General features: G+C 40.6%; 2 protein-coding genes across 4 annotated transcripts; one reads left to right on the top strand and one right to left on the bottom strand.

The window, feature by feature from the left end:
• Positions 1 to 24,025: 24,025 nt before the first annotated feature.
• On the bottom strand, positions 24,026 to 24,494 carry LOC115859568 (small ribosomal subunit protein uS8-like). The gene has a single exon (XM_060287520.1). The coding sequence runs from the start codon at positions 24,454 to 24,456 to the stop codon at positions 24,103 to 24,105; it is 354 nt and encodes a 117-aa protein (XP_060143503.1). The 5' UTR covers positions 24,457 to 24,494; the 3' UTR covers positions 24,026 to 24,102.
• A 4,496-nt stretch (positions 24,495 to 28,990) lies between these two features.
• On the top strand, positions 28,991 to 120,682 carry LRRC8C (leucine rich repeat containing 8 VRAC subunit C). 3 transcript variants are annotated; one of them, XM_030868609.3, is made up of 3 exons: positions 28,991 to 29,200; positions 86,764 to 86,905; positions 114,136 to 120,682. In XM_030868609.3, exons 2-3 carry the CDS (start codon positions 86,768 to 86,770, stop codon positions 116,404 to 116,406), a joined length of 2,409 nt encoding a protein of 802 aa, XP_030724469.1. In that variant the 5' UTR covers positions 28,991 to 29,200; positions 86,764 to 86,767; the 3' UTR covers positions 116,407 to 120,682. The 3 variants fall into 3 exon arrangements, with proteins under 3 accessions (XP_030724469.1, XP_060159048.1, XP_030724470.1); XM_060303065.2 differs by lacking the exon at positions 28,991 to 29,200 and adding an exon at positions 50,023 to 50,142; XM_030868610.3 differs by lacking the exon at positions 28,991 to 29,200 and adding an exon at positions 65,174 to 65,433.
• The last annotated feature ends 14,275 nt before the right edge of the window (positions 120,683 to 134,957 follow it).

The following is a 134,957-nucleotide window of genomic DNA, read 5'->3' as shown; positions in this document are numbered from 1 at the left end:
ATTAAATGCCCATCATATCAAGGGAGATGTTTTAGTTTGTACTCATCAAAATAGATGTCTTTCAAGGGGACTGCCCTGGCAGTCCAGTCGTTAAGACTTCACCTTCCAGTGCAGGGGGTGCTTCCAGTGCAGGGAGTACGGGTTCGATCCCTGGTCGGGGAGCTAAGATCCCACACGCCTCGCGGCCAAAAAACCAAAACATAAAACAGAAGCAGTACTGTAACAGATTCAATAAAGACTTTTAAAAAGTGGTCCACATCAAAAAATATCTTAAAAAAAATAAAAACTAAATGTCTTTCAAATCACAATGTCCAGGGGAATGTGATTGTCCGCTGGCGAGGCGTGCTGCAACCTTAGGAACCTGAGGCAATGGGATTCTAGTAGGGAAAGGATGGTTTCTCAGTTACCTCAGGTTGTGGTAACTTTATCAGAAGAGGAATAATCGATTTGGACCATTGCATATAACATGCTGAATAAAGTCAGAATGTATTTGAAAAAATAAATGTCTTTCAGTTATCAAGATTCTCCCTTCCTTCAAGGTGGTTTCCGGTCACAATTTTCAAATTCCAAATAACAGACTTATTCACTGTGCTGAATGGAAGTAGGACCAATTTGCATTCCTTAGGCTGGTAACCTAATGAATGGCATGTGAAAACCCACGTTAACTGGTCCTGACCTACTACCAATTATTCCAATAATATTGGGTGCTCCTTGTAAATTAGTACCCAGGCAAATGTTTAAACACTGGGGGGGACCACCTATGTGAAGAGAGTTTCCTTCTAGTCTTTCCTTGAACTGGGTTAGGATTCACATCCTTGTCTTATTGCCTCTGTAGTATTTCATAAAGGAACTACTCAGATCATTATGGGGAGAAAAGAGCCATTCTGTCACTCTTTTCGTAATAGTCTGAACCAGTCTCAGGCAACTGCTCTGTGAAAAGGGAAATCCTGAAGAAATAGCCAAGTGAAGGAGCATTGATTCAGTCTGCATTAAGAGGCCCGAGGGAAATTTGCTGGACCTGTGATACCTGGGCAGAACAGTACATCATAAGCCTCATTAATGGCTTCAAACTGAGGAAAGATAAAAATCTAATCATTTCATCCCTGCTGCTTCAGCTTGGAGTCTGTCACCTCGGGAGAAACGTCATATCGGGGGAAATCCATTACAACAGTAACATTATTTACCTCCTGCTATGGGCCAGGTGCTCCCCCAGGTTATTCAAGCGTGCTGTCTCAATCCATCCAACAAGGTTTTATTTGGTGTGTTATTGCCATTTTACAGATGAGAAAACAAATGAAAAAATAACTTTCTCGGGCTTCCCTGGTGGTGCAGTGGTTGAAAGTGCGCCTGCAGATGCGGGGGACACGGGTTCATGCCCCGGTCCGGGAGGATCCCACGTGCCGTGGAGCGGCTGGGCCCGTGAGCCATGGCTGCTGAGCCTGCGCGTCTGGTCCGGCGGAGCCTGTGCTCCGCAGCGGGAGAGGCCGCAACGGTGAGAGGCCCACGTAACGCAAAAAAAAATAAAATAAAAAAAAATAACTTTCTCAACATCTCATGACTGTTCAGAGAGGAATCCTGTTTAACCTACAGGTTTCTTCGGAGGTTTAGGTAAACAGCACCCAAGATTAGCACTTTACCCCCTCTCACCCACCTGGGTGTTTGAAGGCTCACAGATCATGCTCTGGTTTTCAGAGCTCACTGGTCTCCTATCACATTTACGCCCAGCGCTTCCTCCTATTCCATATCTATCCTAGTTTGCCTTCTCCTGAGCCAAAGAGTCACCTCCTATCCTTTTTATTTTCCCCCTTCATCTCCTAATGTAATTCGAGAATTGTGGGACTTTCCAATTGGAAGAAACCATGGAGACTTTTGCCGAAGAGGAAAGCCTAAATGACTTGTCCGAGATCACAAACCCACTGTCTGAGGGAGGTGGTACCTAAGTCTGCATGTCCCCCTGTTTAGTGCTCTTTCCACTCTCTGGTCTGGCTCTCAGGAGCACAGATAGTCTATAAGCAAAGCCTAGTGGAAGAGCCCAGGCCTTCTCCCTAACTGCAGGTCCTGTGCCTTCTCCAACAAGGTGCATTCATTTTAGTTACGTCCTGCATCCTGATAATAACCCTTCCTGTGCCCATGCAGTACTGGGTTCAAAGCACGTGAGGCTTCTTTCCCCATTTCACTTGTAAGAAAACTAGACTCTGAAAGGAACCATCAGTAGTTACCATTACTGAGAACTACAAAAGCATTTGTCATAGTAACTTCACGAATGTTTAAAATGCTCCATTTTATAGAAAAAAGAAATTGGTCCAGGATGGTTAAATGACATATTGCGTTATATGTTAGATTAGATAGCTAGGATGTGGCAGACCCAGGTTTGAACTGGAGACCCTGTACCACCAAGTTTCTGCTTTTTGTATAGTGTACGCTGCCAAGGTCATATGACAAGCAAATGATGGTGGCGTGAGAACAGCCTAGGGTTTCGACATCTAATGCAGTATTCTGCCCTTTAGACTGTGCAAGGCATTCTGGGAAAAGATTGATATGCATGCAGATACATACATATACACAAACACACAGTTTTAAACACCCTTTAGTATAAATACAGCAATTTCATCCAAAGGACTAATGTAATTTTAAACTTCATGGTTATTTTTGAAGCAGCAGAGTTTTTATTTCAATGTCCTAACCTAAACTATGAGCACATGTGCTCTCATTAGAAGAACAGAGTGCCATTCTGAACTTCAAACCCTGTGGGAGACGATGGATGAAGAAGACCTCATCCTGTTCAAAAGAGTTGTCAACATTTTGGTTTTTGCTTCAAGGTACAGATGGGGCTCCCAGTCGGTTTGGGTTTTATGCAGAATTGCAGTTCTCATTTAACTCCCTGAGAGTCTTGATCTATTATAGGGAGAGGCTGGCAGACATTTTAGACTTGCAAAATGACTACCAATCACAGTTCAGGCTAAATTGGTTCTAAATTCGTTCTGCTGATGTAGACGTTTGGAGAGTGAGGAGGAGGGACGGGTGATGCTGTCCTTATTGAATTCCTCCTGTGCTACAGATAAGAAGCTGTGCTCCTCACCCTAAGCCGATGGTGTGTCCCTCCCTGGCTCTGCCTATTAGCTGAACACACACTGCCAAGCATGGAGAAAGCCTCACCTCAAGCTCTAAGAACCCACTCCCTGAAGCACTGGTTCACTTGGCATTTCCCCTTGGTTTTTACGGAATGCCTGCCCTTCAAGACAAGGGGCATGTCAGACCCACTGTGAGCTGCCCAGATCAGCCGCCTCCAAGGCCCTTCACACAGTGGGACTGCAGCTCTCACATGACACTCCACCCCTTCACCAAGCTTGTCTCAGGAAGAAAAGATGACTTACCAAGTGACTTCGCACCATTACATTAGCTGCTTTTTATATTCTTCTAGAAGATGAAAGAAACTGGCCCGCCTCCCTTTTTCTTTCTGGTGGTGAGTCTAACTCCTCCAGCTTAGAAAAGACCGCCCACAGAAAATTATTTTGGTAAGACTGGAAATGAGCCAGATGGCTGGGGTGCTGCCTCAGATAATCAGCAGAGGCCCCAGCTGAGCTCCTGACCAGAGGGGCTGCAGGAAATCAGATTCTTGGGGTGAGCTGTGGCTCGGGAGTTTGGAGATGCTGAGGATGCAAGAGGCCAGCTCATAATGGGAGAGAATATGGGGTCCTTGTGACTTCTAGGATTCGGCATTGGCCCTTGCTGCTGCCGTTTCCAGTGTGATCTGAAGACGCCAATGTGCTCAGGGTCCCCGTCTAACAGAGGCTAATGAGAGGATGAGCTTAGGTGTTCCCTGGTGTGCCTTCCAACTCCAGTATTCGGATCTATATAAGATGCTCAGTGAGTGGGAAGTGTTGATGAGGGTTAATAATGAGTAATTTTCTTAAGAGCTTGAGCATGTCCTACATTTATTTTTTAGCTTTGTAAATGACTCAGTTTTATGACATATGAACAAGTCTTTTATTAGCTGAAGAACTTAAAGCATAATAGCCAGTGAAGGAGGATGGGATGGTTTTCAAGTGTTGCTCTGCCAAGCACCCCACGAGGAGAGCCAGGTGTGCAGTGAAGAGGAGCCACGTAGGGCAGGGCAGATAGGAGCATTCCCAGGAGGGCCTTCATCAGCTCTGGCTACATTTCCCTTACTAGGAGAAACGGCCTCAGGTTGCGCAGGTACAAAGGTGACCTGGGAGGTTCTCTTGGGCTTTAACACCAAAGTGTGAAATCTGAGGCTGATCTGGGACCAACAGATGCCTCCAAGTTTTCAGTTTTGGGTTTCTGTTTCATGAGACTCTGGGCCTAAGTGTTTGGTCAGCTAATAGGTTCCCAGTTGGAGAGACACATCTCCAGGCTTGGGTGTACTGAGAGATGTCAGCTCCTCCCTGAATTTAGGGTAAAGTCCCAATTGGGTACCAGCTCAAGGGCAGACTGTGTGCCCATCAGGCTGACCAGACCCATGGTGGGCTGTCCTGGAGCTGTGTGCTGTGTACCTGTTCTGTGCTCTGGTGCCCAGCTCAGGACTTCTCCAGGCCTCGACCTGGCTCTGCTGTGTCTAGAAGAAGAGGAGAAAGCAAGTCCAGTGTCTTAGAGCTGGGCTGTCAGCCAGCTGCCGGTAAGGCTCTCAGCTGCACCCTGGGCTGGTATCTCATCTCTACCAGTAAGATTTGGGTAACCTTATCTCTCTGAGCTTCAGTTTCCTCATCTGTAAAATGTAGACTCTATTCTACAAATATTTAGTGTCTGCTCCTAACCAGGGCCTGCCTTAGGTATTGAGGATACAGTGGGATCAATGGGAACAAGACAAACAGGGTCCCACCATCATGGAAACAAACCTCTCGGTCTCAGGAGTATCCCAGGCAATTATGTACAATGCTTAGCATTTTGTCTGATCCCCAGTGGGTGCTCACTTCATGTTAGCTCTAATGAGTTTTCCTCCAAAGGTGGTAAAAAATCTTTTAAAATACGCTCTTTTCCACCTTGCTCTTTACACATGTATTTCTTTCTGCCTGGAAGGCTCTTCCATGCTCCATTTGTTGCACTAACTCGGGTTCACCCACTTCTCCAATTAAATGCTCACTTCCTCACGGAATCACCTGCCTGACCAGATTTACGTTCCCCCATTGTGCGTTCTCATGGCAACTGGCACTCTACTTTGAGACAGTATTACCTTGGTAATACTAGATACCATTACCTTGGTAACTACTACTTGTTTAACATCTGTGTTCCTGACTAGACTGTAAACCTGGTGTAGACAGCGTCCATGGCTACCTGAGCCTCAGCACAGGGCTTTGAGATTCTCTGTGAATGTCTGACCATCCTTCTGGCTGACATGTGTGAAGGGCATGTTCTCCTCCAAATGAGAAAAGTACCCCAGACCAGGACAAGAAGAATCTGACCCATCAGGAGCACATGGGCCCTTTCTTTCCTCCCTTTCTTCTCTCTTCTAATACGAAGAGGAGGGGCAACCAAGAGATGGCTGAGAAAACCATGCCCTGGGAAGCATCCTAATCTCCCTGGGAACAAACAGGTGAACAAGTTACGGTGCAAAGGAAGGCATGTTGGGTTTCCCATTGGTAAGAAGCATTTATCCACCAGCACTGAGGGCACTGCTGAGAACAGGGCAGTCAGAATCTTCTTTGAGAAGTCAAGTCACACTCTTTTTTTTTTTTTTTTTTGACATGAAAGTGTTTTACTGTACCAGGAGTTCACAGATCTGTGGACAGCACACCCCAGTGAGGATTCCACATCATTGGGGAGGGCAGATGCGGTGGTGCTCAGCACCTGGACAGAGACACAGACAGAGCCCTTGGACCCACTGTTCACACAGCTTCACATGGGGAAGGGTAGGGGGAGAAGGAACAGGCAGGGTCGGGTGCAGCCCAGCTGTGGGTTTTGGAGAAAGATTGCATAGCTCGTTAAACCTTGTCCTTTTTTTTCACTTTGCCCTGGGCAACCAGGGTGCCTGGCCAGCACTTGGACAAGTCAGCACCCGTGCCCTGTTAGGGGTTCTGTCTTCCCCTCCCAGTAGGGCCATTTCTGATGGGGAGAGGACCAGGGTGTGGGGAAGCTTGGAGGGGGGATAGAGAGAAGGCCTGTGGACAGACCACAGGGGGACTGGGAAAGGCCCTGCTCCTCACATATCCCCCCTTCCCTGGTTAAGTCACACTCTTGTCTGTTCTCTCACAGCCAGGCAGCACGATTAAAAGAAGTCTTGGGGATTCCCTGGTGGCGCAGTGGTTGGGAGTCCGTCTGCCGATGCAGGAGACACGAGTTCGTGCCCCGGTCTGGGAAGATCCCACATGCCGCAGAGCGGATGGGCAGTGAGCCATGGCCGCTGAGCCTGCGCGTCCGGAGCCTGTGCTCCGCAGCGGGAGAGGCCACAACAGTGAGAGGCCCGCGTACCACAAAAAAAAAAAAACACGAAGTCTTGCCTCTTGTAACTGTAGAGAGAAGAAGTTTGAGAAAATGAAATCCAAGGCCACATGACGGGAATGACGTCAGCATCAGAGATGTAACTGTGTTGACTCTTTACTCTGTAGCCCAGTATGGAAGAAGCCCCCCACCCCCACTTAAGTACCTTGAGAAAGAGGCAGTCATTTACATGTGACTCACTGGAAATATTAATGTTCTTGCCCTTTGGTGCACTGTGGGATTTAACAAAGCAGCCATGTGACCTGACCCCAGTGGTTTGCTTTTGGCCAGATTCCAAATCCTCGGGGCAGTGCTGGACTTCCCATGTGCATTCCTACAGGCCCAGCGCAGGGACCGGCGTGGCAGTCCTCTGTGCCAGGCTTTTCCAAACCTCCATGCCTTTGCCCATGCTGCTCTCTAAATCAGAGGTCCCTTCCTTCAGTATAAATTTGGAAGACTGTCTATCATCTATCTATCTACCTACCTACCTACCTATCTACCTGTCAAACTTCCATTCATTCTTTAAGACTAAGACAAAATATTTTGTCTCTGACCACCTTCCTTCCCCCAAGCTGAAGTTCAGTGCTTTTATTCCTGAACTTTATAATAACGTAGTGAAGTTATTTATAGATTTCTTCCTCAGTAAATTGACAACAGAAACCAAATCTTGTTCGTCTTTGTATCCCCTTCAACTAGTACAGTGCCTAGCACATTGTAGGTACAGAATGAATGAAAAGCAGAAAGCCAGGCATTGGCAAACCTCATCCCAGGGCCAGTGGGTCAGCCAGAAAGCTTAAGGACAAGTGTATGTGCCAGAAACTGCTAGTGGGTACTTCTGTGGACAGACTGTGAAAACAGTAAGTTGTCGGAGGCTTGTGGGCAAGCCTGAGGAAGTTTCAATAGAACTTTGGGTACATGATTTGAGGTATAATGGGTATGATGAGGTTATAGCATAAAAATCTTATGTTCATTCTACAGATGAGAGAACTTAGACTTTGTTAAATGTTTTACAAAAACACACACAGTTAGTAAACAAAAAAATCTGGTTTAGAATCCAGATCTGATTTCAGAGTGTTCTTAGATACTATGCAAAAACTCAACCAAGGCTACAACCACAACCTGGACCTAGTGTCCTTGAGGTCTTCAGGGAACATTCTCCCAGCTTGTTAAGTGACTCCAGAATGTCACTAACCCTGACTAGGCCCACTTCGGTTTCCTCTTCGGTAAAATGAGGAGCATTGAGCTAGGTGACTGTTAAGGCCAATTTTAGTCTCTGAAATATTATGATTCTCCGTGGAATACAAATGGACTTCCTACCCTGGAAATCAGCATGGTCAAAATGTAAGTGCAGGGCTTCCCTGGTGGCGCAGTGGTTGAGAATCTGCCTGCCAATGCAGGGGACACTGGTTCGAGCTCTGGTCAGGGAAGATCCCACATGCCGCGGAGCAACTAGGCCCGTGAGCCACAACTACTGAGCCTGCGCGTCTGGAGCCTGTGCTCCGCAACAAGAGAGGCCGAGACAGTGAGAGGCCCGCGCACCGTGATGAAGAGTGGCCCCTGCTCGCGGCAGCTAGAGAAAGCCATCGCACAGAAACGAAGACCCAACACAGCCAAAAATAAATTAATTAATTAAATTAAATAAAAATTTTTAAAAAAACCCGTAAGTGCACTCATTTATTGGCCCTGAAAGACTTTCACAGTTTGCAATCGTGACTCTAAAACACAGCAAAGGCTATGACATATTACCCTAAGTATTATCTTAAAGGTTTAATTATTCTTCCCGAGTGGGCATTTAAAATATGCCCAGGCACTGAAGTATGGCTCTTGAATTCACAGAAAGCATCCATTTCCATGAATAGTCATACATAACTCACAGCAAAGTTTTCACTCACTCTCCACGGCTTAGGGCCTTTATTCTACCTGTAATTCTGTATCATACTGAAAGAAAGTTCAGCATCACACTACCCGGACCTGCGGCACCCCACCCCATCACATAAGTCTCCATCAGACATACGTGCACTTCTCTGCCTTCAGGCTGAATTTTAGGGTAGAGCGCCTCTGAAAATGTCTGCGTGGTTCAGAATGAACTCTGAAATGAAAAGTTCCCACCCAAACCACTGAATAACATTGTGTTGTTGTTTTCATCAAATCTATGCCGTCGCTCCTTTGATTTGGCTTTCATTTGGAATGATCTGTCCGATGCCATTTTTTCTGAAACATTCAGAAAAAGATACAATCTCATTATGGTCAGCTACATAGAGTGGACCTTTCAGAGCATAAAGAAACATCTGTCCTCCATCTGTGGTGTCTAAAAACTAGGACTTTCAATAGAGTACATTGTAGGACTCTAATGCTATTAAAGGGCAAGAAATCCATTTTTGACTAAAATCTCCATAAATATGTCTAACAGAATATTTTCATCTTACATACTGTTTTTCAAAGAGCATTTCAAAGGTCACTAGTGCAGAGCATTTAGTAAGAACATAATCTTTAGGTTCAACCAGACCTGGTTCAAATACTTGTTCTGTCATGCAGTAGCTGTGTGATCTTGGAAAGTGACTTAATCTTGATAATTTTAGGTTTTCTCATGGATGTAAAATAGAATAATTGTACCTGTCCTGTTTTCAAAGAGAATGACACTTAGTAGGGCACTAAATAAACGTCAGTTGTTGTTCCTGCTTCACTGTTGCTGTTGTTAATACTTGAGGCAGAGTGGCCTGATTCCTCATGCAGCTGAAAGAACACGGGATTTGGAATTAGAAGACCTGAATTTGCACCCCACTGCTGCCACTTACTAGTTGGGTGACCTTGGGGAAATCACTGAATCCTTCTCAACTCAGCTTCCTCATCCCTAAAACAAGGAAAATAAAAACTAACTTACCAACAACATATGTGAGGTGTAAATGAGGTGATATATGTGAAATTTCTGTGCCAACTGCCAAACTCTGTATGCATGCATTATTGTGTCATTGTTAATATTATGGACTCAGTGTAAGCGTCCCCTCCAGAATGCAGATGTTGAAACCCTAACCCCCAATGGGATGATGTCAGGAGGTGGGGCTTTGGGCAGTAATTAGGTTTAGATGAGGTCATGAGGGTGGAGCCTCCACAATGGGATTAGTGTCCTTATAAGATGAGAGAGTGTGGAGCTCCCTTTCCCTCTCCCCATCTTAATTCAGCTGTTACAAGCCAGGAAGAGGACCCTTAATGAGAACTGAATTGGCGACATGTTGACCTTGGACTTCTGGCCTCTGGTACTGTGAGAAATAAATGTCTGTTGTTTAAGCCACCCAGTCCGTGACATTTTGTTATAGCAGCACCACCACCAGAACTGAAGAACAGATATTTTTTTTCAGGAATTTTCACTTACAGAAATCTTGGTTATGTGCTCAAGTGATGATAACTGATTTCCACTTAGCCTCTGAAGTGAAGATTCTGGGGATGGAGTAAGGCAGCACCGAGGATAGACCGTCTATCTTCCCCAACAAAATGTCACCATTATTGGGTGCTTGTCTTAGAGCTGACCTCTGTGAACATTTAAAGTCCACAGGTCTGAAGAGGTGCTGAGACAGAGAAGGGTTGTTGACTATGGTCTCTTCCTATTGTGTTTTGTTTTGATGTTATAATTGTTAGTTTCTCAGATCTCACCTCCCAACCCCTCCCTGCATTTATTTTATTTTACTTTTATTTATTTATTTTTGGCTATGTTGGGTCTTCATTGCTGCACGGGGGCTTTCTCTAGTTGCGGCGAGCGGGGGCTACTCTTCGTTGCGGTGCGTGGGCTTCTCGTTGCAGTGACTTCTCTTGTTGCACAGCGCAGGCTCTAGGCACGCAGGCTTCAGTAGTTGTGGCACATGGGCTCAGTAGTTGTGGCTCGCGGGCTCTAGAGCGCAGGCTCAGTAGTTGTGGCGCACAGGCTTAGTTGCGCCACGGCATGTGGGATCTTCCCGGATCAGGGCTCGAACCCATGTCCCCTGCATTGGCAGGTGGATTCTTAACCACTGTACCATCAGGGAAGTCCCCCTCCCTGCATTTAAAACAATTGGCAATCCAGCCCCTCTCCAACCTCCTGGGTACCTGATCCCTTTGTCCTTCCCCTAGGGTGGAAGTCCTTGGGCTTGGGGCTTTGAAACCTGCCAGACTTAAGTCTGAATCTTGCCTTCCCAACTTTCTAGCTGTGTTACCTTGGTCAAGTCACTTAACCTTTCCACACCTCCATTTTCTCCTCTGCAAAATGGGAGAGAATAACTGGTTGGGAAAATTCAGTAAGACAGTACATTTAAAATTCTTAGAGCCACGTCTGTCAGCCAGGGTCACTCACCAGCTTCACCCTCTTCCCTTGAGCTCTCATCTTACCCCCTGCTTGCTTCTTTTACCTGATTACTGACACCTCTCTGGGGCCTTTGCTGAGACTGATCACCAAGAGTCAGTAGCTATTGTGCACCTGTAAGAAAGTGTCCTTGGGAAACACTAATCAATACTGTATCTCAGTAAAAACAATAGACTCAGTTGAATGCATTTGCTGATTGAATGTTTGAAAGAGAGAGTGTGTAAGCTTGGATATTCACAGTATCTCTGGTGGATACACACACACAAAAATGATAACACTGTATACCCTTTTCTCTGCATATCTTTTTGTATTTTCTCTGAATTTTGCATCATGTACATGTAATACCTATTTAAAATTACTTTTAAAATGTCAGTGATGTTGGAATACATTCTTGGCTTAGAAACTCTAGAAAGAGTTCTCCAATGCCTTGAATGTTAGCATAGACTCCAAAACTTTCTAATATATGGACAGGGGAAATTGTGGTTCTTGAAGCTGAAAACCACTGTCTAATAATAGCCTGTTAAAGGCTAGAAGAAGAGAGTCTAATCCTGCGGCCTCTTTGCCTTAGAACATCTGTAACCTCTCTCCTCAAGATTTGTAAAGTAATCATTTGTCACCAATAATAGTAGTAATGTTTATTGAGACCTTACACTGTCAAGCACTGTTCTGCGTACATTTCACACACTACCTCACAACAATCTTGTTAATCTGTGTGAATCTGCACAACAGTCTTGTGAATTGAGACACTGTTATTCATATTTTACAAAGTAGAAAGTTGAGTCTCAGAGAGTTTGCTAACTCGCAAGTGACAGAGCTGAGATTCAAACCTGTTAGAGGTTTTCTAATGTTTCTTTTTTTTATTATTATTTACTGGATAAATTTGACAGATAACATTTTGTAAATTTAAGGTGATATTTATTTATCACATTACATACTTATAGTACAGTATTACTGTCTCTATTCATTAACTGTACATTAGATCTCTATGGCAAATCCACTGCTCATTACAAGTCTGTACCCTGAAACACCATCAATCTTATCCCCCCACCCTGATCCTCTAACCACCATTTTATTTTGGTTTTTGTTTGTTTGTATAGGTCAAATCTGTTGCAGGTTTATGATAAGGGGCATTGGACTGTTATAAGGATTAAATTAATTAATACATTCAAAGTGCTTAGAACAGGATTCCTCGTAGTATTCCTCCCCATTAAGCGCCAATATTAACATTCTGGAGTCAGGGAGGAATTCTGTAAGTTAGAAACATGAACAAGTCAGCAAAAGTACATGAAGTCGTTTTTATAAACTGAAATGTAAGTTAAAGTCCCATTTATTCTGTGAGCTCTATGTTATTCAGGATAGTTTTCCCTTTGTTTTTATTTCCTATGTATGCCATTGCCTAGAAGATCTCCTGCCATAAATTTTAAGTTATTTGTGCCCCCCTCCAGCATTTTTATGTTTTTCATCACAGAGATTTTTAACATAAAATCAGAGAAAGGCAGTATTTTTAAATGTAGCCATTAGGATGACCACCCACACCAGCAGAAGCTTTGTGATTGGATCTTCCTTCGTGGTTTTGATTGGGGTGTGTTCCTACCTGTGGGAGGTAAGAACAAATGAAGCAGGAGACTTGCAGGGCAATTTGCTGTTCCAAGTGGTTAAGGCATAAAGACACTTTGAGATCCTGTTTGCAACACGTACAGGAGAGGGAACCACATAACTGCCTGCTATATAAAGCAAAGGAACAAGTAATATCTGAGTCTGACTGACAAAACACACCACATTTCTACAGTCAAACGCCAGGCTCATAAAAATATAAAGCAAGAGAGGAAAATCCCTCCATTTTGCCACCAGAACTACCCTGTCCAGTATGACAGCCACCAGCCACATGTGGCCACTAAGCTCTTGAAATGGGGCTAGTTTGAATTGAAATGTTCTCTAGGTATAAAATATATGCTGGATTTCAAAATATTAGTGAAAAACAATAAAACATACCAATAGTTTTATATTGATTACATGTTGAAAGGCTATAAGTTGAGTGTTTAGGGTTAAATAATGTAATTAAAATCAACTTCATTGCTTTCTTTTTATTTTGTAAAACGTGGATACTAGAAAACTTAAAATTACCTGTGTGGCTCACATTACGTTTCTACTCGGTAGAACTGCTCTAGACAGAAGTCTGAACTTTACGTTGACCTGACCCTTAAGTCTCCAGTACCTTAGTACCTTAGAACTATATAAAGTGACTAAATTCAAATCTAGAAACAAGTAAATTTATTGTGCACATATTAAGAATACAAAGATTAACAATACAGAGTTCTTGTCCTTAAGATAAAGGAAGTAAGTTTCACTGGGTCCTACCTGAGGTCCTGGGCACCCTTGCAAGCTAGATATAATTTCCACTGCACAACTCAACTCTAGCTTCACAGTCTTCTCTGTTTGGAGGCCCAGAAAGCTTCTCCAAACCGATACGTGCACAGATATTCTCTTCCCCATGATCTTTCTTGACACCCTTAGTCACAAATACCCTCTTTCCAACTCTAGCCTATGTGTCAGTCCACTCAGGCTGCTATAACAAAACACCATAGGCTGGGTGGCCACCCTGGACTTCTTGCTACTCCTCAACAACAGCAGGTAATCTCCTTCTCAAGGCCTCCACCCAAATGCTCCGATATCAACGTGGCTCATTCTCACTCCTCCTTCAAGCCTTTCCTCAGCTGCTTCCTCTCCAGTGAGCACTTCCTTGACCCACATACTTTAAACTGGTAATTGCTCAGCCCAGATACTCCCTTCCCCTGCTTTATTATAACCCTTATCACCCTTATATTATGCCTCCTACTCTTTTATTGTTTATCTCGCCACAATAGAATCTAAACTCCACAAAGGTGGGGACACTATTTTGTTCACTGCTGTCTTCCCAGTTCTTAGAACAGTACCTGCCACAGATGTTCAATAAGTATTCAGTATTTGCTAATGATTGAATGAAATTCTCAGAGCAGGATAACGAGGCACAGAGAAGCTCAGTTTTAAGGTCACAGGACTAGTCTGTGCCAGGGTCAGAATTAGAATTCAGCCAGTGCTCATTTCACCCTCTCAATCTGGTTCAGCAACTGAAAGGGGGCTCCCCATCGAACCGCAAGAGCTGGCCGGCTGTGCTGTGCTGCAGGGGAAGCACACACCAAGGTTCAAACGCAAATCCTGCTGGAAGGACTGAGCTGAAACAGAACCAAGTCTTTTGGCAGCACCGTTGACAGTCTCTGAGATTAAGGAAAGTCATTTGAAGGCATATGCTGAAGCTTTCCAGTTTTAAGACTGGCTTTAACTGCTTTTCTTTCAGCTGTAGCTTTCTGGGATGATGAATGTACCATATGTCTGTATCTCCAGGTTCCCATACAAATTAGGAAACTAAAAATGCCCGATGATTACAACAGATTTCTGCTTGTTTCCATGGGAAATCAACTGCTGTGAAACCTTAGGAAACGGGAGGGAGACTGTTCAGCTCTAGGTGCTGTCTGGGAGTGGCTACACTCTGCCTAGGCTCCAGTCCAGTCTGTTCACAATTTTGGACAGGTGAGATGCTGTCCTAGGCTACTTGCCCTGATTGTGGCCAAGTGCCACCGTGAAGATCAGTGTGTCTTGTCTGACTCCTTTGAGCCTCTGCCACCAGTGGACTGGGCACTCTACTCCAGGCCCTGCAGTGTTAGATCCTGAGCCAACCATACTAGGTAGGGCCCCTTCCTAACGACAAATAGACACTGAACAGTGCCGAAACCTTAGCCTCATCCTCCCACTGTGGTTTCAGCATGTGTTGAGCCCACTAGCAGGTCTTCTGGTGGACAGAGGGATGCACCCTCAAGGATTCTTGCTTGCAGACTCACTGCTGGCTACTCACAAGTAGGCAGAGTTAATCTGGGGAAGAGGGGGGTGTGTTCTAAACACAAGAAGGGGTCCCTGGGCAGCTGCACCAAGGATGTCTCTAGGAGGCTGTGATGGTTGCTTGTTGCCACCTGTCCCAGAATTAGCACCAATTTGCCTAAAAGAGAGAATGCTGAGAGAAAAGGTTGCTAAAAGATTTCAGTGTTGCTTGCCAGTGGCAATCTTTGACTTATCTGGGGAAAACTGGCTCAGGTGCTTACTCTAGCCTAAGTTGAGGATTGATTAAACCACCTCCACTCTTCTCCAACCTCCAGGCAAGTTGAGGGTGAAAAGATAACCTTTCTCTGCATTCCTAAACCATAGTGTAACTCAGGCTGCCAGGGTGAGGCTCAAAGCTGGAAACTTGGCAGTAGAGTTGAGTGTAGAGTTTAAATTTGCATCCAGTCAGCTTACTAACTCACTAGCTGGGAGACCTCAGGGAGCTCAGAGCCATAGTTTGAGAGTCTGTAGAGTGGAGATGACGATACCTCCTCCTCAGCGAGGTTACCAGGATGAAATAAGCTAACTTAAGTGAAAGCACTCATCCTGAGCCTGGTAGGCGATAGGTGCTCAGTGCCTGTGGCTTCTCTTTTTCTTTCCCTTTGTTGCTATATTTTCTGGCAAAATTGGAAACAGATACCTTGTTGAACAATAAATAGGCAATGCCTTCCCTCCTCCCATAACTATTACTACCAGCACTAGCAGCTCGATTCTTCTCAGAATTACTACTGGGGATGCAGACACTACGGAGAATTCCAGATCCTTGTACATAACACCCCTATTTACTTGTAACTCATCAGCCAGGCTTGGTTGTCTTGCCTAGGTGGAATATTTCTCAGAGGCACTAAGTGGAAAAGGACACTTATGTTGTCTTCTGCCAAAATAAACCATTGGTAGGACCTTGTGGAATTAAGACCATAGATCACAACGCATTCCAAATGCCTTGCCCTAGGCTGGTCAAAATATTTGGACTCCTCTTCTCTTTAAATGACTCACAGGCATGATTCTCTACCATGAGGCCATCCTAACAGGTGCCAGGTAAGCCAGATTAGAGGAAGCAGAGTTATCATTTTGTGGTCCTGGGGAGGCCTTTAGTAAATCAGTCTTTCCATTACACCTAGGATGTACAAAATCATGCTCTGGTAACTTGATCTGTTTCCATAGGTTTCCAGTAATAGCTTCTCAGTACTGTGGGCTCTCTTTCTACCCCAACCCAGTTCTGACACTGACCACCCAGAGTTGGTACAGACTCCACAGGTTAAGGGCAAAGTCCCCCGCAGGACCGCCCTCACTTCAGATGCCAGCCATGAGTCTTGGGAGCTCGCTAGGCCACCCACTCTTCTACCCAACTGGCTACAAATTTGGGGGTTCCATGACTCCCTTCATTTTGAAAATTCACTAGAATGACTCACTGAGCTCAATGATTACAACTTTATTGGATACAACCAAGAGCAGCCAAATGAGATGCATAGGATGAGGTCTAGGAGAGAGCACACAGCTTCAGCGTCCTCTCCCCATGGAGTCAGGGCATGTCACTTTCCAGGCACATCTGTGAGTTCATTAACTGGGAAGCTCCCCTGAGCTCCAGTGTCCAGGGTTTTTATTGGGGTTTCATTGCATAGACATAATTGATTAAATCATCAGACTCATGATTGAACTCAATCTCCAGGCACCCCCAATCCCAGAGGTCAGCCTGGCCCAAAGTTCCAACACTCGAATTACATGGTTGGTCCTTCGGACGTCCAGCCCCTATCCTGAAACTATCTAGAGGCCCAGATGAGTCACCTCATTAACTTCACAAAGGCACTTCATCACTCAGGGAATTCCAAAGGTTTCAGAAGCTCTGTACCAGGAATAGACAAACACCAAATATATTCTTTATTATACCACAGTCTTTTATTATTTACAAACCATCAGGGCTTTGAGTTTAAACTTTTTCCTTTGTGCAGTGGAGACTTACTTAAAGCAAGTTGAAGTTATCATGTATTGAGCAGCTACTATGTCCAGCCATTCATAGTATTTGGGCAATAAATCGGGCGATTGCATGGACAGTGGTCTGGCTGAAGCTAAGACGGGAAAACTGGGAAAGAGGCAGTGGCCGCTGTGTAGCCACGAAGTGGTGAGAGCTAAACTGGCAGAGCAGAACTGCAAATGGAAATGGAGGAAAGGGAGGAGTTGAGAGAGATTTTGAAGGAAGCTTTCGACTTATCATTTAAAGTTTTGTCTCCATTATAAGAGGCCACACAATGGACTGAGAAGTTAGAACTACTTGAAGAGTTAAACTATCTTCTAAAGATATCCAAGTAATATTGACCAAGTGGGTCCCCTGTGATTAACAGAACTTTGTATTCTAAACATTAAAAATTCAACTGTACACACTGCTATATTTAAAAAGGATAACCAACAAGGACCTACTGTACAGCACAGGGAACTCTTCTTAATGTTATGTGGCAGCCTGGATGGAAAGGGAGTCTGGGAGAGAATAGATACGTGTATATGCGTGGCTGAGTTGCTTTGCTGTGTACCTGAAACAATCACGACATTGTTAATCGGCTATACTCCAATATAAAATAAAAAGTTAAAAGAAATTCAACTAACATTAAAGATCTTAATCTTCACTTCTTGAACAAGTTTCAGGACCCCTGTCCTGATCTTTAACGCCATATTCCCATTCATTCTTCTGAACAAAATATGTGGACTCCTCTTGTCTTCAAATGGAAGACTGTTTCTGTTCTAAAATGAATACTGTCAGTTTTTACCTTTCAAACAACTTTCTGAAATGTGTTCACTTCTGAGTTCAAGGTCCTTCCTCTCCTTGTAGATCACAAATTCATGATGTATCCCTGTATAAATCATGTATAAAAGAGAACCTGTAATATTGTTGTGTGAAAAACCAGCGATTTCTTCCCGCATACAGATTTAAGTAAACAATAAAAGTAATATTTCAAAATTCTCAGTGTGTACTTTCTTTCCACACTAATTATTAAAACAGTGAATCGCTCATATCTGAGGAAGTACTGCAATATGACAAATATTTCAGATAAGGATTTTTCCAAAAAAAATTTAATGGATTTAAATTTGGGGGTGAAGAGATATGATGATTATTTTAATGTATCATGGGTGATATGTTACACTGAAATAGAAATGAAATAGTAAAAATTATATATAGTTTACTCAGGCAGTAAGCACTCATTATGCTTACTTTAAAATTTTTTTATTATATATCAAGTTAACAAGTTGACTTTTAAGAAAATTGGCAACTGGCAACTCTTCATCTTTGTCAATATACTTAAAAAACAAGCTTGATAGAAAGACTCCTCCTTTGACATTTTATTAAAATAATTAAGTGAACAAGTAATTTTTGAACATCAACTATGTGGGAAACAGAAAAAAATGTAAAGTGTCAAAAAAGAAGATGTAATTAGCTGTTGAATATTAATGAAAGTTAACATTTATTGAATGTTTACAATGTGTCAGGCACTGTGCTAATCTAATCATCACAGACACACTATAAATTAAATACTATAACTATCCCTGTTAAACTATGCCTGAAGCTCAGAGAGGTTAAGCAGCTTATCCAAGTTCTCACAGCTATGGAAGATAAAAAGATGATTCATTACTGTAAGAGTTTACAGAAAAAGTGTTTTTTAAAAAAAACTTTATGGAGAGGGAATTTGAATAGGACATTTTAAAAGGCTGACAAAATTTGGAGGAGAGTGGAGAGATGAGAAAAGAGAAATGAGAGAAAGCAGAAGGTAGTGTGAAGACCTGTACAAAATCAAGGTGGTAGTAAAGAGTTACAAAGGCATGTGCCAATGGGATGAGAGTGTCCCCTCAGAGCAAACAACTGCAACACTTCCGAAGGTGATTTGGCCAAAAAATGTTGGATCCATAGACATTCAGTTATCATATTAGTTACAAAAACACACAATGCAGATTAAAATCCAGATAAATCCAAATCCTTTTAGTTAAGGGATTACACTATTTCTGTGCAGCTACTTGAGGTCTCACAGAGGTCAGGAGATGGAACCACACTTGTGTTGGGGGAGGTCACTGAGAAGACGTGACCACTGGTTTGACCTGCAAGCTGGACCCGAGCAGTTGGAGGAATCCCACCGCTCCCCTGTCCTTGGAATATGTGCTCCACTTGCTTCCGCCATTCCCAGAAGCTGCCCCAAGAATGAAGCCTTCAAATAATAACGTGGTGATGAGACTATCTAGACTGTGTACGCGACTGAACCCAGTTAAGACCTCAATATAAACTCTTAGATTCCAGCGGGCAGGTGCAGAAATCTACTTGTCCTGCATCTGCACAAGACAAGCCTTGTAAGTAAATCTCCGTATGAAGCCTTCCACCTACCAATCTGGAGTGGTCTGCTTCTTTCTTCTGTCTCTCCCTGCCCTCCCAGTAAGGAAGCCAGCAGCAGATCACAACCAGGAAGCTCCCAAGGAGCTTTGTGAACCATCAACTCACTCCTCTTAAACTTCTAGATTCACTCCAGATTTGAAACTTCTTCCAGTCCTCGACAGAAAGAAAAATACCGACCGATCTCCACAAAAGTCGTTCCACAAATACCATGATGACTCCTGCATTTTCTTCTGAAAATGGTGGCAGGAGATGCAGAAGTGGATCTTGTTCTTGCGGCTGAAATTTGTGCCACACCATTTGTCTTCATTAGCCAGACACTGAACAGATCTAACCTTGCAGAGAGTTTCACGTGAAACCTTCCTATCACAAATTTTCAGAAATCATTTTGGAGTTCCAGAGGCTGGCCAGCAATCTACAAATGCTGTATATTAAATGATCTCATCAACCTAAGTAGTAGTCAGCCAAGATTTTAAAAATTCCTTTCCCCTTAAAGCACTTAGAAGTCCCCTATTATTGCCCACCTCCATTCTCCTTGGTAGATTAGCTGGGATAAGCTGCCAGTCTGATTTGAAGAAAAGCACTGTGATGTGATGTGATTGTTAGCCTAGACAGGGTCACAATGTGTCCATCTGGGGACAGTGGCAACCGTGGGTGATTTGGGGACTGGTAGTAGCACCACTCCTGATCATGAAAAATTAAAGTTTGCCCAAGTAAAGAACTGGTAACTTTAAAAGTATTGCTACTTTTTCTTCCTTCTCTGGATACAGACTGAAAGACAAACACTCAAAATTTTGTATTTGTTTTAGATTATTAAAAGATTTTTCGAATGCTTCTTGTATCAGGAGTTTAAGGTGCATCAAAATAGAACATTTCAAGGTGGCTTAATTGGAGTGTGTCCCTGCTCAAAATGAGCTACACAATATCTCTCTTCTCAGTCAACATGGGCTGATGTTGGACATAATTCATCCTTAATGGTGGTCCTGACATATATTCATTACGGAGAAATGAAGGACAAAACATTATATCTGGGAAGATAATCTACAGATAAAACTCCAAAGAAGCAAGGAAATTGATGTTTATTTCCCTTAAGCATTACAGGAAAAAAAATCACATTTTCTAGTTTAAAAAATTCTGATGTTATAAGGCAGAAAGGAAGTACAAGAGTAGAGTAAGAGTGTAGGCTTGATTCCATTGTAGGCGCCTTGATTCTATTCCTGGCTCTGCCACCTACTAGCAGCATGACCTTGGGCAAGTCACATTACCTACTTGTGCCCCCAGGTTCCCCATCTGTGAAATGGGGACAGTGATAGTACCTACTTCATAGTGTTGTTACATGGAGTAAATGAAATCATACATGTAAAATGCTTTAGACCCTGCCTGGCAGAGAGCACTTAACAAATGTTAATTTACTACCCTATTTGTGGCATTCAAATCACTGTAGCAAGTTATCAGACTACCTCTTAAAAATTCCAGACCAGGTTGCTCACAAACCTATTATTGTTATGTTCTAAAGTTCCTGAAACCCTTTTGATCAGAAAATATTTGTTTCAAAGCAACTGGTCAAAAGCATAATTACAGAACTCATAATTTTGAGTTCTGGTTTAGCCAATGAAATCAACAGTTAATATGAAATGACATCAGATAAGGTGTAAATAGACTGTTGTAGGGAGTATCTTACAAACTGAAGAATGTTGTTGACATTCAAGAAATCTGGATGTTTTCAGTTTCTTAAACTTGGTCACTGTTATTTTCATGTTATGGTAAAATCATGCTGCCTTTGGCCACGTGAAGCAATTTATCTTATCCAAACTCTAGTCTTTTTTTTAAATAAATTTATTTATTTATTTATGGCTGCATTGGGTCTTCGTTGCTGCGCACGCTTTCCCTAGTCGTGGCGAGCAGGGGCTACTCATCGCTGCGGTGCGTGCGGTCTCATTGCAGTGGCTTCTCTTGTTGTGGGGCACGGGCTCTAGGCATGCGAGCTTCAGTAGTTGTGGCACGCGGGCTCAGTAGCTGTGGCTCGAGGGCTCTAGAGCGCAGGCTCAGTAGTTGTGGTGCACGAGCTTAGTTGCTCCGCAGCATGTGGGATCCTCCCAGACCAGGGCTCGAACCCGTGTCCCCTGCATTGGCAGGCGGATTCATAACCACTGCGCCACCAGGGAAGTCCCAAACTCTAGTCTTTTCCTTTATCTACATTGCTTTTGGAAGAAGTCAGTGCAGTTAACTCAGAAGTATCCACCCCTCCCGCCCTCAGACACATACTTATCCATTCTTTACTGTAAGATGGTACTTCCTTTTCACTGAGGATTAATTTTTAAATTCCTTTAAAATAAGATAGAAAGCAAGATAGTTTCTAATCATTTTAATGAAATATTATCATGCCGGACAGAAATTCATTGTGCCTTTCTTTGATATCCCATAATCAGAGCACATCACTTCTATCAGCCCTCTACTGAATGTTCCTCAGAAAGTGGGCTGGACAGCTATTAATGTTACAACAGGCCTAGAGAAGCACTCATAGGAGAGTATGTTCACAGCACCAGGGAGGGAGAACACCTAAGGACATGAAGTTATTCCACCACTGTCCAATTCATAAGAAGGAAAAAGCCAGTTACTGTTAAGGACTGTGAAAAGCCTGAGACTTTTATTATTTGCAAGCTAAAAAATCAGCCTGCTCCAGTTTCTTGGATTCTGGTAGAAGACATGAAGCTCCTGGATCAGAGATGGAAACATGTTCATCCCTCATAGCAACAGCAGTAGCCAGAAGTATCAGCATTTTTTATGTGTCCATTCCTTGAGCTCTAACACATTAACAGTAGGTTGTGTTATAAGAGAGGGGACCATGAGCTCAGAGAATGTGAACCCTTTATAACGAGTGTGTCTGCCTGTCCTTTGCTCTGGAGAGAGACATTACCTTTATTATACTGGACAGTAAGTATGCATGCCCTTTGCTCTAGAGGCAGACATTATCACCATCTTTAAAGGCTGTTCACTATACAAATATCTTTGAAAATCTAGTCTGGAAGAAAGGGCAGTGAGTGTCTTGCTCATAAGATGTACAGAAATACTAGAGACCCATGGAGAGCTGTCTCCCAGTGGTCATTGATAAACTATTCTATGATACCTCTTCGAGTGCACAGAATGAATGTGTTTGTCTTATACCACTTTCAACTATTTCTAAAAGAATGTCAAAGAACCTGGAGGCCAGTACAAACGTATAAAGGCAAGGGAATATTCCTCAGTGTAAAGGAGCAAGGTTACACTATTACCAGTGAGAATGGGGGCTCTTTGTCCTATTGAAGACAACAGGCACTTTATTGTGGCTGTTTGTAAGGAAAATGCCTGCAGATCGCATCTATCAAGAGGGCTCATCTTTGTAGGCATTCATTAAATTAGTTAACACGGCCTATAATTCCCTTCTCTTTCCAAAGGGGGAAAACCTTACGACCGTTCTGAAGTCTTTAACTCTAGAATAACAATTCAAACATTCTATTCTGAGAGAGTTTATTCTTCTTGGAATGTTGATAGATATGACCAAGGAAATAGTTCCACGGTAAATGAAGTTAGAGACATGCTAGGTTCAGCAAAGTCAACAAGTATTTTTAATGCAGGATTTCTCAGAGCCCTAAGCATGTTAATATGCATTGTGAATCTCCAAGAGGAATATAGTGTTGCCCAAACGACTTTGACCACAGACGCCTATTTCTCAGGGTACTCAAAGGTTCTACAGAATGCTACTTGGAAATGCCTCAGTAGAGGAATGGCTCTGTCTCACTGGTAATGGATAGTGGAAGACAGAGGTGCTTTGAGAAGATGTTGCCTGATTGGTCTGCCCTGCTCTAGACATATTTCCTATAGATAACAGCACTGGATGCCTTCTTGGATTTTTGGTTACATATTGGTGATTATATGCATTACTGACTGAAATCTAGGGAGGATAAATATGTACCATTTTAAGATCAATGTGAAAAGTTCTAGCACTGAATAAATCCTAAAAAATCACCTATTCCAACCCCTTCACTTCAGATCAAGAGAGCAAAGATCCAAAGATATTAATAGGCTTGTCCTAAGTCACAAAGTTAGTCAATGACAGAACCACACCTGGACTCCGGTCTCTTAATCTCGGTTTACGCTCTTTTCACTACTAGCAATAAACGTGATCATAAATGATCATTATCATTGATACTGAGAAAGCTAACCAGGCTTTCTTGTTGATTTTTTCCCAGAGAGGTAAACAACATGAGTAAATTCAGGAAATTAATAAATAAACTGAAAAAAGGCTCAAGAAAATGTGTCTTGTGTCAGTATGGGTGGAAGCTTTAAGAAGAGAGCATCCAGGCACGCTTGTAGCATCTTCTAAGTAAACAAAGCACAGTCCATGATACTTTTCCAAAGAGAGAGTCATGTTTATGTGAGTAACAAGGGCATCTTCAATTTCACTACCCTGATAAGGTGTCTTGAGCCATGGATCTTCATGCCTCAGAGAGAGAGAGAAAGAGAGGCTTTTTAGTCAAAGGAAAGAAGCAATTCCTTAGGCCTGAAATTAGGTGCTTTGTCAGGGCTGATGTCACTGAAATTTGAAGAAAGTTGATGTTAAAATGTGATCTGAGATGTTCTAAGGTACATTCTACATGCATAATGTGATACGGTATTGAGAAAAGGCTGAAAATGTTGAGTCCTGGGGAAAAAATGAGTTTCCTTCCATAAGAGGTAAATCCTAATGTATTTCGTTTAATAACTACGGAAGTTCTAAACCCCTTAAGAATGTTTCATTATCTTTAAATAATTTACTTCATGGACAGAGCCAGTCATTTGTAGATTTAATTAATGAGTTAATACATATAAGGTTCTTAGATCAGTGGCTGTACATGATTAATAAACAGGAGCAAGCAAATATTATTTAGTAATGCAGTGATAGCAGTGATATTTGGGTACAAAAAAGTCACTCCTGAGAATGTCAAACTCATTTTTTTTTCCCCCCTCTGAGGCATTTTATTTGCACGTATGTATTACATCCCTAGAAAAAGAATCCAAGGATTTTCCCTCCTGTGTGTTTTCATCTTGCTTCTTCATGGTCCATGATGCCAGCTGAGGTTGTCAGTACAATGAAACCAAACTGACGGGACGGGAGCAGGTTATTCTGCCATTTTTCTAGATCTTTCAGTTGCACATCAAACCTGGGGCTGATCACTCCACACTTATTTAGCCTGTCTGTGAGGTTCACAACAATTTTCCCAGCCCTGTGATCATCGATGATTTCAAATTCGCCAATGTAACCATGCTTCATCATCACAGTGAGAAATCTGACGATGACTTTGGAGCACGGCCTAATAAGAACCTGGCGTTTGCCTCTCTTTTTGGCATTGTTGGTACTCTTGAGAGCATCAGCCAGGACATTCATGCGCACCATTATGGCGGCACGGAAAGATGGCGGAAAGAAAGCAAACTCATTTTTTACTTTAAACTTATACTACATATCTATCACGTGAAAGTTATTCATCATTGGCCCATATAAACAATAATTCTAAGAATGAGGCTCTCTGCCTGGTATCTTTCATATTGCCTAAACTCAGAACCACAGACACTTCATGATCTTTCATTAAGTTTGCTTTCAGTCATAAAATGCTTTTCAATTAAAGAGTAAGCTGTGAAATCACCCCAGGAAGGCACATTTAGGATATGAATACATGATTGAGAAAAGTACAAATGAATGCAATTTCATAAACTACTGAAAAACTACATTGTTAACCTTACTGAATATACTTCATGCATTCACTTTAAAAATAAATATTCCTTTTCCATGGATTGAGTAGTGGTTAAGCCTGAGAACTCTGCAATTAGACTCACCTGGGTCCAAATCCTAACTCTTCCACTCATTGGTCATGTGACCTTTGGCTAGTTACTTGATTACAAAGTGCCTCAGTTTTCCCCTCTCTCAATAGCAGAAAATAACACTGCCTACTAGTGGATGACGACAGCGACTAAATGAGACAATATATATAAAGTTAGTACTTAGCACATACCATGTACCTAGTAAGTGCTTATTCATTATTATTATTTCCAAAGAATATCCCACAAGTTAGTGGTACCAACCACTTCCAACGCGTGTGCATGTGTGTGGAGGGAGGTGTATAAATTATACAGGGCTGATTTTAGAAGAATTTGACCCAAAGTTTTCTAGAATTCTATTTTTAAGTCCTCAATGACACCACCCTCTCCTCTGGCACAAGTTCTTCTGCCTTTTTAGGGTCAAGACCACATTTGACCACATTACCTCTTGGGCAACTTCCTGCTCACACGACTTTTTCTAGGGAAGGTTTCCCTAGCATTTTTATTGGCATAGAGTCAAGGATTTCAAAACTGTTGTTAAAGGTGGGTTTTATCTTGCAGCTATTAATTCAGAAAGTGGTAATGGTTGCAACAATGTTAACAGCTGAAACTTAAAACAACCATGTTTCCTGTTAGCTCAGGATCTTTCCCACAAAGCTCAGAAAAGGTCTGGGGAGCAGATGTGCACAGAGTGGGTAGAGAATGCTGAGTAAAATCCTGCTGGTGGTTTTGGTTTAGAATTTAGATTTTACTTTCACTATTACTGGGAAGGATCAACTGACATCACAAAACAAAACAAGCATAGCAGGTTGGTCTTAAAGAATAAGCCCAGCATTGAAAAATCAAGGTTTAAGCAGATACATGTTCAAAATACATAATTTTAGTATAAACTATGAGCAAAAGGGTTCAGGTTTTAGAGCCTGCAGTTTAATACAAATTATAGTGAAAGTCAGAACCCGTACAAGAAATTGAAACATTTTTAAACTTGTTCTTTCAAAATTTAATGCCAGGCTCTCTGCTAGGTGTTGATGTAGAGATGAATATACAGTAGAGAAGCAAAACATAAAGAAATAAATGGCAGGACACCAGTTAAGTTCTGAAACAGAGGTTCAAAAATAAGTGCTGTGGGAGCATAAGGAAGTGAGAATTACACTTGGCTGGAGCCTGCAGAGCTCCACAGAGAAGGCGGCTTTTGAAATGTGATTTAAGGAATGATATAGTCCAGCCTGCTTTTTCTTGTAGCTAACAAGACAATGTAATATAATCACCATTTCCATACAATCCACCGGAGCGATTGCAGATATTCTAAGCCTCACTAGAACCTTCAAAAGAAGGTATTGCTATTCTAAGAGACAGATGGGGAAACTGGGCTTCAAAGATTATGAAGCTCAGGGTCACATAGCTGGTTAGTGGTGGACACAGGATTTGAGCCCAGATCTACATCATTCCAAATTTCTTATCATGGTCATGCATTGCTCAGAAAGGTCTACTTCTGCTCCCTATTTGTCAACCAGTACATAGTTAACTTCTGTGTGGAGTCTAAGTATGGAAACTCACTCTGGAAGCCCATTTGGAATGTCAAATTTTGGCCTAAAGAATTGGGTATTCAGTGAAAGATCAAGATGGTGGCTCTGGCCCACAGTTCCCTCTCCTTTCTCTGAACTCCAACCACATTTAGTTAAAAATGGTTTATTTTGACTTATATGCATGCCAGATTCCCTCTCATGCTCTGTGAACACCTTGAAGTCAGGGAATAAGACTTACACTTCTTTGAGACCCTCAGGGTTCAGCCTTCACAAAAGTTGGCTGATTGCTGATTCATCTAGTGTTTTACAGAAGGCTTGATAAGTGTGTGTGTTGACTTACAGTAGGTTGACTGAAGTGAGGTGACTAGACTTACAGCTTACATTCTGTAAAATAAGGACACCTAAGCAGTACAACATAGCGGCTTTCAGACTAGCGCCTCTCAGACTTTAGTGTGCACAGGAATCACCTGACTACACGCAGAACTGTCCAGTTCACCCTACTAGAAAGCAGGCACAGAGTAGACAAAAGTATCACAATTAAGCAACTGTCGGGGATGGGGTGGGAGAACTCAACTTGCAGGGATTCAAATCCATCTCCAAACCTCCTTTCTGTTTCTGGTCCTTTTGTTCTCAGGGCAATGAACTATAGTAAATACAACAGCTACCATTTACTGAGTACTTATAAAGTGCTTGGCCCTGTTCTTGGTGATTTAAGCATGTTATTTAATTCTCACAGCACTCTATAGTACTAATATTGTTGATGGAAAAAAAAATGTAGCAGTAACTTCCTTACATTTACACAAGAAGAGTAGGGACTTCCTCCTGGTTCACCTGTGTCCAAAGTCTAGAATTGTGGTTCCTTGACACTGGGTAGTGTGGGAGCATTTCAGGGATGACTAAGCTTGAGTTTAGGGTGCCAGTGGCACAAGGAAGATAGAGGTGCACTCAGAAAGCCCTTGGAGAATAAAGCCCTCCACAGGACATTAGTGCCCTTAGTACTCACCTCACTGAGCATTTAAATCCTGGCAAGGCATTGAAGAGCTGGAACTACCTCAGCTAGTACCTGGTGGCCTGCAAGGTACTCAGTACTTTTTAGCAAATTGCTAATCAGTCTCTGTCTTTTCCCCAGGAAACTTCCAGGAATTTTTCTGCCTGCTACCTAGGAGGATGGCTCCACTCTAGAATTTTGTGTTGATCTAGGTTAATTAAGGCTAGTATTCGGGTCATCTCCTAAGGCCTGAGAGGGTTTCAGGTTGTCTTCTGGGAAAGACACCCAACCACAGTACTGGAATTGGAAAAAATGTAGGAGTTTGCCAGAGGAACATGGAGAAATCAGTAAAAAGCCTAAAAGAACAACTTTTGGACACATTTTAATTTTGGCGTGGGGTAAAAGGAGGTGCCTGCTTTCTTAAGAACCAACCAACCAACTGTGTAAAAACCAACCAACTAGTGAAAGAGGACTAGTTGTCTACGAATTCCTCTTTCGGCATACACCTGTCTTTCCCTGAATGCCAGGACAAAGCAATAGTTTAATTGTTGGTGCTCTTAGAAAAGCTCGTATTGGTAATGCATCCCAGAAGACCCTATATTACTTAGTAATCTTTTCTGGACACTTTTCCACTGGGCAGATTTTCCATACAGATAACTGTCAACTTTCAAGAAGGCAGAGTTCGCTTTTCATCCTGAAATTGGGTAGGGAAAGGTGGAGAAAAAAATTGTTCAGATCAATTTAAAAGAAAAAAAAAAAGGGAAAACCTCTCCCCCATACTCTTTAGACAACAGGTGGTTTTGACGTGCCTGGTCAACTCCTTCATGCACAGCACGAAACTGTAGGCAGAGCGTTCAATTTCAGCGTCCCTGGAACCTGCGGCTGAGAGATCCAGGCGCCCTGTTGTTAAGGTCCGGGAACTTGGGGGTTCCTGCTAGACAGGAAGCTCAGGTGTCAAGCGACCGGCTCATGGGCTTTATGGTCCAGAAAAACTGGTTTTTGCCTTTGTCCTCTGTCTCCTTCGGTGCGTCCCACCACCCCTTCCCACCGTTCTGTTCTTCTGTGCGGGGAGGATGATAATGAAGAGGGATTATCTCTATCCTGACCCCGGTCCTTCCGAGGAGTTCCCAGAAGGGCTATTTTTAGGGGTAGCTGCTCCCCTCTAACTTACCCAGGGGAGGAGCTGCGGTTGTGGAGCGAGCGCCGAGCGCAGGGAAGCCTCGGGTTTTCCGCGGATTGTTAGGGATGGCGGAAGGTATTAGCCCCAGCCGATTCCCCCGGCACTGGCCGCCAGGTGGGCGTCATAAAGGCCGCAGTGGCCCCGCCGGGAAGCGGCGGGAGATTTTCTTCCGTGTTCTGAAGGAAGTCCCCTTGGCGGCCGGCCCGGGCTTGGGGTGGTCTCCGCGGGGGAGGAAGTTCCCGGGCCCGGTGGCCTGCGTCACAGCGGGCTGGGACGGCGGAGCCGACCGGTGGGCGGCGCGGCGACCCCGGGGCCGGGCGCTGGGGGGCGCTGGCTGCCGCTGGCCCGGCTGCTTGCAGGGCGGCGCTGGAGGCGGCTCCATCCGCGGCCGGGGAGGCGGAGGGGCGGAGGGCTGCGAGGCTGGGGCGTTAGCTGCGTCCCGGCTCGGAGCCCGCGAAGAGGACTAGGAGGAAGGCGCCTCCGTGGCCGCAGCCGCAGTGCTCCGAGCGCGACGAGCCATGAGCAGCAGCCCCGCGAGCGACCCCGCTGTCGCTGGCCGCCGCTGAGCCCGACCGGGGGACGGCTCGCCGCTCCCCAGCACCCTTTGCAGACGGCACCCTCTCGCCTAGAGGTAAGGGCGGGGACCGCCGAGGGATGGGATGGAGAGGGACGGCCCGCCGAGGACCGGCGGCTCAGTCCGCTAGGTGCGCTGGGGCCACGACTCGCCCCGCCTCGCTCGCGTCCCTGCCTTTCCCCGGCTCTCGGGAGGGCAGACTGTAGTCTCCTGCCCAGCGTGTGGTCCCTGGAGCCATACGCTGCTGGGGCTCGGGGACCCGCCAACCCCTTCCCCACCCTTCCCCACGCCAGCCCCAGCGTCGGGCGAGAGACCCCAGCCTGGCGCCAAGCGCAGCGCGGCAGGTTCTGCGGACTTGGGGGGATGGGGCCAGGGGACCAGGAGAAAACGGGGCCACGCTGGGAGCGATCGTCGTTCTACCTTAAAAACTCCCGAGACCCCAGGGCCTGCCCCTTCTGGTCTGCTCTTCCCTTGCCGCCCCCGAACCCTGAAGTTAGCACTTTCGGAGAGAGAGAGGAATTAGAAGGTCTCCGAAGGGAACGAGAGCGTGATGTCTGCTCCCCAGCAGGACCCTAGGGGAGAGAGGGTTTCGCCGGATCGCGCGGGCCCCAGAAGCCAGGTGTCTAGGCCGGCGGTCGAGGCCAGGACCGCTGCCTTCGACCCAAACCCAGGCTCGCCGGTCTTGCCCTTTCCAGCTGGTTCTCAACGACGAGATGGTGAGGGATGGAGTTAGCAACTCAGCAACCTTAGGATGTGCTCCGTAGACCCTAATTCCTTCTTCTCTCCCTCCGCCAGTTCTTCCCTCCCCCACCCACGCCTGCCGGGGTACATCAGATTCCAGTCCCTTCAAAACCTCGCTCTGTACCTACCTTTGAATGCCACGGACACCTAGCCCACATCCCAGGACGGATATTTCAGAGGGTTAGGGCCAAACTTCACTTTCGAATTCTTTTTAAGCATTTTAAACTCCCAGCAAACCAGTTAGGAAACACTTTCAAGTCCCCATCCACCTTAAAGTAAAAAGTAAGACCCGATCAACCTGTGTGGGAGTGCCGGTGTTGGGCAGAGGGAGACTTGAATGACTATTTCATGCAGACTTATGGGGGAGGAATAGGTAAAGGAAATGGCAGCCCTATTTTAGTCACACGCTTCTTACAAGCCATCGATAGTGTAAGAAATGTAGCCTTAACCAACGGTCACATTTCCGGACAGGTATGTAGTGGTTTCCTAAGGCATACCTGAGGTTTCTTCATGGACAAGTCATTAAAATGCCATCCAGATGAGAGATGAGGACAAGTGGTCTTAACCCTCTCGGCACAATACTGCAGAATCGTCAGAGCCAATCAGCTTTATGTGTTTTTCTCTCTATTTTTTAATGATTTATGTAAGCCCCAAAGGTAAGTCGAACTTCCCAAAATTTGCTCAGATTCATAAACCATGTGTTGGGTGTGTGGACATAGATAACAGATTAGATGTATACAACTCTTATCTGTGATATTTGCATTTCTTGTGACTTGCTTAAATAGGGAAGACCCTGGATGTGACCCTGATTTGCTTTACTTTCGAGTGATTATATACTCTTTAGGTCAGTGTGTTTGCTTTTGAGGGAGAGGTGGGAAGCAGCTTTGCAAGGATGGATGTTTTTCATGGTTCACATAATAGACTGACCACAGATAAGGCCCACTAACCCAACAACCATATCAGAGATAGCACCCATGTTTAACAACTTTATTATTAATAAAATTATCAAAGCCTTTGTTAATGGTACTAATCTCTTATTTCTCAGATTGACTAGGCACTTACCTAATGAAGTGTGTGTTTAGAAGGGAATGCTTTTAGTAAAAGTAAAAAGTATGAGGAACTGTAAGAGAAAAGAATGAATAGTTTTCCACTTATAGGAAGTTTATCTTTTAAAAAACTACAAAGTTAGCAATATTTTTAACTTCTAAGGTATCTAATTTTTACCAAATTTTTAATGATTCTTAATAGTCTGTAGTATTTTTAAGTTGTAGTCACCAATGACTTTATAATAAAGCCCAAGTTTAAAAAGAAATAGAGTGGAAACACACACTTATTTTGCCAAGTGTTGTGTTAATAATTTAATATGGAGCACCACTATAATACGGTCTAGTTGCTGTAGGTGTCTGACACATTATCTCAGAATCTGACAACAAACCCTTAAGGTAGATGGCCATTCACATTTCACAGAAGAAAAAGGCTCAGAGTTTGTGACTTACCCAAGACTCTACAGCTAAGTTAATGCTTGAACGAAGCCAAGCCTCTAGTATATTTTTTAAAAGTTTTATTGGGGTATAATTGATTTACAATGTTGTGTTAGTTTCAGGTGTACAGCAAAGTAAATCTGTTATACGAATACGTATATCCAAAGCCTCTAGTCTTAATGATTTACTTTTTTATCCAAAGCTGCCTCTTTTTCTTTTTCCTACATAAATTTTTGTTAACTTACCATAATGACTGTATGAGGAAATGGAGATCAAGGAAGTTTAAGTCACCTGTCCAGGGTTTTCCATGTAACTTGTATACAGCAGAATTCGAATTTGGAATCAGGGCCATCTGTTTCCCAAATCCCTGTTCTTGCCACTGATTTCTATTAAATGACTGATTTAGAGCTTAACCTAATGAACATTTCACTCCTGCTCATCAGCTCTTCTCATCCACAGATAATGATGGCCTCATGGGCTGCAACACACTCCCAAAGACTTTATACTCAGTCCCTGGAGTGCTGGCTATATCTCTAGCCCCAGAACACTCATGAAAGCATATTGCAACCAATATGTGAGGTGACATCACTATGCACCTCGAATTCACTTAATTTCTCTTAAAATGTAAATCATTCTAGACTGGCATAGGGTAAAGGGCATGGCTCAAGACAGGAAAAGCTGATACAAATTCTGGCGCTATTGCACAATACAAGTGCCAACTAACTCACATTATTGAGCTTCTCTGAGCCCCATATTCTTTGTGTGTAATGGGGTTATTAATAAAGCCTACCTAGCTGGGTCACTGTGTAGATTAAATGTAACAATACATGTGAAGGACAGCTCCTGTCCACCTAGTAGATGCTTAATAAATAGTAGGGGTTACTGTATTCTAGCATGGATCGAAATTTCTGCTTTATTTTACATTTGTGTATTTTATGTGCATATAGCGATTAGTCGATGTTGTCAGTGTTTCACTCTTTTGTATAAAGACCTTATCTGGTTTTTAGCATCTTTAACTTTTGTGTCATATCCTTTTTTTGTAATCTTGACTTATAAACATTTACTCACCTTATGTAGTTTTTCCTTTGCTCACTCTGCACATTTTTTAGAACATTACTAGCCATATTTCAATGGGATGGAATTTGTATTTTTTGGCAAATGCACTATCCTGTTTTCTGCCTCTCCTGTGTGGCCTTGAACATCTAGAACATTAATATACTCCCATTTGCTCCCAGCGCTGGCACAGAAGGGCAAGAGGGTAATCTCAGAGCTTTTCTTAAAGTAGATAGTTTGGCAGGTATATTGAAAATTTCCTAAACATATTAAAAGATAGAGAATAACTGAACTCATTTCCAATATCAGGCATGAAACAAAAAATAACTTGGGCTCTTTACTTAGAACTGTAACACACTGTCATAAGTTCTGGGAGTGAATTTAGGATCCCTTTCTAGTGTTGGATGGGTGTCCTTTTAAAATATTCTATAGTCTGTGAGTGGCAGTTGGTAGAGACATGGTAATATTTAGAAAATGAACAGAGTTAAGAAAAGAAAAGAGGAAATCGGTGAAATTCAAAAAACAATTTTAAGAAAAATGCTGTAAAGCTTAGAGAAACAACTGAAAGTGTTCCAGATGACTGAAGTATTTGGGGTCAAAGGCATCCAGGAGAACTATATGTTCTTTAAAGAACCCTTCTAAGAACTCAGAAGAACCCAAGCTCTGCCCATACTGGAGAGGGGTCGGTCGGAAGAGCAAGGAAGAAAATTAGTTTGGCTAAACCCAAACACTGCCCGAGGGCTGGAAGCACAAGAGAGAATAAGGAAGCTCTTAGGGAAGCATTTCTCAATCTTTAGTTCATTACTACCCTCCCTCCAGAGTTTTTTTTTAGATACATTGTAATGCCACAGATACACTGGTATACCCATTTATGTACTGTGGCCTGTTGGCAGGCTACAAACCTGAAGATTCGTTTACCCTGCCCCACAGACTCAATTTTTGACAGGGACAGGATTGCCCCCCTGTTGAGAACACATGGTAGAGCATGATTCTGGATTATGTTTGAAAACCATAAAAGAGCCATATGGAACTAAAAGACATGAAGAATAGTATATACATATACATTTTTTTTCCTTTATAAAGAGGTATACTTTATTGGCTCTCAAGCTGAAATATGTTTGTAAAAATATGTCTTCCAATTGTCCCAGTTTCATCTTGGCAAAATTATTAAATTCATTAAGTTATCTTCCAAAACCACCTCTACCTGTGTTGTTTTGTTTCTGGGTGGGAAGCCCTCCCCAAACTTTAAATACTCAGCATCTTTTATTTACTTACTTCTATTATGCCGGGAAGGCTCTGATACTAAACATTCATTCTTGTGACTGGTCAATTACACATGAGTATAAATTAGTTTGTATTTATTAGAGCATTTGCATTCTACAGTAGTTATTTATTATTATGAAATACCATGTTCTCTATCTAAGAGATTTTAACTCATAACAAGTAGATATTTGGGGGTAGGGGTGGGGCTTCTGAAGTCCCTCAGCTTTTTCATGTTCGGTTCCTTGCTTTGGGTCCCTGGGGAGCATGAGCCTGGGCTTTTGATGTGGAACCTCAGAACTGTTAGGGTTAGAGGAGCTTGGCTTCTTTCAACATTTGGAGGCTCTCAGCCTTTGCATGCTCCTTCCCCGACAACAGCTGATCCTCTTCTTCAGCTTCTATTTTAACCATATTGTTCTTTTCCCTCTCCTTTCCCCTCAAACCTCCAGAAACATCCTTGTTTTTCAACCTCTTTTCTCTGTTTGATTTTTGGAGCTGCACTGAAAGTCCCACGGGGGCAGAGGCCATATAGGCCATTTCTGTCTTGCTCACTTCTGTATCCACAGCACCTGTACAGTGCCTGGGACAGAGCTGCTCAAGAAACAGTTGTGGAATAAATATTTAATGGTACATTTTACAGTAAAGTTTCTAACATCTTAGAGTGTATCCATTTCCCTTTCTATTATTTTAAATTCTAGAAATGAAATTTGAGAGTGTAATTAGAAGTTATTCTTCTCAATAGGGTCATGAAATATGTATACAGAAATATTTCTATATGTAATTGGAAATTTGGAGTACTATATAAAATATGAAGTCAGAACATCAAAACCAATCCTAGATAAAAGTCACTAAATAAGCTAAATAGATGAAAGCTTTTGGGTCCTGTGTTCTCCCTGTATGTATGAGGAACTTGTCAAATCAATAAAAATTACTAACTACTCTTCCTCATATACCTTAGAGATTTATAAAAATTAGACACAGGTTCAAATATCTTTTTTTTTTTAAATGGGAAAGATATAACCTATAAATCCAACTCCTGGAAAAATACAATAGGGGATTTTTTAGCTAATAACACCTTGATTTTTAAAAATAACTATGAGGATAGCTTCTCTAGGAAAAACCAGCAAGCTAATTTGTATTATCGCCCTTGAAATTAGCAAGGTCCAGGATAATGTTCTTAAAGTCAGCAAAGTTAGGAAATACTGTACAGCATACAAAAAACCTTTCTAGTTAATGCACAGCTATGTGGATCCCTGTAACCAGAAAATGGTTAAAGTTGAGGAGGTAGCAGCTGGAGGTGTGTCTAGGGTTTGGATGTGTGTTGAGTGTTTAAGCATTTTATCTAAGGATCTGGATAACATAACGTGTTATATTTCTGTGAGTGGCTCCACAGTGGATAGAGAAGTACAGTGTTGAAGGAAAGACTGGAAATGAGCTTGGCAAAATAAAATAAAAATGAAAGGAAACAGTCAAAACTGAGCAGTGAAATTCATTTAAGGGAAGTATAGAATTGTAACTTGAAGAAAACTAAATAAACCAACCATACAAATATACTAGATTTTTGTTTGTTTTGTTATGTTCATTTTTGTATCACCAGTATTTAGAACAGTATATGTTAGCAAAGGACCAGTAAATATTTGTTGAATGACTACATGAATGAAATGCAAGATGGAGAAAGACTAGCTACATGCCATTAGGGCAAAAGTAAAATTAATCCTAAGGAGATGGTGATAGATAACTGTGCGACTGAATAGACTGTTAGAAAACACTTTTTGGACAAATCATTTATGACTATGTGTTAAAGTTTTACTTTAGTCTTACATATAAGAGAAAAGATTTCTGGTAGGTCAGTTTTAAAATTCATCCTGACTAGGGACATTTTATAAGCATATGACTGGTTAGGTATCATTGTTAGGTTAGATAAAAAAAATGTGGGTTCAAGGTCATTAGACTCTTGCCTAACAGTTGACAGTTAACTGATTACCTCTTTAGCTGGTTTCCAAGGACAAGTCTTATCCCCATTCAAGATCATGCAGGAGGCTAGCCAGTGCAATAAGGATGAAAAAAACTAAAGACATAAAGATTGGAAAGGAAGAAGTAAAAGTATCTCTCCTTACAGACTTTGTGTTTGAAATCAGGATTCCATATCCCAAGGAATCTACAAAGCAGCAAATAAAGATAAATGCCACACTAATCTCTAACGGACATGTGGGTATTTAAAATTTACAAACAAAATCTTTGAAGTAAATCTGTTGACAGTGACTGTTTCAGTCAGCCCTTGTACCTGAACTTGAAGAAGATTTTACTTATCCTGAAAGGGTATCTGATAACATAATCACATCACTAACATTTTATCTAACTTTTTTTTTACTTGACAGCTTTCCCCTAATGTACTTCAATAAGCAGAACAGCCTACTGTTGACCTAATTAAGGAATTTAAGGAGCAAATCAATTACAACGAATTATTTCCAGCATCTTTTTTACTTATGAGTGCCACATCCTGGATTATAGGAGAGGGAGCACACCTTTGGTGCTCCCTAGAGGCTGTCTAGTGTGTCTCAAACATGTTTTGAATATTAAAAAACTGCTCCTTTTTCTATTGCTCCAAATTTGAAACAATCTCAAAGCAACATTTTAAAATGTTGCCAGATAAGAATGTAGATGCCCAATGATAAAAGAAGGCCATATTGATGGCTGGCTTATTAACTACAACTAAGAAAGTGTTTAAGAAATCTCAGAATTTTAATTTCTCTAGAGGCCAGGAATCTCTTTATTATTCCGCTTGTTTGTTTTCAGTTATTTATAATTTTGAATTATCAAAAATCAGCACAAAAGCAGGAAAGCTAATTGCCCCTTCTGAAAGAACACATTTGGTTTGGGTGAGTGAAAAAATATCTTTTAGCAACTAGGTAGACTATATGGTAAGTAAATAATTTTACAGCTTCATATTGAGAAATTTTTTTTTCCTCAGTTACCAGTTACCTATTCTATTAAGCTAATTAAAAATAATTTTATCTCAATATGTGTTATTTATCATATAAATCACATAAACTAAAAACATGGTGGATGACAGCATTTAATGTGTTATGCTTTGGTTTTTAAGATAAAATTAATTTTATAAAGCATGTTATATAAGACAATTATTATCGTATTATTATTTAAATGTTATGAAGAACAAATTATATTTATGTATAGATATGATACATAGGTTAAAACCATCATATGATAGTATTTGCCAAAGGTTATTCATTATCTAATTATAATATTAGTCCCAGGTCTTAATATTAATTATGTTTAATTACAATTTACATTGCCACTTAAAAATGATATAATCACAGTTCATATTAAAAATGTATCAGGGAAATATGACATTCCATGGTTTCATATTACTGCAGGAGTATAACAAACATTAAATAAATTGGCACTAGTTATAATTCAGTGTTGTTGAACATATATACAAAGACTTAAATCTTTAGTGTAAATAATGATCTAGGGAGCAGTCTCTTAGAACTATCTGAGATGCTGTGTCCTCAGTTTTATCTGCCAGATAAAACATAATTCAACAACAACAACAAAATGATCTGACCTATGAGACAAATATCAAGAAGTTAGTAACTTCCAATTAAATAGGCATCCTATCAGAGGACAGATCAGTCATGCATGAACTAAAATACATTTTAACAGCTTTATTGAGGTATAACCTACCTTCTATAAAATTTATTTGTTTAAAGTATACAATTCAGTGGTTTTTAGAATAATTACAGAATTGTACAACCATTACCGTAATCTATCTTAGAACATTCTCATCACCCCCCAAAAAAGCCTGTAAGCATTAGCTATTACTCCCCACCATACCCCTACTTCTTCTCCCAAGCTCTAGGCAGCCCCTAATCTATCCTCTGTCTCTATGGATTTACCTATTCTGGACATTTCATGTAGATGGTATCACACAATATGTAGTCTTTTGTGACTGGCTTCTTTTACTTAGAATATATTTAAGATTCATCCGAGTTGTAGCATGTATCATTACACCATTACTTTGAGTTGCCAAATAATATTCCATTATATGGGTATACTGTATTTTCTTTTTCCATTCATCAATTGATAGACATTCAGGTTGTTTCTACTTTGGAGTTATGAGGAGTAATGCTTCTGTGAACATTCACAGGTTTTGTGTGGGCATTTGTTTTCATTTCTCTTGGATAGATATGTGCAGAAGTGGAATTGCTGGGTCATATGGTGTCTCTGTGTTTAACATTTTGATATAAATGAAGTATAATTTTTTCATCATCTCCCAAACTAGAATAAAATCAGGGCTAAGACATTTAACTGTCTTCTAAATGAAATTTAACAAAATAGTTTAACTTGTCCAAGTACTCGTTATCAGGAATATCAATTGAACTTTGAATTTTATATAATTCGGTCATAGTTTGTGAAGTACTGTTAAAGTACTACTGAATCTCTTTGAATTAAAAGTTCTGATTGAGAAATATAGAAAGAGCTACTGAAGGCTGACCAGAAAACTATTTGCATATTTTTTTAGTTCCTTATTATTAGTGACCTGGATACCACCACTACCTCCAAACTTCCCTTTTGTGCATTTTTCTTCTTTTTGTTGTGGGACAGTGGTGAATATTTTTCATATTCTCTTATTCTAGATATACATATTTATTATCTCCTGCTTGGAATATGTGAATTCATTCCTTTGAGTCTTTACAGTCTTGTTAATTTCCCTCTGGAAAGAGGTAAAGGCACTTTTAAAAGTAAAACACCTTTCATTGGCTAACATTCTTTCAGGCACTACTCGTTTGCCCAGGATGGTGATAGAGGGACTATCTTTTTAAACTGTAGATTCTATCTGTTTTGGTCTATTAGAACTACTCTTTTAATTCACTATCAGACCTAGGAGAAATTTCCCTTAACTCTTTCCTACACACTCTTATGAAATCACCCAGGCAGGTTTCCCCTTCTCCCTTCATTTCAAAGTGAATCTATTTGTTAAGGAGGTGTTTTCCTAGCACACACAGGACAAACTTCTGTGACCACTTAACTTTCATTCTTAGAGGTATTCGAAGCAAGGGAGAAGCTATACGTCTAGTAGGTGCCCGAAGAAATCACTGACCACAAAAAAACAGAGCACTATAAATAACCACTTACAGAAACAGGCAAATATACAGAAAACCTCTGAACCAATTCCTACGTACATTTTTAAGTTAGACAAATGCAAATACAAGTGCAAGTATATACACAAACCTACTATAAGCAAAACACAATAAGACTTCTGTGAATGTTGTCAAGGGGTAATTTTCGAAAAGTTAAACATGACTGAAATGAATATAGAACGAACATGTCAAAGATTTATTCAACTCCTTAATGAAGGAGCTGGCAATATGGCAAAGCGTTTGGTTTAAAGAGCATTCCAGGAACTATTTTAAAAAGGAATGTTAGGGTTTCCCTGGTGGCGCAGTGGTTGAGAGTCCGCCTGCCGATGCAGGGGACACGGGTTCATGCCCCGGTCTGGGAAGGTCCCACATGCCGTGGAGCGTCTGGGCCCGTGAGCCATGGCCGCTGAGCCTGCGCGTCTGGAGCCTGTGCTCCGCAGCGGGAGAGGCCACGGCAGTGAGAGGCCCGCGTACTGCAAAAAACAAACAAACAAACAAACAAAAAGGAATGTTAGAATAACATTGCTAGGTTAGATACAAAACTAGGTAACATCCTTCAGGGCAATAAAAAACATATGTTTTGGGTTTTCTTTTCTACCGAACAAAAATCTGCAAGTCTGGAATGTAATGAGTAGTAATTAGCAAGTCAAAAAAAAAAAAAAGTATTTCCCTAAATTATCCTTGCGTAGGCCAGTTAAACAGTTCTTCAAGATAATAATAAAAGGATATTCTGCCCTCCCTTTGCCTCACTTCCAAGTTTTAGATACCTTTTTCCCTAAAAATGCATAGTTGCTCATCCTAAACTTACTTTATAAGGGCTTTGGTTTTTCTTAGTATAATAACAGACATTTGGCCATTGAATGAGTCAAATTCAAAACACTGGCCATGGAAGTTCTCAAATTTAAAATATGGGTTGGAAACTTCGGGTTCTACACTTGACTTCCCTTCTTGGGAGTTCTTTATTTCATTCAGATATCAAAATACCTCTCTGATCTCATCCTGGGGAGGAGTTCTGCTTTAACTCCAACCCCAAGTTTAACCAATTCTTATGGCCCAGCCTACTCTCCAAGCTCTCAACTTAGATAGTAAATCACCATAAGCCCAGTAGAACAGGAGTGCTTTCAGATAGCCACTAGACTTTGACATTCAAGGGCTCAAATTGCCGTAGATCAGCAAAACATCCCAGGCTCAGGAAGAGAAGCAAGGGATCTCAATAGCGTACATGCCATGAAGTTCCTTGATCCAGCGGCTGCTCTTTTGAGATGAGCAAATCTCCATGGGACCTCCAAGAACCATTACAACAGAAATCGGCAAACTGTGGCCTGCATAGTTTGGGTCTGCAACCTGTTTTTGTATGGCCCACTTGCTGAGATTGGTTTTTACATTTTTGAAGGGTTGTTTAAAAAATTTAAAGAATATGCAACATAGACCAGATGTGACCTATAAGGCCTAAATATTTACTGTCTCTCCTTCTATAGAATAAGTTTATTGATCCCTGCATTTGAAAAACAAAAAACTTTGTACTTAGCATGTATCAAAGAATTACAATAGATTTCCTGTTTAAAAAAAAAATGCTCTCTAGTAGGCTAATTAAAAGATTTGCACTTGGTAGGGACATTTTATAGGAAAAGAAAATGGTTAGAAAAGTGTTAGATTCAACATCAAAAGAAAATAATATTTGGTTAAAGGCTACTAAACTCTTGGTTGACAGTTTATCAACTGCTTGGGTGGTAACTAAATTCCCAGAATTTCTTAATGTCATTAAAGTTCATGAGAATCAATTAATTAAGCATTGTATCAGGAACATTAATTTCTGGAAGGAGGTTGCAAGTTCTATTACACAAACAGATTTGGAAATTTGTTTTTTATAAGGCAACGTATTAGTATGTATTAAAAGCATACAGTACGTTATAATAAAAGAAAAGTAGATTTGGGTTCTTTTGATGTCACACTATTACACCTTAATTTACGACTACACAAATAAATAGGAAGATGAAAACCTTGGAAAAGAGTCAAAAGACCATGACAAAGAGGGTTACAGCATTGAAAAACTGAATCTATGTGGAATAAATGAAAGGAACTGGGATATTTCAGCTAAGACAAGGAAGACAAGCAAAAATTTAATTACTTCCAGTGATGTGAAGGGATCTCCAATGGAATCTAAAGAGTGATTGTATATATCTTCTGAAACGAGATAGAAGTTTAACTTACAGCATATGAATTTTTTTTTTTTTAGATTCTATATATATGTATTAGCATATGGTATTTGTTTTCCTCTTTCTGACTTACATCACTCTGTATGACAGACTCTAGGTCCATCCACCTCACTACAAATAGCTCAATTTCATTTCTTTTTATGGCTGAGTAATATTCCATTGTATATGTGTGCCACATCTTCATTATCCATTCATCTGTCAATGGACACTTAAGTTGCTTCCATATCCTGGCTATTGTAAATAGAGCTGCAATGAACATTTTGGTACATGACTCTTTTTGAATTATGGTTTTCTCAGGGTATATGCCCAGTAGTGGGATTGCTGGGTCGTATGGTAGTTCTATTTTTAGTTTTTTAAGGAGCCTCCATACTGTTCTCCATAGTGGCTGTTATCAATTTACATTCCCACCAACAGTGCAAGAGGGTTCCCTTTTCTCTACACCCTCTCCAGCATTTATTGTTTGTAGATTTTTTGATGATGGCAGTTCTGACTGGTGTTAGGTGATACCTCGTAGTTTTGATTTGCGTTTCTCTAATGATTAGTGATGTTGAGCATCCTTTCATGTGTTTCTTGGCAATCTGTATATCTTTGGAGAAATGTCTATTAAGGTCTTCTGCCCATTTTTGGATTGGATTGTTTGTTTTTTTGATATTGAGTAGCATGAGCTGCTTGTAAATTTTGGAGGTTAATCCTTTGTCAGTTGCTTCATTTGCAAATATTTTCTCCCATTCTGAGGGTTGTCTTTTCATCTTGGTTATGGTTTCCTTTGCTCTGCAAACTTTTAAGTTTCATTAGGTCCCATTTGTTTATTTTTGTTTTTATTTCCATTTCTCTGGGGGGGGGGGGGTCAAAAAGGATCTTACTGTGATTTATGTCATAGGGTGTTCTGACTGTGTTTTCCTCTAAGAGTTTGATAGTGTCTGGCCTTACATTTAGGTCTTTAATCCATTTTGAGTTTATTTTTGTGTATGGTGTTAGGGAGCGTTCTAATTTCATTCTTTTACATGTAGCTGTCCAGTTTTCCCAGCACCACTTACTGAAGAGGCTGTCTTTTCTCCATTGTATATTCTTGTCTCCTTTATCAAAAATAAGGTGACCATATATGCGTGGGTTAATCTCTGGGCTTTCTATCCTGTTCCATTGATCTATATTTCTGTTTTTGTGCCAGTACCATACTGTCTTGATTACTGTAGCTTTGTAATATAGTCTGAAGTCTGGGAGCCTGATTCCTCCAGCTCCGTTTTTCTTTCTCAAGATTGCTTTGGCTATTCGGGGTCTTTTGTGTTTCCATACAAATTGTGCAATTTTTTGTTCTAGTTCTGTGAAGAATGCCATTGGTAGTTTGATAGAGATTGCATTGAATATGTAGATTGTTTTGTGTAGTATAGTCATTTTCACAATGTTGATTCTTCCAATCCAAGAACATGGTATATCTCTCCATCTGTTTGTGTCGTCTTTAATTTCTTTCATCACTGTCTTATAGTTTTCTGTATACAGGTAGTTTGTCTCCTTAGGTAGGTTTATTCCTAGGTATTTTATTCTTTTTGTTGCAGGGGTAAATGGGAGTGTTTCCTTAATTTCTCTTTCAGATTCTTCATCATTAATGTATAGGAATGCAAGAGATTTCTGTGCATTAATTTTGTATCCTGCTACTTTACCAAATTCCTTGATTAGCTCTAGTAGTTTACTGGTAGCATCTTTAGGATTCTCTATGTATAGTATCATGTCATCTGCAAACAGTGACAGCTTTACTTCTTCTTTACCGATTTGGATTCCTTTTATTTCCTTTTCTTCTCTGATTGCTGTGGCTAAAACTTCCAAAACCATGTTGAATAATAGTGGTGACAGTGGACAACCTTGTCTTATTCCTGATCTTAGAGGAAATGGTTTCAGTTTTTCACCATTGAGGACGATGTTGGCTGTGGGTTTGTCATATATGGCCTTTATTATGTTGAGCTAAGTTCCCTCTATGCCTACTTTCTGGAGGGTTTTTATCATAAATGTGTGTTGAACTTTGTCGAAAGCTTTTTCTGCATCTATTCAGATAATCATATGGTTTTTCTTCTTCAGTTTGTTAAGATGGTTTATCACGTAGATTGATTTGCGTATATTGAGGAATCCTTGCATCCCTGGGATAAACCCCACTTGATCATGGTGTATGATCCTTTTAATGTTCTGTTGGTTTCTGTTTGCTAGTAATTTGTTGGGGATTTTTACATCTATGTTCATCAGTGATATTGGCCTGTAGTTTTCTTTCTTTGTGACATCTTTGTCTGGTTTTGATATCAGGGTGATCGTGGCCTTGTAGAATGAGTTTGGGAGTGTTCCTCCCTCTGCTATATTTTGGAAGAGTTTGAGAAGGATAGGTGTTAGCTCTTCTCTAATTGTTTGATAGAATTCGCCTGTGAAGCCATCTGGTCCTGTGCTTTTGTTTGTTGGAAGATTTTTAATCACAGTTTCAACATCAGTGCTTGTGATTGGTCTGTTTATATTTTCTATTTCTTCCTGGTTCAGTCTCACAAGGATGTGCTTTCCTAAGAATTTGTGATTTTCTGCCAGATTGTCCATTTTATTGGCATATAGTTGCTTGTAGTAATATCTCATGATCCTTTGTATTTCTGCATTGTCAGTTTTTACTTCTCCTTTTTCATTTCTACTTCAATTGATTTGAGTCTTCTCCCTTTTTTTCTTGATGAGTCTGGCTAATGGTTTATCAATTTTGTTTATCTTCACAAAAAACCAGATTTTAGTTTTATTGATCTTTGCTATTGTTTCCTTTATTTCTTTTTCATTTATTGCTGATCTCATTTGATGATTTCTTTCCTTCTGCTAACTTTGGGTTTTATTTATTTATTTATTTATTTATTTTTTGCGTTATGCGGGCCTCTCACTGTTGTGGCCTCTCCCATTGTGGAGCACAGGCTCTGGACGCACAGGCTCAGCGGCCATGGCTCACGGGCCCAGCTGCTCCGCGGCATGTGGGATCTTCCCAGACCGGGGCATGAACCCATGTCCCCTGCATCGGCAGGCGGACTCTCAACCACTGCGCCACCAGGGAAGCCCAACTTTGGGTTTTTTTTGGTTCTTCTTTCTCTAATTGCTTTCGGTGTAAGGTTAGGTTGTTTATTTGAATTGTTTCTTGTTTCTTGAGGTTGGAGTGTATTGCTATAAACTTCCCTCTTAGAACTGCTTTTGCTGCAACCCATAGGTTTCGGGTCATCATGTTTTCATTGTCATTTGTTTCTCGGTATTTTTTGATTTCCTGTTTAATTTCTTCAGTGATCCCTTGGTTATTTAGTAGTGTATTGCTTAGCCTCCACGTGCTTGTATTTTTTAACAGATTTTTTCCTGTAATTGATATCTAGTCTCACAGCATTGTGGTCAGAAAAGATACTTGATACGATTTCAATTTTCTTAAATTTACCAAGGCTTGATTTGTGACTCAGGATTTGATCTGTCCTGGAGAATGTTCCATGAGCACTTGAGAAGAAAGTGTATTCTGTTGTTTTTGGATGGAATGTCCTATAAATATCAATTTAGTCCATCTTGTTTAATGTATCATTTAAAGCTTGTGTTTCCTTATTTATTTTCATTTTGGATGATCTGTCCATTGGTGAAAGTGGGGTGTTAAAGTCCCCTACTATGATTGTGTTACTGTCGATTTCCCCTTTTATGTCTTTTAGCATTTGCCTTATGTGTTGAGGTGCTCCTATGTTGGTTGCATAAATATTTACAATTGTTATATCTACTTCTTGGATTGATCCCTTAATCATTACGTAGTGTCCTTCTTTGTCTCTTGTAATAGCCTTTGTTTCAAAGTCTGTTTTGTCTGATATGAGAATTGCTACTCCAGCTTTCTTCTGATTTCCATTTGCATGGAATATCTTTTTCCATCCCCTCACTTTCAGTCTGTATGTGTCCCTAGGTCTGAAATGGGTCTCTTGTAGACAGCATATATATGGGTCCTGTTTTTGTATCCATTCAGCCAGTCTATGTCTTTTGGTGGGAGCATTTAATCCATTTACATTTAAGGTAATTATCGATATGTATGTTCCTGTTTTCATTTTCTTAATTGTTTTGGGTTTGTTATTGTAGGTCTTTTCCTTCTCTTGTGTTTCCTGCCTAGAGAAGTTCCTTTAGCATTTGTTGTAAAGCTGGTTTGGTGGTGCTGAATTCTCTTAGCTTTTGCTTGTCTGTAAAGGTTTTAATTTTTCCGTCAGATCTGAATGAGATCCTTGCTGGGTACTCTTGGTTGTAGGTTTTTCCCCTTCATCATTTTAAATATGTCCTGCCACTCCCTTCTGGCTTGCAGAGTTTCTGCTGAAAGGTCAGCTGTTAACCTTATGGCGATTCCCTTGTATGTTATTTGTTGTTTTTCCCTTGATGCTTTTAATATGTTTTCTTTGTATTTAATTTTTGATAGTTTTATTAATATGTGTCTTGGCTTGTTTCTCATTGGATTTATCCTGTATGGGACTCTCTGCGCTTCCTGGATTTGACTGACTATTTCCTTTCCTATATTAGGGAAGTTTTCAACTATAATCTCTTCAAATATTTTCTCAGTCCCTTTCTTTTTCCCTTCTTCTGGGACCCCTATAATTTGAAGGTTGATGCGTTTAATGTTGTTCCAGAGGTCTCTAAGACTGTCCTGAATTCTTTTCATTCTTTTTTCTTTATTCTGCTCTGGAGTAGTTATTTCCACTATTTTATCTTCCAGGTCAGTTATGCGGTCTTCTGCCTCAGTTATTCTGCTATTGATTCCTTCTAGAGAACTTTTAATTTCATTTATTGTGCTGTTCATGATTGTTTGTTTGCTCTTTAGTTCTTCTAGGTCCTTGTTAAACGTTTCTTGTATTTTCTCCATTCTACTTGCAAGGTTTAGGAACATCTTTACTATCATTACTCTGAATGCTTTTTCAGGTAGACTGCCTATTTCCTCTTCATTTGTTTGGCCTGGTGGGTTTTTACCTTGCTCCTTCATCTGCTGTGTGTTTCTCTGTCCTCTCATTTTGCTTAACTTACTGCGTTTGGAGTCTCCTTTTTGCAGGCTGCAGGTTCATAGTTCCCGTTGTTTTTGGTATCTACCCCTGGTGGTTAAGGTTGGTTTAGTGGGTTGTGTAGGCTTCCTGTTGGAGGGGACTAGTGTCTGTGGTCTAGTGGATGAGTCTGGATCTTGTCTTTCTTGTGGGTAGGGCCGCCTCCGGTGGTGTGTTTTGGGGTGTCTGTGACCTTATTATAATTTTAGGCAGCCTCTCTGCTAATGGGTGGGGTAGTGTTCCTGTCTTGCTAGTTGATTGGCATAGGATGTCCGACACTGTAGCTTGCTGGTCGTTGAGTGGAGCTGTGTCCTAGCGTTGAGATGGAGATCTCTGGGAGAGCTTTCACCGTTTGATATTACATGCAGCCGTGAGGTCTCCCGTGGACCAGTGTGCTGAACTCAGCTTTCCCACCTCAGCGGCACAGCCCTGACACCCGGCCAGAGCACCAAGACCCTGTCAGCCACACGGCTCAGAAGAAAAGGGAGAGAAAAATAAATAAAGAAAAAAATAAAATAGTTATTAAAAAATAATTATTAAAAATAAAAATATTAAAAAGTAATTTTAAAAGAAAAAAGAAAGAGAGAAAGAAGATAGTAACCACACCAAAAAACAAATCCACCAATGTTAACAAGCGCTAAAAACTATAGTAAAAAAAAAAAACAACGGACAGACAGAACCCTAGGACAAATGGTAAAAGGAAAGGTCTACAGACAAAATCATAGAAAGAGGCATACACATATACACTCATAAAAAGAGAAAAAGGAAAAAAATGTATATATATATATTTAAAAAAAGGAGGATGAGAACAACCAAATCAATAAACAAATCTACCAATGATAATAAACTCTAAATACTAAACTAAGATAAACATAAAGCCAGGAACAACTTAGATGCAGCAAGCAAACCCCAAGTCTACAGTTGCTCCCAAAGTTCACCGCCTCAATTTTGGGATGATTTTTCGTCTATTCAGGTATTCCACAGAGGCAGGGTACATGAAGTTGATTGTGGAGATTTAATCCGCTGCTCCTGAGGCTGCTGGGAGAGATTTCCCTTTCTCTTCTTTGTTCACACAGCTCCTGGGGTTCAGCTTTGGATTTGGCCCCGCCCCTGCGTGTAGGTCACCTGAGGGTGTCTGTTCTTCGCTCAGACAGGACGGGGTTAAAGGAGCCGCTGATTCGGGGGCTCTGGCTCACTCAGGCCGCGGGGAGGGAGGGGCACGGATGCGGGGCGGGCCTTCGGCGGCAGAGGCCCACGTGACGTTGCACCAGCCTGAGGTGCGCCATGCGTTCTCCCGGGGAAGTTGTCCCTGGATCACAGGACTCTGACAGTGGCGGGCTGCACAGGCTCCCCGGAAGAGGGGTGTGGATGGTGACCTGTGCTCGCATACAGGCTTCTTGGTGGCGGCAGCAGCAGCCTTAACGTCCCATGCGCGTCTGTGGGGTCCGCGCTGATAGCCGCGGCTCGCTCCCATCTCTGGAACTTGTTTAAGCGGTGCTCTGAATCCCCTCTCCTCGCGCACCCCAAAGCAGTGGTCTCTTGCCTCTTCGGCAGCTCCAGAGTTTTTCCCGGACTCCCTCCCAGCTAGCCGCGGTGCACTAGCCTCCTTCAGGCTGTGTTCACGCCGCCAACCCCAGTCCTCTCCCTGCGCTCCGACCGAAGCCCGAGCCTCAGCTCCCAGCCCCCGCCTGCCCCGGCGGGAGAGCAGACAAGCCTCTCGGGCTGGTGAGTGCCGGTCGGCACCAATCCTCTGTGCAGGAATCTCTCCGCTTTGCCCTCTGCCCTGCTGTTGCTGCGCTCTCTTCCGTGGCTCCGAAGCTTCCCCCTCCGCCATCCACAGTCTCCGCCCGCGAAGGGGCTTCCTAGTGTGTGGAAACCTTTCCTTCTTCACGGCTCCCTCCCACTGGTGCAGGTCCCATCGCTATTCTTTTGTCTCTGATTTTTTTTTTTCTTTTGCCCCACCCAGGTACGTGGGGAGTTTCTTGCCTTTTGGGAAGTCTGAGGTCTTTTGCCAGCGTTCAGCAGGTGTTCTGTAGGAGTTGTTACACGTGTAGATGTATTTCTGATGTATTTGTGGGGAGGAAGGTGATCTCCACATCTAACTCCTCTGCCATCTTGAAGGTCTCTCCTGCAGCATATGAATTTAAAAAGAATTTTCTGACACCAAGTCATCAGGCTTTCCACAAATTTTCATAGAGACTGGGTCTTTGTTTTCAAAATTTGAATAGAGTTGGGGCTCTCTGCCCTGCGTTGAGTATATTCTTTCCTGAAGTTTTAGCTGGATAATCCCTTGAGTTCAGCCATGTGTTTTCAGTTCAGGACCATAACTGTGTGCAAACCACCACCAGATCTGCTCTCCTTTGAGGAGATTAAAACCCAGCCACTGTCCTCGGGACATACTCTGTGACAGGTGGGGTAGGGTAAACAAATATATGTGTGGCAAAGATAAGAGGTAGCACTACCATAGAAGAATAGGGAAATATTTGCAAGTATTTAAATATCTGGAAAGAGAAACAACAAAAAATATGGCTCATAAGGCAAAGACCTGGAGGAAGGGAGGGAGCCATCCATATCTGAGGAGAGAACAGCAAATACAAAGGCATATCCCTGGCATGATGGGGCAACAGCAAGAAGGCCAACGAGGGTGGAAGGCACTGAGCGAGGGGAGAATAGTAGTTATTAGGAGAAGGTACTGTAGGCTCATGAAGTGTCCTGTCCTCCTCTACTCTGAGTGAAGTGAGGAGCCATTAGAAGGTTTTAAGCAAATGAGGGTCACAGTATGACTTGAGTTTTAAAAGGATCACTCTGGTTGCAGTATAGAGAAGCCATTAGCCAAACTTTTTGGCCTCAGGGCCTTTGTAATCTTAAAAAATTATTGAAGACTCCCAAAGAGCTTTATGTGGGTTATATTTGTAGATATTTACCATTTTAGAAATTTTAAACTGTTAAGTATTAACTTATTTTAAAATAATAAGAAAACATGTTAACACAAATAATATATTTTTATGAAAATAACTATATTTTCCCCCAAAGAAAGACAATGACATTGTTTTAAATTTTTACATATTTCTTTAATGCCTGGCATTCAGTCTGTTCACTAACATCATGTAACCTCCAGAAAATTCCTCTGTACATTCACCAGAGAATGTGAGTTAAAAAGGCAACTCATGTGTAGTATTCTTATGAAAATAGTTTTGACCTCACTGACTTTCTAAAAAAGGCACACTTTGAGGAAAAAAATGGTAGAGACTAGACTGTAAGTGAGAAGGATGGAAGCATGGAGACTAGTTATGAACCTGTTGCAGTAAAGCACATGCGACATGCTGGTGGTTGGGATGTAGCAGTATAATTAATCAGAAATGGTCAGATTCTAGATATATTTTAAAAGTTGAGCCACTAGGCTTTGCTGACAGAATAGACCTGGGTGCAAGATAAAGAGGTCAAAATGAACTCCAAAGTTTTAAACCAGAGGAACTGTAATGTAGAATATTAGGGGAATAGCAGATTTGGGGTTGAAATAAAGAATTGTGTTTTGGACTTACTAATTTTGAAATGCCTATTCAACATCTAACTGTAAATGTCAAGTCAGCAGCTGGACGCATGTCTGCATTTCAAGGGAGGAACTTTTTATTGCCTTTACATCCCTCAGTAGTTTTAAAAGAAAGAATGCATAAAGGTGAGTTTTCTGAGTCTTTCAGTGTCTGAAATATATTATTCATTCTACCCTCAGATTTGAAAGTTATTTTTGGCTGGGTGTTGAACTCTAAATTGACAACTACTTTCACTAAGAATTTTAAAGGCTTTTTTTTTTTTTTTTTTTTGCGGTACGCGAGCCTCTCACTGTTGTGGCCTCTCCCGTTGCGGAGCGCAGGCTCCGGACGCGCAGGCTCAGCGGCCATGGCTCACGGGCCCAGACGCTCCGCGGCATGTGTGATCTTCCCGGACCGGGGCACGGACCCGCGTCGCCTGCATCGGCAGGAGGACTCTCAACCACTGCGCCACCAAGGAAGCCCAAAAGGCTTTTTTTTAAAACCATTTTTTTAGCATCCAGTAAGTACTGTTATTGAGAAGTCTAACAATATCAGTGGTTCTGAATTTTGTTTCTTCATATATGCCCTCTAACCCCCTTTATCTCCCAGAAGCTTTCAGGATCTTCTCTTTATCCTTGACGGTCCAACACCTCATGATGGTATGCGGCTTTAGTTATTCCTCATGCTGGACACTTTGGTCATCCTTTTTAAAAATATTGAGTCTCATATTCTGCAATTTGAGAAGATTCTCTTGCAGTATTTTCTGTGTAATTTCTCTACTCACTTCCTCTTTATAATCTTTATGAAATTTTTGTTTTTCAGATATTGGATCTGTAATCTATATATCTATTGTTTCTTCCCCATTTGCCTTTTTGTTCTACTTCAAGATGAATTTTCTCAACATTATAATCTAACCCTGATGTTGACATTTTAATTATCTTATTTTTAATTTCCAAGCTTTTTCTGATACGTTTATGGACACAATATCTTCTGCTAGCTCCCTGAAAAGGTTAATTATAGTTTAGAGGTTTTTTTAAGTGATTTGCTCTTTGCTTTGCATGTTTCTCCTGCTTTAGGCTTTTGTCTGTGTTCATTTGCTCCTTTCATTGTGTATTCGTCTTCTTTATATCTCTCTTATAAAGGCATTTATATGTGGAGGCATTCCCTAAGTAGCAGTTAATTTATAATTGTCTTCTCATTTAATAGTGAACCATAGAAAGTTGTTTGGGAGTTCTGTGCAAATTGTAGAATTTTCCCACTAAACAACTTCACAATAGGTTGCCCAGGTAGTGAGTGGCCTTTTTTGGGAAGGCTTCCACTTGGATGTCATTATTCCTGGATTACAACTCCTAGCATCTCATTGCCTTCCAAGATCATGTCTAAGTCATCTTTATCCCCCATGCAACCCAAGAGTGTGTGTGTGTGTGTGTGTGTGTGTGTGTGTGTGTATATATATATATATATATATATATATATATATATAGCAGTGTGTTGACTGGACACATAGACGTGTGGCTCTGTTTCATAAACCTAAAAGCACAGAGCAGCAGCAGGACTTGTCTCATATAGTATAGTCAGAAGTGGAGTTGAGTCTAGAACCTTGGACTTGTAGTTAAATATCCTTTCTACAACTAATACACCTCCTACATCCCATCAGAGCCTCCCTCAGGATAGAAGAGATTTTCTGCTTATTTCAGGAACCTGGAATAGAGCTAGAAATATTCTGTCTGCAGCACCAAATTTCATTTATTATCTTGTATTTTAACTTTCAAAAACATATGAAACCATGTCTCCGTTGGTTTCAGTATAACACTTTTCATCCAGAATCTTTGAGTAAAGTCTATGTACCTAGAGAATACACATGTATATCTTATGGCTTTTCACACTCCCCACGTGGATGCATTCACCTACCCCAGTGTGAGCACTGCCACATGTGGCTAAGAGTTATGAGTTCAAATGATGTCAGAGATACCCACCCCCTCCTCCTAATAGTGGCTTAAACAAGAAAAGTCATTCTTTCTTTCCCATACTAGTAGGAACATGATCATGGGGGTCTATAATGGCAAGGGTTCAGCCTCCTTATGTCTTGATGCTCCACCATTGCCATCATGTATCCCTTGTTGGTCTGACTGAAGTGACATACCCTCCTCAGAAGTGAGGATGAGGGTAGTTGAGGGCAAGCTCCTTTCCTTTAAGGACACAAGTCAGAATCAAAGATATCTTTTCTATTTCACTGGCTAAGACTAAGTCACATGGTCACACCTGCCTGCAAGGGGGCTGGAACAGGCATATAAAAATTATCTTTTAAAAAGGAGACACTGGATACCAGGAGACAATAAGTGATCTTTCCTACCGTGGTGTTGCCATCTTATAGCTCAGGCCACAAAGAGCACAGAGCCATGGTAGCACCTTGCAAGGAAGATTCAACATGAAGGCTCTTTCAGTGACTACTCCTGGAAATAGTGACTCAGCTTCCAGGAAGTCTCCTGTAAGGGGACGGATCAGTCCTGCAGCTGCAGCTGCTGGCCATCCTGTACACCCCAGAAAGGCAGCGGTGTTCTTGGATGGCAGCAGTCAGAGGAACTGCCTTTCCACGGTGGTGTGATTTTCATGCTGGCAGGTCTAACCACCTGAAGGTGGGGGGTAGGGATGGGTACTTGTTCTTAGGAACTGCTCCATTGGCCTTATCTTTACTAGTCTTAGCTATTGAGGTTTCCTTAAAGCTTTGGGTCATGCTCCAGGGATGCTAGGTGCCGAGGAAGCTTCAGGAACCACATAGTCAGGAATGGGGTGGGGAGGATCTAACAGATTTGCATATCTGGGACCTCTAAACTTCCAGATACCTAGTTCAAGAGTTGGGGTAGGTTGGCATTTTCATGGGTTTTTGTTTCAGTATATCCATGCAGCAAAGACAGGTAAAACAGGTAAATTAGAGGTGGTTGATTTGAAGAAACTGGCCTATCTTGAGGTAAGTGGAAAAAATTACCAGATGTTTTAGAGGACACCACAGTTTGGGGGTACTTTTAGGCATATTCCATGAACAGTAGATATAGAGAAACATACAGTAAGTGGGATTTTCAGAATTCAGAAGCTTCCCAGGAGAGAAGCCTAGCTAATATTTTCTTAATTAAATAATGAGGTTGATAATTGTCATATTTACTGCCAAGCATTTTTCTAAGTGTGCATAATTTAAAGAGATTGCCACAGACCTAGATTTCAAACCTAGGTCTTTCTGGCTGTAAAATTTGCATTTTAACCACTGCATTATGTTATGTTGAACAAAATGGTAAGTAGAGATAACTTACTTCCATTTTTAGTTTAATGTGGCTGCTTATGACTAAACTTAGGGTTCTCAGAATACAGATGTTCAATGACGTAACATATACCCATAAGGCAATAACAGGAATACTTTTATTAGTTTTACTGTTGGCATATATTTCTTTGGACTAAGGATTTCATATCAGCCTAAGTGTACAAAACTAGAATCACTTCATAGAGAAAAGAATTTGCACAAATTACCCTGAGGTTTTGTATTAAAATGCTATTAATATCTCACTGATGCCATAAGAAGGAACATAGCCCACCTTTATGAATGATTTTGCCTAGTAAGCTCAGTCAGCAGTGGCCATTGTGGTTTGGAAGAAAGATGCTTAGTATGACGACAGTCTGTTTCTACAAAATTTTCAGGAGACCTATTCTTCAATAGAAGGGAAGAGAATATTAGACCCAAACTGGAGCCGTGCACAAAGGACCGGATCACATTAGAATATTTGATGTGCAAAAACAAGAATGTTTTAGGTGAGGCAACAAGGTGTGTTATTGATGTTAAGCAGCAGACATATTTATAGAGACTGAGGAATGTGAGTGTCTGACTGCGAGCAACTTTACGTTCACTCAGCTGTATTGAGATTTTTTTTATTAGATTGAAATATACCATGCTTTCAAAAAGTCCCCTTGTGCCACATCCAAATAAGAGCAGAATAGGTCCCTTATATGAGGAAACCACAAGTCTTGAAAACAGTGGTGTTCCTTGATGTTCTTTGGCCGCACTACTGTTTGGTTTAACTAGCATTTCTGGTAATGGAATTGCTTGAGTCTCATAATTAGTTTGCTTAGAATTTTGTTTCTGCCAGACCTCTTCCTGTTGACACATTCAAACTGAATCAAAATTATTTGTATGACATCATAAGCAGTGTAGGTATAGCATTTGAAAACAGTCTAAGGCTCTGATATATTAGTTAATCTATTTGGGTGTGTTTGCTTGGAAACCTGGAATGAAGCCTGTTTTAAAATATATTTGTTTTTAGACTATAATCTGAGAAAGAGAAAATTTTTCATCTCTATGACATTTTAAGAGAGTCATTCCCAATCTCTCAGCATCGCATACTCCAACTAATTTATTTAGTGAAAGTGGGGAGAGTAGCAGAAACGCTACCTAAGCATCGTCAGTATTTTTATATTAGAATCACCTATGAAGAAGGTTAAAGAAATCTTCATTATCTTTCCTAAACTAAGTATTTGACATAAAAATTGAAACTGTGTATTATCTTTCATTATCAAGTAATAAACTATAAATTTTTATTAAAAATATGGATGTACAACAGGAAAATAGACTAGCTGTACTCTCATTTAGCTATGGGGTGCGGTAGATTCTACTCTTAAAATTCTTTAAAATTATTAAGTGCTTGACCAAGAGACTGAAGAGCTAAGAGATTTAAAGCCAAAAAGCTAGGAGTCAGCACCAATGGAAAAGCAAACAGAAAGTTTAAAGATAACATCTCTTAATATGTTATACTCTGAATATAATATGAATTTAAAAGAAAGCATCTCTGATATTATAATGTAAGTTAATAGGACATGTTAAGTCGTAGCACTCCCAGTTTTTAAGAAACCCTTCTTTAGAGTAAGGGAAAACACCCTTTCCTGCCAACTAATTCCTAAATTAAATCAGGAAGAAATTCAATTTTCAATTCTGTTATCCATGAAATGTTAGGTTTAGTGACTTACTTAGAATAATTGGCTCTAAAACCAGATCACCTTGGTTGCATCCAGGCTCTTCTACTTACTGCTGTGTAACCCTAGGCAAGACGTTTAACCTTCCAAGGTCTCCGTTTCTTCCGTAAGGGTACCTAGAGCCTAGGGATGTTCGGGGATTAAATAATATGATACATGTGATGTGCCTGACACTGTCTAGGCACATAGTAAACCTTAGCTCCTGTTGTGGTGGAGATGGGATTTTTCTTTATCCATAAAGAGATCTTTGCTGGTAAGACCCACACTCACTGTTATTCTAAAATAAAACACCTGTAAAGTAAAAATGGACCCCATCAAAACTACAGTTCTAGTGTTCGATGCATCATCCACATTAGAAAATGTCCTGGAGGGGTAAATCATCGCCATGCCTGTGGAGCTCCTTGTCATTATTCCTCAGACAACGAGGTCAGAGGCTGGGAGTGCCAAAATGTGCAAGGCAGCGTCTGCCCTTACAGAATTTATAGTGTGGGCGGGGAGATGGATTCATATATAAATAACCCCGGGGAGTGAAGGAGTGAACAGAGCAGGTAGGGAGAGTGTTGATCTTGGACTGCCTATGAAGACACCCAGCCACAGCCTTCCAAAATAGGACACTGCAGTTGTGGTCATGACCCCGTCAAACGTTACCCTCTTCCCACAGGAGGGTGGGCCACCTGGGGAAGCCTGTCATTCTGATGTGGTGATCGGGGGAGAGGTGAGGTACCTATTAACTACAGACATGATACGAAAATATGAGTTCATAGAGTACTGAAAGCATTTTAAGTAAGTGAACTCTGCTTTGGTAGGCACAGATAAAGCTCCAGTTTTTCCTTAAGACATCACCTATGACATCATCATAGGTTTACTTTTTAATCACAAAAAGAGGAAGTACGAGGTTTCTAGGGAAATAGATCTCCACCTCAGCTGCATGTTGGAATCACCTGGGCACCTTTAAAGAAGACACTTCATGCCTGGGGTATGTTCTGATTTAACTGGACCCGGGTATTAGTATTTTTAAAACTTTCCAGCTGATTCCACACATTGAGAGCCACCACTCTATGTCCCCTGCGTTTTGTTTCCCCCAAAATTTTCTAATAAATTTCAGGAGCCCGGCTCAGCCCAGATTCTGTCAACAGGTTTTGCAGTGGGTGATTCCTGATTGAGCACCAGTACATGTGTTTCCCCTTTGGAAGCACATGGCACTCTCTGCTGTTTCAGTAAGTGATGCTGGCTCCTGGGGAAATACTCACCTTAGGCTCTGAGCAGAGCAGCGGTGGGCTTTCTCAGCTAGCACTCCACCCCCAGAGAGCAAGTCGCGCCCATTTTGCACATCTCAGTGGCATGACCAACCCACAGGTTTTGTTCTAGAACCGTCTATTGAATAATATAACAACAGGTTCTTCCTGTCTACCCTAAACCTCTCATGCCGCCGTTTGAGGGCCTGTTTTTACATCTGAAATTGAAGCACTTTGTAGTCGGTACCTTAGTCTATCCATATACTTCTAGGTTCTTGAATCATCTGTTAGACTTACATATTCCTTTGCTTGTCTCGATTTAGGTAAGCTGTCTCCTTAAATTCTGTTTCTCTTGCTTTATTCTTTCAATCAAAAAATACCTACTGAATGACAAATATGGGTCAGACACTCTCCTGGACATTAGGGACAAAATAGTGTCCAAATCTGACAAAAATTCCTGCCTTCATGGGACTTATGGTCAAGGGGGAGGAGACAAGAGAAACACATAAGTAACTAAAATGTGTAGCGTGTTCAAAGGTGCCAAATGCTATGGAGAAAAGTAAGGCAGGGCAGGAAGAAAGGGAGTGCCGGGGCTGCGGTTGTAATACATGAAATCAGCTTTGCTGTATTATCCACACGAGAGCTGGTGAAGGCTTGGCCCAGAGTGGTAGTGACAGAAATGGTGAAAAGTGGTTGGAATGCAGATAATTTCTGGTATCAGGAAGAGGAGAATTCCAGGCAGAGGGTACTGCACATGCAAAGGCCCTGGGGCAGGAGTGAACCTGGGATGTTGAAAAAACTGCAGGAAAGACCAGTGTGGCTGGAGCTAGCCAGAGTGAAGGAGGCTATGACACTGGCGCTGAGCGTGGGAAGAGTGCAGACTACATAGGGCCTAGTAGGATTTTTGTAAACATTTTGGCTTTTTCTGAGTAAGACGGAGTTGTCAGAAGGTTTTGAGCACAGGAGAAACCCAATATTTTAATAGGATCATTCTGCCGCTCAGTTGAGACAAATCTATACGGGTCAGTGGTAGAAGCAGGGAGACCAGTTGTGAGGCTATTGCAGTAATCTAGCTGAGAGATGATGATGGCTTGGACCAGGGTAATAGCAATAGAGCTGAGTTGGAAATACTGAAATCTGGATATATTTTTGCAGGTGGAACTTGCTCTTAAATAACTGTCTATCTAATATTTTTCCACATTCCTCTTGAAAGATGGAACTCAGACTCCAGTAAGGGACTGAATAATGCTAGTTATAGCAAAAGGCTGACTTACAGGCTCTTCTTACCACCAGTTTAGTATCATGTGTTTTGCAGAATGATGGTAGATTCACCATGGCTTCCCACAGTCCTGACTCTCCCATCCTCCTGCACTTGTGCTTTGCCAGTCATTTACCATTGAGAATTCTGACCCAAACTGTCAATGATCACTCTTGCCTGCCGTTGCTTAGTAAGTACCTGTCCTTCCCTTCTTGCAGTCTTTACCTTATTCTATGGTAGGTCCCTGGACGGTGTTTTAGACAGGCAATGGAAGTAGAGGAAAGAATATGATACTGCTACAGTTATTATCTAGGAGCCCAAGTTCAAAATAAATCAGGCCGAGAACCTCTCTTTTCCCACTCCTCTCCTATCTTCCCTCTCCCAACTCCCTGAACAAGGCAGAGAAAGATTTTCCTTTTCAACCTCCGCATAAATCTCGCAGGTGGCCTTTTATACCTTCTTTGCTTCTCCTCTGCCCTGAAGCAGAGTGTGGGTATCATGAGAAGATGCAGAGTGTTGCAAAAACAAATCTGGTGGTTCTCTTCTTCAAAACTAAGTGCACTAACTCTAAATTCTGGTATTTACAGAAATATTTCTGTTATACAGGCATACCTCACAGGTGTTGTGTGTTTGATTCCAAACCACCACAATAAAGCAAATATTTCAATAAATCAAATCACACCAAATTTTGGTTTCCCAGTGCATACAGAAGTTATGTTTATAGTACACTGTAGTCTATTGTGTGCAATAATAGCATTATATCTAAAAAATAATGTACATACCTTAATTTTAAAGTACTTTATTGCTAAAAAATGTTAACCGTTATCTGACAATGTAGGGTGGCCACAAACCTTCAATTTGTGAAGAGCAATAAAACAGGTATAATAGTTATTCATTTTTAACAACTGAGAGAATTTCAGAATCCGTGTATACTCATTCTTCATCATTCATTCATTCAGCAACTATTTACCGAGTCCTTTTTATGTGCCAGGCACTGTTCTGCACACTGGGAGGTACGAGTGAACAAAACAAAGTCCCTGTTTCTTATGGAATGTACCTTATAATGCAGGAGACAGACAAAAACACTAGTAGACACGTATGTAGTACATCTGATAAAGATAATGCTGTTGATAAAAGTCACTTAGGAGAATGAAAAACTGGAATGCTTGGATAGTGTGCCACTGGTGGTGACAAGTTAGTATTAATATTTTAAAGAGGGTCACCAGAGACAGTGTCCCATTATCATGTTAATGATAATATGACATTTTCACGGTAACCTAAACAAGTGAGAGAGTAATTCAATCCCACATCTGGTGGGAAAATGCTCCTTGCTGTAGAAGTCCTTAGGTAGTTTTCTTCTCTCTGTGTACTTCCAAAGTGACTTCATACTGTCCCATGGCTTTAATCACTTCCTATACCCTGATGACCCCCAAATTTATATCTCCAGCCCAGATCTTTCCTAACTCTAGCCTAGTATATCCAACTGTTTCTGGAGTCCCTCCACTTGTTCGTCTGAATAGATGTCTCATATTTAACATGTCTCTAACCAAATTCCTCATCCCCCCCTCCCCAAATTTGCTCTTTCTGTCATTTCCTTCTCCCTTCAGAAAATGTCACCTCCATCCTTTCTGTTCCTCAAGTCAAAAATCTTGGTGTCATCTTCTTCTCTCTCAAACCATACATCTGATCCATTAGATACATCATGAGTCACTTATACTGGGGAAAACAAGAAAAGGAGGAAACTTGGGGAGTTGGGATGAAAACATTAAGGTTAAATATAAATAGAAAGCAGAGCACTAATAGAAGTATCTGCAGGTTGTATTTGATGATATGAAGAAAAATTGAAGCTAAGGGAACATGTATCCTAGAACTCAGGTTGACATGAAATCATATCGTAAGTCAGATTCCCCTAAAAGAGCTACAATTTCAGAATGGTCTACATGTTTGGGTGTGTCTTAACATCAAGAATTAGTTGTTTGTCTTTTTCGTATTGAGCTGCATGAGCTGAAGACCTAAATAGACATTTCTCCAAAGAAGATATACAGATTGCCAGCAAACACATGAAAGGATGCTCAACATCACTAATCATTAGAGAAATGCAAATCAAAACTACAATGAGGTATCACCTCACACCAGTCAGAATGGCCATCATCAAAAAATCTACAAACAGGGCTTCCCTGGTGGCGCAGTGGTTATGAGTCCACCTGCCGATGCAGGGGACACAGGTTCGTGCCCCTGTTTGGGAAGATCCCACATGCCGCGGAGCGGCTTGGCCCGTGAGCCATGGCCGCTGAGCCTACACGTCCAGAGCCTGTGCTCCGCAACGGGAGAGGCCACAACAGTGAGAGGCCCGCGTACCGAAAAAAAAAAAAAATAGTCTACAAACAATAAATGCTGGAGAGGGTGTGGAGAAAAGGGAGCCCTCTTGCACTGTTGGTGGGAATGTAAATTGATACAGCCACTATGGAGAACAGTATGGAGGTTCCTTAAAAAACTAAAAATAGAACCACCATATTGACCCAGCAATCCCACTGATGGGCATATACCCTGAGAAAACCATCATTCAAAAAGAGTCATGTACCACAATGTTCATTGCAGCTCTAATTACAATAACCAGGACATGGAAGCAACCTAAGTGTCCATCAACAGATGAATGGATAAAGATGTGGCACATATATGCAATGGAATATCACTCAGCCATATAAAGGAACAAAATTGAGTTATTTGTAGTGAGATGGGTGGGCCTAGAGTCTGTCATAGAGAGTGAAGTAAGTCAGAAAGAGAAAAACAAATACCGTATGCTAACACATATATATGGAATCTAAAAAAAAAAAAAGTGGTTCTGAAGAACCTAGGGGCAGGACAGGAATAAAGACGCAAATGTAGAGAATGTACTTGAGGGCACGGGGAGTGGGAAGGGTAAACTGGGACGAAGTGAGAGAGTGGCATGGACATATGTACACTACCGAATGTAAAATAGCTAGCTAGTGGGAAGCAGCTGCATAGCACAGGGAGATCAGCTCGGTGCTTTGTGACCACCTAGAAGGGTGGGATAGGGAGGGTGGGAGGGAGACGCAAGAGGGAGGAGATATAGGGATATATGTATATGTATAGCAGGTTCACTTTGATATAAAGCAGAAACTAACACACCATTGTAAAGCAATTGTACTCCAATAAAGATTAAAAAAAAAAAAGAATTAGTTGGCAGAACTAAGGCTGCCAACCTTAGTTCTTCCCAATCAACCCAGGGATTGGGAAGAGACTTCAGGTACCTATGGGAATTTTTTACATAAAGTGCACCTGAAGCATTTTCTGTCCCCTGCTTCTGGAAACATTGTGTGATCTGAAACTGGAAGCAAGAAATTGAGAATCATAATTTTAAAAAGACAATGGGGCTTCCTTGGTCGTGCAGTGGTTGAGAGTCTGCCTGCCGATGCAGGGGACACGGGTTCGAGCCCTGGTCTGGGAAGATCCCACATGCCGCGGAGCAACTAGGCCCGTGAGCCACAACTACTGAGCCTGCGCGTCTGGAGCCTGTGCTCTGCAGCAAGAGAGGCCGCGATAGTGAGAGGCCCGCGCACCGCGATGAAGAGTGGCCCCTGCTCGCTGCAACTAGAGAAAGCCCTCCCACAGAAACGAAGACCCAACACAGCCCCCCCCCAAAATTAATTAATTAATTAATTTGAAAAAAAAGACAATGAACATTTGAACCATTTTTTTAGAAAAATAAATCCTCTGTAGACATATCTGCAATAAAGCAAAACACTGCTGAAACATCAAGAAAGGGAGGATCTGATAATTTTCTAGGGGCAAGAGATGGTTAATAGTTAAGTGTCTTGACCAAATTAACTTGAATAAGAACAATGTAAAGGAAGTAAGTAGTCACTGTCCTTCTATTTTCATTTGGTATATGTTTCCCAGTATTCAAATTCTCAGTACAGAAGGTTCTCGCTGTTTTGCTGCACTGAGTTCCTGAAAGTCACATGCAGGTCCCCCTAAAGGAGATTGGAACAGTGCGAAATTGGGGGATTGCATTCTCCACCCAAGGGTTTACCATCAAACGAAAAATAGATGTAACCAAGAGTATAACATAAAAGATATTCTGTGGTTCTGGTAAAATTGTGTTTTTCTCTCTACTTACAACAGAAGTGTAAGTGCGATACCAGTTACCCCCTCGTGGAGAGAAGCTGAGTCCTTTGTAAACTTTTAAAAGATCTTTCCTCAGACTGGATTTCTCTCTCAGTGCCAGATTTTAGGCTAGAGATTTGATTGCCCTGAATTCAGTCCTCAGATAGCTAACTCCCCAAATAGGCTTTTTGGCCAATGGATGACAAGGCTGAATTTCCCATAAAGGAGGTTGTTAGAGACTAAAATAATTTCTCTCATGAAGTAGAATGAGTTTGAGCATTGGAATCTGACAGAGCGGAGTGGGAAGTTTTGGTGTGCCAGTCACAGGCTTTGTAACCTTGGAGAAATCATTCGTCTCTCTTGTACATTTCTTCTTCTGAAGAGCTAAGATCATACCTGCCTCATGGGTTTCATGTGGAAGCTTAACAGATAACTTGTTTAATGCCTGGTATTTAGTAGGTATAATAATATTAAATATTCATTGTTAGATCTTTCCTCTCCCTTTTAACAAAAACGATCTTTCAAAGCTTGTTTCTTTTGTTTTATAAAGAATTGTTTTTAGTTTGATACCTCAAGTTAGAGCTGAAGGCCCTAAACACCAAGAAATTCTTATTCTTAATAGTAAACTCCCTATCATACTTATCAAATTGGATTGTTAGCTCTATTGATAATATTAGTAGTTGTCATATATGAGTGCTAACTTCCTGCCTAGTACACCAATTAGTGTTTGCCAGAATTACCTCTTATACACTTCCCAGAAACCCAGTGAAGGAAGATACCATCCTTTTGCCCATTTTAAAAATGAGGAAACAGAAGGATTGAGTAACCTGTTCATGGTCACCCAGCTCACAAGTGGCAGAGCCAGGATTCACACCTGGACGCTTTGACTTCAGTGCCGTGTCCTGAATACTATAATACTAGAGTAATCCTTTAATACTGCAGTAGTACATTAATATGAATGTCTCTTCTTGCCTTAATCGCCAGGGACATAACTCCTCCAAAAAAGTAGAGATTGGGCATGGAAAATTTAACCTATTCCTTCTGTTTTTATTTCTTTTGCCTTTTCCTATAATAAAACCAGAGGTCTAGACTGAGTAGAGATTCTATACCATTTGGGGAAAAATAAGTGTGTGAAAATAATACATTAAGCTGAACTTTTAAAATCATTTAAGACCACATGTCACTGAGGAAAGTCTCATTTGATCCCTGCAGACCCTTTGCCTTCCCCCTATTTAATTCTGTGAATTAAAAGAAAAGAAAGGTACAGTTTATTTATTAGATCAGCTTTGTCTTTATTACCATGCTTCCACTCCCTTGGATATTTTTTCTTTAATCCGTTTACATGTTTTTTGCCTGTTGCCATGGTAAAGCTCATTCCATGATAGGAGAGATCTTGGTGCCAAAGGTTTTCCTAGTGTTAAATCCTGCATTTTCACTTCCACATTTTTATCTTGGTGTTACTAGGGCAACCCAAATAATTTCATTTTCTCTTTGAAGTTGATACCTTTTAAAGCTCTTATACCCTTATGCTGACTCATTCATGTTCTTACCACTTTTTTCTAGTTTAATTCCTGCAGCTACTTTCTTTCCACACACGTTTTTCTGCTCTTCTGTAGTCATAACAGCTGATGTACTGCAGTGTAGTGGTTAAGTATTTGGGGGATTACAAATCCCACTGAGGATTAGAAAAGAGCTATGGACTTTCTCACCAGAAAGAAGCACCAGTTTAAGAAAAAAGGATGAATATACAATGGGGAAAGGATTGTCTCTTTAATAAATGGTGCTGGGAAAACTGGACAACCACATGCAAAAGAATGAAACTGGAACACTATCATATACCATACACAAAAATCAATTCAAAATGAGTTAAAGACCTGAAACCATAAAACTCCTAGAAGAAAACATAGAGGGTAAGATCATTGACAGTGTTTTTAGCAGTGAGCTCTTGAGACCCAAAACAAAGGCAACAAAATCAAAAATAAACAAGTGGGATTACATCAAACTAAAAAGCTTCTGTACAGGAAGGGAAACCATCAAGGAAATGAAAAGGCAACATATGGTATGGGAGAAATTATTTGCAAGTCATATATCTGATAAATGGTTAATATCCAAAAAATATGAAGAACTCATGCAACTCAATAGGAAAATAAAAAACCCAAACAATCCAATTTTTAAAAATAGGCAGAGGATTTGAATAGATATTTTTCCAAAGAAGACATACAAATCGCCAACAAGCACATGAAAATGTGCTCAACGTCACTAATCATCAGGGAAATGCAAATCAATGGCTATCATCAAAAAGAAGAAATAACAAGTGTTGGTGAGGATATAGAAAAAGGGGAACCCTTGTGCACTGTTGGTAGGAATGTAAATTGGTGTAGCCACTATAGAAAACAGTGTGGTGTTTCCTCAAAAAATTAAAAATAGAACCACCACATGATCTAGCAATTCCACTTCTGTGCATTTATCCAAAGGAAACAAAAACACTAACTGGAAAAGATGTGTGCACCCCCATGTTCATTGCAGCATTATTTACAACAGCCAAAACATAGAAACAACTGAAGTGTCCTCTGATGGATGAATGAATAAAGTAAACGTGGTGTCTGTATACAATGGAATATTACTGAGTCATGAAAAAGGAGGAAATCCTGCCATTTTCAACAACATGGATGGACTTTGAGGGCATTATGCTAGGTAAAATAAGTGAGACAGAGAAAGACAAATACTATGTGATCTCACTTGTATGTGGAATCTTAAAACAAACAAAAAAACTCATAGATACAGAGAAGAGACTGGTGGTTACCAGAGGCTGGGTGGGGGGGTGGGCATGGGGGTCATGGCTGAAATGGGTGAAGGCGGTTGAAAGGTACAAACTTCCAGTTATAAGATAAATGAATTCTGGGGATGTAATGGACAACATGATGACTATAGTTAACAATGCTGTATTGTATATTAGAAAGTTGCTAAGAGAGTAGATCTTAAAAGTTCTCATCATAAGAAAAAAATTTGTAACTGTGTGGTGATGGATATTAACTAAACTTGTTCTGGTAATCATTTCACAATATATAGTATGTCAAATCATTATGTTGTACAGTTAAAAATAATACAATGTTATATGTCAGTTATATCTCAATTACAAAAAGAAATAATGGATGGAAATACTGAATAAATAGTCTCTCTTATCCAAATTTATTTGGTTCTTGGGTTTTGAATAGCAAGTTGCAAGAGTTTGTGTAACAAAAAATCTATCCCAGTCTATTCCAGTTCAGATTGTGAAAGTTAAGGTACCTATTTATTTCTATTTTTTATTTTATTTTATTTATTTATTTTTGGCTGCATTTGGGTCTTTGTTGCTGCGCACAAGCTTTCTCTAGTTGCGGCGAGCAGGGGCTACTCTTCGTTGCGGTGCACAGGCTCTAGGTGCACAGGCTCAGTAGTCATGGCGCATGGGCTTAGTTGCTCTGCAGCATGTGGGATCTTCCCAGACGAGGGCTCGAACCCGTGTCTGCTGCATTGGCAGGCAGATTCTTAACCACTGCGCCACCAAGGAAGCCCCTATTCCCATTTTTATTTTTACTTCATCCCAGGACAATTTCATGCTTGCTTTTATATCTCTGTCCTTCTCTGACAGGGCTCTTGGCAAACTGCCTGCAGAGGTTAAAGGGCTAGTTGGTGTGCTTCTTTCCTAGTGCTGGTCTGGCTCACATAAACCCTTTGGGTTTGAATCCATACAAATAGATGAGAAGCAAAAAGAAGGGATAACACATTTTGAGTCTCCTTGCTTATAGATCTGCTGCCCACATAGTCAACTATCACTTTTTATTTATCTTTTATCCCCAGTACTTGACACAGAGTGGTTGGATAACAAATGTTGAAAGAGGAAGAATGGGAGGGATGGAGGAAAGAGGAAGGGAAAGAGGAAGAAAGAAATGGAAGGAAGAAGGTTCTACCCAAGGGAGGAAAAGAAAAAAACATAAATAAAACAGACTAAAGGAGACTGTCCTCTGACCAAAGACTGAATTTCCTGTGTGTAACTCAGAAGTCAGTTCCGAAGGAGGAATTCTAGACAGATTCTGAGTGAGATGACTACTCTGCAGGCTGGTACACATTTGGACGGATGCAGGAGAGAAGAGCAGCCTTTGGCCCTCATAGCTGCCACCTTAGAAAAAGACTGCTGGTGAGTCCCGGTGACTTTTTGTCCTTTCAGTCTAAGAACATGTAACTTGAGGCACCCTCTGTCTCATGGAATCTGAACGAGCTCAGGCTACCCCTTCCCTCATGTCTCCAGAGACAGAAGATATCAAGTCCAACCTTATTCGAATAAACAGAACCAAAACCTTTCTAATGAGTGATGGAGGGCAAAATGATATGTTTCAAAGGGGAAACCAAAAGCCGTCACATTTCAGCCCTTTCATTCTGCCCAGAATGTTCTCCTGGTCCTGGGCTCCAACTTTATCAAAGTAACTATTCCTACCTATACTTCCTATTTTCATGTAGGCATCACTTCCTAAACCCCCTGTAGCTCAGGTACCTCAGTATAGTAAGTCCCCTACATACGAACGAGTTCTGTTCTGAGAGCACATTCATAAGTCCAGTTTGTTGGTAAGTCCAACAAAGTTAGCCAGGGTCCCCAACTAACACAATCGGCTATATGGTACTGTGCTGTAATAGGTTTATAATACTTTTCACACAAGTAATACATAAAAAAACAAACACAAAAAATAAAACATTTTTAATCTTACAGTACAGTTCCTGGAAAAGTACAGTAGTACAGTACAGCATCTGGCATCGAGTGAACAGGCAAGAAGAGTTACTGACTGGAGGAGGGAGAGGAGGTGGGAGGTGGTAGAGCTGAAGGATCGTCAGCAATAGGGGACGGAGGGCAAGCTGCAATTTCACTCATGCTTGACGTTGATGGCGCAGGTTCTGGTTCCTTGCTGGATTCAGTTCTATCTACCCTCTTGAAAAAATGACCCAGTGATATCTGGGTAGGAGCTCTTTTTATCTCATCATGGATGACACGGTAGCACTGGATTGCATTCCGAACGGCTGCCGCAACCTTCGTGTACCGTTCTACGTTCGGGTCCTGTGCCTCAAAAACTAACAGTACCTTCTCAAATAAAGAAAATCCCCTTGCCATCTCCTGCATCGTGAACCTCTTCAGTTCTTCAGTTACTACTTCTGCCTCTTGTCTCTCTTCGTCCTTTTTCTGGGCTTCCAATTCCATCAGGTCTTCATCAGTAAGCTACACAATGTAAGTACACAAAAACACAACCACTTGTAGAGGATGCACGCACGTGACAGTGTACGCCAGACACGTGAACTAACTTACGTGATTGGACATGCAAACACGTTTGTACCTTTGAAAGTTTGCAACCTGAAGGTTCGTATGTAGGGGACTTACAGTATACTACCAGAGTACCCAAAACTTCCACTTCATCACACCTGTCACAATTGTGATTAAATGGTTGTGTGTCGTTATTTACTATGTCTTTTCATCATGATATAAGGTTCATAAGGACAGGAGTTATATCTGTCTTAATCATTGGTATATCCACATTAGTGAGCTCAATACCTTGCAGATAAAAGCTACTCTAGTACTTGTAGAAAGAATGAATAAAGCTGCCAGGCACCGTGGTAGGTGCTAGGAATATAGAGCTTTTCAATGGTACCGAATCTATCCTTGAAAAACTTTGTGCCTCTAGAGTAGCTATCTCTAATGATAATATATCCCTCTCTCAGCCTCCAGAAAGGAAAGACCAAGGATGAATCAAAATCCTGGCCTTCTACACCTCATTTCCCTAGGTCACACTTCTTTCCCACAAGAATACCAACACTTTTCATATCTAAGAACATTGAGTAGAAATGAACCAACTTATCTCTTACCAATTTCTGTTCCTTTGTTGAGTAGACATTTACTTTGTTTTTCCAGAAACAATTTTAACTTATGTCTGTATAACCAATTTTTAGGGCCCTACAACATTGGTCTGTTAAGTTTTTAACATGGGTCATCTGAAATAGGATTAAACATTACAGGATAAGTAAAAACAAATAAATCCCCACAGTTGTTCCGTAAACCTTGTCTTTTCCCTTGGCCGTAAGCCACCCAAAAGATTATTCACTCGTTCCTAAATCCCATTTTACTTCAGAACTTCCAAGGATCTCTCAGCTTTGAAATGTTCGACTTTTAAAAAGAAATTTTACTTGTTTCTTCCTCACTTTTTCCTTCTAAATCTGTTTTTAAATGTCTGTTACCTTTCTGCATAGTTTTTCAGTATTTGTGATTAATAATTAAAACCTCCCAATTTAACAACTCTTGAATCAGTTTTATTCCTTTCAAGCATCCTCAATCTGCCTTTTCATCCTACTGATGAAGCTGTTGAATAAAACTGCTTTAGATAACTGGATGTCACCATGCAAGTTGATATATTACTGGGCTTTAGTATCTTGTCTTCTAGGTCTTTGAACCATTTAAAAATACATTTGGCAGAGCTCAATATCTTTGAAATAGTTTTCTCAGGAAGACCTCATCTGGCCCCAAGCCATCTTTCTTACTAATAATAGCAACTGCAAGTAAACAATTTCAAAATATTGCTATACAGTTTGTCTATAAAGATGGCACTGTTTGGGGTCTTATTCCAAGTTAGCTGATGGGCTCTAAATTTTTCCCTCTATTTTCTTTTTGCTGACAACGTATTCAAATTAATAAGTCTGAGATCTCACACTTGGAACTGTTTTTGGAACTGTTCTTGGAACTTTGTTTTGAATGAATTATTAATTTGTTTGATTAATATATATTGAGCACCTGTTATGTGCCAAGACTGTTAGGTGTTGGGAAGACAATGGAGACCAACATTCACCCAGAACCACACAAATGAATGGAAAATGGTGTCTATGACAGGGACAACCAAGAGAGCTCCACAGTGCTGTGAGAGCCTGCAGTGTTGGATTTGCCCTAGTCAGTGAGATCAAGGACAGCTTCTCTGAGTAAGTGGTACTAAAGCCAAGCTCTGCAGGGTACATAGGAGTCTGAAAAGTGAGGAGAGATTGAAAGAACATTCCTATCGTAGGGTTAGCACCACAAGGACCTGCTACTATTGCTTGTATCTCCTTTGTAGTGACTTTATGAGAGCCCCAGAGATCACTCAACCTTTGCAATCATGTGCATCACCTAGTTTCTTTCCTTTTTCTGGAGGGCGGGAAATAGGGTCTTATTATGTGTTTTTGGAAAAGAATAATTATCTTCAGAAACAGATGTATTTTAATGAATTGATTTATATTTTCCAAGGATTTTTTCATTTAGATTCTTGGCACAGTCTAGGTGTGAGAGGCAAGTAGGCTTTGACCATGTTCTCCTGGAGCCTTCATATACGGAAGCTTCTTATGCCCTTTGCCAGCCTTTAGGATGTGAGACTCTAGGAGAACTGAATATCATCATGTTAGATTTTATTTAGCTTTGCTGTGAGAAAATAAGAGTTGGAAGAGGGAGCTCATATAATGTCTAACTTGGAAGAGATGGGCCATTAAATCAATATGTTAACTTTAGAGCCAAACCCAACAAATATTTTTCTTTTAGGCACAAAGACCTGCGTTAAATATTTATTGGTTGGATGGACAAAAACCTAATATTCCAATTTTCAGGTACATTCATGTCAGTTTTAATATTCTGACAGTAAAATTCTGGTCATTGTTGATTTTCTCCTGTAGTTTTTTTTTCTTTTTCTTGGAGACTGGAGGATCTGAACTTCTTCCTTCCATCATGGATTTTACCGAGCACAGCCAACAGAAAAGACAGACCAAGAGCTAACTTCTTGAGAATAACCTTCTTGAAAAGCCCCAAAGAAATTTATTCAGCATTTAATATTTTTCTGCTATTAACAACCCTACCATGGTCCCTGATCTTAAAAGAGAAATTGTGAATGTCAGATTCTTATAAAGATGAGTTAAAGGATGATAAAAATAGTCATACTATAAATCCATTAGTCTTTCAATCTCTCACTTTAACCGCCAATCTCTTGTTTCCTGAGGAGGGTTACTTTTGTCTCCTACTGTATTTAACACGGCTGGAAATTTGAAATTTTACCCCATTGAAAAAGAAAGCTTAGTAGCAAAGTTTTGATAACAAGTTGCTTTAACTTCCCTGTCACTCTTTTGGTTGGTGCTCTGTTTTCATACATACCAGTCTACTTATGTGTGTGAAAAAGTGTTTGTAAAACACACCAAACTTTCTGTTGGAACAGAAAAGGCAACGTTCCCCCCACAGAATCATTAGGAATTCGATTCAACAAACTATTGAGCATTTTAGGCCCCATAGCATGCAATATGAAAGAAAAGGTGATCCCTGCCTTTTCAGACTGCTCTATTTTGTGAAAAATAAACAAAAAACTTTTTAGGGCTTCCCTGGTGGCGCAGTGGTTGAGAGTCCGCCTGCCGATGCAGGGGACACGGGTTCGTGCCCCGGTCCGGGAAGATCCCACATGCCGCGGAGCGGCTGGGCCCGTGAGCCATGGCCGCTGAGCCTGCGCGTCCGGAGCCTGTGCTCCGCAACGGGAGAGGCCACAACAGTGAGAGGCCTGCGTACCGCAAAAAAAAAACACAAAAACTTTTTAGTTTTAATGTTCTAGAGAGCAGGAATATTCCCGTCTTCTCCACCTACCTCTCCTCCCTGTCCCTTCCTCAGAAAGAAAGTTGCCTTCCAGGTAGATGGCTTCCTGCACTTGTTTAAATCTTCCGGCCTGCACTGTATATTCATGGTGTGTCAGCTGCTTAGAACTATTATGCTCTCTTTGTTCAAGGGGGAAAACTGGACTAAAGATAAGCCTCAGTCTTTTTTTGTCCATTAAAGGAAGAAATAAATCATCTTCAAAACAATCATTACAGATTTACTAAATTGAAATCTAGACTTAGTCTTTGGATGTGAAGACTGGTAAGAACCGAAACCTCGTCTAAATCACATAAGGGGAAACACACAGTCTTTTCAAGAGTTTAGAATCTTATGGGGTTGGGGGGAGGGGGGTTGAGTATCCACTAATTCCTGGAAGATTGTTCCTGGTTTAAAGGAGGTAGAAACAGTGTGGAATGAAGAGGTGACCAAGAAGACCAATGGGGTGCAGAGAGCTGAGGGAATGAGTAACATTTTATGATTTTATGATAATCTTTTATGGTCAGGGTTTAAAAAACGATTAGATCACAATTTAGCCTCATTCTCAAAAAGATTTCTGAGTTGAAATTTACTTAAAATGTATAGAATAAGCATTACGTAATTATTAGTGTCATATACATGTAGCTGAAGCTCTTTGACAAAAATTCTAAAGAAATCAAGATCTCACTAAGATTTATAAATGCAGTATTCCAGACCATTATATTATAAATAACACTTCTTTGTTTGGATCTGTTTTCTGCCACTTGTTTCTTAATAGGGTAATGTTTTGATAAGGGAGTCACAAAATGTGGCCATTGGGTACAGGTTGGTGCCTAAGAAGTCGTCATCGAATGACACACCCTTTTTATAACTGGTGACAGACATTGTACATTGAAATTTCAGTGACCCGGGCTTCCCTGGTTTTGCAGTGGTTGAGAGTCCACCTGCCTATGCAGGGGACACGGGTTCGTGCCCCAGTCCGGGAAGATCCCACGTGCCACGGAGCGGCTGGGCCCGTGAGCCATGGCCGCTGAGCCTGCGCGTCCGGAGCCTGTGCTCCGCAACGGGAGAGGCCACAACAGTGAGAGGCCCGCGTACGGCAAAAAAAAAAAAAAAAAAAATTCAATGACCCTTAACTTTGAAATTATAAATTATTCCTGACTCTTGTCCTCTTCTCAAACTGTCTCTTCAGTAGTGGATGTTCTTTGAATAATCACTATTTACAGTGTGAAGCTGTGTGGTAATAGTTACTCTCTTATTTATTGTAGTATCAAACTATAACAGAGGATAATAACATAATAGAAGAATTTGGTCTTTACTACAAAATGCTCAGTTGGGTGTGTATATGTTTAGGCCTCTTTGAATTTAACAAATATGTATTGAGGGTCTATTCTAAGGCATTGTGCTATTTTCTAGAAGATACAAAGTTAAACAAGATATAAACCTTGTCCTCAATGAAATGAAAACAACAACCTCTTTAAATGCACCATTGGCACCAGAAACAATAATCAATCACATGTACAAAGAAGAGCAGTTACAATTCATGCTTTTATAGGAATTTCTTTCAGGCACATTCTCCTAGTAGAGTACACAGGGGTGAGGCAGGCACTTTGTCTATTTTGTTCGCTTCCATTCCACCAGCACCTAGCACGGTGCGTGACATATCTTAAAATATATATTTTTAATGTACATTTTAATATACATTTTAATACATATTTATTATAATGCTATAATTATTTATAGCAAGTGCATGAGTAAATGAATTATGCTTGTGAGAGAGAAAAATCAGCTACTGATAATAGTACATAACAAATTTTTGGTGGTGGTGGGATGAATTGGGAGATTGGGATTGACATCTATACACTAATATGTATAAAATAGATAACTAATAAGGACCTGCCGTATAAAAAATTAAATTAATTTTTTTAAAAAAGCTTATGACTATGTTAAAGATAACTGTGGAAACTAGTATGTAAAGCAGCAGCCTTGAGATGTGTGACCTGAAGCACGGTGACTAAAGGGGTTTTCTTTAAATATGGGAAGGGTATAATGAGAAAGAGGTATTCTATCTTTACTGATTAAAAGATAACTAAAATTGCCAGGTAGGCATGATTTTTGTTCCCCACCTGTCTTAGAAAAACAGGTTAAGCTCATTTTGAATACTTTTCAAATAATGTGATTGGGCCATTAATTTAACACACGGCATAGCGGAAATATTCAAGGAGATGATAGTACAGAAGTATCCACTGGGTTGCAAGTTCAACTTGCCTCGTGATTCCTTCTGAGTCTAAAGTTCTCATTTGTGGGACTATAAGAGCACTATAGCTTAAGAATCATTTAAATGTATTAATAATAGTTTATTTTTCATTTTATTTTCAAAGAAGGACATGAAAAGAGAAATTCTATTTAAACCATTTGTTTCCTAGTATATTTTAGATTCTGTACATTCAGATCAGCATGATGTAGTTAACCAGGAGCCGTATAGTAAGAGGTAAGATTTGACCAGAAGTCAAGGCTCACCGCTAGCTGTGTTCCTTGGGTAAGTCACATAATCTCTCTTGGTTCAGGTTGTTCACTCATAAAATGACAGTTATGGAGTGGATGACTTCTGAAAGTGCCTTTGGGGTTCTGAACTGTTATAACCCATTTATGAGTTTCTTTAAATTAAGTATATGTCTATAGAACCATATAATTATGGTCTTCTATAGTGGATTTTTCTAAAAATAATTTTGTCACATATACCACAACTACAGAGTAAAACACAATCCAGAGTCACACTCTCCTAAGAAAGAAAGATATTTTTATAAAATTAGAAACTTCGGCTTTTGTCCTGTTTTTTATTTCCATCTTTGCGCTGCTAGAGGAAACGTAATTTGTTTTATAATTGATGTTTGGAGCATGTTCTGATGACTTTATTTTGATTGGTACCACTGAGAAGGACCCATAAATAAATCATGGTATTTCTGTGCCCTTCCTCTTTTACACTGCTTTTCTGCACTGGCCTTGGCTCTGCCAATGTCCCGGCCCTGCACTGTGGGATCTTCCTCCCATGACATTACTCAGACACACGCTTTGCTTTCATAATCATTCTTTCCAAAACGAAAGGCAATTGCACCCCCTATCTTTATTAAAATTACTAGTTATTCACTGATTTATTCAGCAAATATTGAGTGCCTACTCTATGCCAAGCATTATTTTCTAGGTACAGGGACACGTCAAAATACAAAATAGAATTGAAAAGAAAGTTCCTGTCCTCAAGAAACTTTCATTCTTTTAGGGGGGACAGACAATAAGGAATATAAGTATTTTTTGACAGATGGGATGTGGGATGTAAGAGACAAAGAAGACTCACAGATAACTCCAGAAACGTTGGTCTGAGCACCTGGAAAGATGGAGTTGCCATCAAGGGGGAAAAGTTGCAAGAGCAACAGGGCTTTGCCAGGGATGGGAGAGGTGGAGATAAGGGAATGGAACTGGAGTTAGTGTGGCACGTAGTGAGTTTCATGTGTCTGCTGGATGTCCAGATGGAGATACCGAGTAGGCAGTTGGGTCTGCCATTTAAAGCACTATGCTCACAGGGGAGTGAGTTAGGGGAGAGAACTGCATCGAAGACTAAGCATTGGGCACACCAAAGTCAGAGGTCAGGGGGAAGATGAGGTAGCAGACAAGTAGTTAAAGAAGGAACAGCATGGAAAACAGGAGGAAAACCTAAAGGCTGTGACATCCTGAAAGCCAAGTAGAGAATGGTCACTTTATGCCAAATGCTGAAGATAGAGCAGGTAAGGTGAGGGCTGAGAATTGACCATTAGATTTAGCCACGTAGATGAATAATATATGTGGGTTTCTTTTCTGTAGAATTCACACTTGATGCTCAGGAATTACTGAATTTTTAAAATTCATTTTTGTAAGGGGACACTCACTATGTTACTGATATGATTACTATTATCACTTGGAATTGGCCCTTGTTTCCTTGAGTGGTATATGATTGTACTGTCTAAAGGTGATGCCATTCTCCATCTGCCAGAAAAATGTGGAACAAAGCACTGTTAGCCATATATACCCACCTGATAGCCGTTGGAAAACAGTGTTAGCAATCAGATTTGAATCAAAGTAGAATATGTTTGGTATTCTTAAAGTCATGGGTTAACAAATAGAGTAGAATTTGTTCTGTAATTAATTCTGGAGAAGATATTAAACTTCTCCTGAGAGGGAGGAAGACAGATTGTTTCAGGAAGAACCAGATAAATGAAAGAAATAAAAAACTCTGAGTTTGCAACTAACTTTACCAATATTCTTTACCAAAGGATTATATTATGTGATATTTTTGAGAGGTAAAATTTTATAGACAATGAGGCCATTAAAATGACTTTTGGTAATAAGTATTTTTAATAAAAGTAATGCAAATAGATTTCTGCAAAAGGATACAGAGGCAAATATATAACATAATATAAAAGTTTATATATCTTTAATTAGGATACCAGAATTTCTTTTTTAAAAATTTTTAAAAAAATTTTTATTGGAGTATAGTTGCTTTACAATGTTGTCTTAGTTTCTACTGTACAGCAAAGTGAAACAGCTATACGTATACATATATCCCCTCTTTTTTGGATTTCCTTCCCATTTAGGTCACCACAGAGCATTGAGTTCCCTGTGGTATACAGTAGGTTCTCATTAGTTTTCAATTTTATACAGAGTATCAATAGTGTATATATGTCAATCCCAATCTACCAATTCATCCTAGCCCCCCCTCACCTTGGTATAGGATACCAGAATCTCTTGATTGAATGTGAAATGCCATGTTTCCAAAGACATTATTAGGTAAGCTAAAATCTTACATAATGGTTGGAAATTAGAGCTGGAAGAAATATAAAGATAACCATTTATATTTCTAAAATAGAAAAAAAAATTAAATATAAGTATAATTATCCTAATTGATCTTTAGGGGAAAAAACTATAAACTCAGCAGTTTATTCAGAAGTGGCTTCTTCAGCTTGAAATGGTCACAAATCGTGTGGAAACTACAATAATAGTGAAAGAGAAATTGTGTCATCACTGTAATACACAACTTTAAGAGATGCTGAAATTTGTGAAAGAATACAAAATTGTTTTTCAATTAAGCAAGCACAAGGTTCATCTACCCTCTGTTTAGTTTTGGCGTTTTTAAGTCAACTTCTCCTTTACTTCCTCCTTTTTTTTTGCATCAAAAATAATTCCAAGGATTAAATCTGTGCTAGATATTGGCTTTGAGCCTTGTGATGTGTAAAAACAATAAAGTCTATGTGTATGTGTATTATACATCTGTGTGTGTATTATACGTATGTCTGCATACATTTATATGTATTATATATGTACGTACATATAAGGGCATGTACATACACGAGCACATACACACACTTACCCAAAAGAGGTTAAGTACGTTGAGTAGAGTTATAATGCTGAAAGTCTGTTTCATCTTGACTGTTTGTTTCTCTGACAGTCCGTCTTAACTAGGCTGTACCAGTATTAGGAAGCAGTAGATAATACTTAAGTTTCTTAGATTCCTCAGTTTGTCTTTATTTTCCATATTAAGAGAATGATGCCAATGAAACAACTCAGCCAAGGACTCGGAGAATCTCATGATTAAGTGCCCAGGCCTTTGCTTTTTCAAGGTGAGCCATAGATAAAGGAAGGAACAGTGAGCCTCTACCTCAGTGGTTCTCAAAGTGTGACTCATGGAACACCAGTCACCTAAACATTTTTAGGGGGTCCACAAGATCAAAACTAATTTTTAATGCTAAGATATTTTTTTGCCTTTTTCACTGATGGTACAAAAGCAATGGTGGGTAAGTCATCTTAGCGTGAATCAAAATAGAGGCACCAAATTCTACTGTACAGTATTCTTCATTGGCACACTTTTACAACTTAAAGGAAGAAAAAAGCCAGTTTCATCTAATGTCCTCATTGAATCAGTAAAAATTATTATGTTAATAGCTCTCGACCTTTGACTACGTATTGTAATAATATACAGTGTGATGAAAGGGAAGAATACATAAAGCACTTCTGCTGAATTCAAAGTACAGTGGGTGTCTCAAGGGAAATCCTTATTGGAGTTGAAAGTTGAATTAGCCACTTTATCATAACATACCATTTTTAATTGAATAAAACAACTGATTATTCAGACTTGACTATGTGGAAGATACTTTCTCAAAATGATTGAAGCGAACTTGACATCTCAAGGCAAACAACTATAATATTTGCTGCCACAAATAAAATTCAAACTTTCAAGTGAGGAATAGAATTTTGGAAAATTTGTGTCCACCACCATGAGTTGGATAGCCTCCAATTACTTAAAAAATTTTCTGATGAAAGCAGTTGTGATATTAATGAATGTGATTTTTAGGTATGATTTGTAACATTTGGAAGATCTCCATAACTAAGTGATCCAGTATTTTCCAGATGACCAACACATGTTTTTATAAATCATGCACAGATAAAAGATCCATTCAAAGTGAAAGATGGACGAATGAGTTGTTGTTTTTTTTAACATCTTTATTGGAGTATCATTGTTTTACAATGTTCTGTAAGCTTCTGCTGTATAACAGTGAATCAGCCATATGTATACATATATCCCCATATCCCCTCCCTCTTGCATCTCCCTCCCACTCTCCCTATCCCACCCCTCTAGGTGGTCACAAAGCACCGAACTGATCTCCCTGTGCTATGCAGCTGCTTCCCACTAGCTATTTGTTTTACATTTGATAGTGTATATATGTCAATGCTACTCTCTCACTTCATCCCAGCTTACCCTTCCCTCTCCCCGTGTCCTCAAGTCCATTTTCTAGGTCTCCGTTTTTATTACTGTCCTGCCCCTAGGTTCATGAGAATCATTTTTTTTTTTTTTAGATTCCATATATAGGTGTTAGCATATGGCATTTGTTTTTCTGACTTACTTCACTCCGTATGACAGACTCTAGGTCCTTCCACCTCACTGCAAATAGTTCAATTTCGGTTTTTTTTATGGCTAAGTAATATTCCATAGTATATATGTGACACATCTTCTTTATCCATTCATATGACGATGGACACTTAGGTTGCTTCCATATCCTGGCTACTGTAAATAGAGCTGCAATGAACATTGTGGTACATGATTCCTTTTGAATTATGGCTTTCTCAGGGTATATACCCAGTAGTGGGATTGCTGGGTCGTATGGTAGTTCTATTTTTAGTTTTTTAAGGAACCTCTATACTGTTCTCCATAGTGGCTGTATCAATTAACTTTCCCACCAACAGTGCCAGAGGGTTCCCTTTTCTCCACACCCTCTCCAGCATTTATTGTTTGTGGACTTTTTTTTTTTTTTTTTGCGGTACGCGGGCCTCTCACTGTTGTGGGCTCTCCCGTTGCAGAGCACAGGCTCCGGACGCACAGGCTCAGCGGCCATGGCTCACGGGCCTAGCCGCTCCGTGCCATGTGGGATCTTCCCGGACCGGGGCACGAACCCATGTCCCCTGCATCGGGAGGCAGACTCTCAACCACTGCGCCACCAGGGAAGCCCCCTGTTTGTAGATTTTTTGATGATGGCCATACTGATTGGTGTGAGGTGATACCTCATTGTAGTTTTGATTTGCATTTCTCTAATGATTAGTGATGTTGAACATCCTTTCATATGTTTGTTGGCAATCTGTATATCTTCTTTGGAGAAATGTCTATTTAGGTCTTCTGCCCATTTTTGGATTGGGTTATTTGTTTTTTTGATATTGAGCAGCATGAGCTGCTTGTATATTTTGGAGATTAATCCTTTGGCAGTTGCTTCATTTGCAAATATTTTCTCACATTCTGAAGGTTGTCTTTCCATCTTGTTTATGGTTTCCTTTGCTGTGCAAAGGCTTTTAAGTTTCATTAGGTACCATTTGTTTATTTTTTTTTTATTTTTTATTTATTTATTTTTTTTTGTGGTACGCGGGTCTCTCACTGCTGTGGCCTCTCCCGTCGCGGAGCACAGGCTCCGGACGCGCAGGCTCAGCGGCCATGGCTCACGGGCCCAGCCGCTCCGCGGCATGTGGGACCTTCCCGGACCGGGGCACGAACCCGTGTCCCCTGCATTGGCAGGCGGACTCCCAACCACTGCGCCACCAGGGAAGCCCGACCATTTGTTTATTTTTGTTGTTATTTCCATTACTCTAGGAGGTGGGTAAAAGGGATTTTGCTGTGATTTATGTAATAAAGTGTTCTGCCTATGTTTTCCTCTAAGAGTTTTATAGTGTCTGGCCTTACATGTAGGTCTTTATTCATTTTGAGTTTATTTTTGTATACTGTGTTAGGGAGTGTTCTAATTTCATTCTTTTACAGGTAGCTGTCCAGTTTTCCCAGCACCACTTATTGAAGAGGCTGTCTTTTCTCCATTGTATATTCTTGCATTGTTTATCAAAGATACGGTGACCATATGTGTGTGGGTTTATCTGGGCTTTCTATCCTGTTCCATTGATCTATATTTCTGTTTTTGTGCCAGTACCATACTGTCTTGATTACTGTAGCTTTGTAATATAGTCTGAAGTCTGGGAGCCTGATTCCTCCAGCTCCGTTTTTCTTTCTCAAGATTGCTTTGGCTATTCGGGGTCTTTTGTGTTTCCATACAAATTGTGCAATTTTTTGTTCTAGTTCTGTGAAGAATGCCATTGGTAGTTTGATAGAGATTGCATTGAATATGTAGATTGTTTTATGTAGTATAATCATTTTCACAATATTGATTCTTCCAATCCAAGAACATGGTATATCTCTCCATCTGTTTGTGTCGTTTCTAATTTCTTTCATCACTGTCTTATAGTTTTCTGTATACAGGTAGTTTGTCTCCTTAGGTAGGTTTATTCCTAGGTATTTTATTCTTTTTGTTGCAGTGGTAAATGGGAGTGTTTCCTTAATTTCTTTTTCAAATTTTTCATCATTAGTGTATAGGAATGCAAGACATTTCTGTGCATTAATTTAGTATGCTGCTACTTTACCAAATCCATTGATTAGCTCTAGTAGTTTTCTGGTAGCATCTTTAGCATTCTCTATGTATAGTATCATGTCATCTGCAAACAATGACAATTTTACTTCTTCTTTTCTGATTTGGATTCCTTTTATTTCTCTTTCTCCTTTGATTGCTTTGGCTAAAACTTCCAGAAATATGTTGAATAACAGCGGTGAGAGTGGGCAACCTTGTCTTTTCCTTGATCTTAGAGGAAATGGTTTCAGTTTTTCCCCATTGAGAACGATGTTGGCTGTGGGTTTCTCATATATAGTCTTTATTATGTTGAGGTAAGTTCCCTCTATGCCTACTTTCTGGAGGGTTTTTATCATAAATTGGTGTTGAACTTTGTCGAAAGCTTTTTCTGCATCTATTCAGATTATCATATGGTTTCTATCCTTCAATTTGTTAAGATGGTTTATCACATTGATTGACTTGCATATCTTGAAGAAACCTTGCATTCCTGGGATAAACCCCACTTGATCATGGTGTAGGATCCTTTTAATGTGCTGTTGGATTCTGTTTTCTAGTATTTTGTTGAGGATTTTTACATCTATGTTCATCAGTGATATTGGCCTGTAATTTTCTTTTTTTGTGATGTCTTAGTCTGGTTTTGATATTAGGGTGATGGTGACCTCGTAGAATGAGTTTGGGAATGTTCCTCCCTCTGCTATATTTTGCACGAGTTTGAGAAGGATAGGTGTTAGTTCCTCTCTAAATGTTTGATAGAATTCGCCTGTGAATCTGTCTGCTCCTGGGCTTTTGTTTGTTGGAAGATTTTTAATCACAGTTTCAACTTCAGTGCTTGTGATTTGTCTGTTTATATTTTCTGTATCTTCTTGGTTCAGTCTTGGAAGGTTTTGATTTTCTAAGAATTTGTCCATTTCTTCCACGTTGTCCATTTTATTGGCATATAGTTGCTTATAGTAATATCTCATGATCCTTTGTACTTCTGCAGTGTCAGTTTTTACTTCTCCATTTTCCTTTCTAATTCTGTTGATTTGAGTTTTCTCGCTTTTATTTCTTGGTAAGTCTGGCTAATGGTTTATCAATTTTGTTTAACTTCTCAAAGAACCAGCTTTTAGTTTTACTGATCTTTGCTATTGCTTCCTTCATTTCTGTTTCATTTATTTCTGATCTGATCTTTATGATTTCTTTCCTTCTGCTAACTTAGGGTTTTTTCTGTTCTTCTTTCTCTGATTGCTTTAGGTGTAAGGTTAGGTTGTTGATTTGAGATGTTTCTTGTTTCTTGAGGTAGGATTGTTTTGCTCTAAACTTCCCTCTTAGAACTGCTTTTGCTGCATCGCATAGGTTTTGGGTCATCGTGTTTTCATTGTCATTGTTTCGAGGTATTTTTTTATTTCCTCTTTAATTTCTTCAGTGATCTCTTGGTTATTTAGTAGCATATTGTTTAGCCTCCATGTGTTTGTATTTTTTACAGTTTTTTCCTGTAATTGATATCTAGTCTCACAGCGCTGTGGTCAGAAAAGATACTTGATACAATTTCAATTTTCTTCAATTTACCAAGGCTTGATTTGTGACTCAAGATATGATCTATCCTGGAGAATGTTCCATGAGCACTTGAGAAGAAAGTTTATTCTGTTGTTTTTGGATGGAATGTCCTATAAATATCAATTAAGTCCATCTTGTTTAATGTATCATTTAAAGCTTGTGTTTCCTTATTTATTTCCATTTTGGATGATCTGTCCATTGGTGAAAGTGGGGTGTTAAAGTCCCCTATTATGATTGTGTTACTGTCGATTTCCCCTTTTATGGCTGTTAGCATTTGCCTTATGTATTGTGGTGCTCCTATGTTGGGTACATAAATATTTACCATTGTTATATCTTCTTCTGGATTGATCCCTTGATCATTATGTAGTGTCCTTCCTTGTCTCTTGTAATAGTCTTTATCTTAAAGTCTATTTTGTCTGATATGAGAATTGCTACTCCAGCTTTCTTCTGATTTCCATTTGCATGGAATATCTTTTTCCATCCCATCACATTCAGTCTGTATGTGTCCCTAGGTCTGAAGTGGGTTTCTTTAGACAGCATGTATACAGGTCTTGTTTTTTATCCATTCAGCCAGTCTGTGTCTTTTGGTTGGAGCATTTAATCCATTTACATTTAAGTAATTATCAATTTGTATGTTCCTATTACCATTTTCTTAATTGTTTTGAGTTTGTTTTTGTATGTCTCTTCCTTCTCTTGTGTTTCTCGCTCAGAGAAGTTCCTTTAGCATTTGTTGTAAAGCTGGTTTGGTGGTGCTGAATTCTCTTAGCTTTTGCTTGTCTGTAAAGGTTTTAATTTCTCCATCGAATCTGAATGAGATCCTTGCTGGGTAGAGTAATCTTGGTTGTATGTTTTTCCCTTTCATCACTTTAAATATGTCCTGCCACTCCCTTCTAGCTTGCAGAGTTTCTGCTGAAAGATCAGCTGTTAACCTTATGGGGTTTCCCCTGTATGTTATTTGTTGCTTTTCCCTTGCTGCTTTTAATATTTTTTCTTTTATTTAATTTTTGATAGTTTTATTAATATGTGTCTTGGCTTGTTTCTCATTGGATTTATCCTGTATGGGACTCTCTGCCCTTCTTGGGCTTGATTGACTATTTCCTTTCCCATGTTAGGGAAGTTTTCAACCATAATCTCTTCAAATATTTTCTCAGACCCTTTCTTTTTCTCTTCTTCTTCTGGGACCCCTATAATTTGAATGTTGGTGCATTTAATGTTGTCCCAGAGTTCTGAGACTGTTCTCAATTCTTTTCATTCTTTTTTCTTTATTCTGCTCTGCAGTAGTTATTTCGATTATTTTATCTTCCAGGTCACTTATCCGTTCTTCTGCCTCAGTTATTCTGGTATTGATCCCATCTAGAGTATTTTTAATTTCATTTATTGTGTTGTTCATTGTTGCTTGTTTCCTCTTTAGCTCTTCTAGGTCCTTGTTAAATGTTTCTTGCATTTTGTCTATTCTATTTCCAAGATTTTGGATCATCTTTACTACCATTATTCTGAATTCTTTTTCAGGTAGACTGCCTATTTCCTCTTCATTTGTTTGATCTGGTGGGTTTTTACCTTGCTCCTTCGTCTGCTGCATATTTCTCTGTTTTCTCATTTTGTTTAATTTCCTGTGTTTGGGGTCTCCTTTTCGCAGGCTGCAGGTTCCTAGTTTCCGTTGTTTTTGGTGTCTGCCCCCCAGTGGCTGAGGTTGGTTCAGTGGCTTGTGTAGGCTTCTTGGTAGAGGGGACTGGTGCCTCTGTTCTGGTGGGTGGGGCTGGATCTTGTCTTTCTTGTGGGCAGGGCCGCATCCGGTGGTGTGTTTCGGGGTGTCTGTGAACTGAGTATGGCTTTAGGCAGCCTCTCTGCTAATGGGCAGGGTTGTGCTCCTGTCTTGCTAGTTGATTGGCGTGGGGCGTCCAGCACTGGAGCTTGCTGGCAGTTGGGTGGAGCTGGGTCTTAGCATTGAGATGGAGATCTGTGGGAGAGCTCTCGCTGATTTATATTACGTGGCGCTGGGAGGTCACTGGTGGTCCAATGTCATTAACTCAGCTCTCCCACCTCAGAGGCTCAGGCCTGACACCGGGTCAGAGCACCAAGACCCTGTCAGCCACATGGCTCAGAAAAAAGGGAGAAAAAAAAAATGAAAAAGAGAATAATAATAGATGAAAAAAATTATTTAAATAAATAAAAAAAAGAAGAGAGCAACCAAACCAATAAACAAATCCACCAATGATAATAAGTGCTATAATCTATACTGAGATAAACATAAAAATTAGAAACAAATAAGTCGCAGACAGCAAACCCCAAGTCTACAGTTGCTCCCAAAGTCCACCTCCTCAATTTGGGATGATTCGTTGTCTATTCAGGTATTCCACAGATGCAGGGTACATGAAGCTGATTGTGGAGATTTAATCCGCTGCTCCTGAGGCTGCTGGGAGAGATTTCTCTTTCTCTTCTTTTTCCGCACAGCTCCTGGGGCTCAGCTTTGGATTTGGCCACGCCTCTGCGTGTAGGTCGCCTGAGGGCGTCTGTTCTTCGCTCAGACAGGACGGAGTTAAAGGAGCCGCTGATTCGGGGGCTCTGGCTCACTCAAGCCGGGGGGAGGGAGGGGTACGGATTGCGGGGCGGGCCTGCGGCGGCAGAGGCCACTGTGACGTTGCACCAGCCTGAGGCACGCCGTGCGTTCTCCCGGGGAAGTTGTCCCTGGATCACGGGACCCTGCAGTGGCGGGCTGCACAGGCTCCCAGGAGGGGAGGTGTGGATAGTGACCTGTGCTCGCACACAGGCTTCTTGGTGGCGGCAGCAGCGGCCTTAGCATCTCATGCCCGTCTGTGGGGTCCCGGCTGCTAGCCGCGGCTCGCACCCGTTTCTGTTGCGCCTTCAAGTGGCGCTTTTAATCCCCTCTCCTCGCGAACCCGGAAACAATGGTCTCTTGCCTCTTCTGTAAGTCCAGACTTTCTCCCGGACTCCCTCCCTGGTAGCTGTAGCGCACTAGCCCCCTGCAGGCTGTGTTTACGCTGCCAACCCCAGCCCTCTCCCTGCGCTCCAACCGAAGCCCGAGCCTCAGCTCCCAGCCCCGCCCGCCCTGGCGGGTGAGCAGACAAGCCTCTCAGGCTGGTGAGTGCCGGTCGGCACCGATCCTCTGTGAGGGAATCTCTTCGCTTTGCCCTCCGCACCCCTGTTGCTGTGCTCTCCTCCGTGGCTCCGAAGCTGTCCCCCTCCGCCACCCGCAGTCTCCGCCCGCGAAGGAGCTTCCTAGTGTGTGGAAACCTTTCCTCCTTCACAGCTCCTTCCCACTGGTGCAGGTCCTGTCCCTATTCTTTTGTCTCTGTTTTTCCTTTTTTCTTTTTCCGTACCCAGGTACTTGTGGAGTTTCTTGCCTTTTGGGAAGTCTGAGGTCTTCTGCCAGCGTTCAGTAGGTGTTCTATAGGAGTGGTTCCACATGTAGATGTATTTTTGATGTAGTTGTGGGGGGGAAGGTGATCTCCATGTCTTACTTCTCCACCATCTTGAAGGTCCTCCCTGACGAATGAGTTTTAACATCAAGGAGTTTGAAAAGTTCATTGAAGCCACAACAGTGAGAGGCCCGCGTACAGCAAAAAAAAAAAAAAAAATCTCAGCAGATTGAATAAGCAGATATGAGAATCCAGCTATATTCTATTAAGCCAGCTTTTAAAGAGATTTACAAAAATATAAAACAATGCTATTATTCTCATTAATTGTTTTTGTGTTGGAGAATATAGTTATTTTTTGTAATAACAATTTATGTTAACTTGTAATGGTTTTGTTATTTTTAAGTGAGTTAATATATATTTTTGAAATTTCTTGGTTTTAATTTCTCATGTGGCCAGTATTGATAGGTATCACCCACCTAAAAAGTGCTCTTTGAGGTCCTCCTCACTACATTTTAGAACATGAAAGGATCCTGAGGTCAAAAAGTTTGAGAACACAGCTCTCAATAAAATACACATTGGTATATTTTATTCCTGAAATTGTTCCTTGCTTCAAAGAACAAGCCCAATTCCCTCCAAGATGTACAGGAAGTTATCATGAAGGAGACAATAACTAAATCTATCAAAGGATGTAGACTACAGCACAGGCACCATACTTGTTAGTGCTGTCACTGTAGCTGGCTAGGGTCCCCCCCAATCTGATTGAGTGAGCATTGCTCCACGAACAAGCATCCGAATTCACCCATCAATTTAACAGACAGTTGTTCAGGGCCTCTTGTTTTCCAGGCACTGTGGTAAGTGGTAGAGGTGCAAAATAGAACAAGACAGTAGCTTTTAGGCAGAATGTGGAAGTTAAGATGAGTTCGTGCCTGTCTGTGACCGCCACTGGATAGCTGTGACGAGAAAACATTTGGGGCCATGAGATTATAATGATCCATTGAGAAGAAAAAGGTCGTGAAAGGTCAGGAAAATCAAACTTTGGACTAATCTGAAATGCTAATAACACTAGGAATAAGTGAAGTTTTTCATTTAGCTTGGGTGGCTTGCCTGCAACATATGTTTTGAGAACACACATATGCATAACATATAGGTTTTCCCCCTTCAAGAAACTTCCAGCCCAGTGGTGGTAACAAAGTAGAGTTAAGAAAGTTGTGTTTTGGGACTTTTCATGGTGGTCCAGTGGGTAGGACTCCGCACTCCCAATGCAGGGGACCCTGGTTCCATCCCTGGTTGGAGAACTAGATCCCACGTGCATGCTGCAACTAAGAGTTTGCGTGCCACAACTAAGAAGTCCTCATGCCACAACAACGAAAAGCCCGAGTGCCACAACTAAGACCTGGCGCAGCCAAAAATAAATAAACATTAAAAAAAAAAAGAAGAAAAGGGGGGCTTCCCTGGTGGCGCAGTGGTTGAGAGTCCACCTGTCGATGCAGGGGACGCGGGTTCGTGCCCCGGTCCGGGAAGATCCCACATGCCGCGGAGCGGCTGAGCCCGTGAGCCATGGCCGCTGAGCCTGCGCGTCCGGAGCCTGTGCTCTGCAACGGGAGGTGCCACAACAGTGAGAGGCCCACGTGCTGCAAAAAAAAAAAAAGAAGAAGAAGAAAAGGAAAGTTGTGTTTCAATAAAATGAGGCAATCATATCAAATGCTGCAAAGATGTCGAGTAGGTAGGTCATAGGTGAAAGCAGCATGAAGCGGTTGAATTTTCAACGTCATGTTAAGGAAGACTGCTTAAGAAAAAGTCAGATAAAGCAGTGAGATGGAATGGAACACATTATAATAGTTTCCAAAGATAAACAGCAGTGAACTCAAAGAAGAGGCTCTGGTTTTCTTTAGGCTGTTTATTGTACAGCCTTTAATTCACTATTAGGGAAGAGAAGATCCAGGAAACAAAAAGGCTTGGAAGAATGAGCACCAAATGTAGCTTTTCCCTGCCTTTAATCAGACTAAATAACAAGGGCAGGTGGAAAAAGCAAGATTATTGGATCCAAAGATGGCAAAAGGGAGAGAAACTGTCTTTTTGGCCCTCACTGGCCACCCTTATTCCTTGCCATGAGATAAGGAAAGAATATTCCTTCTCCCTGTAGCTGGATGGTTACCTTCAAGTCTTAGATCATAATACAGGCAGTGGGACTGAGCGATAAGAAAGGACAACACAGGCTAAGAAAAGGATGTGTCTCTTTTCCCCTTTTCCCAGAGCCTCAGTGCACCTTATTCATTTATCCTCTGTCATTTAGATAGAGTTGGTGTTTCCAGAGAAAACTGTCAGAGGATAAGTTTGAGGTTCACAGTGAAATTTAGGAAATAGAGAAAAAAATCAAGTCAAAAGCACAGGAACCAAAAAAAGAGGGAGGGCAAAAAAAAAAAATTGAAGTTCTCCCCAACACCTCCTCCCCACAATGAGATTGTCCCTTTTACAAGAAGAGGACCAGTGGCAAAGTCGTTTGCCTTCCCCAGGGAGCAAGCAAAAGGCTTTACAAATAGGGCTTAGTAAATAATTAATACAAACCAATGCTGAGGATACACTTAAAAAAATAGTTTGAAGCAAAAACCCAAGATGATAAGATAAATAGCAAAAACATTTTAAAGGATGGGCTCTGCTCTTTCTGCCATCTTTGTGCTCTGTTTAGGGGAAGGGAGACCAGGCAATAACGGGTGGCTCTGGTCATGCTCTCTCTGGTCCATGTGGAGCTAAAGGGCACCCACTGGTTAGACAAGAGTTAGCAAAGGTACTTGATTTTTCGACATGGGGCTCCTTATTTCCTCAATTGGTGGATTTCTCAATAGCTCGTTCAAACTCTGAGGTGCTGTGACAGCTCCTGGACTGATTCCGACCACTGAATCCGACGAGTTGAAGCAGAATTTCAAATGCTGTTAACAATGCAGTATGTTGTGCATAAGGATAAATTAATTCACCAGTAATCTCTCTTTTCTCAGAAACATGATTCCGGTGACAGAGTTCCGGCAGTTCTCTGAGCAGCAGCCTGCCTTCCGGGTTCTGAAGCCATGGTGGGATGTATTTACCGATTACTTGTCCGTGGCCATGCTGATGATCGGTGTGTTCGGATGCACTTTGCAGGTAGGTCCCTAGACTCATGTCAAAACAGAGCCAGGGGCTTCCCTGGTGGCGCAGTGGTTGAGAGTCCGCCTGCCGATGCAGGGGACGCGAGTTCGTGCCCCAGTCCGGGAAGATCCCACATGCCGCGGATTGGCTGGGCCCGTGAACCATGGCCGCTGAGCCTGCGCGTCCGGAGCCTGTGCTCCGCAACGGGAGAGGCCACAACAGTGAGAGGCCCGCGTACCGAAAAAAAAAAAAAAAAAAAAAAAAACAGAGCCAGAGCAAGTCACTAAGCCGTTGAAACCTCTTTAAAAAGAGTGTGTGATTTTTAACCATGTATGTATTAGTTGCTCTTCTGTACTTATGCATGGTGTTTGTAATCATGGCAGGGAGCCTGAAGCCTGATTTCCCAAACTTTCCTAATTAGGTAAATACGGTACTTGTAAGATTTAACAGAGCTCAAAGAGCAGTTGACTATAGTCAAGTAATATTTGATGTCACAAACATCAAAGGGAGCCCTTTATCTTTCAAAGTTGATTTTATACCCACAGCAAAATATAGAATATAGCAAAATATATTATGTATAGCCAGAGTGCCATTTATATTGTTAAAATGGAATGTTTTTCTTTATCTCTTATATTTACCCCTGATAAGATTTTCTGGGAGGACTGACATTTTGATGAGATATTATCTTACCCAATGCTTAGTTCTGAGTTAAATTGTACCTGAATCATAAATTGTTCTATATAGATACTGTATATTCATATATTGAATCCAGATTTTTTGCAAACCTATGTATCAGGCACCATACTTTGAGGACATATATACCTGTAAGCAGTTCATTTCTAGGGGGAAACTAAATAAACAAACAACAGAAAAGGTTATACTGTGCTAGAGTTGTTTTTTTTTTTTCTGAAAAGCTCTATGCAAGTCCAAAGGAGAGGAACAAGAGAAATGGTATATTAAAACTTGAGAACCAGTCAGGAAAAGGGAGCTGGGGATGAAGAAAGTGCCAGGAAGAGGAAGGAAAGCTCCAAGTCATGGTTATGAGAAAGGACATGACGTCTCTAGGAAACAGTCATTAGGATTGACACCCTTTGGGTGTCATCAGCATGAGAGTTGAAGCCATGCCCGGGAATGGAGTCACCCCAGGAGAATGTGGTTGGTGAGATGATGTCAGGAATAACAGTAAAGAGTGAATGAATGAAAAGGAGACTCCTCTGGAGAAGGCTGAGTAGGGGCAGCCATAAGGATGGGGGGAAACCAAGAGAGAGGAGGGGTTCAGGTGTGGTCAGTGATGGCAGGTGGTTCAACTAACTCACGGGCTAAGGGGAGAAAAGCAGTAAATAGGGCATTAGAAATCTTAGTGTCACTGGTTGGAAAAGTGAATTGGAGTTAAAGGCTTATGGAACTTTCAAGTAGATCATCTGAGAGGAAGGAGAGCCAGGAGAGAGGGAAATAGCTAGAAGTGGTGCAGAGGAGAAATAAAGACCTTTTTAATGTTGATTTTAATAATAGTTAACATCTAGTGCTTCCTACGTGTCAGGCACTCTTCTGAACACTTTACACATGTTTTAAATCATTTCATCCTCATGCCAACCCTAGGATATACTATTATCATCCCCGTTTATAGATGCAAAACTAAGGCACAGAGAGATTAGAGAAACTTCCAAGGTGAGTAGCAAAACCCTTACTGAAGTCCAAGCAGTTTGGCCCCAAAGTCCCTATCCTTAATCCCTAACACCATGCTGCTTTTTATTTGTGGGCTGAAAATATCTTGCCCTCCTCCCCCCACCAAAAAAAAGGATGCCAATGAAAAACTAGAGTTTGGAAGAGAGAAAGGGCATTAATTCATTCATAAATAAAACAAATAGTTGTTGAAGAATCTACTGTGTGCCAGGCACTGTTCTAGGGGCCAAGCATTATCAGTGCCGGAGGAAAGAAATAAAAGACAAATATCCCAGCCTTAAAGAACTTAAATTCTGTGGGGGAAAAAACAAGCAAAATAAGCAAAATCAGTTGGTAAATTATATATGTTAGAAGGTAATAAGGACAATGAAAAAGAAAATAAAGCATACGAGGACGGTAGGAGATCACAGCAGGTGAGATTAAGAGTTGTGGTTCTCAAATAGGGTGGCCTCACTGGGAGGTGACTTTTGAGGAGGGAACTGAAGTCGGTGCGGCAGCGGGCCTTGCAGATGTCACGGAAGCGGGCCTTGCAGATGTCCCAGGAGGAGCCATCCAGACAGAGGGAACAGAAAGAGTAAGAGACACGATGAACAAAGCAGTCACAGGACCCCTCCCCTTCTGCAGGAGAATTTGACATTTGGCTTTCTCAGCTTTCTAGCTCAGCTTCCCTGGGAGCCTGATAAAGGTAGAATATTAACTGTGTTACTAGGCAACATTGCTTATGGCATAAATGGCTGCTGATTGGTCAACTGCATCTGGGCTGGGAGAATGATAAGCGCCTGGTTAGGAAGCCATAGATGGGATTTCTGTGACTGTGGTGACACTTGTAACTGGGCATGTCCCTTGATATATGGAAGGTGTATCTACTGAGTTACAAGAGCTATTGGCTCCTTTGGAGCATAAGGCATCAAAGCCAGAGTAAATCCGGAATCTGCCTACAGTGGATCTCTTTTTCTTGCATCTGAGATGATCGTGGAGAAGCTTAGGGAGAGACTAGCTCCTGGGCAGCGGTGTGGACCACCACACAGGCAGTTGTGAAGATTCCCCCAAAGGGAGAGAGTCTGATGCTGCCTGGCTGACAAGCTGTGACTCCAATCCTGTTTCTTTCCAATGATTCTGTTACCAAATGAGGTTTATGATAATACTATAAGTTTGAATGTTGAGATGATCCTAGGAAGACCCCTGGTGATGTTGCAGGCCTGAAGCATGGGTATTCCTCGCATGTTGAGGGAAAAGCCAGGTGGCCAGTGGGCTACAGCAGAGTGAGGAGAAGAGTGGTAGAAGAACGAGGCCTGAGAGGTAACAGCTGCCGGATCATGTAGGGCCTGGAGGCCCCTGTAAAGGTTCTGTCCTTGCTCTGACAAGGGTGGGACATGTTTGGAGGGTTGGCATTATCTGACTTAGGTTTTGACAAGACCACTCTAGGTGTTGAGAATACAGTATGGGGGGGGGGCAAGAGCTGAAGCAGGGAGATTACTGAGAAGGCTAGTGCAATAATCCAGGGAAGATATGAATCAGATGGCTTGAACCAGGACTGAAGCTGTGGTTCTGGATATATTTTGAAGGAAAAAACATTAAGACTTGCTAGAAGATTGAACTGAGCGTGAGTGATATGTATGAGAGAAAAAGAGAAATCAAGAATGACTCTTAAGATTTTGGGGCCTGAGCCACTTGGAAAAAGTTTGTTTTTGAGCCTGTTGAGTTTGAAATATGTTAGATATCCAAGTGGAGAAGTGAGCGGTTGGATATAAGACCCGGTAGTTCAGGGTAAGAGAAGAATGGTCAGGAGGAAGGATGTGATGGATCCAGGATCCAGGTGGGATTATCCTTGATTTGGGTGGAGGGTGTACCTTCCACAAGAATAGTAACGATGGCTACAGATGCATTTTATTGCAGGAGAGGAGAGGCACAGTAAGACGGGAGTGTGTGCCTTGTAGCTTCTGTGAAATAGTAAGTGACACATCTGCTGAGAGATTGTGAGGTAAGGGAGGTAGCAGGATGGGGCAACAAGGTAGGTAGTAGAGAAGGGCGAAGTTTGGAGTGGCAAGTTTGGGAAATAGCAGAGGGAGGTGACATAGATCTGCAGGAGGACTCTGTGTCTGTCTTTATTACTGTGCCACGCGCAGCACCAGCACTGCCACAGGACCCGCTTATGAACAAGCACAGGAGTCGTTTCTCCTTTTTTTTTTTTAAATTTTTAATTTTATATTGGAGTATGTAGTCGTTTCTCTTGTTTACTTATTTCATAGCAGGATGAAATGCAGAAAAGAGAAACCACACAGAGAATCTATAAGAACTAGTAGCTAACTTGGAACAAAATAAATGAAAATGATAGTGTGGACCTATGAAAATGTCTATGATGAACATCATTTAGGGATGTGGCCACAGTGAGTTCAGAAGGGGATTCAAGAACAACTTAAGCATCTCTTCCTGAGCCCTGGTCAGAACCCTCTTCCTGGAGCACAGCCCCCGTCATGTCTCTCTGCTGCACAGAAGCATCCCACTTAGCACCCTGCCCAGCACGCTTAGTACCTGCTCCTCAGATGGGTGACCTAATCTGGACACCTCACACACAGGCCTGTTTTATCCTTACAGCCTTTAAGAAGAATATGGACGCCAGTTGACTGGGTACAGGAAGTGTAGTATGAGATGTCAAGATTCTAAAAAATGTGAAATACCCCAAAGGAAGATTCCATCAGAATACGAAGGTTACCAGGCTCAGAATTCATATGGGATGGACCATTTGTTCAACAAACATCCCTAAGCACCCGAGATATGTCAGGCATTACGTGGGGTGCTCGAAACACTGAAAGAAAAATACAGTACAGCCCCTGCCGTCAGACTGCTAATAGTCTACAGACTGTACAAATACAGAAGCAGTGCCATTTGGTGTGTAAGCGCCTTTATGGTGATAGATTTCAAGAGCATTAAATATGATGTCATCTCAGCTACTGGAAGTTAGGGACTTGAGGAGGTGAATTTGAGCTAATTCTCAAAGAATGAGTATACAAATCCAAAATATACATTTTTAAAAAAGAGGAATGGAAGAAAAAATCAGCAATAGATTTAGTGCGATCATTTCACAAAGCCCTCATTATGGGTCCTCATGGCATTTTCGGGGGCATCCTGCACTGGGTGGGGCATTCCCACAGAATCCAGGATGCCAATAGCACTCGCATTGAGTGATACTGGTAAGGAACCTGTGCTACCTGTGTGTAGAATCCTTATGTACTTTATTTAGCTCCCAGAAGGACCCTTGGGGAGTAGATTAGTCCCATCTTTCAGGTGAGAATTCTCATCTGAAAGGTTACGCAATGCCCCCAAAGCCAAGAGGGATGCAGCGAGCGTTCAGATCTCAGGTCAGTTCTCCAGCATGTGGCTTTCACCCCTGTGCACCCTGCTGTGGGATATTATGGAATCATTACAGTTGCACAGATCCTGTGGCCAAATTTTGGCTCGTAAAACAGGATTTTAAGTATAAAAACAAGTGCAAAATGACTAAAAGAGAAAATAGGAAGTTATAAAAAGAATTGATTTTCTGAATTACAGCTTAGATTCTCTAAAAGATTATTCACTATACACCTGCTATTAAAAAAAAAAAACTTCCAACCTATAGTGAACATTGAAGAGACAAGAAATAAGATATAAATTACTAAAGAAAGTAAAACCACTCAGTATTCATATTACAAACGAAAGTAATGTTTCCAAGGGGGAGAATTTAATCTCTTATTTTAGCTCTCTTATGATAATCCTCTGAAATTGGTTTAATGACTGATAACTTCATAAACAAAAGGTTCTCTGTGAAGCTCAAAATCCTTTCCCATTTCCAAGGTGATCTTACAATAATCAAAATATGTTTTTATGCCTTGATTTTCCTTTTGTGAAATGAAAGTGCAGTCATTCTGATCTTACTTACAAAACAAGTTAACGCTTGGGGTTTGAAAACACGACAAACCAAAATCTAAGTAGGGTTAGAAGAGCACTCTGGTGGTAAAATAGGAATCCAATCGTTTTTGACTCTTTTCTAAATGGCTTCTTCCAATGGCAAACACTATTTCATTATCTCTTTATTCCTAAAAGATTGTGTGCCTATAGGTTTAACACTATGTAGCTTTAAAGATACTGGGGGAAGGAGGAAGTCATCGACTATCAATGGGATGTTGATTCTTTCTTGCCCTGATGTAAAAGGATTAAAGTCAACACTTGTCTTACTCATCTGACAAATATTTATTCGTTTCTGAGCAAGTAGCTATTTTCAAGGCTGCCATGGGATAAGAGCATGCATAAAGAGCATTCCTTAGATTACATCAGAAAGAAACAAAGAAACAAATATAAACTCATTGTAAACCAGGAGAGTGTACGTATCCTATTTCTGTACAGTCACAGACCCTCAAGGACCCATAGCGTAAACACCCAATCTTGTGCTATAAATAGACAACATTATTCAGCTACTCAAAACACTCAATAAAATAGACGAAATCCTGAAAGGTCAACACGTTGCTTCCTGGAGAAATAAGATTGCTTTAGATCTCTGCTCCGTGACTCCAGGTTATCTTATGATGACCAAATCCACAACAGCCCATCGTCAGGCCATTACCAAATATAGAGTTAACAGTTAGAAACCAGAAGCAGGAACTGGAAGACAAGCCCCCTCAAAACCCTAGGGGACTGCTCTGTGACTGCTACACAGGAAAGACATTTCCTGCTTTCTGAATTGGGTGGGGGGGAAGCCAAGGGAATGATTTCAATGACTTGAAACCACCTACCAAAAAAAAAATTCCTTGTGGACTAAGCTAGTCACCAGGAGCAAACTGGCTGGCGCCAGCAGGATCACACTGGACAAGAGTTTGGTGCATCTGAGCTGCTTGGTTGGAGTTAATCCCCACTTTTATTTTTGGTACATACTCAACTGCTTCTCTGATTTAGAACCATCAGCATCAACGCCATGGCACATGGCCTTCAACCGATAATGCTCACAGGCAGTTCACTGAAAAGCACAGGTGGTAAAAATTATAGACCACACAGGGATTTCAGAGTAGTTCATTTTGATAATGTGCCCTGAATCCTTGCTTCTATAATACCTCTCTCCCCCAGTCCTCTGTCCCATACTAACCGGGATCTCTAGTAGATCTTTTTCTTTTGCCAGATCCGAATTTACAGATGGAGACTCAGAAATTCGTACTTAGATTAGCCTGTTGTTTAAGGTGAAATTCAGAATGCTAATGAAACAGCAGATAGCACCAATGGGTAGGCTTAAAATGAAGACCTCATCTACGATATGTTTTATAAAGTTTCTGTGTACCCACGACATGTCAATATTCTACTTCAGTCTTTGGGGAATATGAAACAAAAATCACTTGATGGTGAACATAATTTTAAAGAAAACCTTTCGCATCTCTGTAGGGATGGTGGTAGATGCTGTGAGAGAAACACTACTTCAGAATCCCTGTTACATCTAGTAACAAAAATATGCCTCGGTTAGGACTTCCTTGTTATGGTGGTTTATTCAAACTGATACTTTTTTCTTCCCTAGAACTTTATTTCTTGTCATCTATCACCTTGACAACTTAATGTGCAGTGAATTCCTGGCCACAAGAATAATATATGAGTGCCTTTCACCTCGCTTGCTTGGGTTTAACACAGGGCATGAATCTAAATGCTTTTCTTAGATCATCGGATGCCGTCCAATGCCAGTCAGTGAATGGGGAACATTTCCTTTTATTTCACTATTATGGATTGTTATGACCATGTTGCCATTGATTATTTAATAATACATCTTTTCCCTCAAATAATAAAGCACTGACAGAGTACTGGATTTTTTTCCTACGTGAAGCAAATGAGATTTACTGTATATTTAGTCTCTGTTGTGGATCCTGTACTGTAAATCACCAAAATCCATGTTTAAAAATCTCTATTAAGTGGGTTTATCATGATATGGAGGGAGATAATCTTGTATTTCTAATCAGGACCCCTGATTTGGAGACCCTCCCCGATCCTCTCATCCTATCAGGCGAACAGATCCACTTGAATTCTTCTGTCCTCGCTTGGTTCCTCTCCAAGGCCCTTCTTTCCCATTTCGCTGAGAACACTGACCACATCTGGATCCTCCCAACCATACAGTGACCCTGTGCTAAGGATTAGGCCAACACTGGCACTGCATTTTAATTACAAGGCTAGTAAGTGTCTAGGTTATATCTGGAGTCTTCTATTTAATATAAATAATGAGCGCTGCTCCTTTGTCCCCTATACTACTGTTTTCTTGTAAAATCCTGCATTTTTATTATTTTATAATCCCTATTGTTTTGGGACATCTGGCCTTCATATAGTTTTTCTTTAAATCTAGTGTTATTGTTTTGTGTCTAATTTTTAAACTATGAAATAAAACACTCCCAACTAGAAAGATACATACCAACTAAAAGATTTAACAAAAAATAAGATACCACTCAGAATGGCAACAAAAACTATCAGATATCTAGGAATTAAGCTAATCAAGAATACACAGAGACTTCCCTGGTGGCACAGTGGTTAAGAATCCGCCTGCCAATGCAGGGGACACGGGTTCGAGCCCTGGTCTGAGAAGATCCCACATGCCGTGGAGCAACTAAGCCTGTGCGCCACAGCTACTGAGCCTGCGCTCTAGAGCCCACGGGCCACAACTGCTGAGCCTGTGCACCCCAACTACTGAAGCCCGCGCACCTAGAGCCCACGCTCCGCAACAAGAGAAGCCACGGCAGTGAGAAGCCCGCGCACATAACGAAGAGTAGCCCCCGCTCACCGCAAGTAGAGAAAGCCCGCGCGCAGCAACAAAGACCCAACGCAGCCAAAAATAAATAAATAAATAAGTTTATAAAGTAAAAAAAAAAAAAGAATACACAAGAACTTAAAAACTTTTAAATGCCTAGTCAATGACATATAAGACAATTTGAATAAATGGAAAGACATTGTATGTCTTTGGATGGCACAAACTTGATATTACAAAGATGTTCAGTCCTCACAAATTAGTTTATAAATTCAAAGCAATATTAAGCAAAGTCTAGTTAGATTTTTTTTTAAGAAAAAGCAACTTGGTGAACACATACCAAAATTTATTTGAAGAGTGCTCACTTATGGTGGTGAAGAGGAATAGAATGGTGTAAGGTGATAAAAGGAAAGAAAAGAAACAGAGGAGGAAGAGGAGATGAAGGCGATGGGGAGGGAGGGGTTTTGCAGGACCTGATAACATACTGTACCTTGAGAAATATGGAGAGTTCAGCCCTCTGCCCCGAGGGTCTGCAATCCCACCGCACACACAACAAAACACTTTGACTATATGAACTAATTTCTTCAGAAGCTCCATCTAATTCTCATCCCTTTTCCAGTTGTAAATTTATAAATCTCTGTGCAAATATTCTATTTCACAAGCAGGAAATTTCCTAACTCTAGATTTCACAAGTGGGTAAATTGTTAGCTCTAAGATTTAGCATCCCTCTGTTTCAAAAACAAAACTCTAGTTGGAAGAATTACCTCTAATTGTTAGGAATAGAAACTTTATAAGGCCAGGCCTCGTCTGTAGGGTTCATTCCCACATCCCCAGAATGAAAGACAATAGCAGTCCTGTGGGTCATGTGTAAGCGCTCACCAGAGTTCATTCTGTGGAATGAAGGGACGAGTGAGTGAGGAAAAGTGGATGAGACATTTTTGGCATGTGCTAATGTACAGTGAGCATTTAACGGCTGTGGAAAGGGACTGAGACCTTTGAATTACAGAGATACTGTGCTAATTTCTGGGTATTTTACACCATAACTTAAGAGATTGTGACCAGCATAAAAGAGAGATCAAAAACCCTTATATGAGACCTGGCTGAAGGTATGTATAGCCTAAAGTGGAGAAGATTGATGGGACTATGAAAACAGACAGGAGATGCTCAGAGAGCTGCCATGTGGAAAGTGTAGATGTTTTAAACTGATTCCACGTGTCCTAGAACACCAAATAGAACCAACAACAGAAGTCTTAGGAAAGAAGATTTTCACTCAATACAATCTCAACTTTCAAAAAGTTAACAACTTTCTGAAAATGTCATGTTAGGTAGTGAGATTCCTATTATTGCAGATGCCCATTGTAGAGAGTGAATAGCCTGGTGGAGGGGAGGCTACAAGGAGAATCCCTGTGTCCTCAGAGAGAACCATGCGCATTTGTCTTTAACATATAATAAATAGTTCCAGGCAATGGGGTTAGGCAGTGATAAAAATGACAAGGCCCTGCCCAAAAAATAAAGATACATTTAAAATATAATGTCAGATGTAAGTGCTTTGTAAGGAAAAAGCAGTGTAAGGAGAGAGAGGGACAGGGGTCCTACTTTAAGTAGGGTTGTCCTCTCTGAAAAAGTCACATTGGAGCAGAACTAAAGGAACTGAGAGAGGGAGGTATGTGGGTATCTGGGAGAAGAACATTCCAGGCAAAGGAATCACAAGAGGCCAGTGTGGCAGATATAGAGACAGCACGGGGGAGTGTAGCCCCTTGCAGTGTTTTCTTGCTAGGATCCACTGTGTAAGACTTGAAGTCAGTATTGACCTAAATTGAGCATTACTGCAAATGTCAGCCTTCTGAGATTTAAGCTTCAGACTTGCCAGAGTTAAGAAAAAGAATTTAATCCTGCGGTATCTGGAACCTGGGACCTTATGAACTACCAAAACAATTAGTATTACCTCTTTGTTGACACTTAACTAACCACAGTGTGTGGAAGCAAATGTTAAGAACATATCTCATGGCCCATTCAAGACTTCAGGTTGCTAAAAGGCAGGATCTGTGTGTGAGACATCTTTGTACCCACCTTTGTGTCTTAGACCTAACGCTCAAGAAATGTGTGTTGAGTGAATGCATCAATGTGCTTCAGCAGCTCTAAGAATTCATTGACTCTTTTAATAATAAAAACAATTGTACAAACTGTCATTTAAAACTGGATCATAAACTGATGGAGGAAAGCTTTGTGTGGGATAATTAACGACAAGGTGATAAAAATCAGATCTCCCCTGCAAAAAGTAGAAAAAGCGGCCAGCAGCAAATGATCTCTCTTTAGTAGCATCAGAGATTAACCACAGCACTCTGCAGAGCTGGACAGGAATACTAGGAGCATCCTCTCTAGAATAATTAGCATAAACCTAGTGCCAGAGAAGGGAGACAGGCCCTTATGCTTGAGCAATAAACTTGAAAGAAAAAGTCCTTTGAGGATGTACCGCAAAAATGTGCTAATAATAGATCAACAATTCCTGACTTGTATATGTTATATGCCCTCACATGTTAGAAAACTACAGCCAAAATCTGTGTATAAAAAAAAATCATGCTGTTGTGACAGAGAAACTTAAGAAACGATAGACATTGAGGCACCTCAGTAGAGCAAGTTACAGAATCATTTCAGTGAGACCAATGAAGTATATTTTTACAGAACTGAGAATTTATGTTTTGGCCATACGTGGTTGTTTTATAATAAAGTTGAATGCCACGGTGAAAACCAGGTTTTTCTTACCCAGATGATTGCCCATTCATACAGATGTCGTATGGAGAAGAATATTTCGGGCATCCCCAAATAAACCACATTATGAGTGTTGATTGAGTTCTGTAACAGTATTAGTACTTGATCTTGTACCCATGGAATAGATTTTATGAACTGCCCTGAGAGTCTAAAAACCTCCGTGTTGTTTTGTGGGAAAATGGTTTCTTCTTTCTAAACAATGAGTTTTCAAATGAACTTTTGAGGGCTTGCTAATGTTCATTAACTATTTAGTATGCTTTAGTCTTTTGGAGATTTTTAAAAATTCGTTTAAAATTTAGTGGTTTCTGAGTCATGGTGATATTTTCATGATATTTGTTTATTCTAATCTAAGAAGGTTATAATCCTGCACTAGTTAAATGTCTTTTAAAAATAAAAATAATAGGATTTCAGAATTGGAAACGAATTTAGAGGTGATTTAGTATAAGTTCTCATCCAGTATAGAAATCTTTTATAGCTTCCTCGACGGATTAATATCTAGTTTCTACTAGAGTGTATTTGGTGATAGCAAGAAGTGTTCTGTTTAATGAAATTTTTGCTGTGAAACTGCAGATAAATCAGTGCATATTTATTGAATGTTGACTAGGTTCCCAGCACTGTTAGGTATTATTGGGAATAAAAAGTAATTTAAGGCTCCATCTCTGCCCCAAAGGAGCTTAAGGAATAGTTGGAGAAGCAAAATAACACATTCATTCATTGTACCAGTTTATTCAGTATGCGATGTTATAGGCACTGTGCTAAGTTCTGACAACACAAAACTTGGTCTTGGACCTGAAGTTGTTTAAACTGTTGCAAAGATGGACATTCACATACATCCTTCTAAAACAGAAGATAATTGCTGCGGGGTGTGTGTGTGTGTGTGTGTGTGTGTGTGTGTGTGTGTGTGTGTGTTCGTATTGCAATGACCATATATTGCAATAGCTGCAAAAGAGGAAGGATAGTTAAGTCTACCTGGGGAAATCACGTTTCTTGATATTCTAGGTAGGATGGTTTAAATTATATTCCTGAAAAAAAAAATGTGTTGTGGTGTGTTACAAAGAATAAGACTTGTGGGGCAAATGTCCACATGGACGTGTCTAGCAAATAAGACTTTCAGCTTTTTAGATGTAACAGCACTTTATTTCTAAGAATAAAGGAGTAAAGGCTTTTAAATGTACACATGACTGTTCATCATGTAACAGCAAGTTTAAATCTTTAGCCCTCCTAAGAAATAAACTATGCTAACTGGCAATATTAGAGTTAGCTACTTTAAATTTGAGTTGGCATCTCCCTACTCAAGGTATATTAGTCTTAAGAGCTAGTGAGATTCTTTGCACCGATACCTAAAGCTAAGGCTGTGTAATCTTAAATTCCAATACATTAGCTTATGTTTTGGGATGTTGATGTTAAGTTTTAAAATGTTGGTGCTGGATACTGGACTCAGAAAATACCTAATGCATGACGAGACAATGTTGTAGAGATCCCTTTCTGAATCACTTTTGTGTATCATTGTACTGGTCAGTTTCTTAACTTAATATTTTTAGAAATTCTGCAGTATCCGCCACAAATCTTCTGTCTAATAAGCAGGCCATCAGCTACATCATCATTTTACCTTGTAAGGAACCTCATATGCTCAGCGGAAATATAAAATCTTGGTTAATTTTTATAACTTCAGCTAGGTCAAGTAAATTAAAGAGAAGAGTTAAATCTTTCCCCAGAGCTTCAAGCAGAAAGCATGGACTCTGCCATGTGATTTTGGGTAAAATACATGGCCTTTCTGAGCCAGTTTTATTAAAGGAGCAGGCTTGGCATCATTTCCACTTCACAGATAAGAAAAAAAATGATGGTAAAATAGAAATTTATTATTTTTAGTCTTTTAAACTACAGACTTCAAATGCCTTCTCTTCATCTGGGGCATTTCCATATGTCACAGGTGTGATGAGTTGGGCCTCTGATTGAGAGAAGTCTGAGATCAAGGTCCACATGCCCAATTCTTCCCTCCCACAGCTATCTGCCTTCCTCTCCCAGAGGATCTGCAGGAGCTATATAGACAGAGGACAAGACAGGCAAAAGCACATTTAATGAAAACTAAGCTCTGGCCCCAAACCTCACTATCACTCTCCTGGTGAGCTAGGCCAGAACTCGCTTAAGTCACAAGGACTTCCTCTGCCTAAGTGCTGAAGACCTGGACCAGAAGCTGGAGGAAGCACAGGAAGCCTCCTTACCCTCTTTCCCTGTACTTTAATCTCTGTGCCCAGATGAAGAAAAGGGGAACCTGGGCAAGGAAGAGACAGGGTGAGGAAGGGGTGGAGAGGAGGGAATTGACTATTGATTCTCCCTAAAGCCAAGAGGAGAGCTTATGTGAGCTATCCTCCCCTGGCCCTCCTAGGGTATAATCCACTTCCAAGAGAGGGGCAGCTCCAGACCCACCCTATCACATCAACTTCAAGGAAGAAGAGAGACTTCAAAGTGATGGCTTCTAAGAGGAGCTCTAAAAAGAGACTCCAAACAAACTAATTCCAAGAGATCCCCTGCTTGAACTCAGAGCCTTAACCCCTTATGAGCACCAAGGTTTAATACTACTCCTTAAATGTTGCCATGTCTACTAGCCCTCCTTCTAGAAAGAAGTAAGGAGGAACAAAGAAGAGTCTTGAGTCCTGCCCAGAGATCAGCCATCTAGATGAGTCAGAAAAAAGGAAAAATCCATAACTGAAATTCACCTTATATGGTAAAAGATCTATTCGCTTGGAATGTGTGGAACCAAATTAATGGTATTTCTGCAGTCCAGAATAGCTTAACTTCCAAAAAGCATAATGGCTGGGAAAAAAATTCTCCTACCTTCCACCACACCTAAATGATAAAGTGTCATGACTCTTACCTTACCTACAAGTCTTCTTGTCATAACAAGGTACAGCTACCACAGCCTGGCAGTTGACAGCATTCACTTGCCGAGTACTAGAGCAAATTATTCTTTGATTACTATAGAAAATTTCTAAAATAAATGATCTTTTTTAAAAAAGATTCTTTTAATACTTTTTTGTTTATTTGTATGATTCCAGTGTTAGAATTCTGTATCTTTGTGCTGTTTGTACATTGGTGTGGATAGTCCAGAGGATTTATGTTTCTCCGGGACTCTCCCAATTTCTTTTATCTTACTACTGCTCACAGATTTATCAGTGAACTGCAGGGTGTCCAGAGATAAGTCAGTTGAGTATAGAACTATGGTTTCAGTCCCTGGGGGTTGCTTCAGAGCTTTTTCTTATTTCAAGAGCATAATTATAAATATTTCAAAATTTTAAGCACCAGAAACAAATTGTCTTGGTTATGAATCACTAACAATATGTTCCTAATGTTTATCCATAGTTTTTGTATATGCACTGAATTTTCTCGCATGGTTTGACTTTGAAATGGATGCTTTCCACTTAGATCTTATATTGCCATGGATCGGGCTTCCCTGGTGGCGCAGTGGTTGAGAGTCCGCCTGCTGATGCAGGGGACACGGGTTCGTGCCCCGGTCCGGGAAGATCCCACATGCCGCGGAGCGGCTGGGCCCGTGAGCCATGGCCGCTGGGCCTGCGCGTCCGGAGCGTGTGCTCCGCAACGGGAGAGGCCGGAACAGTGAGAGGCCCGCGTACCGAAAAAAAAAAAAAATTGCCATGGATTAAATAATTCATTAGTCTACTTGGCTTATGGGAAAATGCCATGAAGCAAAATGAAGACAGTTTTGAATCTCATCCACTCCTTCATTTTTCTTTTCTTTTTTTGTGTCCTGGAGAAGCTTTTCTCAAAAGAAAGGAGACGAAAACATAACATAGATACAACTAAAATACAAGCTACAGGAAACGAAAGCATCCTTGATGGCTGGAAAGTCTCAGGCTGACCAAGGGTTTAAAAAAAATTCACATTCATAGTATGTATAGTCATCCTTACCCTCGAAAAGTCAGTGTCTGTATATTCATAGTGGTAGGAGAATTGCCTTTATTAAGAGAGGTATCAAAATGCATACAGGATCCTAAAGTAGGTGTGATGGTTTCTTCTTTCACTTGGAAATGAAATGAATAGGTTGTGCCTCCCAAATCTGGCACTCTCTTTGTGTACCTTCAATGAGTCAGCACTTAGCTCCGGCTTTAGGAATCACTAGGCTGACATCACTTGGCAATTTGGAGGTTGTGTGAAGTGAGCTGTTTCATCTCAGAGGAAGGTAGCTAAGGCCAATTTTTCCAGATGTTCACTGGCATCTGATTTTATACATGTGTGTACTTGCCGTTGTTGCGGTTTGTTTTCCTTTGGGGAGGGGGCACAGTATGTGTTTATTCACCTCATATTTAGTACATACTTACTTTGTGCCAGGCAGCGTCAACAAGGTTGGAGCTTGCCTTTAGAGAGCTTATTGGTCTAGGAGGTAAAATGATAATAGCCAATTACACTGTGTTTCCACAGGTACTACGATAGAGGGAAAATCAGTACTTAAAAACTGCTCCAGTTAACTGTATACTTTTGTTCTGTTAATGTATAGTAATGACTCGGGTAATTATGCTTTAACTTTTTCAATGTTTAATTCTTCCACCAGACTGGTGGCATTTTATGTTCCTCAAGCAGAGAAATTTCTGATGATGCTTCACTAGAGAAGATTTGCTTGATGTCTGGTTTTTAATCATGTACAGATGAATCCTATAGCAAGTGTAGTGTTGTTATACCTTATCACCAAGAGAATTCGTTAATTCAAAAATCTAAGTTTTAATCAGCTCACCCCTCCAACCCCTTCGATTTTTTTCCCTAGGACATTGCCTTCATGCCCCAGAGGTGCCAGGGTATGATCTTGTGCCTCTCCTTTTCCTGTTGCTATTGAGGAAATGAGCAACCAATAAAAACAGACTTTTTACTCAGCCCTTGTGTTTATTAATAAACATCTGAAAGTTTGTCAATTATCTCTAGACTGCTCGCTCTCTTTCTCTCTTTACTCTCTGGGTCTAAACTTCCTCCATACGCAGGGTGTTATTTCCTGACCAACACATGAGTTTTAAACATTGTCATTAAAGAAGAAAGATACCATGTGCACAGCAGGCAGGAAATGATGCCACACCCTTGCAGTTATGCTTTTCCATTTCCCCTGGAGACAAGGACTCGTTTGTGTTAGTGAGAGTGATGCAGTGTGTGTGGTGATCATGGATGCCTGTTTTTGTGCTCCAGTGGTGATTGCCCCCAAATACACATGTATTGGACTTGGAGAATAGTAAGCCTTTTGAATATGACATTTGCTGAGAATGAAATCACTTAAATCTTCGCCCTTTTAAAACCATCTTCCCTGCCTTTTCAGTTCCTTCTTTCTCAACAAGATTTTTTGGTACTTAAAATATTTTCAGTAGTTAGCCTTAAAACAGATTCTGCATTCTCAGAGTTAATCCTATCACTGATGAAGGTAAATCTCACATCTCTTGAGGATAGATGCTTTGTCTTCTAGCATCTTATTTCTGAGAGAACATAATTAGTTTGTACATTAACTGATAACTTAGTGACATGAAAGTTAATTCCCTTCCCTTGTATCTCCATCTCTTTTCCCAGGAGAAATGGGTCTACCTCAGAAAGGAAGAGCAACAGTCCATCTTTTTATTTATTTATTTAAAAAAAATTTTTTTTGGCCACGCCGTGCGGTATGCAGGATCCTAGTTCCCCTTCCAAGGGTCGAACCTGCACCCTCTGCAGTGGAAGCTCGGAATCCTAACCACTGGACCGCCAGGGAGGTCCCATCTTTTTAATCTTATTCCTTGTTCTTCCCAAATGCAGCCCTTTGCCTCCTGTCTCTGGAACCCACAAGGTTCTGACCTTACCCTCCCCGCAAAACCTATCTAAGTCCAGCAGCTTCAAGGCCCAAATGAAGTTGCTCCTACTGCATGAATCCTTCTCCGCTCACTGCAAGCCTTAGCTTTTATTTCATTTACCACATCATTCACATGGTATATATACAGCCTTGCGTGCACTGTTGTTTGACTTTTCATGTGGCTATTTATGTCTCTCCAACGAGACTGTAAGTGCTTTTAGTTATGCCTCCTTGATTTTCCTATAATGGTTAGCATAAAGTAAATATTCAATAAGTTTTAGTAGATATTCAATAAAGTAGATATTCCGTAAGTTTTAGAACGTTAGTTATGCCTCCTTGATTTTCCTATAATGGTTAGCATAAAGTAGATATTCAATAAGTTATAAACTGTCCTTATAGTTTTAGACTATATGGATAGTCTGTCCTTAGTATCTCTCCGAACAAGCCCTGGGGAATAGGTCTTTGGGATCTGTTTCTTGCTAGGTCACTCTCAGATCAGCAGAGATAGCTTGTTTTGTTCTATCAGACTGGGGACAAATCTGGACAATCAGCTTCAGGGTGCAACCCTTTGGAACCAGTTGTATTTGAATCTATGGAGTGGAGGGAGGGTAAAAGATAATCACCTTCCTGTTGGCCCACCTGCCACTTTGTGGCTCCAGTCTACATGTCTGTATCCAACTTGCCATAACCAAGTTAAAGCACCATCTTTTAAACGAACAGATCACAATCTAAAGAATACCCCTGGGTCACACATTAACATATTGGAACGACGCCTGCTGTTTCACCATATGCAGCAAGTTTTCTCACTCCTTTCAGTGATAATAGAGTCATAACTAAGATTTAAAGTCTAAACCAGAGAAATAATTTGGGGGTTACAGTTCATAGAAAAAATATTGTACTTAATTGTTGAGGTTGTAGGAAAATAAGTACTCTCATATGCTGTTAGGGGGAGATGTATAAAGAAATCCAGCCTTTTCTTGTGGGGAGAGGAATTTGACATTGCAGGTTTACCTTGTTTGGCGCTACCCAAGCAATGTTGATTCTTCATAATGGTAGTCTTGAGACTAGTTTTATATTACAGCACACTGTCTCTCTCTTATGAAAAGATAGTAAAGCAAGAGTTATGCTTGAAAACACTCCCCGTGTTCAACGGGTATAGCCATGATAAAATATAAAAGGAGGTACCAAAAATGCATACATGGACTCAAAAACAAGATAAACACTTCTGCGGAGCACAAATGGAATACTGAGTGGGGCTGAAGCAACAGCTGGGCTGTCATCCAAACGCAGGCAGTAGCGGCCAGGAGCTCAGCTCCTGCCAGTAAAGGAACTAAAAATGCACCAAGCAAGATAAGAGACCGGAGCCTGGTCACTGTTTGGAGCCAAAGGTCCTCACTCCCAAAAGGAAGCTAAAAAGAATGGCAATTAACTGGCCGCTGGAGCTGGTACTTCAGAGGAAACCGTGCATCTGGGGTGCCTCCCAACCAGGAACTGAGTCAGCCTGCCCATGTCTCCCTGACTGGAACTGTGAGATCCTGACATCACAGTGGAACATCAAAACACCATGACGAGCCCTAATGGTGGACTGGGGAGCTGGGTGCAGGAAACCACAAAAGAGTGCGCAAGAGAAAACAATCTCAGAACAAGCCTACCACCCAGAACACGTGAAGAAAATTATGCTAAGAAACTCTCTCAGCAGAACTGACAGTTGGAATATTGATACTCTCCACTTGAGATGAAACTAAGTTTTAAAACAAGCAGTGAAGTTAAAATAAATACATTTACTTTAAAAAGTTCAGAAAAGGGCTTCCCTGGTGGCGCAGTGGTTGAGAGTCCGCCTGCCGATGCAGGGGACACGGGTTCGTGCCCCAGTCCGGGAAGATCCCACATGCCGTGGAGCGGCTGGGCCCGTGAGCCATGGCCGCTGGGCCTGCGCGTCCGGAGCGTGTGCTCCGCAACGGGAGAGGCCACAACAGTGAGAGGCCCGCGTACCAAAAAAAAAAAAAAAAAAAGTTCAAAAAAAATAAAATAAAAAGCAGAAAAAATAGATTTAGAGTGATCAAAGAAATAACATTAAAAAGTAGGTAGATATGACATAAGATCAAATGGATATAAAAAATTTAGAAATCATGGAAATAAAAAAGCCACTGAGGGGCTTCCCTGGTGGTGCAGTGGTTGAGAGTCCGCCTGCCGATGCAGGGGACGTGGGTTCGTGCCCCGGTCCGGGAAGATCCCACATGCCGCGGAGTGGCTGGGCCCGTGAGCCATGGCCGCTGAGCCTGCGCGTCCGGAGCTTGTGCTCCGCAACGGGAGAGGCCACAACAGTGAGAGGCCCAAGTACAGCAAAAAAAAAAAAAAAAAAGCCACTGAACTTTAAAATATCAATAGGTAGAATAATGACACTGTACTCAGTTGTAGAAAGATGTAATAAATTAGATAAGAGTTCTGAGTTACCCAGAGGCCAGCACAGACAGCGACAGGTATTAAAAAGCACAAACACACACCCGTGGAAGATCAGTTGAGAGACTCTAACGTACATCTAATAGGAATTGCAGAAACAAATGGAAGAAATGATGAAGCAAGTTTTGAAGCAATTATTTAAGGAGATTTTGCTAAAGTTTTCCAAAATTGAAGAAAGTCAAATCCTTAGCTACAGATACCAAGCAGTGTTCATCTACATACACTTAAAATTAAAGTGAAACTATAGAAGATCTGGGGTTAAAGGTAAAATCTTCAAAGCTACCCTAGAGAATTATTAAGGGAGATACTTTAATCAAAAGGAAAAGGAACCCAGGGGCAAGATAAAGGATCTAAGAAAATTGGTGAGCACATGATCAATATGTAAATAATCACAAGCAACTGTAGATTATTTTTTTTAATTGTGTGTTTCAAAGGAAAGGTAAAACAAACTCTGGGAGCAACAAAACGGGATGGTTCAGCGGGTAGTTAAAACATGCTTGGAAGGGGAGGTAGGGATTCTGAAAAGCTTTAAGTGTATACGTTTTGAGAAATTATAGATAACCTTTATTACAGAAATTTAATCTTCACCTTCCCAACCAGCTGAAGCAGGATGGAAAACAGGAGATGTGGAAGATGTTATCAATGCAACAGAAAACAGGAAGAAGGAAGAAATGGTATATATAAAAATAAAAATGTGGAGAGGGAGGCACAAGAGGGAGGGGATATGGGGATATATGTATATGTATAGCTGATTCACTTTGTTATACAGCACACCATGGTAAAGCAATTATACTCCAATGAACATGTTAAAAAAATAAAATAAAATTATGGAAATAAATCCAAATATCAGTAAATATCCCAATATGAGTGAGGTTAGCAAAATAATGTAATAGATTAAATTCAGTTGTAAGAGAAAGAGGTGATTAGTTTAGATTTTTTAAAAAATACATAAAACAGACACCTAAAAAAATAAAACAAAATCACAGACAAAGGTGCAAAATAGAGATTAAAGAAGGATATTTAAAAAACAGAAAAAAGCCAGTGGAGCTCTGTTAATATTAGACAGCATTTCTAAAATGCACTCTTTATCAAAAAAAGGTATCTATTTAAATTTTAAAACATGCATAAATTCTTGTAACACCACGCAGGATACAAAAGAATCTCAACACCCCAAGGAATTCCCTGGTTCTGAACCTTTGCAGTGAACCTCTGGCAACCGCTGATCTGTTCTCTGGCCTGATTTGCAGAATGCCATGTAAAATCAGGCAGCATGTACTTTTTTGAGACTGGCACTGTCGTTGGAATGTTTTTAATAAATTGCCTAAATGCACATTGTCGTTGGAATGTTTTTAATAAATTATAGCACATCCACACCATGTAATAATGTGGCCCTTAGAATGAAGTAGATCCCTATGTGCCGATGTGTTAAGGTCTCCAAGACATACTATGAGAGTGAAAAACTCAAGGTGCAAGAACAACTCATGTAGGAAGATCCCATGTGTTTATATGTCATGTTTCTGTAAATGCACAGATATAGATCTAGAAGAGTGCGCACCAAGCTTATCAGGGCTTCCTAAGGAATGGCAAGGGAGTAGGAAAGGTGAAGGGAGGATGCTCCCTTCTGTGCTTAATGTGTGTTTTTTAAAAAAGATTTATAATAGCAAAAAATAAAATGTTTAAGCATAACTTAACAATAAATGTCCAAAATCTATTTGGGGAAAGCTATGAAACACTCTTGGGAGACAGAAAATTAGATTGAACAAGTGGAAACACACACCATGGAGAGGAAGAATCAACACCATAAAGATGTCAGTGCTTCTTAAATTAATTTATAAATGTAATGTAATCCCAATAAAAATACCACCAAGTTTTTTTTTTTTTTCTGGATCTAGACTATAAAGTTGATTATAAAGTTCATTGTGAAAGACGAGCATGAATTTGAGCACTTGCAACACTCATGACTGATTCAGTTGTCTTTCTCCTGTGCTTGACCTGGAAGGGCACATCGCTCTTGATATCTCTAACATATCTGACGTACAGCAGAGCCTCCACAATGGTTGACTTTTCCTGAGGCACACGCAGAACTACTCAGCACTTGTGTTCTACACGTCCTACACCACCGCCATCAATGTCATTTATGTCTCCCTCATGTAACAGATAAGCTGGCCTTTATTTATGTTGCTCTCTTTTTGTTATATCAAGCCGTTTCTCTGAAGCTAAGTGGTTTGGTTTGGTTTGGTTTGGTTTGAACCTCAGCCCTTTGGTGTCTCATTCATGCAAATGTGAAACTGTTTCAACATGTTACCACTGTTCCCTGCTGCTTCTCACCGCAGTCCTTTTCTGGAAACTGCCTAAATTAAGTAGATCTTAGTTTTACATTATAATAATGGGTGTTATGATTCTAACAAAGGGACTGAGAATCAAATAACCATCATCAAAGATAAACAATCAAAGATGTAGACGAACATTAATGATTTAAAACTGTGAAGATTACTATTAAAAGGCCCTAAGTTTACATTGACCATGCGAGGTATTTCAATATGTGATCAAGAGTGTACATACTCTACTTAAAAATGCATCTCTGTGCTAGTATAAATGTGATAATTACAATTTTAAATATTTGATTTCTTTTCCTAGATCTGAGCAGCGTTTCAGGGCATAGTTTGGATGGGTTGCTTCCTTTTTTAAAGAAGTTTGAATTTTACTTCGTTTCTCTTGAAAGACATCCCCCTGTAGAAAGTAAAAGCAAGAACTTCAGTTGATTTCATTGACCTTAGAATTTTTTTTCAAAAACAGCTGTGGTGTTATCTCAAAATAATTTGCAAATGGGAATTCATGAATCCAACTTTAGTGAGCCCATTTCTCCAATCACTGCAACCCTTGTGTTTCTTTTCCAGAGATACTACCTAGATATTATGACAGACATGGAACAATTTTACATGTATATTTTTTATTCCTCTAGGAACTTTCACTGTAAAGTCTTGAGGAGCATTTTATATACTTATGTTACTGGATGTCAGCAGCTCCGTAGGACCTAGAGGATATTGGATCAAATTCCAGTCCATGGCCTAAGTTCTGACGGACTCATAGAAGAATTAGGTTCTCATGGTCCCAGTTCCTGCTTCCATGGAAACAGTTTATAGATTTTTAGCATCCCAGGCAAACTCTCCTTGTCTGTTCAGTTTTGATCCAAGCATGAAATTTAGTCCTATTTTTGCTGTGATTTCCACAAAATTCATTCATAATAGGGGTGTATGTGTGCATTTAGCCGATTTTACCAAAGGTTTAGGGAAGAGTGAAAGGTATTTACATCTCAAAATAGAAATAATGAGTGTACACCCCAGCCTCCTACCATGTTGCTTGAGCTATTTCCTTCGATTCTAGCCCCTCTCTGCTCTGCTGACTCACTCCTCCTACCTCCAAGCCTGTTCATCCCAATACAGTGCGGGGTGGGGGTGGGGGGCGGTTAGCATCTTTGTTGCCTGGCTTCACCTGACCTTTGCCCTCAGTGACTCACCTCCTTCTATATCCCTATCTTCCTCATTCCCAAACTGAGATGTTTTCTTGAAAGTAGATGATTTCGTTCAAGAATTATTCTCATGGAGGACTTCCCTGGTGGTCCAGTGGTTAAGACTTCACCTTCCAATGCAGGGGCTGTGGGTTTGACACCTGGTTGGGGAGCTAAGATCCCACATGCCTCAGTGGCCAAAAAACCAAAACATAAAACAGAAGCAATATTGTAACAAATTCAATAAAGACTTTAAAAATGGTCCACATCAAAAAAAAAAAAATTTTTTTAAAGAATTATTCTCGTATCTGCTTTTAGGAGAGTAACGTTCTCACCTTGCTATATTGTGGATCAGATTCTCTTGTTCATCTTGTTTTTTAAATTTTTTTCTCTTCCCCCTACCCTCATTTCTTTCCCCTCTTTCTCGCCCTCCCTCTATATAAAGACTCTGTGTATCTCTAGTCTCAATGCTTTTTCATCCAAAGGCAGTCTGAGGGCTGTCCCTAGAAGAAAAGGATGGGATTCCTCGTCATAATGACATGTGTGTGTATGAGCTGGTGGTGATGGTCTGAGCCTCGATGGTTTGTAGGATGGGATGTGGGCGGTGGCTTTCTCCCTGGTCTTACCCCAAGCACTCTCCCTTAGCCCTGCACCGGCAGCCTGGAACCCTACCATTATGCCTTTGCAATTTGTTTTGCAGCCTTTCCTTAAGGCTTGTTTTGTACTTTAATCTTTAAATTTCTGGGTAAAGGCAAAAAGAAGTGAGGTATAGGTTTAATTAGACAAGCTTCTCAAAAGAGCAGAAAAGGTGAAGCAGAAACTTTCAAGTTCTTACAAGCTGCTATTTACAGATATCCCCCAGAAACACCCTTTACCCTTTTCTTTTTTTAAAAGAAACCTATCTGCCTTATTTTTTTCTGTCTTCTTTCTCTTTTTTACTCTACCTTTGAAAATATTGATGCTTCTCCCAATTCTTCTCAGTGTTGCAAAGTTTCCATTAACCACGGAAGATAACTTCCTTCCTCTCTCCTGTGGCTATTTCACTGTTTAAGTCCTCACACTCTTTACTGTTGGACTCCGTAACCTGCCCTCTTCCTTTTCGTAGTCCTGGGGAGACAACCGGCCATCACATTCTTTGGGACTTCAACTATGAGCTGTATCTCTGCTGGAGTCTTCTTAGGATGTGTTCTCTTGGCAGCATGAGCAGCAATTGTTCGTGGTGACTAAATTCCAGCATCTTTTTCTACTCTGTGCTCATTTCTGAGTAGTTAACAGCTTCTGGAAAATAGAGCACTGTCTTTACCTTCCTGGGATTTAAATAGGCACATTTTAAAAATTACATCTTTGTGAAGATTGAAAGAAATATGACATCAGAAGGCGGAGAGGAACTTCTGGAGATTGTCTACGTGTTCCCCTCCTACGTTGGACTGTTCTCTTAAAGCCATCGTAGCAGAAACTCGGAGGAATGCAGAGACTATCTGGAATGGTGGAAATATACTAGTCTGCTCTGCTGTTTCCTAGCTACGTGAACGTGGGCAAGTGATTGAACTTCTCTGAACTTTAGTTGGGTTCTTCTGTAGAATGGGGAGAAAATGACCTACCTCTCTAGCGTGGCAGATGCGAGCCAGTCAGGTGCCTTTGTGCAGAATATAAAAAGGCATCCCATGAGGGTGAACAGCTGACCGAGGGGGGCAGAAGCAGGATTTCAGCCCACACTTGCCCCTCAGCTGGGCACCCTGGTGCAGGGCATAACCTGAAATCCTCTGTAGCAGCCAAGCTCCAGAGGTTTATCGTCTTTCCCCATGAGGAGCAAGCCTGGAGAAGGGCTGGGCAGGGGGCAGTAATGGGGCCGCCTGGTTGCTTGGCAGGGACGTAGCACCTCCAGAAGGTGCCTGCCTTTTTGCCTTCTAGCTCGTCTCTATTTTCATCACACCATTAACAATGTCATATTAACATACTAGCTCAAAGGTGTCACTCTTGGAGAAGGTGCTGGGGAAGCATTTCTTTCCATGCTGGTCTCTAGCCCCTACCTTATGCCTACTTCACAGATTATTGGGGGCATTAAATGAGACCACGAATGAGAAAACATCTAGAATATGGCCCCAAACACTGACTTTCTTACTTTTTCTCTTTGATATTTCTTCAGGATAATCCGGCATCTGTCAAGACTTTCTCTTACTATTCTCTTACTATTTACTACCAAGGTAGAGTGCTTGACCTCCAAGAAATATAAAGGATGCCCCATTGAGATGAGATTAAAATGAAAGCTTTATGTTTATTTTAAACTTAAAGGAAAAATAATTAAGTTTTCTAATATTTGACATATGGATTGGCAATACTTTATGGGTATAATTATAAGTAGACATATATATGCCCACAAACGTGGGCATGTTTAACATCAGGTAAGTGATTAAAATGTTTGAAGGCATTCTCAAACATTCTCACACCTCTGTAGCCACTGAACCCTCTGAATGCAATTACATTTGTTTTTCTTCCCTGCCTTCTTTTGATTTACATGGTAAGTAGTAGCCCCCTGCTATATCTTTTAGGCTGGAGCCTTTATAAATCTTTATAAATGAAACTTCCTCTCTTCCCCTAACCTCATTCTTTCATTGTTATCTGCATAGGATATGGGGAGAGATAAGCTTTTCCCTAAAATATGTATAATTTATATAAGGTAATTTGTTACTTAGGATAAAGTCAAATTGAGATCTTTTTGGTTTAATCCTAGAAATTCAATAAAATAAAATAAGAATGTGGGCTCTGGGTCCAGGTGGCCTGGGCTTGATAACATTAAGCAAGTTACTTAACCTTTCTGTGGCTTGGTCTCCTCATCTGTGAAATTGGGATAAAAGGAGTGCCTGCCTTATCAGGTGAAGGTGACAATTAAAATAATTAATACCCATGACATTATTGGAACAGGATTGCATATTAAATACAACAGAAAGTTTGTTGCTGTCATCACTATAATCACCATCCTTATCTTCATCCCTAGGAGACGTGTGGTCTACACCACACCTATGCAACTCTGAATTGGAAGGACTAGTGTCAGTTCTACATTCATTCACTTTCTCAGCAAATACTGATGGTCTCCTATGTATCAGACACTCAACTAAGGGTTGGGTGCTCCACTGCATTGTCAAACCTTGTGAATACTTTTCTCTATGGGGCTATATCTCCCATGTCACCAGGTTATGGTCATATTCTCATGCCATAGTAGTCTACTTTGTAATAGAGTCAGTTTCTACTTCTAGAATCAACATAAAGAGCTTTGCTGTTGCAAAATCATGATACTCTATGGATTTTCAGCCATTTGACCTAATAAGGTACAAATAGACTTCCCCTGCATTATCAGTTCCATGTTATTACCATCAATTTCTTGGTTATTATTCTTTCTCTGAACTGTTTGCTTATTGTCCAGATGATTCCACTTACGTGTACTTCTTCCTGGGGATGATTCCTCCAGGTTGATTCAAGGAGTATTTTGCCTCATCCTACCTCATCTTCAGAAAGAATGTGTTCTCTCTTACCCAAACTGCAATCTTATGAGACTGCTGGACATTCTTAGGGCTTAATATTCTTTTCAACAAATTGAAGCATTGGTAGAGGGATAGAAGTTGATGTAATATTTTGTGTGAAAAGCAGCAAGTTTAGACATAACTATTTTACTATCGAACATTTCTGTATTTTTTCATCTCTCTCTGAAGAAATAGTTTTTACAAAAGCTTAGTAAATTCCCATTTTATTAAAGCCATTCACGTTCATCTATGCATGTCTAAGATATGGATAGGAAGAAAAGAGGAAACAATAAAGACGGGAATTTCTCCCGTATTTCCTCCTTTTAATGCTTGTCATACAGAAACTAATATCAATCTTGGGAGCCATCCAATTCAAGACTGAGTCTGATAAGAAGATGTATTTCCCAGACCAATGACTGATTCTCCCAGGCTTCAGTGAGAGAAGAAATGCAAATTTTTTAAAATACATGAATGTTCTTTAACTATTTATTTTGTTGTGAATCGTTCTGTGTCCTAAAAAACTGCTGCGTTTTGTGTCCTGAGTTAGACATGGTGAACAAAGATATATCGATACGATTCATTTTTCCAACATGTGGGCTAAGAATAAAAATCTCGGGGCTGGAATTGAACATTGTATTCTCCAGGCAAAGGAAATGGACATTTATTGGATGGTATTGCTGCTTTCTTCGCACTAATGACATTGTGAAAGCTCTTTGAGTAATATAATTTGAAAATATTCTTTCTTTGTTTCAGGTCATGCAAGACAAGATAATCTGCCTTCCAAAAAGAGTGCAGGCTTCTCAGAACCAGTCTTCCGTTTCGAATGTCTCTCAAGCAGTGGCCAGTACCACCCCACTGCCTCCACCGAAACCGTCTCCCACTAACCCAGTCACTGTGGAAATGAAAGGACTGAAGACAGATTTGGACCTTCAGCAGTACAGCTTCATTAACCAGATGTGCTACGAGCGAGCCCTCCACTGGTACGCCAAGTATTTCCCTTACCTTGTCCTCATCCATACCCTGGTCTTCATGCTCTGTAGCAACTTTTGGTTCAAATTCCCCGGTTCCAGCTCCAAAATAGAACATTTCATCTCGATCCTGGGGAAGTGTTTTGACTCTCCCTGGACCACACGGGCTTTATCTGAAGTGTCTGGGGAGGACTCAGAAGAAAAGGACAACAGGAAGAACGTGAGCAGGTCCAACGCCACCCCGTCTGGTCCGGAAGGCGGCCTGGTCAACTCTCAGTCTTTAAAGTCAATTCCTGAGAAGTTTGTGGTTGACAAATCCACTGCAGGGGCTCTAGATAAGAAGGAGGGTGAGCAAGCGAAGGCTTTATTTGAGAAGGTGAAGAAGTTCAGGCTGCACGTAGAAGAAGGTGATATATTATACGCCATGTATGTTCGTCAGACTGTACTTAAGGTTATAAAATTCCTAATCATCATTGCATATAATAGCGCCCTGGTTTCCAAAGTCCAATTTACAGTGGACTGCAATGTTGACATTCAGGACATGACTGGATATAAGAACTTTTCCTGCAATCACACCATGGCACACCTGTTCTCGAAACTCTCCTTTTGCTACTTGTGCTTTGTAAGTATCTACGGATTGACGTGCCTTTATACCTTATACTGGCTGTTCTACCGTTCTCTGAGGGAGTACTCTTTTGAGTACGTCCGGCAGGAAACTGGAATTGATGATATTCCAGACGTGAAAAATGACTTTGCTTTTATGCTTCATATGATAGATCAGTACGACCCTCTGTATTCCAAGAGATTCGCAGTGTTCCTATCTGAAGTGAGTGAAAACAAATTAAAGCAGCTGAACTTAAACAACGAGTGGACTCCGGATAAACTGAGGCAGAAGCTGCAGACGAATGCCCATAACCGCCTGGAATTGCCTCTCATCATGCTCTCTGGCCTTCCAGACACTGTTTTTGAAATCACGGAGTTGCAGTCTCTAAAACTTGAAATCATTAAGAATGTCATGATACCAGCCACCATCGCACAGCTAGACAATCTCCAGGAGCTCTCTCTGCACCAGTGCTCGGTCAAAATCCACAGCGCGGCGCTCTCCTTCCTGAAGGAGAACCTCAAGGTCTTGAGCGTCAAGTTTGATGATATGAGGGAGCTGCCCCCCTGGATGTATGGCCTCCGGAACCTGGAGGAGCTCTACCTGGTTGGCTCTCTAAGTCACGATATTTCCAAAAATATCACCCTTGAGTCTCTGCGGGATCTCAAAAGCCTTAAAATTCTCTCTATCAAAAGCAATGTTTCCAAAATCCCACAGGCAGTGGTTGACGTTTCCAGCCATCTCCAGAAGATGTGCATACACAACGATGGCACCAAGCTGGTGATGCTTAACAATCTGAAGAAGATGACCAACCTGACAGAGCTGGAGCTGGTCCACTGTGACCTGGAGCGCATTCCTCACGCCGTGTTCAGCCTGCTGAGCCTCCAGGAATTGGACCTCAAGGAAAATAATCTGAAGTCTATAGAGGAGATCGTCAGCTTCCAGCACTTGAGAAAGTTGACAGTGCTAAAACTGTGGCATAACAGCATCACCTACATCCCAGAGCACATAAAGAAACTCACCAGCCTGGAGCGCCTCTTCTTTAGTCACAATAAAATAGAGGTGCTGCCTTCCCACCTCTTCCTATGCAACAAGATCCGATACCTGGACTTGTCCTACAATGACATTAGATTTATCCCGCCTGAGATCGGAGTTCTACAAAGTTTACAGTATTTTTCCATCACTTGTAACAAAGTGGAGAGCCTTCCAGATGAACTCTATTTCTGTAAGAAACTCAAAACTCTGAAGATTGGGAAAAACAGCCTATCAGTACTTTCACCAAAAATTGGAAATTTACTGTTTCTCTCCTATTTAGATGTCAAAGGCAATCACTTTGAAATTCTCCCTCCCGAACTGGGCGACTGTCGGGCTCTGAAGCGAGCTGGTTTAGTTGTAGAAGATGCTCTGTTTGAAACCCTGCCTTCTGATGTCCGGGAGCAAATGAAAACAGAATAACTTATTTTTGTATAAAGTTTGACTGAAACATGCTTCTACCAAATACAGTATAAATAATTAGATAGTCTTAATGCCTTTCCTATTTTATTATTTTTTTCTTTTTCACACAAAACAAAATGTACACAAAGACTGAGTAAGGAGTATGTATTTTTAATAAAAAGTTAATTGTATTTTTTCAATATTAATATTTTAAAGTTTTATTTGTCCTGGAACCTAATGTATCTATTACTGTTTTCTACTGACAGAAACAGATGGTTCCGTCTGTTTTTTTGTTTTGGTTGTTTTGTTTGTTTTGGTTTTTCAGTTCATTCTTGTGAAGGGAAGGGAACTTTAAGTTGCATGCTTTTGGTGTTTTTTAAATCCATGAAGATATTTTGCCAAGGTCATTTTTAGCTTGTTTACACGTGTACAGGGTCCTTATTTTTGTTTTCATTGTATGTGTACCAAGGAATCTGTGCTAGTTATTTTAATTCCAGCTGCCTTCTCCATTGGCCAAGTATTTCATTCTATAGAAACACTTCTCTGGAGTGTAAACTCACATAAGGGCATTGTCATAGACTATTATTTTCGAAATTTCCCCTTGCCTCCAACAGAACCCTAAATTCTATTCTTTCACATACCTGACAGTTATTTATCCTTAGGCAAGGATTTTGTAAGTGAGTAAAGACAATAATCTCCCGTGGTCAGCTTGCTTGAATTGGTCGTTTATAATTTAACTGATTTACATTTTTACCAACATTTAAAAACTATCATTGAAAAGGAAATACAGAGGTTCCTCCCATTTAATATCAATATTGTATGTAGTACTGGTGAACAACCTTAGAAATGCTAATTTATTTTAATTAAAATAGGTAATTAAATTTAAAAATCAGAAGCCTGTTTTTTAGTAACTTAATCATCTTTGATATCTTGATATGTGAATACATCCGATGGAAGAAAAAAAAATGTGCTACTAAAGCATTCTGCTAAAGAGCTGATGCACTCCAGGCAGGCACACTGGTTCCTCTGGGTAGTGTGGAAGTGGGGATCTCTATTCAAATTCTGCCTGTTACACGAAATAATCCACGTATATGTACGTATATAAATCTATCTCCCTCGAGCCTGTCCTTGCTGCAAATGCTAGTGATGCAAGCACAGAAGGTCTGCTCTCTTTGGCTTAAAAAAAAGTATCTCATCTAAAATGGTTCTGTTCCTTTTTTTTTTTTTCTTTTTTAAGTGTGAATAAATTGCTAAGTAGATAGAAATAATTTTTGCCTGGTGGTTAGCCAAGTTTTATTTATCTCTGTACTTAAACATCCAACATAGTATGGGTCTTGGGCACAAGTTTTCACTGACTATTAAGCTGTATAGAACAGGAAAATGAAAGCACTATTTGTGCCCTCAATCCAGGACCAGTGCTACCTATCATGGGAATTTTGTTTTATGCTCCAAATTCACACTGTTTTCGGAACCCTAGTCTGACCTAAGGAAGTTTTGTGACTTAACGAAGAAAAATAGAAAGATGGTTTGGGGTTTCAAGATGCTGCTTTTAAAATCTACCCCTTGATCCTGGTGACTTTTGTTTAATGCTACTTTGAGTCATACATGGAATACAGCTATGGGAACTACTCAGCAGATATATGTACCTCAACTGTGTTTTAAATGTTATGATACTTCGTGGGGTAAAGGATTTGGGGAAGAGATGCTTTTCATTTATTTAATAATTGAATCATGTAGACCAAAATGCTTTGCTGTCTCTGCTCTGTGTTTAAGTGTTACAATGGTGATTTTGTATAGCTGGTTTATTTTGCCCTGGAATTGAAACAAAATGTTTAAAATAGTAACATGGTTATATTTCTTGTAGGATAAAATATTCAATTCTAGAATGTTGTTAGGATCCTGATTATGAACGATGTGTTATATTTAGAAACATAGCGCTACCTGTTTTAAACAAACAAACAAACCTGGAAGGTTGTCCATGGCTGAGCATGACCCTGTTGCAAGGTGAGCTTTGATAACTACTGGTAAAACACTAGGTGCACTATTTTTCTGGATAAAATTTATAGTTGTTTTCTGTATCACCCTTAAAAGGGACCTATTCAGGTTAAAAATCATATTTATGCTGAAATCTTTATCTGGTGTTAACGCATAATCTCATATGTGTTCATAACTGAAGTAACTAATAATTAGTCTTTGTGACAGTTTGCTCAAAATGCCAAAAGAATTTGATTCGCTTTCTTAATGATTTCACAGGCTGACCCCTAACCTAAGTTCTAAATAACATCCAGTAAATCAGTATAGTTCTATGACTTTATGGTTTAACTAGGAAGGAAAATTCATAGATGTTTCTGTTAGATTTTATAAAAATTCAAAATGTTCAAACTTCATCTTGAGTCTAAATTTTCTGACCCTGACCCTTTTTAATATTGTATATTTTTGTTCACATTCTTAAGTGAAAAGCATTAAATTACTCTTTAGCCTTTAACTGGGAAACTCAGGTAAATGAACTGCTGACTTTTCTAAAGTTCTTTAATGAATCAACTCAGTGTTAAAAGGGGTATTAACCCAATCCTTTTCGTATTTTTACAAGTGCTCTTGCTAAAAAGGAACAACTAGCTCTATTTCTCCAACTTCTATAAGACTCATGAGAAACAGCTTATGTAAATATAAAAGCATCATATGTACTCTTAAATCCTATGGCTATTGGACACCCATAGTGAGTATGCTTTCTGGTCAGTTTTAATGGTTAAGTGTAGAACAGATAGTTGTCCGGAGATGACTGGTTGAAACAGAGCATCTAAGTATATCCCAGTGGAACTCACCTAAGAAGACCACATCTCAGAAAACTAGTTATATGTTGGGTTTTCACTTTGTTTTGTTTTTAATACAACACTTTTAATATAAATGTTCTTGATACAGTGAAACCTGTTATTTACACTGGTAAATTTTCTGATTGTTCATTCACCCACTTTCTCTGCCTTAGGTTTCCGATGTAGCTATTGTAATGAGTTCTAACAATTTCCATGGCATCCTGTGTGCAGGCACTGCTTTTTCAGAAAGGCTTGGGACATGAGCCTGCTGTGAATACTTTGGTCATTTAGAGGTGCCTCCTTATCTGCCTCTGAAGCCATCTTTATAGAGAGGGGCTTAAGCAACCTGGAATCTTCCTTGGGTTACTTGGGATGAGGAAAGTCCACATTTCTGCAATATGCTATCTTATGATTTCTGTTATAAGAAAGAGAAGAAAAAATCTTTACATCTCTTGTTATCATTTCCCCCAAGGGTTTTGCTGTTGTTTATGTTCCTAATTCTAAGAAAAGTCCATTTTTTAAGGAGTATTTTACTCTCTAATCTAATTTCATACCAAACACCTGATCAGTAGTAATGATATATTTACTAAAACAGTGAACACTCATGATCCATCTTTATGAAAACTGTCAGCAATATGTAGTAGTGAATAGATAAGATAAACCTCAAAACAATTTCCATTTGTGTTTAGAGACTAAAGTAAGATTCAATTTACATTCTCCTATAAATCCTGAATGTGATAATGCCATTCAAGCAATTCACATTTTTGGTAGGATCTCCAGAACTCAGGGTACATAGGGTTCCATAGCAAAACAGCACAGTTATTAGTGAGGGGAATGCCTCAAGGGTCGGTAAGATTTTCTCACTTTTTTTCTTGTCTATTCAGATACATTGTAAGAAAGCCTGGACAGTCTCGACCAGACGTGCCATTGATTTTTCAGATTTAGGCCTCAGTGACATGCTTCTAATACAGTTACATACCATCCTTCCAAACTAGCTGTCCACTCTTACTCCATCTTCCCAGAGCCTTTCACTGATAAAGGTAACATCCTTGAATTCCTTTTGGGGTGAGGGAAGAGGGTCTCCTCCCACCCCAAGGAATTTTTTTTATTTAGAAGACCTTAAAAAGGGGTATATAACTTCGAACAACTTAATTTCTCGGCCATGTTAAATAACAGTCCCTGTGTGTGGTTTCGGATGTGGAATAAATTTGCTTTCTGCTGAATACCATTCCCTCTCCCATACGATTCTGCCTGTTTAATGAACATTTTTACTAGGGTTGAAACTCAATGCCTTACGTGGTCACTTAGTTTTCCTTCTGCTGCTTGTTTTCTCTCGCTTTATGTGTTCAGATTGTGTCAAATGCTGGCAAAACCTCTAAGACTGTCAAGAAAATGCTTGAAAGTTGATTTGTCACAGTGTAAACTCATGATACAATGTCTTAAGGTTATTTGGCTATGTAGTACATAGGAACAGAAAATAAAGTCATTTTTGTAATTTAAAATTGAGATTGGTCCCTTTCTTATTCATTTGTAGAAATCATGTTTCTCTTTTGGATTTCTCTTGTATTTTTGCATATTCTCTTATTAAGGCTTCCTGTACTCTGCAGGAAATAGGCTGCATGCATTCTTTCACTTTGTATTTAGCTAGTTTCTGCAATTGTGACTAATTATTTCCTTCCTTAATTCTCTGTACTGCATCTCCCCAAGGTGCCCCTGGAGTTTCATTTGGGTAATTAGTGCCTTACTGTGTAATCTGGAGCGCAGTTTCTGTGCATTTGCCAGATCACATTGTACCATGGCTGTCCAGCCCAGCTTTCGGTAAATACTTTTATGGTAATGATTGTCATTAAAGAAATCAGAATGGTTCTGTACAACCAGAAGGCCTCCCCTAGTTAAACACATACACCCCAGGCTTAGGGAAGCCCTTTATAAGAAAACTTTATGTACCACTTATGCATAAGAAAATTGTGATGGGTAAATTTCGAAGCTAAATTGTCACTTTACATATTTTTCTATAGTTATTTATGACTCAGTTATTTTACTGATAATCCTTTGGAGAAGAACTGTTGAGATGAGGAAAGATTGTGAGTGTGGTGAGAGAGGCCTTGCGAATGTGTGTATCAGAAACTTAGGAGGGAGTATGTGAGAGCTCTGGAGAAACTATGGAGACAAGAACTGAGATGGGCAGCAGATTAGAGACATCTGGTGATTTCAGTGTAATATGCACATAAGAAAAAGTCTCTTGTCCACTGCCACCTTCCACTGCCCCATCTTCCAGTCCTTTCATTTGTACAGAATATTGAGATAAACACTGAAATTAACTAGCTTGATTCAGTTATTCATTATTGTTGCCTAGCAAGATATAAGATAAGCACTTTGATTTGGATGGAGAAGTATATGAAGAGAGTAGTCACTAAAGCCAATTTTAGACTCAGTGGGATACTTAAATAGCCATAGCATAAGGCCTGCGTATTTCTGAATATACATTTGAATGTCATCCTAAATATCCAAGTAGGAAAAAGTGAAAAGCTCTTCATAAGCTACATTATTTTTGTGTGTAAATCTTTGAATACAGGCTATACTTTAGATTTCATATTTAAACATTTTTGAACAAAGCAAGGTACAAATAAACATTTATGTGATCAGGCATACCATAAGTGATGAAGTATTTTCAGAGTTTGGAGATTTTGCATAAAAAACACAACATTAGGCAAAGATTTTATTACCAGACATCTGAACGGAAATGACCATTCTGATTATTTTGATTCAGGGATTCTTCTTTTGTAAAGTTTGGGAACAATTAGAAGATGGACTTTATTTTTTTAAACACTTACGGAATTAATTTTTTTAATTGAAGAATAGTTAATATACAATGTTGTGATAGTTTCAGTATATAGCAAAGTGATTCAGATATACAGATATAAATATATACAGATATATTCTTTTTCAGATTCTTTTATGTTATAGGTTATTACAAGATATTGAATATAATTTTCTGTGCTATACAGTAGGTCCTTGTTGTGGAATTAATTTTATTTCAACTCAGGTTACATTTAGACAGCACCATTAAAAAAGTATTTAGTTCCATTCTTATTAGTTTCATGTAATACAGATCTTGGGGAAAGTGACACAAAGAGGCAACATGCAAGTTTTGCATTTTATATCTCCTCCATAGTTCTTCTAAGAAAAAAAAATCAACTATTCAGCAGAGATTTTGGTATAGGAAAAAATTGCATTTCTTCAATCTGAATTACAAGGTTCTTGGGATTCCATTTTAATTTCACATAGATTATGTGGAATAATTTTGTTAAAATCATACTCTAGGGGCTTCCCTGGTGGCGCAGTGGTTGAGAGTCCGCCTGCCGATGCAGGGGACATGTGTTCGTGCCCCGGTCCGGGAAGATCCCACATGCCGCGGAGCGGCTGGGCCCGTGAGCCATGGCCGCTGAGCCTGTGCGTCCGTAGCCTGCGCTCCGCAACGGGAGAGGCCACAACAGTGAGAGAGGCCCGCATACTGCAAAAAAAAAAAAAAAAAAAAAAAATACTCTAAGTAACATTTGAACAGCTTTCAACATCTCAGGCTGATTCAGTCCAAGTATAGATAAAATCAATGCAAAATGTGAAGCTACAATCATTGTAAGTTTGAGAAATAAATGTCCACAAGTTTATGAAATAGTTGATGTGTTCCATTTATGCCCATTGAGTTGTATGTATAAATTATATTTCTTAATGATTTAAATTGCTTTATGAAAAATACTTTATGATGTAGCCCATCTCAACAAAAACCTGAGGCCATGTACATTAATGACCTCTAAGTGGTGTTAAAGAAAAAATTAATCTGATACTTGTTAGAATGGTAAGGAAGACTTTATTCAGGACTTATTATTTATTCAGGGTTTCTTCTTAATTCTCCCCAGGTTCTAGCCTCTGGTCATGCAACTTGCATATTTTCTTGGGAGTCACATTCTAAGCCTTAACAGTATCAGCAGGCTAACAGGTTTAGTTGTTTTATGCATCCAGAAACAAAGACAGGATGTTGACTGCCCTAACTTTAGTATTTTTCCCCTTTGCTTTTTTTTTAATTGAAGTATAGTTGATTTACGTTGTAGTGTTAGCTTCATGTGTACAGGAAAGTACTTTATATATATATATATATAAAATTTTAAGATTATTTTCCATTCTAGGTTATTACGAGAAGTGAGGAAGTGTTTAAAATGAGTTTCTGCTTGTGAAATTGAAAACTAGAGATTCAGCTTCAGTCAAAACTACTCAGTCAAAACATTTAGCTACATAAATATTGTAAGTCCAGATAACCTCTTAAAGAAACTGAATTGGTTTCAAATGGGAAATATGAAAAAGGTCAGAGGGATTAAATACCTGATTTATATTACATAAGGCTTTTGTTTCTTGTGGGGTAGTATGGGGAGTAGAGGTGTGAGTCAACGGGGAACCTCCTGATAAAGGATGCTCAGTGCACTTTCTAAACTTCAGGCTGATTTGTTGCCCTTCAGTTCTACCAACAATGTGAAAACAATCAAATCTCAAGTATGGAAAACTAACTAGACCATTATTTTCAAATAACTTTTCCTAACTCAGAAACTGATATAATAAAACAAAAATAATTTTTTAAAAAGACACTACTAGTGACTATTGAGAGCTTTAATTATAAATCTGATCAAGAACTTGCATCAGGGGATAGATGGAGGAAGGGATAAATTGGGAGATTGGGATTGACGTATACACACTGTTATATATAAAATAGATAACTAATAAGAACCTACTGTACAGCACAGGGAACTCAACTCAGTACTCTGTAATGACATGGGAAAAGACTCTAAATAAAAGAGTGGATATATGTATATGTATAACTGAGTCACTTTGCTGTACACTTGAAACTAACACAACATTGTAAATCAACTATACTCCAATAAAAACTAAAAAAAAAAGAACTTGCATCAAAAATGCCTGAAAGTTGACTCTAAAACCTTGTAGTAAATGCTTGTAAGACAGAAGTTGCATTCTAGGTTGTTTTAAAATGTTTAGACTCATACACATTTTTTTCTTATGTGTACAGGGAGGAAACAATCATTATCCAAAAATGTATCTAGGACTCTATAAATGCTTTAAATAGACCTGACAATAAAGGAGTTATACTTTACCTATGTACTTTAATCGATTAGCCAGGGACCCACTGAGTGTTAGACATTCATAGAAATGCCTCTTCTACCTTCAACTCTGTCCATCCAAATCTAATTTTGGCTCTACTTATACTAAGATCACTGAGACTTTTTAAAAGAATTTTAAGGCTTATTTAGAATTTCTCTTAACACTTTCTACATGCCTCATCATCTAGGGCACTTATCACTTGTACTATGGTTATTTTAGGACTTATCATATCTCTCCTTCCAGAGTTGGTGTTCCAATGATTGTGGAAACCAAGACTTAATTTATCTTTGTATTTTTCTAAAGTGCTTCCCATTGTGACTTCTATGAGATGGACCTTGAAAAGATATTGCTGAATGAATCAAGAGGCCTAACTTGCATTAGCTGAGGACCTTGGAGCTATAAAGGGCTATCACTCCTGTTCAAACTGGTTCTCGAATGTATTATTTTCCCAGAGCTGCCGTGACAAACTACCACATACTGGGTGGCTTAAACAAACAAAATTATTGTCTCACAGTTCTAGATCAAAGTGAAAGCAGGGTTGGTTCCTTCTGAGGGCTGTGAGGGAGAATCTGTTCCATAAGTCTATGGTTTGTTGGCAATCTTTGGTAATCGTTGGCTGATAGATGCAGCACCCAATCTCTACCTTCATCTTCATATGGCGTTATCTCTGTGTGTGTGGTCTCTGTGTCCAAACTTCTCCTTTTTATAAGGATACAGAATATTGGATCAGAGCTCACCCTGATGCTGCCATCTTAAGTCGATAGTCTGCAAATACCTTACTTCCAAATAAGTTCACATTCACAGGTACCGGGGGTTAGGACTTCATCTTTTGGGGGGACACAATTCAGTTCATAACACTGAACGAGACAATTCTCTTTCTTGATAAAGCTATTAAATTCCAGGTTTCTTAGAAACACAGAATTTGGAGCCCTTGGTTAGTCCAGAGGTTTTCAAATAGTATTCCAAGAAGCTCTAACTCTTCCACAAAGTAGCCACTCCCAGATCTCTATCTCAGGAGGACTTGGGGACCACATAGGGCTCCTGGTTTCATATCTGTACCAATTACTATTGCCTTGTAACAAACCACCCCAAAACTTAATAGGGTGAAACAATTATTTTATTACACTCCCAGATTCTGTGGATAGGGAATTCGGAAAGGGCACAGCAAGGGCAGCTTATCTCTGCTCCACGATGTCTGGGACCTCAGTTGGGAAGACTCGGTGACTGGAAGCTAGAATCTTCTGGAGACATCTTCACTCCCATGTCTGGCATTTGATTCTCGCTGTTGGCTGGAACCTCAGATGGGCCTCTCCATACGGCCTGGGCTTCCTCACAGGATGTCAGCTTCAGGGTAGTCAGAGATCTTAGATGATAGCTTAGGGTTCTGAGGCGACTATTCCAACAGCCAGAAAGTACACTGCCTCACACTTTATGATATCACTTCTGCCATTGGTTGAAATAGCCGTAAATCTTGTCCAGTTCAAGGGCAGAGGAGAGGGGACACGGACCCCCACGTTTCAATGGGAGGAGTGTCCATGTCACATTGTAAGAAGCATATGTGGAGCCGGAGATAGTGTTGAGGCACCTGTGAAAAATATAATCTGTCACACTATATACACCATCCTCTTCAACCACTGGGCAGCACCTCTCCATAACTGATGTTCACGAGCAATTGTAGCTAAGAAACACAAAATCCATAAAGGCCAAGTACACTCACAAACTTCCTACAATCTTTCAGCATATCTGGTGATTACTGTAAAAAACCAGAGAATCGAGAAAGCTAGTATTTTCTTCACTCCTTTTGTTTCTAATTTCTTTGGGCAAGCTGGGAGAGCCTGGTAGAATAACTATTATGAAATAACTGGAAGAAAGCCATCATATCATTTTATTGAATCACATCTTAAAAATCGTCAACTTTTTGACAGGGTATAAGTAAGGTGCTTTCAGAAATTTTATTTGATTATCATATGTTTCTCCCAGTGTCAGCCAAAATGTCCTCAGTTGCTCAGGGATGCATGTGGACACAAACATGCATACACCCTGGGTCTGTTACTTACACAGATTAATAAGAGGAAAAGTCTTATCAGTGTCTGTGGGGAAAAGTGCAGAGCCCTGCCGTGGTCCCTTAGCCAAGTTCCTCAGCTTCCGTTCTCTTCCAGGCACAGAAGCTGTCTCCTTCCCTAGCTCCCTTCCTGACAAACCCTCACAGTGACTGCAGGACAGGCAGCAAGAACAGATCTCTGAAGCCTCTGACCCCTTGCTTGCAGCAGCCTTATCTGTTAGGTCCTATCCTTCTAGCTCAGGAAGAACATTTGGGGGCTGGAAAAGTTTTCTAGGAAACAATTACTCATGAGCAAATGGACCAGAAAAGTCCCAGCATGTTCTCCAGCAGACAATTTAAACTAATGACTCACAGCTGGGCAGCCTGCCCTGCTACAGCTGATGTGAGCTGTCTATGTAATGCTGCCTTAAGATCTGTGTTCTCCCTGCATCCTACTAAATCTCCAAACCAGTTCCCTGAGGGCTCTCCTCGCTCAGGTTCACTCTCTAAAATCCACCAGCATATTTAGTTCATTCAGAAGGAATAACTATTGAAGGGCATGTCTTCCACCATAAGGTTGTACCACAGGTGTCAGCTGGAGTCTGAATGTCTCAAGATTTAGATGAAATTGGCTATGCCCCCATTCCATGCCCTTTGGAAGACCAGTGTCCTCCCCAAAGTTCACAAATTTCTGGTATGGTTATGGATTCAGGCCACTGGCTCTGAACCTCTGTTTCTATAGAATGTCTTCCACTCGTACTCACTGTTCCCCCTGTTTGATCCCTGTCCTGCACCTGAAAGACAATCTGCACTTTCCTTCATTTCCCCCAGTGCACACACCAGGCTTCGGTGCATTTCAGATTTTAAGGAAGGTTTGGAGAGATGCAGAGCATTCATGAAAGCCACTTTAGGGCCCTAATTTTGTAACAGCCCTTCAGCCGGTCTACGAAGAGATTTGGCCATCCCCTCTACCTCCCTTATCACCCCTCCCCCTCCCCCCTCCCCACACCCATCGTTCCCTCTCCCCAGCCCTCTGGTCTTTGCTCCACCACAGCCCTAATCTCAAGTTCCTCACTTCCAGCACCGGGTAGTTTAACGTTCTCCCGCTATCTACATCCTCACTCTCACCCCTGTCACCCTGGCAGCTTATCACAGTTTTTCTCAACACACTTCCATCCCGTAAGAGGAGTTCTCATGTCTGTTGTTAAGTTGTCTTATCAGCCAGTTTGTTACAAGTCGTTGCTCTGAGCTGCACCTCTCTGACTATTCCTCCTGTCTTCAAAATGTCCTGCCTTTCTCCTTCCTTCTGAAAATGCCAAATCTCCAAGCTTAATCCTCACTCCTCTGGCCCCCTTCCTTCTTAGCCCAGCCACGAGTGACCTCATTCACTTTCAGGGCTTTGTCTGCAGCCTTTCTGTAGCCACTCCCAGATCTCTGCCTCTGATTACCACTTCTCTTCTGCCTCTCACCTCCAGCTAGCTTCTGGGCATTTCCACTTGTCCTGTCATCTCAAGACACACCTTAATGTGTCTGAGAGCAAAGCTCATCTAAGCATAACTAGTCGTGGCAACAGCCTCCTAAACGGTCTCCCCGCAGACCTCTGGTCCCTCCACCCTCACTCTCTTTTCTCCATTACTAGACTAGTTTTCCAAAGTGTAGCTCTGATCTTATTGCTCCTCTGTTCAAAAACCTTCTCGCTGTCTTCTTAATACAGTCTTAGACTTCCTTTCAAGATCTACCACAATCTAGGCCTGACCTGCATTTCCAATACAGGCCCTGGAATCCAACGTGAATTCAAATCCTCACTCACCATTTACCTGATGTATGACTTTGGGAAAGTTAATGTAAACTCTCTGGCCTCTGTTTATGTTAAAGTTATCCATATTTTGGCCCTTCTCAGGAAGTACTAAGATGTTATATATCCTAATGCTGGTACCAAGTCTGTCCTTACTAAGTTGTAAATTTCTTCTTTTTCTTTATTTTATTGAAGTATAGCTGATTTATAATGTTTTGTTAATTTCTGCTGTACAGCAAAGTGATTCAGTTATACAAATATATATACATTCTTTTTCATGTTCTTTCATCACAGGATGGTTTATCACAAGATATTGAATATAGTTCCCTGTGCTGTACAGTAGGACCTTGTTGTTTATCCATTCTGTATATAGTAATTTGCATCTGCTCATCCCAAACTCCCAATTCATCCCTCCCCAACTCCCCCTCCCCCTTGGCAACCACAAGTCTGTTCTCTATGTCTGCGAGTCTGTTTGTGTTTCATAAATACGTTCATTTGTGTCATATTTTAGATTCCACATATAAGTGATATCATATGGTATTTGTCTTTCTCTGGCTGACTTACTTCACTCAGTATGATAATCTCTAGGTCCAACCATGTTGCTGCAAATGGCATTATTTCATTCCTTTTTATGGCTGCATAGTATTCCATTCTTGCACCCTCAGCCACAAGTCATAGCTATTTTCAACGTCTCTATGATACAACCTAAAGTTTGATAGCCAGAAAGTAAAATGGAATGACAATGTAGTAATAATGCAATCAACCAAGTATCTGGTTAGCTATATGGAGAGCAGTTAGTGGGGGCTGTGAGGAGAAGTGGGTAGAGTTTGGGAAGGAAGGCTTGTTCCCTTTTCTTGGAAGTTCAGATGCTGAAAGGTAACTGGAGATATGGGGAGGAAGGGCTAGAGCCCAAATGCTGGCTGCCTCATAGCATCTGAATTCAGACCAGAGTTTACATCTCATCTCTGCCACTGTCCGGATGTGTATATTAGAGCAAATCACTTAGTTCCTTGAGTCATAGTCTCCTCATCATACAATGGAGGGTGATGGGGGAGGGGTACCCATCTTAAAGGCTGTTGTGATGATTAGTTGTGTAATGTGTAAGACGTGCTTAGCTCAATGCTTGCACTCAAGAAATTTGCTTGTGTTATTATGACTATGTACTGAGCTCTGGATAATGTAAACAGTAGCCTACAATACTGCACATTTTCCTAAAGTCAACACTTATTTAGCACCTAGAATGTGCTAGGCATCGTCTCAAAGGCATTGTCTTTGCCCTCAAGGAGCTGAAACATCCCAGGAGAGCCACAGGTAAGCAGTTACCATTGGGCAGCATGATGAGTGATGTAGCAGACATGTAAATGCAGTTAAGTCGTCCCTAGATATCTGTAGGGGACTGGTTCTGTGGACCAAAAAAGCCCAGAAGGCTACAAATAGGAAAAATGTTTATTTGGGGTCTGAAAAATTGCATTTTGGGAGACAGATTCAGGTAAAACCAAAAGAGTGTTCCAGGGAAAAGAAAGAGTCAGGGGCTTATAAAGGCAAAAGCCATGAGGCTGTACTCTGACAAAAGAAAAGAAATATTTGTCCTTAAGGGATAGGCTGTCACCAGTTGTTTTAAGGTAAGGGTCGGGTAAGCATCTTGAGTTTCTGGCAGTTGTTCTGGGTGCCTGCATTTAAGACAATAAGTGGTCAAAAGTTCAGATTCTATGTGGGCGAGATGTGTACAAGTCACACTTCCTCAGTGGCCTTCCAGCTCCACTTAGAGAGCTCTCTTAGCAACACTGGTGCCATTTTGATTTTCCTTTCACAGCTCCAGGACTCCTGTGCAGATACCAAAATCCATGGATGCTCAAGTCCCTTATATAAAATAGTGTAGAACAGTCAGCCCTCTGTATCCACAGGACCAACTGTACTACGCTGGAAACACAGGCGCTTTCTCCACCAACCAGCATTTTCTGAGCACATTCCAGGTGCCAGACACTGTTCTAGATGCTGAAAGTTCAAAAATGAATCTGATTCCTGTGTTTAAATAGTTCATAACGTAGTAGGAAATGACAGCCATGTCTCCAATAGCTACAGTGTGTTCCAAGAGCTCACCTAGATGTCCATTCACACTACACGTGGGCACAGGGAGGATGCAGTCAGATTCACCTGATGACAGGAAGGGTTTCAGGAGGTGAACCTGAGCCGAGTCCTGATGCAGGTGACGCCCAGGAAGAATTGAGAGCACTGTGGGGAAAGAGATTTTTTGAGCGGGCACAGAGGCCTGAGAGGCCCATGTTGTCATTGGAGGTCTTAGGGGCAGGGAAGGATCAAGAGCCATTGAAATGCATGGGAAGTGAGGATGGATAGATCAGCTTGAGGGTGCCTTGGATATGCCACCAACACCAGAGAGCTCTTTGGTTTATCCTTCAGGCAGTGGGAAACAGGAAGGAATTTAAGCCTATCCTCAGTTACTTTCCAAGCCTGGATAATCTTACAGAGGCTGTCTGAGACCTTCCTCTCTGTTTTCAAATCCTTGTAAAAAGAAAAAACTACCATCTGGTTGGTCTTGAAGAAAACCAAAGGCTGCAAGGAGAAGCCAAGTGTGGGCAGACTGACAATGCCCAGAGCAAACTTGGCCTTGCATAATGAGACTCATAAACAGTAATGTGTTGCTTTAACTTGTCCTTGGCATGGGAGACCTCAGGGAAACCACCCAGACTCATTCTCCTTTGTCCCTGCCTCTTCCTCTTCTTTCACACCCTAGTTTCTTCCTTTGCTGCCATTTTTTTAATAGACCAGCTGATTGTGGGAAACTTGCCTTGTTTAGAGTCTGGAAAGTCATAAAGGAAACCACTCAATTAAACTGAACTCTTAGTGTCATTCTCGAGTCAAAACCTCCCCCCTCTGCCTCTGCCCCTTGTGGTTTGGGGTTGCTCATTTGGAGGTGCTGTGGGTCTCAGGGCACAACAAGGTGTACAGTTTGCATCTGCCCACCCTCTCCGAAGCCGGCTCCTGGCTGAGCCCGGCTGCTGGCTTGAGTCACGTAGGCTGGATGGTCCAGACCAGAAGATGCAGAGGAGGACGTGGTTGGACTCAGCCGAGTGTCCCCGTCTGACCTCTTGCTCTTTTTCTGTCCCCAGAGGAAAGGTGGAGCTTTCCTGCCCACAGAATTGAATTTCCTTTCCCCATTCTTCACAATGCTGCATTCCTGTCCTACCTCCTGGGGGGAATGGGACTTGGTGTTTCACGTGGCTAGCTCTCTGCAGAATCCCTTTTTTTCTCAAAACCATAGGCCTACTGGGAAAGCTACAGGTTGAAAAGCCAGAGGTTATCCGCCTCCTCTGCTGGTACCACTTCTTAGTTTATTTGCACTTCCTGCCTCTCTCAGGGTGAGGTTCAGGTTCTGCCAGGACCCCGTGAGCCTGCCATGGTGGAAGCATCTCTGTAACCCATGCTCACCCTGACTACACCCAGGGAGTCCCTTGCTCTTCCAACCACTTTCAGACCTAGAGGAAACACCCCCCCATAGTGACCGCTGTCCAGAGCTGACCAGGTGACACAACCTGGAAGTGAGGGGGAGTTCCTGCCGGCGGGGTTTACTTGAACCAAAGAGAGAAAGGAGACCCGGGGATCCTCCCTGCTATGGACCATTCCGAGGCTCGGTTGTTTGTTATGCCCTGCCAGAGCTGTCCCATGTCACCAAGAAGCCAGCTGTGCTTTACCATGAAGCTGTGACCAACTCGTTAGCAAGTACTTGCTTTCCTCCTTCCCTGCCTTGCTTTTCTTTTTCCCTCATTTTCACGACCTTGCCATTGCACCTCCCAGAGAAGCATTAGCAGGTAAGCTTTACCTCAGACGGTTTTCTAGGGAATCCACCAACAGTGGTCCACTGACCCATTAATTTGGTTGGTTTGCTTCTGGGTTGGCCTGGGCGGGTTTGTAATCACCTCTTCTCTCTACAGCCCCAAAAGAAGGTCCTTCCTCGTTTCTGCCTTGGAGGAGAACACATTCAGATCTATAGATCCCTGGAAAGCATTTAGTCAGAAGGAGAGCCGTCACAGCACTATTAACAAGAAGAAAAAAAAAAAGATTGGAAACGATCTAAGCTTCCCAAAAGCGGACAGTGTTATTTTAAATACTAGATAGACATTTAAAATAATGTTACAGACATATTTCTTGATAAATAAACTTATTTATGACGTGTTAATTGAAAAAAATTAAAATCTAAGGTCAGTATGATCTCACTTTTGCAAGAAACAAAAAAAAATATCTGTTCATAGAGAAAAATCAAAGGAAATTATATGTCAGATGCAAGCAGAGGTTGTCATCGGGTGATGGGATTATGAGTGAGTTATCCTTTAGTTTTTACCTGTATCAGTATTTTATTTTTTTCTCTAAGAAATATATATGAATTGTGATTTTTTAAATTAAAAGATTAAAAAGTACACTGGACCTGGTGCTCACAAATGCACATTCTCAAGCAATATTCTGTCACTTTAGAAGGAACAGGAGATGAAGAACCCAGAGAGATTCGGGAAGACTAAGGATAACAGAAAAGCTTTTATTTTTTATGAGAATTATTAAGAGGAAATGGTTTGTAATTATTCCAATGATGTATATTTGTTGAAGTATAAAGGTAATATGTCTATATCTCTATCAGGAGAAAGGTTATAGTACTGCTATTGTAACTATCTTTTATGAAGCGGTTCATAAAGCATGCCCATGGATTTCATTACTTTATTACAGTTAATAACTGTATTCCTAAAATAAATACATTGTTCCTTAACTACTTCTTTTGGTATACGTTTTAGTTCTTGAGAATTTTTAAGAATAAACCACTGCATTTGTACAGGATGGGGGCAAATGATGGGCAGACCATTTATTCAACATACACTAAGCTTTGTCCATTTTTCAGAAACAAAGCTGGGTCCTGGGGAATCAGAAGTTGAAGACATACTCTTCCTTCGGCGAGCTGGTAGAGGACAAGGACCAGTGAACCGACATCTGCAGTTGACTGTAGTGGGCATTCTATGCCCAGGGCTCCAATGGGCCACAGAAGGGCATGCAATCCAGGCTGGAGACATGAGTGGTTAGCAGACATTTCTCCAGAGTAGGTGAAAGTTGATCTGCAGGGTATGTGGGAATCAGCCAAAGAAAAGGAGAAGGGCATTCTACGTTGAGGCTAGGAGGTATAGAAGAGAGCAGATACAGGAACTGGAAAAAGCTAAAACTGTTGATCAGTTGTGTCCAGAACCATTTGCGGTGATGGAAAAGTTTTATATCGGCGCTATTCAAAAAGTTAGCCACTCACTATGTGTGGCTGTCCAGCAGGTGAGGAACAGAAATTTTAATTTTGTTTCATTTTTGAAATTTAAGTAGCCACATGTGGCTAGTGGCTACTGTGTTTTTAAACCACTTTATTAAGGTATGATTGACATACAAAAAGCTGTGCATAATTGATGTATACAGCTTGATAAGTTTGGAGATAAGTGTATAGCTGTGAACTCATCACCACAGTCTATGCCACAGACATATCAATCATCTCTAACAGTTTCCTCCTGCACTCTGTTATTCTTTTTTGTGTGTGATGAGAATGCTTAACATCAGATCTAGTGTGTATTGAACAGCACAGCTCCAGAAGAAATCTGCTGCTAGATCAGGTATGTTGCTTTTTTCTGGTGAGTTTCATTTTCATCCTGAAGGTGAAAAGGAGTCACTGCAAAATTTCAAAACAGAATAATTATATGCATAGACTTAGGAGAAACATTACTTGCAAATTTGGAAGCAAAGTAATCTGGCGGGTATTTAACATGCATTCACTTTCCATAACCTTCTTAGAGAAGGTGACAAAAAAGAAGTGTATAAAACAAACATTGCCATAAAATTTATTTTTGGAAATGATCTGACAGTGGAAACTACATAACAATTAGCTCACCTACAAACCAATAAGTAAAAGATAGCCATCACATTAGGAAATTGAGTAGATGGCATTAATGAACCATTCCCTAAGGCTCGCATACAAATGGCCAATTAAACATGTAAAACAGTGTTCAGCCTCACTAGTATTGGTACATTCTTTCTGGAGACAAGGTTGGCAGTATTTTAGCAAAAGACTTGAAAATGTTTAAGCCCTGTCAGCCAACTCTTCCATTTCTGGGAATTTGCCATAAGGAAGTAATTGGGATTTCTTGCAAAGATCTATGTACAAGGCTGTCTATGTCTCTATTACATACAACAGTGAAAAAAAAAGAATGACAACAACCTAATTGTGGTTCCCAATAGATTTATTAACTACATCATGATACATCTACACAACTGGACACTACATAGCCATTAAACGTCACGTTGTATATGAATACTTACCTGCATGGAACAAATATCTGTGATATATTTTTTAGTGGAAAAATAACAAATCCCTATTAAAATGTAAGATTTAAGTTGAATATAAAAAATTGTGTCAATAAAAAAAATACTTGAGGGGTATTCACCAAAATGTTAATGTTTATCACTTAGTAGTAATGATTAAGGGTGATCTTTGTACTTTTCTTTATGTTTCTCTGTATTTTATAATTTTCTACAATGAAAATATATGGAATTTAAAACAGAAAAGCATTTTTTAAAAGTTGAGGTTGTTAATTATGTGGGTAGAGTTCAAGTGTGACAGAAGCAATTGAAAGTATGTAATTGCCATAATTCTGCTATGCTAGATAAAATAGTAAAGTGGTGGTAGACACGTGCTTGTCTAGACTTGTGGACAATAGAGGTTTTAGAG

The sequence above is a fragment of the Globicephala melas genome, chromosome 1, assembly GCF_963455315.2.
Source record: "Globicephala melas chromosome 1, mGloMel1.2, whole genome shotgun sequence".
Lineage (NCBI taxonomy): Eukaryota > Metazoa > Chordata > Mammalia > Artiodactyla > Delphinidae > Globicephala > Globicephala melas.
Note: the sequence above shows the minus strand (reverse complement) of the source record. Positions and strands in the feature narration are given on the sequence as shown.

Excerpts from the sequence above, each read along its gene's own strand:
- LOC115859568 (XM_060287520.1), bottom strand. The coding sequence starts at position 24,456 with ATGGTGCGCATGAATGTCCTGGCTGATGCTCTCAAGAGTACCAACAAT.
- LRRC8C (XM_030868609.3), top strand. The coding sequence starts at position 86,768 with ATGATTCCGGTGACAGAGTTCCGGCAGTTCTCTGAGCAGCAGCCTGCC. Across the intron at positions 86,906-114,135 it reads TGTTCGGATGCACTTTGCAG|GTCATGCAAGACAAGATAAT; the intron begins GTAGGTCCCTAG and ends TCTTTGTTTCAG.